Source organism: Zalophus californianus, chromosome 4, assembly GCF_009762305.2.
Source record: "Zalophus californianus isolate mZalCal1 chromosome 4, mZalCal1.pri.v2, whole genome shotgun sequence".
NCBI lineage: Eukaryota > Metazoa > Chordata > Mammalia > Carnivora > Otariidae > Zalophus > Zalophus californianus.
In genome coordinates, this window is record NC_045598.1 from 96,351,935 (window position 1) to 96,496,113 (window position 144,179).

At 38.6% G+C, this 144,179-nt stretch overlaps 1 protein-coding gene and 1 pseudogene across 2 annotated transcripts; both read right to left on the reverse strand.

Annotated features, from left to right (window-relative positions):
- Nucleotides 1-4,685: 4,685 nt before the first annotated feature.
- Nucleotides 4,686-120,451, reverse strand: TRIM33 (tripartite motif containing 33). Of its 2 annotated transcripts, XM_027603924.2 has the most exons (20): nt 119,847-120,451; nt 68,191-68,309; nt 67,652-67,796; nt 67,363-67,495; nt 41,869-41,985; nt 39,028-39,142; nt 36,799-36,945; nt 36,172-36,289; nt 34,514-34,788; nt 33,538-33,702; nt 28,990-29,190; nt 22,299-22,431; nt 20,483-20,546; nt 18,442-18,601; nt 16,908-17,257; nt 15,013-15,136; nt 13,060-13,134; nt 11,236-11,388; nt 9,763-9,813; nt 4,686-9,683 (listed from the first exon to the last, which is right to left on the reverse strand). In XM_027603924.2, exons 1-20 carry the CDS (start codon nt 120,370-120,372, stop codon nt 9,471-9,473), a joined length of 3,384 nt encoding a protein of 1,127 aa, XP_027459725.1. In that variant the 5' UTR covers nt 120,373-120,451; the 3' UTR covers nt 4,686-9,470. The 2 variants fall into 2 exon arrangements, with proteins under 2 accessions (XP_027459725.1, XP_027459732.1); XM_027603931.2 differs by lacking the exon at nt 9,763-9,813.
- LOC113917060 lies at nt 30,503-30,684 on the reverse strand (annotated as a pseudogene).
- Nucleotides 120,452-144,179: the final 23,728 nt, after the last annotated feature.

The window sequence follows — 144,179 nt, forward strand, 5'->3', positions numbered from 1 at the left end:
GGTCTTCTTTTTGTTCTCAAATCTGATCATTTTTCTTCCCATGCACCCATTATCCCCACCTCCACCATTTTTAATAGTCTCTCATTCTTGCTCAAATTTTGGACATTCTTCTATTCCTTATGCATTTTGTATTTCAATGAATCTAAGCCATCAAGTATTAAAGGATATACCACTTTTTATACCAGTAACATAGCCGATCTACTACAATGCCACCCCAATTTTAGAGACACTAAAATCTTTTCAATGAATACACTCATCCAATAATTCCAACGTCTGCAATCATTACAGGCCAGATTCTGCTGTCTCCTAATTTTTAATAATGACTTGTTTCTCATTTTTGTGACTTTGAATGAGTCCAAGATTATTATAACACTATCTGTGAAAATTCTTCAAGATTGGGTTTGAAGTGCTTTCCTTAATAGAGTTATAACACTTGTTTAAGTGCCTGGAAAACACTTCTAACCTGATACCACTTTAAGTCTTAGTTTTTCTCATGACATAAGTAAGTCCGATTCCAAAACCGTTTTAAGTGTCAGCTTGTAGACACCAATTCTAAGGGTAGGTTTTTGTTTTTTTTTTAAGATTTTATTTATTTGAGAGAGAGAGTGAGAGAGAGAGAGAGCACATGAGGTGGGGAGGGTCAGAGGGAGAAGCAGACTCCCTGCTGAGCAGGGAGCCCGATGCGGGACTCGATCCTGGGACTCCATCCTGGGACTCCAGGATCATGACCTAAGCCGAAGGCAGTCGCTTAACCAACTGAGCCACCCAGGCACCCTAAGGGTAGGTTTTTTTTCCCCCTTCCCCCCACCCAGTTTTCTTTCTCTCCTCTCCTCAGGTAGGCTATTCCAGCTCATTCTTTCACTGAGTGTATCATATTTTGAGGTACCAGCTTTTGGAAGACTGTCTCACTCTGACCCTACCCTTATGTTGGCCCTATGCTCTGTCTCCTTTTTAAAGTTTAGCCCATTCCAAAGTCTTTAGGACACAAGGACTGGCAGAGCCTTTGGAGCAACTTTTTCAATACTTCTTTGGATTCACGCTTTTTGTTGCACCCCGCTAAACCTTATTTTGAAAACTTTGTGAAGTCTTCAAAAACTTGAAATAACAATAAACACCACAATTACTTTTCACTAAGACTCACCAGTTGTTATTCTGCCACATTCACACGATCTCATATATCTATTTTATACACATACCCATTTAGCCTAACCATTTGAAAGTAGTATGACACTTCATTCCTAGATATTTCAGCATGCATTTCCTAAGAAAAACGACATTCTTCTGTATAAGGAAAAAAATGATTGTCACCTAAGATAATTAAACATTCCATATCATTAAGAATTCATATACAAATCTCCACAAAAGTCTCTAAAATGGCTTTGATTGCTAGGTTTACTTAATTCAAGATCAAATCTAAGTTAATGCATTACACCATTTTTTTTTTAAAGATTTATTTTAAAGAGAGAGCAAGCGAGCATGCGGGGCGGTAGAGACAGAAATGGATAAAGCCAAGCAGACTCCACACTGAGTGCAGAGCTGATGCAGGGCTTGATCTCACAACCCTGAGATCATGACCTGAGCCAAAACCAAGAGTCTGACGCTTAACTGACTGTGCCACCCAGGTGCTCCCATTACATGTTGTTTTTTGATCTATAAGTCTCCCCACCCGTTTCACACAACAGTTACTTTAAAAATTCACACCAGGCATGTTTGTAAATGTCCTACATTGCACTTTTGTCTAATTGTTTCATATGATTAGACTGTCAAATATTTTTGGTTAAAATGCTACAGGTGATAAAGTGGAGCTGTGTTTTGTACTGGTCTCAATCTACCAATAACTAATGCTGTGGCTGGATGGGCCTCTGTGGTTCTTATTATGATAGCAAGACACTTCAGCAACAACCATCAGGAAACTGAAGAAATAAAGTTTTATGACTTACAAAACCTGGAAATTACACAGTACACCTGGGCCCACATAGCAAGGTTACAGAGCGAGATGGGGGCGGGGTGTGGGGGTGTGGGGGGAGACACACACACAGGACCAGGGGTTCCATGTTTACTGAGGTTGGGGGTAGGTCTAGGGTTTCATGGGCTCACTCCTTATTGGTGAATTTAAAACAGCAAAATGGGAATTATTTAAAGTGTGGAGAAGACAAGTGGTTCAAATGGTCACTTACTGAAATCAACCAAGATTTGTAAATCAAAGGAGCCTCCTTGGGGAAAAGAGTCCTAGCTCTTTATCTAGTTGTGTGGCTGGCAATGTGTTTAGTCAGAAAGTTGTCTTCAAAGTGGATGCCTCTTTGAAACGGATGCCTTGGCAATCAAAGCTTAAGCCAGACACTCACGTACAAAAAAAAAAAAAGACCAAAAATCAAAGGAAAAAAACAAAACAAAACAAAACAAAACCAAACCCCAGGGCTTAAGCTACAGCTCTGAGTATTTTCCTTGCTAGCTCAGCAATAAATTTAAAGATTTTTTTAAAACCAATCTTATCCAGCATTTCAGATGTTTTATACCATTAGGAGGGTTCCTCAGTGCATGCAGTCTACCATATTGTCAGAACAGAGGTCACTATATATTGCCTTTCCAGATCAACAGTAACAACTTTATAAATGAAAGAATAGTGACATATTTACCACCACCTAAGGCCATGAAAAGGGGAAGCTTGAGACAAAACCTTGGATTAAGTGTTTTATCCTACCAATTCATTTTTGCAAGTATTATCTTAAAAATGTAGAGGCCAATTTGGGTGTTTGTTGGAGTTTAGAACTCAAGTCTCAAATAAGTGAAGGACAAGCTAAATATTTAAGAGTTGAGGACAGATTTTAAAGCCTTGGGGTCCTGCATCTACATTTTTTCTCATCTCATTAGTAAAAAGGGAGAAACTACATTTCTAACTTGCCCCTTTTCATGGCAATAACAGGAAGAGGAAATAGAGGAGGAAAAAAAGGAAACTATATGTTTCCTTATCACAACTTACCATTTGTCAACCTTGTGCTATAAATGACCTCTTGTCCATATTAATTCCAGGAGCTAGATATAACTATCCTAATTTGACAAATAAAGTGAAACTCAGAGTTCATACAGGTAACTGGTTAAACAAAGTTTACCAGTTCAAACCAAAGGGTTCATGTGGCCCAATGGCCAAAACTCGATTTTTCCACTACACAAAATGCATCCAGAAAGGTAACAATTTGGTACTTCCATTGTGATATTTCACTTGGTTATTCATGGCCATAGTTCTGCATAACCTAAAGAAAAACCAAAGTCAAATTTCTTGAAAAACAATCTATACTCAATCACTTATCTAACCCACTGTATTCTTACCGCTGCTTGAAATGGAATAGCTCTCCCAAGGTCATCTATGGCTTCTATATTGCTCAACTCAGTGGCCACTGTACCTTTACTTCATTCTTGTTCTAACACTTGATTTCAAGGATACTCCTTTTGAAACCCCTTATGAAACCTCTCTCATCTTCCATTATGGCTCCTCTGCCTTTCCCCCATAAATAATCCACAGTCTTCTTATAGAATCTTTTTTTTTAAATATACTTCTTAAATGTTTCCTCTGCTACCATAAGAATCCAACTCTTACCATTCTATAACTTTCCTAGGCAAGAACGTATCTTACATTGTTTTAGTTAACATTATGCTAAAGGTTCAACTTTTGACAGGTGTTTGCTGAATGCCTATCATGTGCTAGCCATTTTCAGTGACAAATAAGACAGACGGGATCCTGATGGATCTTAGAGGCTCTGTCTGCAGCTCAGTTACTTTTCATGAGCACCAGAACCATGGACACCCACACCTTCATTCTCCACGGGTACCTAAAACTCAACATGCCTCCCAAACTGAACTCATTTCTCTCCACTCATTATCTATTCCTTTTTCCCCACTCTTTAATAGGTGTCATATAAAATATGCCTAAGGTAAGGACCACCTGGCCTCAATTATTGGTCTGTTTTACTTTCTATCTCTCTCTAAAATTTGACTGCTAGTTTCCATCTCCACTACCAGATAGCTAGTTTAGGGCTCATCTGGATTACTCACAGCCTATAACTCTCTCCACTTCCAATATTCTCCATAATCCATTCTTCACAGTTTAAAACAAACTTTCAAAAAGGCAAATCTGATTATATCAGCTCTCCAAGCATTATTCTTGGATAATTCTTTAAGAAGAATTCTTAAAATTCTTCAAGGGCTCCCTGTTACCATCAGTGAAAGCCCCAAACCCTTTAACATGACTCTCAAGGCACTGCTTAAAAAGGACCCTGGCTCAGTTCTCCAGCTTAGGATTTTACTGCTTCAACTAATACTCTAATCCAAGCTGAACTTCTCAGGTCTTGGAATATATAAATACGTTCCCTTCCATTTTCAGACTTTTCTATATTTTATTCTCTCTTCACTCTTTGCCTGGTCCCCTGTCATCATATTTTTATGAGTGAAAGAGATCACTTCCCCGTTAGAGACTTTCCTATATGTTCCTACTATATTCTTTGTTGATGCCATCATAACATGCATGTTCTCATATAGAGTCTAAACACTTGTGGAAGGCAGGGACTGTAATTTATCTTGTTCACTTCTGTATCTCCAGTGCCTGGCACACAGTAAATATTTTTCAAGCAAACTAACAATTAAATCTCAACTCAAAGAGGAAGAAAAAAAGGAATTCATTTGCAAACTTTTTCAATTTTCTAATTTAATAGAAATAACCAAAACAATGTGGCTTTCAAACAAGGCTTTAAACTAATCTAATACAACTTCTACAACACATTCCAGAGCATTATAACAAGAAATATTTACAGGCAGCTAATGTATTAAATAACCATGAAAAAGAAAATCTTGCTTTTAATACACACCAGCAAAAAACACAGGAACGGAACAATTAGAAACTGCAACCTTGTTTTAAAAAATTAAATATGATTATTTAGAGAATACAATACCACAGAAACAGCACTTTTTCTTAAGAATCATATTGAAGGGTAGTTAATTATGTGCAAAAATAATAGTAGTTGTAGTAGTAGTAGTAATAATAATAATAATAATAATAATAATAATAATAATAATGAGGGGAGGAGACCAGTTGAAATACTGGAAGCAAGGAACTAGTAAGGCTGTGAATTTAACCCTTTCGTGTGTATGTCTACATAGAAAATTAACAGGCTTTCAGATTGCACATACCGTTTTTATAGGCTTATATACATGTTTCACTGTGATTTAAAACATAGTAAATGCCTACATTTTTCAGACCAGGAGCAGACAAGCACTTCCTTCTTAAGACTGAAATTTAGGCCACACCTGAAAGGGAATATTGCAGTGGCACCTACAAAATCATTTGAGTGCCTTCCCACATACAAATTCGGTGCATTTTTGACTTTAAAGATTACTTGCTAGAAAAGGGCTAAACTTAATTTTGTACATTTTGTAGTATGATTATGACAAATATATCCAAATTGAGTTATTTTTGAAGATAATTTTCTCAGATACAATAAAAAATATATAAAAGACCACGAAGGCAAACACAAGGAACTAAGATGGAAGATATGCTTTACATGCATTTTGGCCAAGTAAAAGAAACCATTATATCCAAGAGTACATGTTGAAATCTGAAATGTCTATGTAAACTGTGGCATATAAATTTTTTTCTTAAAAAAGTACCTTCAATTTTTTTTACTCAAATACCTACTTTTAAAAAAATATGCAACTTTCCCCAATTTTTAAAATAAAATGCCACAATATATTGTCATAAGCTCCAGCATACATTTAAATTTCTTATTTTTTAAAAGATAGACTGGGTGATATGCATACAAACTTTCCTATAAAATCATCCGGGAGAGGACTATGACATGCCTATTAGGCAACAGACCTAAAGCAGTGTTATTGCTTTATCAAGGAGGAGAGAACTATGAGAAAACTAAAAGAAAGCATCCAGGTTCAGTTCAAGATCAAACTGATACACCTTGAAAACCTTGGATCATCTTCAGCAGATTAATAATACAGATGGTATGAATTAAGCATCTGATTGTTTTAATTAGGGGAGTTGGGGTGGGTGGATTTTACAAAACTACTCACCGATCCAATGCTGAGTATGCAAATAAGCAGTGTTGACTTCAACAAGAAATGAGATCTTTATACTTCCTGTATTGTGAATGGGAATGGGTAAGGGACTTAAAAAGGCCAAGGGAGAGGGGGCCACAGCATCTACTCCCATTTTGGATACTAAGAGATTGCTGACTAACATATGGTAGGCCAAAATCCAACGGCACAGTCAGAAGACCTAAATCTACTGGCTTATTAACACTAATTACTAATAATTACATGGCAGGATACCTGCTGAGGTAATTGGTAAACCTACCATTTGCACACTATTAACCTTTTGCTTCTACTTAAAAGCATTATTTCTTTGGATTAACTAAAAATCTCAAAAACTGTTACAACAAAAAGTGAGAATTAACTGACTTTATATTATTTAAAATTCCTTTATATAAGACATAGAAGTCAGAAAGTACCTTGTTGATTCCAAAAAGAATAATTTCAACAGGGGATCCAATGCCTTATCATCTCTCTGTGGTAATGATTTGATGTTTCTATATAGAGCATGACCTACAATCTAACCATACTTTGGAACACTTACATGCTTCACCTTGCAAAACAGTTCCTTTACTCAATCAGCTGAGCCAAGTGCTAAAAAAAAAATACAAATTTAGGCCAGCAGAACAGACTGAGGAACACTTTGTTCTTAGTGTTCTGATGGGAGATGGGAACTGAAGTATTCCAAAACTTTGCACATTTTTAAGGAAATATTTAACACCTCCAAATCTAAAATACTGCCTTTTAACAAAGAAAGAGTAAATTGCCTTCAGGAATTGATATTCAATGTTTGCTTTTTTGAAACATAAATTAATAGAAAAACATGAAGACATCTGAATATCAATTTAAGCTTTTATACTTTCTAACGGTTATATTAGATAGTGGCTGAACTGATTATCAGCTTAGGAACACTGATCAGTGTACAAGAAAAAAGCTTCAATGAAATCTAAATCTTCATTTAAGGGTGGTTTGTTGATAGCTATTTACTTAAGAGTAAATCCTCAGTAATATGAATTGTCTTCTGTTAACAGAAATGGAGCCTATTAAATGTTGACAATAAAGTGGCTTTTCAAAAACCAATCTTAAAAGAAAAAAAATATTACACCTAACACATGGAAATATCTTTAAGGGAACACATTATCTTTTAAGGCCCCAAATATCAAGAAATATTTACTTAAAATTTAGTTTCTCCCCCATTGGTAGAACCTATATAAAAGATTTATCTAAGAATCATGAAAAGGATTCATCTGAAGAGCAAGTATAAAATATCAGAAATCAATGGCTTGACAAAAGAAGTTATACTGCGTGCTACTCATCGCTTTCCAAAAACGTGCCCTTAGATACAACTGATAAACTGAAATCATAAAAGTTGTGGGAAAGAGAGAAATGCACATAAATAAAGCATTTTAAAACGATTCTCTCCCTCTTATAAGAAAACTCTTCTTAGGTACCTGAAATTTGAGTAAAATGATAAAACAGTTTGGTGTAAATTTTAAAGCTGAACTTATAACAAAACTGAAAGAGAAGCTAGAAGGAAGCCACAGAATGAAGTCAGTCAACAGCAGTAATAAAATCAACACCACTTACATACACCATCAAAAAGCCTGAATAATATTCATGTTTACCCCCAACACTTGTTAAGAAAAGAAAAACAACCCAAAGGAATTTGTATAATAATTTCTTTAGAGCACTTTATTTGATTCAATATGCACTAAAAAATATTTACCTCTTAAGACAATTATGTCAAATAATTTTTACTTAGTCTATTGTCTGAACTGCAGAAGCTGAAGTTTTAAAAAGGCAAATGATTTGCCAACAAATCTGCTGACGTCTGAAAAATATCTAATGGCAAGTCTTCTATTTTGGTCACTTTATATTCTAAGGTGTCCATAAAAAAGTAGGACTAAATTTTTTAATCCAACAAAAGAGAAGCCTGTACACGGTCTAGAACACACATCTTGGATCTGAGCATCACAAATGAAGAGAAGAAAAATGAAACCAAGCCAAGGTGGTTTATCTGCCTCAGGGGCTGAACTCAGGGTAGTAAAGGTGGGTTTACTCCAGTAACCATTCAAGTGGGGATTGGCTCATTTTCAGGATTTACTTACAGGCCTCTTCTAAGTCCGTTAAGCCCCAGTCCATGCAAATGTCCCACTTGGTGGACAGATGAGTAATCTAACCCCACCGGGTTTATTTCAATAGTTTGATATTTAATAATAAGCTGCTTCTGAAGATTTTCTGAGAAGTCTGTTCTCTATTAAAATAAGATAGAACCTCAAAATATGAATGTGAACATTAGAAATAGACAGCATATATTACAAATCCATTCTTGATAGGAACATTAGTAAGAATACACATTAGCTTAAAAAACAGGCTCAGCAAATGTTGCTGATCTGCCAGAAGTTTTAGTTCACTATTTACAAATAAGACAAAGTGAAATACAGAAAATTTTACACATTTGGTAGTTGACAGATTACTGTTTGCCAATAGTGGTCTATCAGAAAACTGACATGAAGGAAGACTGGATAAGAGCCAGTTGTCACCTTCTCAATCAAATTTAAATGTACAGAAAACTATAGATTAATTTTGAAACGAACATTCTGCCTTTGATGGGAATAACTGTATGATCAGATGATCTGATTGGGAAGTGCAATTCTGTGGAAGTGTTTTTCTGGAAATGATTACTCTATGATCTGCCACTGAAAAGTTAATCATATTTATTTCAGCAGACCATTAAAATTGATTAAATGATGATCAATGATGTTTCCTAGACTAAATAGAAAATAAAACTACCTTTGAGTTCTTTAAGCCGTTATAAAAACTATAAGGCCCAACAGCATCAAAGTTAAGAAAAAATATAATGGCATGATTCAACACACATCTGCACTGACATCAAAGTGGAATCTGAGCAACTTTGATTTTACCTAGAAAACAAACCAGTATGTATGTGTGTGGAAGGGGAGGCATGAAAGTTGTTTTTAACAGCTGTGTACTCTTGTCCAAAGAGACAATTTATCAAGCGACATGACCCTCAAGTATTTACTTGTACACCCAGCATCCTGAACCAATCAATACTACATGATCACCAACATCTGCCATTCTAAAGAACCATCCTCTTTAGTAACAGAAATCTTCAAATCATTTCACTTTTGCTTTTTGTTTTCACTTTTAAAGTTGCAAATAGAGTTCTCTCCCCCCTTTCTTGACAAGAAGTGACTTCTGTCCATTACTTCAACCTAATACTGTGTAAAAGCTATCAGCTTCTTCAAGGAGGTGCCCACTGTAGGCAGGATATTCCAGCAACACTTAAATAAAAGGGTTTTTTTTTTCTCTCTTTCTTTTATTTATTTTTTTAAACAATTATTTAAGTTCATGTCATTTTACTTTATATGTACTGGTCTCTCATCTGACTTTAGGCGTTTCCTGCGGGGCTGTATAAAGTCTTCATCAGAGTCCTCAGTTACCTCACCATCATCCTCTTCCTGCTCAAACTCTGGCAAAGGTGCGAAGGTCCTGTCTGAGTAGATCTCTGTGAGTTTATCTTCAAAGTACAATGCAACTGCTTTCCCTGCCTGAGCTACTTCTGAATCAGCCTGCAAGCAAAAGATAGGAATATTCACCTATTGGTAATGCATATTCTTTCACCAAGTTTGCATGGTCTGAAAAGCTTACCTTCAAATTAATCTCTTGTGTTTCTGCATAAACTTGAACAACTTTCATCATCTAAAAAGGATACCAGAGTCAAAAAAAAAAAGGGAAATTATAATCCTTTCTAAAGTTATGAAACTGCATAGGATTGGCGACGAAAGTCAGCCATACTAGGGGGAACAAATTGCTATAACCAGATTAAGTGCTTTCTAAAATTCTACAGAACACATGGAACCACTTTCTTTACAAAGTTCTGTTACTACAGCTGATGTGAAACCTCAAGAATGCTCTCAAATTCTGAATTAGTAAAGTCAATCTGAAATGGAGGTCAACTGAATACATCAATCTAATTAAGACAAAAAAACTAATCATATAAGAAATGTTGCTTTTTAAAAACTGCCAAACCATCAACAAACCACTTAGAATTCTATCTGTACGGCAATCTGTTAACCATAAATTATTTAACTATTACTAAAGCAGATAAAATGTGTCTTCTTCCTCGCAAATGTTAGCTACAATTCACAAAAGCACATTTATTTGAAAATAATCTAACTAGATTATAAAGTAAGACAAAAAAATGGGACTATACCGATTTAACTTCAAGTGAGTAAGGTTTTACTATACTCTGTGGTATAGTGCTACACTGTACTTTTAACCTATAAGGATTTTTTTTTTCAAATTTTAAAAAGGTCAACTAGATGCTTCCAGAGGTAGCTATGAGTAAACTTTAAATGATTTGATGTCCTTTTAGTAACAGTCATATGGCACCAAATTTCAACCACAATAAAGAAGGTATTTTACTGTTAATCTTTCTAAAGATTTTATAGATTCTTATCCAATTCCATTTTCTTCTCCTAGAATAATGAAAATCTTCCCTAACAATAAGAGACTTGCCTTTTCTCAAAGAAAACAAAACAATTTCCTTGAAGGAGTGAGTCATGTATCATATTTTTCCTCAAGGATAGCCATCCTTATCCTCAAAAAGATACATAATCAAAGTTAATGAAAGTCATATCGCTGAGATCAAAAAATTCAACATTATATATTCTGGGCTACTATTCAAGATGAGTCACCAGAGATTAGTTTATGATATTATTATTTTAATATTATTAACCTACATTAATAATAAAATCAAAGTAACCAGTACAAATGCCTTTCCTAAATGTAATAAATGTAATAAATGTAATAAATATAAGCTATTTATAATCATATCCCATATACTTAACTACAGACTACTTTCTATACTTGTATATCTCAATCCTCAACTTGTTCAAAAAGGCATATCCAATATACTTCAAATTATACACAGTAAACTTTCTTCATTAGAGCTGTGGATGCAATCAAATTTTACTTTTGACAGAACTGCAGCAGAAAAAAATTTTTTAATCAAATTAGAAAAATCTCTTAGCAGGAAAAACAATTAAAAAATAAAACAAGCAAAAAAAAAAACCCAAAAAACTAATAATCCAAGACTTTATAGTTTGGAAGCTAACATACTTCATTAAACCTTTCACAGTTCTTGAAGATCAAACGGACATCAGCCACAAAGTCATCTGGGATTTGGTAGTGTTGGGAATGTTTTTTCTGAAGCTTCTTTTTCACCGTGGATAAATCCATTGGTTTCTTTATAATTTTATAGTAGTTTGGTATCTAAAGAAACAAATAAATAAGGATAGATAAGGATTCTCCAAAAATGCCAAACTGTTTTATTTGAAAATGCGTAGCACATTGATTGTAGAAAACAACATATGTTAATTATTGAGCCAGCTGCTTGCAAATTTTAGGTATAGTAAAGGTATTTTAAATCTTATGCCCCAATCATATATCATAAAAACCAAATCATATTCAGAATCTGTGGCAGTCTTAATGGTTAATAAAGACCCCAAAAGCTCTATCTGTGGTAAGGAGATATGGAAAGAACACAATCAGCAAGGGTAGCCAACCATTAGTGTTAAGGACACATCTGGCTCATCAGAATATTATGACTCCTGAAGAGTTTTGGTTTTTTTTTAGAAGGAAAGAAAAAATAAAAAGAACAAAAATTATTATTATTATTATTATCATTAGAATGTTATCTTTTAGAGGCTAACTATATCACAAAGAACTCTGGACATAAAACAACAGAGGGAGAAAGAGCATAAATAACAAGAAAAATTTTATTAACCCTTTAGTGATCATGCCAGGGAGAGTTCTGACCCCAACTTTGACCAAAAATTTGTACCCTTGAGAAACAATTGAACTTGGAGAAGCTATTTAGACAGTTGATGAAAAGAAATGTTTGAAAGTTATTTTCTACTGTAAAGTCCCTGAACTTGAAGACAAACTTCCTAGTATCAGATGATTACTACTTACACAAAACAGCTTCCTTGTGTCTAGGTCTTTTGTGCTTTAAAATTCATTTCTGAGCCTACCCAGTAAACAAGTCTACTATTTAATATTCTATTATAGGCCTGGTATTCAACAATATCTTAATTCAACAAATGATGGTGAGCAAATGTGTGTAGCATATTCTCATTCCATTTATGAAGCCTGAGGACCCCTGATATTCCTTTTCCTATGGGACTTTACAGCTTTTATTCCTTATTAGTCTCCTTTAAGATAAACAAAGAGCATTGACTTCCAAAACTTCCAGTCTTTTCTTAATCTTGACTATTCACAAAGAGGGCTTATCTTCATAACGTAAGAGCCAGTGTGAAAGATTCAATTTTACATTTTTATTCAAATTAATACTTACATATAGAGTGTTTTCTCCCAACGTACAGAGCCTAGAATCATAGAACTGGAATTTTAGAAATAATTCAGTCCAGTACTCCCACTGTATGTTTAAAAAAGTAGAGGCAGAAAATTAAATAGTTTCCCCAAAGTTTTAAGGCTGGTTAATGGAAGAACTGGGAGAAGTTAAGTCTTCTGACTCTTGGTCCAAGATTCTTTCCATTACACCCATATCCTTTATGTCCATTTTAAAAGTGAAAGAGGATATAGAAATTAAATTCATTAAGTTTTCATGACAACAACAAAACCTTTAAAAAACAAAATGCAATTTTTGAGAAGTGAATCCCACATCCATAAGAGCCCTAATAAAATTTTAGATTAATAAATACTTACATTATCAGGTACTGTGCTAAAACATTCTTTATCCTATGTGTTCTTGGAATATCCAAAATGGGGAAAGAAATAGTATTAGAAAAGAAAACTTGGAACCTTGGAGAGGTTGAGATTATTCAAGAAGCCTGACACAAGAAGTCTTAAGGGCATAGCCAACACTCTTAAGTCTTAATACTAAGTTTCTTCATCAGAGATGTCAAAAAGTAAACAACTCACCGAAGCAGGAACTGGCTCCTGGAATTCAATACTTAATTCATGGCAATAGAGGTAAAGCAGAAGACGTTCACATTTCTGGCCCAAAAAAAAGAAAGGAAAACTCATGAAATGTTTTTTCCCCTAATAAGATATTCTTTTTTTTTTCTTAAGAGAACTTTATCAGTACAAAGCATTATTACAACAAACTGAACATATGCTTCCTATATATTGACTTATCTAAGTAAATACACATACCCAAAGAAAACCGTCTTGTTTCCCATTTAGTTTTGAGACTATCTTCTGTTCTACTTTAAATGAATTTCTGTTCTACTTTAAATGAATTTATCGAAGATAGAGTGCTTTTGTTCTTAGACAATGACTAAGGTAATTTATCTACTACTATTTACAGAAATGAAAAGGAGTTGGTCATAAAAGCAACATACAGCATTTTGTGCAAAAATTTATAAATTACTAGGTAATCCTATAAATCTTAGTAATTAGGATTACCTAGTAATCTTTTTTTTTTTAAGATTTTATTTGGGGCGCCTGGGTGGCTCAGTTGGTTAAGCAACTGCCTTCGGCTCAGGTCACGATCCTGGGGTCCCAGGATTGAGTCCCGCATCGGGCTCCCTGCTCAGGAGAGAGTCTGCTTCTCCCTCTGACCCTACCCCCCCCTCATGTGCTCTCTCTCTCATTCTCTCTCTCAAATAAATAAATAAAATCTTTAAAAAATAAAAATAAAGATTTTATTTATTTGACAGAGAGACAGTTTAAGAGAGAAAACATGCAGGGGGAGTGGAAGAGGGGAGGGAGAGGGAGAAGCAGGCCTCCCACTGAGCAGGGAGCCCAATGTAGGGCTCGATCCCAGGACCCTGAGATCACAACCTGAGCCGAAGGGAAACGCTTAACGACTGAGCCACCCAGGTGCCCCAGGATTACCTAGTAATCTATAGCAATCCTAGTAATCTACAAATTACTGCTGTTGCTATTCACTGTAATTCTCTGATGCAAGCAAGACACGTATTATTCTTTCTTTTCCTGAAATGATTCCATGCAGGCCCAAAATTAAATACAAATTATGTCTTCTCAATATAATTCTAGAATTTTTTTATACAGTCAGAAAATGAAATGCATTTTACATTTAGTTTTCATTTGCTTAAACTTCTTTTAATAGAAGTTTACACACACTAAACAGATAGTAGAGGGGGATTTTGCAAGTATATACATCAGGATCAGAGCCAAACATAACTGTAATGACCATAGAGATTTTGATTTTGGAGATGAGACCAGATCAGCAGAAATCTGAGTGAAATGAGGACAGGATTCTGGATTTCATTTTTAATGACAGAAAGCTATTAGAGGATTTTAAGCAAGGAAGTGGCAGACTTATTTATATTTTTTAAAAAGAATACTATGTAGAGGCGCCTGGGTGGCTCAGTCAGTTGGGCGTCTGACTCTTGATTTTGGCACGGGTTGTGGTCTCAGGGTTGTGGCTCTGCGCAGAGCTGGCTTCAGATTCTCTCACTCCCTCTCCTTCTGCCCGTCTCCCCTCTTGTACTGTCCGAAATCTTTTTTAAAAAAGAACACTATGTACAGTACAGAAAACTATAGTAGGAAGACGCAAGAGTAAACTCAGGGAGTCTGAGTGAAGAGTTTATTATGATAGTGCAGATGAACAACCATGAGGGCTATCTCAGAAGGTGATGGTGAGGACAAGTAAGAAAATCATATTATGGTCATTTCTGATTCTTTTACTTCTAATAGATTTCTGGCTTGGTACCATTTAATGATGGGAAATACCAGAGGAAGAGTGCAGTTTTTTGTTGTTATTTGCTTATTATTTGTTTTTTTTTTAAATCAAGCTTTTGGTTGGGACATGTTAAATATGAGGAAGCTGGATGTAAAAGTCTAGAGGTGCAGAGCCAGACAACTACAGAATCCCTAATAATAAATCCAACTTTATCTGACACTTACCCTTTGGTCCACGGGGCTTAACCCTTGTGCAGTTTTCCCCTTCTTACTATGTTGCAAATTATCACAATCATATTCAACTTCTGGTTTCCCAATATCTCTGCAAAATGTGCATATCCAGTCCCCACTAAAGAGGGAAACAGGCAATTAGTCCTTGTAATTATTAAAAAATCCACTCTAGAGAAGCTAATTCTCTGGAGGTAAGTCTCCAGTTTGCTTTCTTTCCTTTCCAGTCTTTGAGGGGAAGAGAGGCTCTATTCTTGTCAGATCTCATAAAGTGAAGCTGTATGATAAAAGCTTCCCAAAACTTTTCCCAGTCATTCTTCAATTAATTACTTTCTAGAAAGCTTTATGAAACTGGTAGCCCTGCATTTCAAAAGGGATCTCTTCATAACACCAAGTAGATGATCAGTACTTACAGCATAAGACTGACTGTCAACCCCAGTTACTACCTCACAATGACCCCACACTCATGAATAAGGAAAGAGTATGGGATATGGAATTCCTCGGGTATCCCATACTGGTTTGGCATGTGTTAAATACGCCAAAAATAAAACAATTCTTCTTCATGCCAGTCAAAAGCCAAGAATACACACACACACCTCTATAAATACAAACACATGTACATATACCCCTTACCTTTTAAATTTTCTCAGTCTATAGTTTGTTTACATCAGGATTTCCATCAAACTGTAAATTCTAAAATGATTCATTCCCAGTAATTCTCCCTACTCTCCCCCGCCATAAAGAAATTCTAAATCTAGAGATTGTACTAGTCTTTGCCAACAGTTCCAATTCCTTCCGAAGTATCGGCCTTTGAGAGAAAGCATTCAGTGGCAAAATTCTAACATTCCAGCAGATGTTACAACCCAAAGGGAAGAAAAATATGAAAAGCCTTAATTACAACATCAAAATGTCAATACTTTTCTTCTATAAAGAGTAAAGTAAAAGAAGGTCCTTATTACATCTCTGGCAAATGACTGTTCCTCTCTTAAGACCTAGGTAAGAATTATGATTCTTCAGAAAAATATTCTGGCACTGTTTATATATTCACCATTTTTCTAATCCAAAAGGTTGAATTATTCAAAATGAGTAGCATTTACTCAACTAAAAGCACTGCTTCTTAGGACTGAGAGGAAATGTGAATGTTTTATTTAAAGGCAGAAAAAAAGCTGGGCTTTCCCAAGAACACTATTTACTGCCACTTAAAAGGGTAATTTGAGGGTAAGAGCTTGGGAAGGGGGAAGGTCTCTGAAATCAACTGCAGACAAGATGGCACGAACACAACTTGTTAAATGAGAAATGTGCACACAGTGCTACAGGCTGGCACTACAATTAACTGCTTCCACTGGTCAAGAGGAAGCGATAACTAAAAACTTCAAGATGTTGAAGGTGTTTTTACGAAGTACTTTTTCCTTTAAAATGCCTTTCAAGAGCTTTCAAACTTCAGAAAAGTAGGTTCTAGGTAAGACCCAACAGTTGCCTCCAACTGAATAGTATTCTTAAATGAAATTATTATACATCCTATTAAGATTGATGGCAATAGATAAAAAAGATTCAGCTTCAATAGGAAATCGACTAAATTCTCCAACACCCCAGGCCCCTGCCTCTCATAATTTAGAGTGTTATCTACTTTGTTTACACTAAGTATAAACTGAAGGCCAGGAAGTAGTCTACTTTTTATCATTCATACACTACTTAGATCTTGGACATTTCACCATTCAGCTGTTAGTTTCTCTAGAAGGTAGTAACAGAGGAATAATAGGCTCCCTGTTTTACAGAAACAGTATGCATTGGTTAGGAAGGCCATCTGCATGAACAATTTTGTTTGTTTTTGTTTTTGTTTTTAAGCTTATAAAAATAAATAAGAACAAAAAAATCAATTATCTCACTGGTACCTTGGAAAGCTAAGAAGTGTTGGAACATGACAAGTTAGATGAAAGACCTTTGGACATTTTTCACAGCATAACAGATCCCCTCCATTTTGGCAGACAGCACACCAGTCTTCATTTGGGTCATCATCTTTGCTATTGCCATCTCCTCCAATCCTTGATGACCTGTGTACGAGGCTTCGAATTGGGGACTTTCCATTAACAAGGCTGCTGAGCCCTGACTGTTTGCAGCTTTCATTTGTATCTGCAGGTTCAGTTTTCACATGGTTTTCCAGGCTTGCTAATGCATCCAATTCACTCTCTAGATGCAGGTTGGTTGAGAGAGGTGGTGTCAAGCTACTCTCAGGACTGCTCAACTAAAACAAAACAAGGACAAATTCTTAAAGAATCATTTAATCTAATCCTTAGTGTATGCAATGTGCATGTAACTTAAGAGTTATGTCAATACAAATACATATATGCTAACATAACTTAAAAAATAATTTGGAAATGACATTAGTGACATAAAGTAACGAAAAATTATTAGGCATGTTAATTTATGATTTTACAGAACACTCTAATATTGGTTCATTTGGATAATAAGAAAATTAAACTAACCTGTTAAGCACACTGATTGTAAAGTGAGCATAGGGTTATACTTTTCCTACAAAGAGCTGACTAAGATATCCTATTTTTCACACAAGAATCTGTTGCATAGCTTTTAAGAAATGTTACTCTGCCCACTTATCATTTTACTAAAGTAAGAAGATTGTGACAATGGTAAAAAAATATCTTTTACCACCCTTAAAAGCACCCAGTTTTCTGGGGGCACTTTCCAAACCGGATACTGGATGAAGATGTGACACCACAAATACAAGGCTAAATCCCTTTGCTCTTAAATGTACATATACTGTGTTAAATATGCTAATACTCCAAGTTGAAATGTCTATATGCCAACCATGTAGAAAATGACACCTAAGCCTGGGCAGGAAGAAAAAAACCAAGATCAAAATTTATTGCGTGGGGGGAGGGGGGTGGCGCAGGAGGAGGAAGAGAAGGTGGCTTTCCTTCATTCTATATTGTAAATTGTATAAAATGTTCTATCTGAAAAACTTCTAAATGGTTAATTATTCATAAGCCAAAAGCAATCTTCCCATCACACAACTCTTTGAGCATTAACTTCTTTCATGTCAGCAGTCCTAATCCTGAGCTCACAGGTCCAGGAAAATAGTCAAGGATCTTTGGTGTCCTGAGACTCAATATGACTGTTGAGATGATTAATAAAGTCAAAACAAAATAAAACCCAATTTAGAATCACGACAAAAATACTGACCAATAACAAACTAAAAGATATTTCAAATTTGTCAAATCTTTTGTGATAAACTGCAGCTGACACTTAGATGAAAAACTTGAATTACAGAGAGATATTTGAATTATACCAGGCATAAATATCCAAAAATAAATAAGTGTCCACAGAACCACTATTCAGTCTAGTAGGGAGAGCTGGAGATTCCATGAAGCGGCCTCCTTGAATCCCTGAAAGACCCCAGTGGGAGCTTACCATGCAGGCACTCCTCCTGCCATCCTCTGTCTTTTCTTGTTTAACAGCTCCTGAAAAGCTACATATTTCATCTTCAGTCCCAGGTTCTTGTTTGACCTTCACTTGATCAGACTTAAAACTAAGACTTGTCTTCTCAGCAGTTCTTCCTGATGACCCACAGCTAATAAAAAACAATAAAAAATGTCACATGTCTGTATAATATACATAAAACCAAATACACAAAAAGTAATATTCATTAAAGTAAAAACAGACAACGTATTAACTTTCTATAAGATAAAGATACCTCATAATGCCGGTAAGAGAAATATGATATAAGCTTAGCTTCAGATTCTTTAAAAACGTAGATCAAACTTTCAAAAGACCCTAAAAACATATTTTATGGTGTGAGGCACTTATACTAAGTCATTTAAACCATTTTCCCAGACTAGTTAATACAGAATGTTAGCGATTGCTTTTCTCTATAAAAGTAGTTCTGATTCTTCTCTGCCCCCAAACAAATGAAGAAGACCCTAATAATAGTTGTTCGTGAAACCTCCTCAAGGGAACCTCTATTTTAGCTTGTGAGGGCAGGACACTGGGGGATGAGGATACCAGGCAGTCACCAGCCCTGAATATCCTTATTTGAAGAAACAAAATGACAGGCTAAGAGGACAGAGTATACGACTAATCACTTCCATCTAGACCACAAAGTAAAACCACTGGCAAGAGAAGCGAATAACTAGTAAGAAGACTGTACTGCTACTGAGAATGAATACCTTTTTACTCAATTTGTACTTTTCTTTTAAAAGTAATGATTATTTATTTAAAGTATAATTAAAAAGTCAAGCAAGTATTTAATAGCACTAGTCTTCAGAATGCACACACACAGCCAAATAAAAAAAACATTCATGTAGCTTAAATCTTTCCTGCAGCATAAAAATCAGGCAACATTTATTCTACTTTAACATTTATTCCATTTTATGTTAACACACTCCACATACCACCCCATTTCTTAGCTTTGTCCACCAAAAAGGCATAACAAGCAATTCAGCAGCAACGAGTGCCCCTAGTACCCAGGAGACTGTCTCCAAGCACTATTTCCTCACTAACACAACCAGGACTTCTTAGAAAAATGGTGGGCTCTAGGCCTGAGGCAGGAAATATGTTAAGACAAACCTGGAACATCATTTCAGAACAGGAAATAAGGAAGCTTTCAAAGACTACTGGGGTTATACCAAAGGCCTAAGGAGCCAACATGAAAAAGCTCTGACAGGCCAAAGATGGAACAATATAACCCATTAATAAAAATAACATCTATAATAGTTTGCAATATATAAAATGTTTAAATATATGAGTTCATGAAGGTAACTAAAAAAACTCAAACAAAACAAAACAAACACTCACTGGTCACTATTCGAAGGTGCTGGGAACCAACTCACTATTATGAAAACAGAAATAAAAAAGAATCTCTTCTGCCTGTCCTATAACCAAACAGATGATGACAGAAAAGTTTCTCTATATAGAAATATTCTAAACTAGTAAATAAAAAGAAATAACACAATAATTAAAATATCCTTATTTTTCAACAAGTTAAAAAAAAAAAGAACTAGGCAATGATCAATTAATGGTTGCTGTCACAAACAAAAACCACCAAATGTTATGTGCCCCTTATGGAAGTACATGCCACCATCAGTGAAGAATTCTTCCCACCCCACCCTCCCCCTGATCAAAACTCCTGATCAAAATTATCAATACAGAGGAAAAAAACAGCACATACTGTATTTAAATGACAAGGTGGGGGAAAACTCTGTATGAGAAACAATGTATTTCTTCATCATATAAATCAATTTTGACCTCAATATATCTGTTGATGGCAATGTTTCAAAATAATCAAGACCAGGGACAAATACATGGGAGCAAAGAAGAGATAAGACTGGCTATAACTTGGTAATTGTTGAAGCCAGGTGATAAGTATAGGAGTTCAATGTAATTTTCTACTTTTTTAAATACATATTTAAATTTTTTCTTAAGGAAAAAAAAAACTAATAACATTAATACTCACCTGCCTCGACTGCCAGTACTAGAGGTACTAGGGGGTCTTACAGGTGTGTGAGAATTGGATAAACCTGGAAAATAATATGTCAAAATGAATTATCAATGCAGATAAAAATATTCAGAATTCTACCTAGTAGTTACAGAATTAAAGATTACTATAATGCAATTTAGCAATTCTTGGAAATCAGGCCTAGCCTTAATGTCAAAATCAGGGATGGCCATGTATAACCCTTGGCAGGAAGTCATCAACCAGTTTCTGTCAGCTGAGCCCAGATAGGATTCTCAGAATCCTCCTCAGAGCAACACTATCCAATCAATGAAAACTACCAGGTCAAGAGAAAGCTATTTGCCACCTTGCCCCAAGTCATCTGGTAAGTCTCCTACTTAGATTCCTAGTAATTGTTCTTTCTTTTAGAAGTCCTGGAATAACTATATTAAACCTTAAAAATTCTACAACTAAAAATCACATTAATGATGCATCTCATGAAAGACTCACATTTATTTGAACTATTTTTACTCTAGAAATAGTAAGGTGGTCTGTTTCAGTAAGAAATAAGTAATATTTAATTTAATCCAAAAAAAATACACTCCATAACCACTTGTGCACTGTCAATCTGTTTGGAGTTGCTTGAATCATTCATTTATGATAACAGGGTCAATAAAATAACCTGGATTTTCGAAGAGATGTGTATCTCATAGACTTGATTAGTCACAACTTTGTTTCCAGTAAATTTAAATTTTTGTTTTAAAATTGCAATTTGAAAATTTACTTGTCTTTCCTCAACTCTTGTTTTTTTTTTTTAAATTTTTCAATATCTTACAAGTTTTAAACTTGGGATGAAACCAAAGAACTCTTCAACTGACCATCTGTATCATAAAATATAAGCAAATGCATCTACAAATCTCGCCACGAATGTGAAAATAGCTAGGGGTTGAGGGAAGGGTAATTAACAGCTCTGAACAGTGTATACTACAGATATACTACTTCAGTTAGCTGAAAACTGCCAACAGTATTTGAAGAGATATAATTAGAAAAAGCAATCAGGAAAAAAAAATGATCTGATACTATGATGGTTAATTTTATGTATCAATTTGGCTAGAATATAGCTACTCAGTTGTTTGGCCAAACACCAGTCTAGATGTTGCTGTGAAGGTATCTTTAGATGTGATTAACATTTTAATCAGGAGATTCTGCCTAAGCAGATCAAGCTCCACAATGTGGGTGGGTGTCATCCAATCAGTTAAAGACCTTAAGAGAAAGGACTGAGGCCCCCAGAAGAAGGAATTTTGCCTCCAGACTCAAGCCTGTAACATCAACTTTCCCCTGGGTCTCCAGCCTGTTAACCTGCCCTATATGGCTTGCCAGTCCTAACAATCATATGAGCCAATTCTTTAAAATCTCTCTCTACACACACACACACCCCGCTCCTGTTCGTTCAGAACCCTAATATATACATATACAGTTGACCCTTAAACAATGTGAGAGTTAGGGACATTGACCTGACCCCCAATTGGGCAAAAATTGCATATAACTTTTGACTCCCTAAAAACTACTAATAGCCTACTGCTGACCAGAAGCCTTACCAATAATATAGTCAATTAACACGTATTTTGCATGGTACGTATATTATATACTGTATTCTTATAGTAAAGTCAGCCAAAGAAAATATTATTAAGAAAATCACAAGGAAAAGAAAATACACTTACAGCACTGCATTCTTTGAAAAGAATCCACATATATGTGGACCTGTACAGTTCAAACCCATGTTGTTCAAGGGTCAGCTGTAACAAAAGAAATGAGGCAGTACCTCTGATGGCTTTACCTGATGATCCTGGAGACAGGGCAGAGGGTCCTGGGGAGGGATTCATGGTGCTTGTAGGCTGTGGGGGTAGGTGACTGCCTGAGATGTATCTACTTAGTAGATTATCTAAACTACTTGAACCAGCATCTTCCAACTAAAGAGAAAGAATGAAATGATAAATTTGCTTTGATTAAAGCAGAGGAGAAGCTATTAATTTCATTAATATAATCGCTTATGTTCACAGTTTACTAAGAGATTATTTTATCAAACTTGGCTTAATTGTTGCTTCCTTAGCCTCTCCTGAGGATCCACACAGTTTAAAGTTTTTGTGAACAAAGCTATAATAAATACTATTCAGCAAATACCTGGGGCAGCTCATGACAAAACCCAACAAATCACTAAATCCCTCATGTTCTACCATGAAAATAAAATAGCTCTGACACACACTGACACTTTTGCCTTTTCTCAAAGTTGATGAAGACCCTATTTATCAGCATTCTTGTCCATCTAGTCTTCCTTTCTTTATTCCAACATTCACAGTCCTGCCAGAATCACTCACCTCAATAGAAATTTAATCATGTCAGTGCCTAACTTCAAAGCTTTAAAAGATTTCAAACTCAAAATAAAGCCCTTAGCCTGGGATATAAGGCCCCTTATTACACAGGGGCAGCCCACAGGAAAACTGAGCCATTTTCTCACTTATAGGCAAGGCAGTAGGTTAAAGCCAGAGGACCTGGCAACCTAAACATCCATTTCCTCTCTTTAAAACCTCCCAACTACATTGAAGAACTGTAATGATGGGGCGCCTGGGTGGCTCAGTTGGTTAAGCGACTGCCTTCGGCTCAGGTCATGATCCTGGAGTCCTGGGATCGAGTCCCGCATCGGGCTCCCCGCTCAGCGAGGAACCTGCTTCTCCCTCTGGCCCTCCCTCCTCTCATGTGCTCTCTCTCTCTCTCTCAAAATAAATAATAAATAAATCTTAAAAAAAAAAAAAAAAAGAACTGTAATGATGAAACAGAAAATATTTAGGTAAGAAACAGTAAATACTATTTAATTATGAAAATTACCTTAAGAAAAATTTTACACTATTCCATAAGAGGTGGTCAAACTATTCTTAAACAACTGCCAATCTTGCTTATTGGTCTAACTTGTGCCATACTTGCCCCCTTTTTTTTAAAAAAAGATTTTATTTATTTATTTGACAGAGAGAGAGAGACAGCCAAAGAGGGAACACAAGCAGGGGGAGAGCGAGAGGGAGAAGCAGGCTTCCCGCCGAGCAGGGAGCCCAATCCGGGGCTCGATCCCAGGACCCCGGGATCATGACCTGAGCCGAAGGCAAACGCTTAATGACTGAGCCACCCAGGCGCCCCTATACTTGCCCCTTTTAAGCTTCTCTCTCACTAGAGGCAAATTACCTTTTATGCATATTAGATAACTTATTCAAGACAGAAAACTGAACACATACATTTACTTCTTGTTCTCCTTTCCTCTCAAAATTGCACTGATTTTCATAGTCATAAAACAGAAAAGGATGTCATCAAAGTAGAAACTTTGAAGAAAATTATAGAAATTAAAGCAAGGTAGAATTGGATCAATAGAAAAATGATCAAAATAAAGCAGGTCACAATATATCACAGGCAAGGGAGGACTCTCCTAAAAAGTAAACAGGCCTTTCTCATTGAAGCCCTTAAAAAACTTCACATCAGAAACATAAAGGGCTGAAGGTGATAGCAGGCAGTGGGCTCATTGGGAGTTGTGCCTGCCCACTACAAGACTGGACAGATTAGGAAGAGGCAAACTGGAAGTACATAAAAGGGCCTCCATTACATCACTACGGTTGCCAACAAGGAAATGCTAGCTGAAGCATTCACCCCCAGGTTTCACTGGACACGGATGAAGAGCAAGCATTAATAAAGTTATAAGTCTAACTGGAAAAACATTAATTCAATTATTGATTAAATCAATGTTCTCTGAACATGTATAATTTCTATGAATTAAAAGGAAAAAGACAATCCAAAGAAAAAAATACAAATCATCAATTAACCTATGAAAAGGCAACCAAGCACACAAATAAAAGAAATGTAATCAAAAGAAATGAAATCAATTAATATCTTTTTAACTATCAGATTGGTAAAGATGGGGAGAAAAGACTGATTCATTTATTTTATTTTTTTTTAAAGATTTTATTTATTTATTTGACAGAGAGAGAGAACACAAGTAGGCAGAGTGGCAGGCAGAAACAGAGGGAGAAGCAGGCTCCCTGCTGAGCAGGGAGCCCAACAGAGGGCTCGATCCCAGGACCCTGGGATCATGACCTGAGCCAAAGGCAGACGCTTAACCGACTGAGCCACCCAGGCACCCCAAGACTGATTCATTTAGTTAGTACTAAGAGCACATACAGAAATGGGTATCCCATAACATTTAAGTTTACATACAAATATCAGAAATACATAGTTTTCCCAAAACTTCATAATATCCAATACAGTATCCAGATAAATGGTTACTAAGTATGCCAAATATGAAAAGTTCTTTATAAAGAATAGATCTTAGAATATACATCTATTGGGGTGCCTGGGTGGCTCAGTCGGTTAAGCTCTTGATTTCGGCTCGGGTCATGATCTTGGGGTCCTGGAATTGAGCCCTGCGTCAGGCTCTGTGCTTAGGAGTCTGCTTAAGATTCTCTCTCTCCCTCTGCTCCCCGCCCCCCACTCACGTACACTCTCTCTCAATAAAATCTTTAAAAAATATATATTACATCTATTAATTATAATCTAATCTGAATAGAATCTAATATTATGTATTCAAAAAGTATTCATGGGCGCCTGGGTGGCTCAGTTGGTTAAGCAACTGCCTTCGGCTCAGGTCATGATCCTGGAGTCCCGGGATCAAGTCCCGCGTCAGGCTCCCGGCTCAGTGGGGAGCCTGCTTCTTCCTCTGACCCTCTCCCCTCTCATGCTCTCTAATAAATAACTAAAATCTTAAAAAAAAACAAAAAAAAACAAAAGTATTCAGGTTCATCATGTATCACCTCAAAGTCGAAATTACAAACATGCATTATACCACTATGTTGGAGATGGACAGTAGAGCAAACACAATGAGAGAATTCTATTTAGATCTGTCACGACTACTATTAAGATATATCAACAAATATCAAGTATCAAAACTGCCTTTGAATTTACTTCTGATTTGCATTACATAGTTAATGCTACCTTGTCTACTTCCTGTGTAGCCTCCGCCAGGTTTCTTCTTACTATACCATGGAAACTACAGGATAGGAGAGAAAGTAAGTGATTCTTTAAGAGGGGATAGGTTTCCTTCCCTTTCTGTTCTTGGTTCATTTGGTTAACTATTTCTTACTATAGTTGTGCTTTCATGGTAACCACCTCCACTTTTAAAAGCAGATGACAGTAACAAGTGTTTGTAAGAATGTGTAGAAACTGAAACCCTCACACTGTTGGTGGGAATGTAAAATGGTGCATCCACTGTGGAAAACAGTTTGGGAGTTCCTCAAAAACTTATACAATATATGACACAGCAATTCCACTCCTAGAAATTTACCAAAGAGAACCAATAACCTGTGTTTATACAAAAACTTGTATAAATACGTTCATAGCATTATTCCTCACCAGCCAAAAAGTGGAAACCCAAATGTCCATCAACTGATGAGCCCATGAACAAACGTGGTATAACCATACAATGGAATACTAAGCCATAAAAAGGAATTAAGTACTAATGCAGGCTACAACACAGATGGACCTAGAAAACACTGCTAAGTGAAAGAAGCCAGGCACAGAAAGGCATAAATATTATGTAATTCTACTCATGCAAAATGTCTAGAAGAGGCAAAACCATAAAAACAGAAAGTAAATTAATGGTTTCCAGGGATTGGGAAAGAGGGAAATGTGACTGTTAGGTTCTTTTGGGATAATAAAAATGTTCTAGAAATAGTGGTAATGGTTCTTAATCTTGAGCATATATTAAAAACCACTGAATTGTACATTTTTTAAAAAATTGGGACTTCCTGGTATGTGAATTATATCTCAATTTTTAAGAGCAGGTGATAAAAACGGAAGTCTAATATGATGCCCAGCTTTTCAAAGATGCATAGCATCTATATTTCCTCCATTTGGTCTCTGTCAGAAAGCACCAAACCAAGATCAAAGTAGCCTAGCAAATTATGTTAAATAAGACATTAGCAAACTTCTTTTCCTTTTGAAAGTTTCTTAAGACCTGGAACCAAGTTTTATTTATCTTCTTATTCTCAATCCCCAAGGACTTTAGCATATACTAAGTGTTTAGCAAAACTTGAATGATTCTTCTAACACTACACATTCCTCTCTCTTCATTGCCCAAAACCTCTCAATACTATACCTTTCGAGGCCTACAATCCAGAACTATCTCCCTACTATCTCTATGGATAGTGGGGAGAAAACTAGACTTGTAATCAGGAATCTGAGCTTTGAGTTTTCCATGTACTGGGTTACTAGTCACTAACCTTTCTTACTCTCTCATCCATAAAATAGGGGTATCATATTATCACAAGATGGTTTTACATATTAAACTGATAAACTGCCTGTGGAAATGCTTTGTAAACTATAAGCTTATAACTTAGAAATTTTACTTTTTAGGGGCACCTGGGTGGCTCAGTCAGTTAAGCATCGGACTCTTGATTTCAGCTCAGGTCATGATCTCAGGGTTGTGGGATAGAGCCCTGCTTCAGGTTCCATTGCTCAGCAGGGAGTCTGCTTGAGATTCTTTCCCTCTGTCCCTCCCCCTGTTCATGCATGCACTCTCTCTAATAAATAAGTCTTAAAAAAAGAAATTTTATTTTTTATAGATATATTCCCAAATTTCCCATTCTGTATTGTCCAGTCCTCTCAGCACCAATACAACTACCATTCACTCAGCCAAAAAAGATCTCTCCTAATATTAGGGAAGCAATAAGATTAAGAGAATTCACAATGAGTTAAGTGATTTTGAAACAATTTTGAAGTTAAAGAAACATCCTTTAAAACTGATAAAATCCATTAAATACATAAAAATATTAAAATGCAATCAAGGGCCCCAGTGTCTTAGTAATTTCACTGCTCCTTGCTCCCATGGTGACCCTTGACTCTGAGTAACTCATACAATGCACGAGAGGACGACTCGGTATAACTTCGAAGGTTATATTTAAACTTATAAGTAAAATGTTTTTTGTCAAGTCATTGCCTTGACTTGATGCGGACAAGCAGTCTGCTGTGCCCACTCTTGGTGCCTCAGTGCTTCCACCCACCCTGCCCACAAGCAGATCTACCAACTTGAACAAGTATTTCAACGAGCAGAAGGAGTACTGGCATGTCATGTTACCCAGAGAACTTTCCAAACAAGTACCCAAAACCCATCTGATGTCTGAAGGGGAGTGGAGGAGATCTGGTGTCCCAAAGAGTCTAGGCCGGGTTCATTTCACAATTCATAAGCCAGAATCACAGACTGTTCTCTTAAATAAGCTCTTGCAAAATATCAACAAAAATGAAGTATACCCAGGGATCGTTAATTAAACCTTTTTCAATTTAATATATATGTGTATGTAAGGTAGTATTCAGTGAATACCTGAAAAATGTACAAATCATTCATAACTGTGCATGAGTTGTATTCTTCACAGCAACAGAGATCAGTTAAATTTAACTGTAATTAAGTTACAATAAGGTAGATTTTTAAAGATCTTTTTTTTTTAAGTAACCTCTATACTCAATGTGGGGCTTGAACTCACAACCCCAAGATCAAGAGTTGCAAGCTCCACTGATGGAGCCAGCCAGGTGTTTAAGATAAAATTTCTTCTAGTCAGTTTTTCTCTTAATAATAAGCATCTGTTTGACTTTGTCTATTATTTTTATATTAAGTAGTTTGTATGCTGCACCAAAAAAATATTTATTTGAGGGAGAGCGAGTGAGCATGCAGGGAGGAGGGGCAGAGGAAGAGGGAGAGAGAGAGTTCCAAGCAGGCTTCACGCTCAGTGCAGAGCCTGACGCAGGGCTCAATCTCAGGACCGTGAGTTCATGACCTGAGCCAAAATCAAGTCAGATGCTTAACAGACTGAACCACCCAGGCGCCCCCCCCAACCAAAAAATTTTTTTAATAAAATGCTTTTAATTCAAATGAATTCATGAAATTTCAGAAGGCACTGCAAGATCTTTTTCTTCAGGAAAATGCTACAGGTGAAAGGGACAGAAGTCTCAGAAGCTTCTACTCTTCACCATCACTTTCTCTCTCAGTATGCACTACCTCCACCAAGTGCCTGATATCTAGACTTTCCAACTTCTTCCTTTCTTAAACCAAGCTGTTTGCAGAAGGGGGTACACCATCCCTTTTAGACCTAACAGAAGACTGGCAAATATGTGACCACATTTTGGTCCTGGGTCTCCTCTTGGGATCCAAACTTATAGCACAAGTGCTTTATCTAACACAAGGTTTGTCTGTTGGCAAGTGGCAGAAAGATGAGCAAAGCTGCTATCTTACAGCTTTAAAATATGGAGGCGTGCTAGTTTTAGCACACATGACTTTGAAAAATCAAATATTATACTCTACTCTTTGGAAATTTCAAAACACGTTGCTCCTGAAAAAGGAAAAGAGAAAAGAACAGCAGAAGAGAAAAGAAAAAGAATAGGTATACCCTTAACTCCCTAATTAATAACATGAGGTTTTAAATCTCTCATTCAACTTAAATACAAACCTGTATGGGTGGAATATCTGGCAGTGATGGAAGGTTTTCAGGATTGGTGACTGAGGGGATTAGCTCTATTGCTGTAACAGATGGGCTCGTGGGACCTCGATTTGCATTTGCCATCGTAGCTGTAGTAGGGCTGGTTGGATTGATTGTGGTGTTGTGCACCGACACAACAGGGAAGGGTCCAGCATGCCCTGGGTTTGAGTGCTGTTAGGAAAAAAGATGTTATCATTACTTGATCTGCCAAGATATCCTAATATGAACTATACCTTCACAACAATTTTTAGTTCAGGAAAGATACGTAAGTGTTTGACATCGGTGACTGAGAAACAAAGAAGTAAGCACTATCTTAACAATAACCAAGACACAGAAGCAACCTGTGTCCGTGCACAGACGAATGGACAAAGAAGACATGATATGTATGTGGATGTCTGTCCATGTACAAAATGTGTATGTGTGTGTGTTTGTATACAGAACAGAGTATTATTCAGCCATAAAAAATGAGGCAATCATCTGCCACAGCATGGATGGACCTTGAAGGCATCATGCTAAGTGAAATAAGACAGAGGAAGACAAATACTGTATGATCTCATTCATATGTAGAATCTTAAAACAAAAACAAATGCATAGAAAAACAGTTCAGATCTGTGGTTTCCAGAGGCGGAGGATGGAAGAAGGGGGAACTGAAGGTGGTCAAAAGGGGAAAGGTACAAACTTCCAGTTGTAAGATAAAAAGTACTAGGGGTGTAACATATGTACAATATAACCATAGTTTTAACACCATTGTATGACATGTAGGAAAGCTGTTAAGAAAGTAAATTCTAAAGAAGATGTGGTGTACGTACTTGTGTACACACACACACACACACACACACACACACACGGAATATTACTCAGCCATCAAAAAGAATGAAATCTTGTCATCTGCAATGACATAGATGGAGCTAGAGTGTATTATCCTAAGCAAAATAAGTCAAAGAAAGATAAATACCATATGATTTCATTCATATGTGGAATTTAAGAAACTAAACGGATGGGGGTAAGAAAAGAAAAGAAAAGAGAGGGACACAAACCATAAGAGACTCTTAAAGACAGAGAACAAACTGAGGGTGGATGGGGGGCACTTGTGATGAGCACTGGGTGTTGTATGTAAGTGATGAATCACTGAATTCTACTCCTGAAACCAATACTGCACTGTATGTTAACTAACTAGAATTTAAATTAAAAATTTGAAAAGAAAAAACAGTAAATCCTAAGAGTTCTTATTACAAGGAGAAAAAAAATGTTTCTTTTCTTTTTATTGTTATCTATATAACATGAATGTTAGCAGAACCTACTGTAGCAATCATTTCACAGTATATCAAACCATTATGCTGTTAAGTCTTAAATTTATAAGGTGATGTACATCAATTATTAATCAACAAAACTGGGAAAAAAAGAGTAAGCCTTCTCCAACTTATACAAAAAAATAATCATAATTCAAACTTAGGCTTTTCATTTTCCTACTCATTTTTGTGTAGTATTAGGAAAAGGCAGACTTGCCAATAATTTTCAACCTGTCAACCTGGTGATACGTTATTTCAGAACAAAGATGTATATAAATAGATGATCTGGAAGCCCCCAAAGTTTTCAAACATCAATTAGCAATAATCGCGCCTCGGATAAACCTCATTGGCTACGATACTGCCACTACACAAAGCTAGTTTTCAAACATCAGACCAGGAAAGCCACTGCTCTATTTATAGTCCTCTTTAACTCTTTTGTCTTTTTAAAAATAATTGTGAAAAAAATTGTGTAGTTGTACATTGTGTAACTGATAAGGTAGGAAAAAAACAATGAATGTACAAATAGAAATATGACACCAATTCCTGATTGTAATACTCCGTGACTTCAGGCAAATCACGTCTCAGTAATTTAGAAATGTGGCTAATACCTCACTTGTCTCATTGTGAGGGACCATTAGGAGGATCATCTTTAAGGTAATATGGGAGGGGCGCCTGGGTGGCTCAGTTGGTTAAGCGACTGCCTTCGGCTCAGGTCATGATCCTGGAGTCCCGGGATGGAGTCCCACATCGGGCTTCCTGCTCAGCAGGGAGTCTGCTTCTCCCTCTGACCCTCTTCCCTCTCGTGCTTTCTATCTCTCATTCTCTCTCTCAAATAAATAAATAAAATCTTTAAAAAAAAAATAAGGTAATATGGGAAACAAATTATACATCTATCAATAAATTAGAAATTTAAACATTTAAAATTCTAACATCTAGTGATTTCTGTAGGAGCCCTGAAGCCTAATTCTGCAGCTTCTGTGCTCTTCCAAAGGGTGTGCCTGCCTCCTGGCAATACTTGAGGGCTTTCCACATTCTAACAGGCACATGGGTACATTAACAGCTGTAAAGAAATTAATGTCCATTTCTTCAACCTTTATATGTATCTTTTCTAAAGAAAACCCGATTTCCCTAGGAATGTGCCAGAGTCTACAGGCTCTCCTCTTCTTCCTTCACTACTGCGCTTCTCCCCCAGCCTCAGAACAGCACAGCTCTGACTGGATCCTCATCTTATCTAGCACACGGCCCCAGGGGCAGAAAATACTCTTGGAAAGACAAGCAAAGTATGAGTGGCAAGCTGGTGAAAAAGTGCCCAGCTCAAAAACCTGGTAACAGATCTCTAAGTGGGTTCTGATACCTGATGATCAACAAAAACGAAAAGACCTAGGGGCGCCAGGGTGGTTCAGTCGGTTAAGCGTCTGCCTTCGGCTCAGGTCATAATCTCAGGGTCCTGGGATCGAGCCCCGTGCATCAGGCTCCCTGCTCAGTGGGAAGCCTGCTTCTCCCGCTCCCACTCCCCCTGCTTGTGTTCCTTCTCTCATTCTGTCTCTTTATGTCAAAATAAATAAACTCTTTAAAAAAAAAAAAGACCTAAAGAAACTGTCAAATGATAAAAAGATTGATAGAACAGTACTAATAGCTCATTTTGAGTTTCAGTTTATAACCTACAAAAGTTCAAACAGCTGAGGAACATGAGAAATTTCTTTTAATTCCCAGATACATGATTCTGTGAACAAATTTCCTGAGGATCATGAGAAAAAAAGTAATAAAAATTAATGTTGAATTCTAACTTACTCTAATAAGTAACAGACATACAAATATACATAAATGAATAGGAAGGGGGAAAAGGCTTCTTCTATCTCATAAAGAAATGTATACCTAAAAGAATTTTATTTTATGTTTCCTAGTATTTTTAAATCATGTCAATATACTTATGTTGTTTAAACGATTGTATAGGAGTTATTGTAATGAAAATTTAGTCCAGGAAAAATCTTTTTAAGCTTAATAATAGTCTTATTGTTGCTGGAAATTTAAAAATTTTTAAATTGACATTTTTCCCACAGAAAACTACAACTAACTGATCTATAAGTCTATCAAACGTAAGTATATTAAGATAAAATTCTGTAGAAAGAGTAGAAGATTCAAGTCGAATTCAAGTCCAAGGAGAAAGACAGAATAAAATTTTAACTTTCAAAAAAGAGCTTGCTATGGTATTTGGGATTCTAATGGATTTGTCTACAAGAATGATACAAGGGTTTTACTTTATAATTTCAATATTTACAATATGCCAGAAAATGCATCCTCAGCAATCATTTAAATTTAAGTTTATGACAGAACTTTTAAATGTCAACCGTAAACGTGAGGGAGTGCATATTTTTCAAGTCTTTCCAGAGATACTTGGGCCTAAAAGTTGAAGGACCACTGCTCTGGGACTGTTGATCCAACTTTAGTATGCAGATTGATCTGAGAGTTAAGTAAAAATTCACATATTTCTGAGTATTCCACTCCTAGAAATTCTGATTCAGTAACTATGGCTCAGAATCTATTTCTGATAAGGACCCCCCCAAGTCATTCTGATGGTCATTAAAGCACGCTATGAGAAATATCACTGTAGCGGTTATAATATGAACTTCATTCTTTTATAACTAAAAATTACAGGTAAAAGTAGCCTGATTGTATAATCCTAACTCCTATTCAAATATAACCTGCTATTCAGGCAAAAGTTAGAAAACATGTTTCTAAATATTTATTTTTAAGAGTAGGCACATCTATATCCTTAAAAGAAAAGCAAAGAGAAGCAAAAAATAAATAAATAAATTACATATAGCGTAGCTCTATTGTTTTCAAAGTCCTTTTTATAGATTAGGTTCCAAACATCACATTAAAAGAGTAGAGGAACAATTTCAGGAAACTAAGGTTCTAATCTTGACTTTACCATTACCTCTTGTGACTGTGGATAAATAACTAGCTACTGTGTTTTTTACTTCTATAAAATGAATTGGTTGGACTAGGGTTCTTAACCTAGGATATAATGGGTTGAATGTCATTAAAGAAGCTCTTAAAATTGAATTCATATGTATGTATATTTTTCTGGGATAAGAAGATACACAGCATTAATCAAATTCTCAAAGGTATCAATGGCCACACAGCACGTCCCCCCAACTGCTTAAGAAGAATGATGTCTTTTAGTTTTAAAATTGTATGATTCTTACAAATGTAACTCTAGGCATACTTGTCTTTGGAGGTGTGGCTGCATCATGGAATACTGAGGGCCGCTGTGCCTGGGTATCCCTGGTATTCGGGCAGCGTTCTGAGCCAATCTCATCTGATGGGCTTGGAAAGCTCCACAGTTCATGTTGCCTCTTTGCATTGTTTGCACACTGATCAATCTTGGAGGCTACAAAAAGCAGAAATTGCATTTATGTAATAATATTTTTTATATATATACCTTTCAATTATAAAATGTTATGGGAAAAATCATTCTGTCAGGACAGAAGGGCATAAAGTAAAAAGTATAAGCCACAATTCTCCCCATCTCTAGCCCCAATTCCTTCCTCTCAATACACGTGTGTATTTAAGGCCTATCAACATTAACTTATCCAACCCTGGATTAATGGTTTTGATTTGGATGGGGGTGGGGAGATCAGGAGAGATACAGGGATGGAAATGATTTGAACAAATGCCTAAAGAACTTATCAGATTAGGGCGCCTAGGTGGCTCAGTCGGTTAAGTGTCCGACTCTTCATTTCGGTTCAGGTTGTGATCTCAGGGTCGTAGGATCAAGCCCTGTGTGGGGCTCTGCACTCAGTGTGGAGTCTGCTCCAGATTTCCTCTCCCCCACCCCCTTCTTAAATAAATAAATTAAATAAATAAATAAGAACTTATCAGATCCTAGACAAAAACTATCTGTCCCTCTGGCCCAAAACCACATGTGGAAAACAAAAAAATATCTGGTATGGAGGGATAAAATAATCCTGTGCTCCTCCATAGTACTAGTGAATTAATTTTGTTTCCCATGGTAAGTATTTAATACCCTTCCTCACATCTCCCCCAAATCCCTGCCAAACCCAGAGCAAATATTTAAATTCTAACTTTTGAGCTTTGTCCCTGCTAGTAACGTTGAAATGTATAATTCATCCATACAGGACAGAGTGTAATCCTGAGGCCTTCATAATTTGTCAATAATGTCATGACGTAGTAATACTCACCTGTTGCTGTAACATCTGTGGGGCTGCTTGCCTAGGGTGCTGCTGTGTTGTTGTTGTTGTTGTTGATACAGGTGCAGGTGGTTGCTGCATTCTCATCTGTTGCAACTGCTGATGTTTCTGTGCATACACTTGTTGTTGCATGTGCTGGAGTCGAAGCTGTGCTAAGTTAATCTGTCCAGGGGTTTTACTAATGTGGTTTGTCCCTGGAGGAACTTGCCCAACTACAACATTAGGAGTATAACCAGGAGCTGGTTTACTCTCTATTACTAGATTACCTGAAGGATTTAAAAAATGAGAATAATTTGCATATAAATGATTGTATCATCTACTTTGTGGATTAGTCACTATCTTTTCCTCTTTCTTTTGACAACTATCAGCACCAAAAGCTTCTGACAGTACAGCAGAGATGGGAGCTAGGTTTAAAGATAATGAAGATCAGAAACATAGTCCAAAGCCAAATAACTGACTTTTGAGGTGTCAGAATAATATATTACCTGCCCTTTTTCTTTATTTACACAAATGCACAGAAAATTAAAGATCTGAAAGAGATATTATCAGAGGCGGCCCACGTAGTCAAAATCAATTCTCCTGGACAGACTCAAGGATACCTAAGATTGCTAATGCTGATGTCATCTGCCTCTGAATTGCCAAAGTCTGCAGGGCAGAGTAGGACACTGCTCCAAAACTGTCTGTGGAAACATGGAACGTTTTAACCACTTATGTCGCTAAAAATGACAATTTTCCTTGCTTCTTACTGAGCCCAGTGTTTTCTAGGAATAGAAAGCAAATTTTAGGAAGGTTTGATATAAGGCAGAGTCGGCAAACCTTTCCTTTAATGGGTCAGATATTTTAGGCTTTGCAGGCCACATAAGATCTATCATAAATTCTTTTATTTTCATTTGTTTTTACAACCCTTTAAAATGTAAAAAAACTCAGCCACCATGCCACACACCGTTTGCCAATGCCTGATCTAAGGCTATAACCAAATTTTAATATACACAAAGATTATTTTTTTACAGAAAGCCATCCACCTCTGCTTTTACAACTTCCAATGGTGAGGATCTGACTATTTTGAAAGTGAGTTTACTCATCTGTAGATAGTTCTAACTGTCGGGAAGTTTTTGGCCTTTGTTGTGAATTGAGCTGTTTGTCTGTCTCCCTGTAACTTTCACCTGTGGTCCGCAGGTCCACACTGTGGAGTAACTAGAGTGAAGTCCATTTCTCCTCTGTGTGGAAAAGAGCTACTCTTATCTTTCAAACATTCCTCAGTACATGACTTTCAGACACATCAGCATCCTGGAGGTCCTCCTCTAGTGGACAATTTGGTACAATTTATATACAAACTACTAAGCATCTAATAAATTCTTCCAGAGAATGAAACTCCATTTGCTAATAAGTTTTTGACATGAAATAGTCATTATTAATTTTAAAAGATGGGGAAAAGTTAGCAATGACACACATTTTTAAAATCTACACATAGGAGATTCTCAACATTCTTAAAGATGTCATGAACATAGCTCAAGTTCCCAATGAGGAACATATTTTCCAAGAAGTTTACATGTTAGAGTGAAGTTTCAAGTCTCTAAAATTTGCTTTAGATGTTTTCTCCTCCTAATTCAGTGAACCCAGTTACATTCATAAAACTAATTATTTCTCACCTAAATTGACTACATTCTTTGCCCAGAAGGTGGGATCACAATGGAAACGAATTGCTCCATTAGCAGCAGGCACAGGATCACACCGTGCTTTCAAAATATGGCGCAATTGAAAAGTAATCTTAAAGGGAAAAAATTCACATTAGTCTTAAAAATTATAAGTATCACTTGAGAAAACATACATGATAAAGACATAAAAAGCTCATGTAGCCCCACAAATCAATCTCAGATGAGACAGTATGTGTTTAAAAGGCTATCTATATTAGCAATCAAACGCACATGCTTGAACTTCTGACATTTCTGGTGATAAAACTACATTATGATGGTGATAAACTACTAGGTACATTACGATACTAGGTATCTTCAGGACAGTAAATACTGTATGATTCCATTCGTATGCGATTCCAGAAAGTGAAAGAAATCAGACTATGGTTGCCTAGGGTCAGGAGCAGAGGGGAACAAGGACACTTTTGTGGGTGACAGAAATTTTCTGTATCTTAACATGGCGGTGGTTACACTTGCAAAAATACAAAATCTAATACTTTACCCAAGTGCAATTCACTGAATGTAAGTATCTCAATAAAGTCCACTTAGAGACCATAAATATACTATACTATGTATGTGTCTCACCAGTCGCTTGCTGTACAGTAGTGCTGTGCTGCTGCCACTTGCAATTGCCCAGTTTGTAAAGTTCATAACATGCTTCACCTGCCGGGAGAGGCCCGTGATGTCGTTCTGCTGCTGCAGTAACTTCATCTGTCTTTCTTTTGTAACATTCTGAAACAGAACAAGAATTCAATGACGAATTCTATATGAAAAATTCAACTCACAATTTTTATTGCAAATGAACACAATACCTACATTACTTTTTAAAATTAGGATAAGTTGGCAAGCACCTCATTATTTAATGAGTCTCTGATCAAAAGAAAAGTCACTAACAAAAGCGGAACTAAAACTTAAGTTCCCTAAGCTAACAAGGGACATTCCATATATAGAAATTAATGTTAGTTGATGTCTCTCTTTTCCTTCAGAAGATAAAAATATTTTTATTAAAAGCAGTATCTATTATTAGGCTGATCCAATACACAGAATCTACGGCATAATGAGCTGACCTTTAGAAATATGATATACTCAACTCTACTTTTCAGACCAAAGAAAATTTTGTGTTGCCAGTGCCACCTACTGGTGCAGCATGAGGCTAGAGTTAAAATCTCTTCCTTTAAATACTTTAGACAAAATGAGAAACGTAAATTCCAAAGTTCTAAGAGCAGAGTTAGGGAAACTTTTTTTAAAATGACAAAAGTTCATAAAAGAACAAGGAAGTCAGTAAGAGTTGAAGGACCAATTTTGGGGGAAATGTTGCAAAGGAAAATTAAACTATCTGGGAACTAAAACTCCTAGAAGCAATATAGGTGATGTCCTATACACTTTAACATTTGGCACGCCAAACAACCTATCTACTTGGTACTTAACCAGTTTTCTTAATGCCTCAACTTGATTTATTGGAACAGATTTTTTCCTAAGAAAACAAGTTGCTCATTTTGTAATGTAAAACAGGGGATAAAAGTATTCAACTGATAGAAGCTTGATTCACAACTTCCCTGGAAATCACCAAAGCTTAGGAAAACTTCTGTTTTACAAAGTTGAAGAACATTTTACACTAGAAAACATCTATCGTTTAAATTCAGCATATTAGGAATATGTGGCAGATTTATCATTTCGTATTTTTGTATATTTTAGTATTAAGATGCATCTTTTCACTCAAAAATTCTTGAAACTGTTTAACATTATTTTAGACTATAGTTAAAAATGTATTTGCAGTAACTTAAAAGGTTATCAAAAATAGTTGCTGCTCAGTGCTCTCCATTCACACAGTCCTTTTGAAAACAAAAATCTAGTAGAATTAAATGCATCAGCTGGATGTACAACAAGAAAGAGACCTCCAACTTTTAAAAGTATGTGCAAGAGTACTTTTAATCTCACAACTGTGTCTCAATAAAAAGATGTATTTCAAAAGACTAAATTCAGAAATAGCACTGCCAACATCATTTCTTTCATTTGTATGTAACTATGTCTCTAATATTTCTACAATGTTCTATGAAGGACTGGAACAGAAAAAAAACTGTGGAAAATGTGAGGTTAATAGTAATGGAAGTTAAAAAATCAAATACATAGTTTAAATTGCTACCATTTAATGGTGCAGAAAACGCAACCCCATATCATCTAAGCCTACTAAAGAGCACCAAATCTTGAAAACCAATGAACATAGCAGTGGTCAGTAGAGGCGACTCTTTGTTTAAAACTTAATTTGGATTTCACAAATTGACTGATTCTTATCTAGAAATTTATATCTACATATTAATCTCAAAATATGCAACAAAAAACAATACAACAAAATTATCAGTAAGTTTAAAGTTTATAAATTTCAAAATGAGCATTTTTAGCAAAACTATGGAATATTTTTAAAATAAAGTGAAACACACAAAGGACTCAAGCAGACTCCCAATATACATTCACATGTTAATAGTTAAATTGAGGGCCTATCTTGGGGGGTGGGGAGGATGTAGCAGGTTGGCTTTGTCTTAGTTTATATAACATTTTAGTAATAATTCTTTCATTCCTAAGAGGACAACACTATCTCCTAATTTATACAGCTAAAATCAGTATTATTAAATTGGGCTGCAAATTAACTAACTCAATAAAGCTCTATTTTCCAATAGAAAATGAAATAAAAAAATGTTTTTAACTTTCTTTACTTCCAGGCCCCCCCAACCAATCTAAAAGAGCTTTCAATAAACATTAAAAACAGCTAAAGAGCAATAGAAGCAGTTTTTGTTTTATTTTGGCTTTGAACCGTACCTCTAGCTGCTGTAAGAGAGATTTTCCTTTCTTATTAATTTCATTGATAAGGGTGAAAATGGCCACTTTAATTTCCTGTTCTACTCGTTTGTTAGTCTCATTTACTTCTTTTATCCTGAATAAGAGAAATGCATCATTAGGTTATCAACTTATCCTATGTCTCTGAATCATCAACTGTTACAGAAATTCATCCAACTGGGCACTTAAAGCGAGTAATTAAAATTAAACCTTTGTCAAAATGTACAATTTATGTTTCGGTAGACCTGAGCACTCAATTTGGTCCAAACAAGTTATTTATACAAAGAACGGAATATTTAGTAATTTTAAATTAAGTTCATAAAGGCCAGTTTATTAGTCTAGATGGAAATCTCCTTTAGTTCCTATGACCTGAATGTGATATATAAACATCTGACATCAACATTTGTTGGCTAGTGTCAAATCTGGCACCTTGGATCTACTTAACACTTATCAAGAACATGTGCAAAAGAACAATGAATGTTGCAAACAGTAATTATCTGTTGAAATAACAGGAATTAAGCTTAGAAGCATTTATTTTCTCTTACAACTTAACCACTTCAAATGTGGGTTCTGATACACGCCCCCCCCTTCCCTAGCTTCTTCTCAAAACAGTTTTCCTACTGTACAGAATTAAGGGTATAAAACAACTTCAATCCATTTTGTAAAAGAGTTGTCAGATGTTTTAGAATAGGTATAAGCTCCCACTTTGGCAATGAAAAGTTCTGGTTGCAGATATGAAATAGCTGATACCTATTTCAGAGGGGGGGGGTCCCACCAATATAAATATGTAAAATGTTCAACAATCAAAGAAAGCAGCCTTCAACTTTTACATTCTACTTCTTTAGAAATTATTATCCATATTTTCAACCTCTAAAATGTCTTTTATTTGCCCAATTCAAATTTGAGTAACTTTAATCTGAGTAATTATAATGTAATTTTCCCTCCTTTGTCTATACATCAGCACATGTTTGGGCACTTATTTGAAAATTTTATTCAATTCTGTTCTTATCTTATTAAAGTGAGTAGAAGATGTCTTTTTAAAAAATAAGAGTGCTAATTACTATTGATAATGTAAGGTTCCAACTTAAAATGATTCAGCCAAAGACTAAAATCATTAAGCATGCTAAAAGCAGAGAACAGTTAGCCATAGTCAGATTCTCATTAGATTTAAGCACGTCTACTATATGTTCAATTGTGAAGAAAGAAATCAATGTACATTCAAAAATGGAGATAGGTCATTAAAGAATGTGCCTAAAGGGAAGTATTATCAGAGATTTCAATACTTTAAAAAAAAAAATCTTTCTGGAGATGAAATCATTAGTCTCCCCAACCCTCTGCAATTTTATAACACATAAACTCCTTGTTCTCCTTCTCTACACAGATTCAGAAACACATATATAAAATATGTACAAAACATTTGTACAAAAATACGGGACACCATATGAATCAACTCACTATCCTTTTTCTGAAAAGGACATTCATCTGTTATTTATGAGATGGTAGCTACCACCCTCTCCAATATCACCCACAACAGAGCAGTATCACTAAAACATCCTGACATTTTCATAACAATTAACCATCCATGAATAGTTTATGTAATATATTAGTGTAGGTATATACAGTTGACCCTTGAGCAAAGTCGGGGTTAGGAGCACCTACCCCTATGCAGTAAAAAATCCATGTATACCTTTTGACTCCCCAAAAACTTAGCTAGTAGCCTACTGTTGACCAGAAGCCTTCCTGCTAACATAAACAGCCGATTAACACGTTTCATGTTATATGTATCACATACTATATTCTTAACAATCAAGTTAGCTAGAGAAAAGAAAATGTTGTATTTATTGAAAAAATATATAAGTGGCCCCACAGTTCAAATCCATGTTGTTCAAGGGTCAACTGCATTGTTACATCTACAACTTCAGAATAGCCTTTGTTTTCTTTTGGTATCACTTCAGAAGATGAAAGTTAAGATGAAAGTTCTACCACCTTATGGTCTAATATATAATGTACTATTCATTCATTCATCTATTTAATACTTTTGAGTATCTACTGTCATTTTTAATCATTTTAATCATCATAAATTAACTTCAACATTCTAGAAGTACCTAAAAGTCTCAATATTTGTGAAACTGAAAAATAAATACTTATTAACCCTAGTCACACCTTCAGGAATATACAGATTTTAATTATGCCAGCTCCAAGTGTTCATCTTTCTACACTGAGTCCCCACCTTGTTAATGTACTCTTTATGGAACCTATTCCAACTTGCCTTATCAATAAATTTAGTTCATTTAGAAATGAACCTGAATAAAATGTTTAAATACTGATGGTATTATTGATAAACAGCAACAGTTAAAATCTGAGGGTCTGCTATGTGCCACAAATTGTGCTATACACTCATCTTATAATAACACTATTAAGAGAAGTAGTATTTTTAATTCTTGTTTTACAGATGGGGAGGTAAATTTAACCACCATTCTTCATATCCTCTCCTCTATACTATGTCTTCCACATAGTTAAAATTTGTAATTCAACTCTACGTATTAATTGCTTTTTCCAGTTATTTAAGGCTTTACAGAGTCTAGAGTTTTGTTGATTATAAAATAGTCAAAGACATATCTTAAAAGTATTCAAAATTTTGGTGAATTAAATCTTACTTAACTAACAAATATTATTATCCAAATTCAAACTTATATGATTTACCCTTCCAAAAATGTTTTCTACATATGCTTAATATAATATAGAAGGAAAACATATGTAAACTGGACCTACTGTGCTATTAATTCTTAAAGTGAAATTATGGTTTTAAGGCAACACACTTACCTATTCTGCACCTGAGTAGCTGCAAAATGAACATAATTCTTCTTCTCAAGAAGCTTAGCCAGTAGATTCTCAATTGCACCTTTCTGGTTTTGAAAAGCTTCTTCCAAAAACTGGTATCTTAGAACAAAAACAAAAACTACACTTAGAATGGAAAATTTACCATTAAAATTATGAAAATGAATTGCTACATGACTCAAACGTAAGACCTTACTTAAATGATGGACATTCTATGCGTCCTCACATACCTTACCTCAACAGCAACTTTTAACTACCAATCCCTTTCCTTCTGAGCCAAGCCTGAGAAGCCATTTTATAAGACTAAAAAAAATTAAAAACTATTCAAGTGCTCTTACATCAGAATTTTGATTCAGAATTACATTTTTTTAAAAATCCAAATATTGGAATAAGTTGTATACGTTTTAAATCATAAAATATAACATTACAGAAAATACTTTCAAAAGTGGGGAACTACCCGTAGTTTTAACATCATAAAACCACTACTATCACTGTAATATATACTCCTTAGCCTTTTTATTCCGTATTCCAAAATACAAGTATATAGAATGTATGTGCAATTTTATATCTGACTTTTCTTTATCTTGTCTTTACAATCACCATCTGAAACAGTATTTCAGCGCTCCATACTAATCAAATTTTTCTAAGACTTGAACCAATTAAAAAATCACCAACACCAGTTTTAATTTAACTTTGTCAATGTGAGTGGTGTTTATTATTTCCTAATATTATTGTGTGAAAATTTACACTTGAGAGTAAAGACTACAGTTCTTTGGCTACTAGGAGGGTAGAATGGTTTTCTTTCCTAGTTTTAGTTCCTTTGTGTAAATTGTTCATTAAGTCAACAAATATTTTTGGGATTCTTCTGTATGTTAGAGATACATGCGTAAAAAAAAATCCATTATTGTTCATATTCTTGTAATAAATAGGCACACATATGAAATGATACCATACTGTGATAAAAACTATAATGGAGATACATATAGTCTGCAACAAGAACACAGCCTTAATACCAAGGAAAGCTTCACAGTGAAGTCAGAATAGTATTATCATATGCTACATACAGAGGCATATTTAGGGAACTACAAAGACTTCAATTTAGCCAAAGAAAGCCAGGCAAAGGTCAAAATATGAGATAATAATTAATAAAATCCAGAATCAGGCTGTGAAAGGCTGGGTATGCCATGCTAATGTTTGGATTTTACCTTCTTAGTAATGAGAAGCCCTTGAAAAATTCTAACCAAGATGTAATAATCAGATTTATGTTCCAGGAAAATCAACAGACAGAGATATAAAAGATAAATCCAAAGAAGAGAGAACAGGATGACCACCTAGAACTCTATGACAGTAGCTCAGATAAGGTATCAGAATATAACACTAGCTTACATAGCTGCACAAACAAGCCTGAACAATGGACTCTGTCAGAGAGATCAGCACCTTTGGTAATTTGGGAGTTTACACGCTCCAGTTAATGTAAGGTCTATGGTATGCCCTAAAAATTAAACGCCTAGCTAAGGCACAGTCAAGAGAAGGTCACTGGAAATGAGCTCAAGATACTGATAAAGTTACAACTGTCTATGTGGATACTGAAATCACTAAAGGCAGAAATTGAGATAAAGAGGAAGACTATGAGCATCTAGATGTCTGTGTCTTCAGTGAAAGTCTCGCTTAAGGTAAATTTAGAAGAAAAGGTTAAAAAGTTGTGAATGCTGAGGAAAGTTTGGTAAGATGAAGGAAAAGTTCACTTAGTGCTCAGGTTCAAGAGGTAAAGGAAAAATGGAGGGCAGTAGAAGGCAAAATGTATGGCAATATGAGGACTGGTATAACAGAACATTCAGCAACTGAGGTTTTTATTTTGTGCATTGCTTTTAAGAATTTTATTGTAGTAAACCATACTTAATAAAACTGGCCACTTTACGATTCTTAAGAATTCATTTTTAAAGCAAAACAAAACAAAAAAACAAAACCCAAACCCTGTATGTAAAGTCTAATAACACTTCATAGTTTAAGATATTGAACAGCAAAAAAAGATGTGGGTATTTTAATTTTAAATTAAAACTATCAAAATTAATTAAAACTATCTACTGTCAGATAGATAGGTAACCCAAAGATAGTTTCATTTCATTCTTTTATTGAAAAACATCTGATTTATTCCATATACCACAATTTCTCTATGTCAAAAATAAAATTTTACTTTGTTAAATCTGTACAAATGAAGTAGGAATATGAGATTACCATGCTAACGAGTTACCATTTGTGACTCAATGAGCTTTAAATTGAGATGAAGAAAGAACTTTTGACAGAGTTTGATTATGTCAGTAAATAGAAAAGCACTTGGTAGAAAGGTCAACTAGTATCATAATTCACAAAATTTTAATTCATAAAATTTAACCCTGTACAAATTTATTTCTCTTCTCACCTCAAAATAAAGGTTTCAGAATCCTGTTTCTAGAAATATCTTCTTGATTTATGTGAACAAGTACTAAGCAAACACACTATGATATACCTACATTTAAGTATGTGTTCTTTCCTCCCCTTATACAGGAGTTAACATTTGAGCTGGATGTTTAAGGATGAGTAAGAGTACTCGGAATAAACTTGGGAGGAAGGTAAGCCTTCCCACTGGGGGAAAAAAAAATCTGAATGTATATTAGTTCATAGTTCTGAAGCGATCTGTCCTTTTCAAGGCTAAGGAAAAGAGAGCAAAACCAGAAAAGTAGAAAAATATGAGATGCTAAAAAGACTTGCACATTTTGCTTAAGTTGCATTCAGATAACAAATAATAGTGAACCATTAAGGAACTGAATGAAAAGTGATGCTCAGATTTGTCTCTGTTCACTTGATTAATTTCAATTATATAATTAGAAGAAAAATACTAACTGGATCTTGAACAACAAAAAAGCAACATGGAAGTAGTTTTGGCTACAACTTCTGATTCTCCTAGCTAACAGAATAACTAACTCTGCATTTTCATTTTTAGCAAATCAAAATTATTGTTGAAATACTTCAGGGGCTCCTGGGTGGCTCAATCGTTAAGCATCTGCCTTCGGCTCAGGTCATGATCCCAGGGTCCTGGGATTGAGCCCCTCATGGGGCTCCCTGCTCAGAGGGAAGCCTGCTTCTCCCTCTCCCACTCCCTCTGCTTGTGTTCCTGCTCTCACTGTGTCTCTCTCTTGTCAAATAAACAAATAAAATCTTTAAAAAACAAAAGGAAAAAAAAGAAATACTTCAGAAATGGGGAGAAAAAAGAATAACCAATAAATGGATTAAGTATAATTTCCATTAGGGGCGCCTGAGTGTCTCAGTTGGTTAAGCATCCCAACTCTAGATTTTGGCCGAGGTCATGATCTCAGGTTCCTGGGTTGGAGCCCCAAGTCAGGCTCTGAACTCAGTGGGGAGTCTACTTAAGAATTTCTCTCTCCCTCTCCTTCAGCCCCTCCCCTCTACATGCTCTCTCTCTCTCTCTCTCTAGGTCTCTCCAAAATAAATAAATAAATCTTTTTTTAAAATATAATTTTGAGGGCGCCTGGGTGGCTCAGATGGTTAAGCGTCTGCCTTCGGCTCAGGTCATGATCCCGGGGTCCTGGGATCGAGTCCCGCATCGGGCTCCCCGCTCAGCGGGAAGCCTGCTTCTCCCTCTGCCTCTCTCTCTCTCTCTGTCTCTCATGAATAAATAAATAATCTTTAAAAAATAAATAAATAAAATAAAATAAAATAAAATAAAATAAAATAAAATAAAATATAATTTTGAGGGGCGCCTGGGTGGCTCAATCGTTAAGCGTATGCCTTCGGCTCAGGTCATGGTCCCATGCCAAATAAATAAAATCTTTTAAAAAAATAAAATAATAAAATATAATTTTGATTAATATGTAAACACACGAAAGCCTTCTCTTAGGTGTTAATCTTTTATATGAAGTAGAAGTGATTCTTAACCTGGGCTTCAACTCACAGTGAGTTATATTCAGTATTTCAAAATGTGTAGGTAAAAATTACAGATGCCCATGATTTAGTTAGAATAGGCAGGCTAGGTAAGACTTTCTGTGCTTTTTTTTTTTTTTTTTTTTTAAGATTTTACTTATTTATTTGAGAGAGAGAGACCACAAGGCAGGGGGGGCGGTTGAGAGGGAGAAGCAGACTCCCCACCGAGCAGGAAGCCCAATGCGGGACTGAATCCTGGGACTCCAGGTTCATGACCTGAGCCGAAAGCAGTCGCTTAACCAACTGAGCCACCCAGGTGCCCAGACTTTCTGTGCTTTTGATTAGAATCATAGAAACTCAGGATAACATATAAACCACTGGTTATGTAGTTTAGAACAGAAATTATCATCATGATTATATGTTTTTTATTATTGAGAAATTATTTAATGCAGTTTGCTAAGAAATTTTTGAAAACATGGTTGTCAGAAGACTGGGAAATGAATAAGGGCTTTTTTTTTTTTAAGATTTTATTTATTTATTTGACAGAGAGAGACACAGTGAGAGAAGGAACACAAGCAGGGGGAGTGGGAGAGGAAGAAGCAGGCTTCCAGCGGAGCAGGGAGCCCGATGCGGGGCTCGATCCCAGGACCCTGGGATCATGACCTGAGCCGAAGGCAGACCCTTAACGACTGAGCCACCCAGGCACCCCATCATCTTAGTTTATAACGAAACTGAATATGCACTTTTTAGCTAGTATATAAGAATTCTGACTCAGTATCTTTTTTAAGTATCAGTATTTTTTTAAGATCTTTAGAGAGAGAGAGAGCGCACATGTGTGAGTGGGGGGAGAGGAGGAGAATCTCAAGCAGACTCCCTGTTTAATCACTCCTTACACTGTACTTTTAGGTACTTCTCTGTATATATATGATACTGTCTTGTGATTTTAAAACTTTTAAAAGTATGCAGTCATTAGTGATATGCAATGAATTCTTCTATTTACCAGGAAGTATTCAAAGGGTAGGGATACTGGGTGCCTGAGTGGCTCAGTCGTTAAGCATCTGCCTTAGGTCATGATCCCAGGGCCTGGGACTGAGCCCCACATCGGGCTCCCTGCTTGGCGGGAGCCTGCTTCTCCCTCTCCCACTCCCCCTGCTTGTGTTCTCTCTCTCGCTGTATCTCTCTCTGTCAAATAAAGAAATAAAATCTTAAAAAAAAAAAAAAAGGTAGGGATACCACAGTAAACAAAACAAAATACGGTCATCGTCTTCTTCCTTTCCTTACATTCTGAGGAGAAAACAAAAATTTAACTAGAGTTATGTGACAGAGAAAACACAAGTAGAAAAAAAATCTAGATCAGAAACCCAGAAAAGGTTCTTGAAGAGTTTGTACTGAGATCTCAAAGATCAGAACCAGCCATGCAGAAATCATAGATGAATCATAAAATGATCAGAGGCATGTCTGCATTGCTGCAAAGGAAAATGACCAACCAATAGAGTTTTTACTTTTGTAAAATTTACCAATTAACATTTTTGCCAACACACATCTCAACCAACCTGTCCCTTTGCCAAATGGATAACTGATTACTCTGAATGTTTCTTTCTCAAATCTTCTCTCCTGATATTCCTGTCATTCAAGCTCTTAGCCAAGCCCAATTCTTTTCCTAGTCATAAGCATTCATTCTGCTGGGTAAGTGAACCTGAGACTTATGAGTTCCTCAGATAATCTGACAGGCACACAAACTATAGTACTAAAATTAACAACTTTTTTTTTTAAGCAAAACCAAAAGGAATTAACTCTATTTTGGAGTTAATCACTAAAGTGAACTACAACTGAACCATATATTCAATCTCAAGACTCATACAGACTCCAAGATAGCAAGGACAGTCTCAGTTGTTTTTATTATTGTATAGTCATCACCTAGCATGGTACCTGGTACATGGTGAGCCCTCAAATATCTAATGAACAAAAAGAGCTGAATGAATACAAATACTGAAACAAGCTGCTTTTTCTCACAATAAATGTACCACATGAAAACAATATGCTTGGGGGCACCTGGGTAGCTCAGTTGGTTAAGAGTCCAACTCTTGATCTCAGCTCAGGCCTTGATCTCAGGGTCATGAGTTCAAGCCCCTCACTGGGCTCCACACTGGGCGTGGAGCCTACTACAAAAGAAGGAAAGAAGGAAAGGAAGGCAGGCAGGCAGGCAGGCAGGCAAGCAAACAATATACTTGGACAGAAAATCTTGATTTGTCACCATAGCTCTGAATCTGAAATTTGCTCCCTGAGAAAACTGATGGTACATATGAATTTACATGTCATTTTTACCGGCAATTTGGATTTTATCTGAAAGTCTTCGGGAACTTTGCAAGAATTTACAGAAAAATAATGGGTTTGGCAAAGGTTCTTCCTAAGTAGAGGTTATCAAACTTCACTGAATAACAAAAACCACCTGGGGTGATTTACCAGTATTTGTAACATACATAAAAAATTTTGATACCCAGGATGTAATTTAAAATTCTTATTTAACCAGTCTGGAGTAGGACTAAGGCATCAGTATTTTTTTTTTTTAAAGATTTTTTATTTATTTATTTGACAGAGACAAGCGAGAGAGGGAACACAAGCAGGGAGAATGGGAGAGGAGAAGCAAGCTTCCTGTGGAGCAGGAGCCCGATGTGGGGCTCGATCCCAGGACCCTGGGATCATGACCTGAGCCGAAGGCAGATGCTTAACGACTGAGCCACCCAGGCACCCCAACATCAGTGTTTTTTTAGAGCTCTCTAGGTAGGTCTACATCTAGGATTGAAAAGAAAAATATCTGCTCTAAAGCTTATTTATCCATCTATCCACCCAACTATCCATTTTTCAATATAAAAGCCTAATACAAGAAAAGTTATTTCTCAGGAAAATATTTTAGAGAAATTTCACTTATACAGCTCCATTCAAGTGACTTCCATTATAAACTATCTTGCTCTTTAACAAAAATGTCTGGCATTATATTTTAAGTACACTCTTTTAAACCATAATGATCCTAAAAATCTACAAATGCCCCTATACACAAAACCTCAGACATAAAATCAATGAACTCCTCACAAGTCCTCAGCCAAAATCTGGGCTGTATATGTACAGCATGAGATTATGCAAGGCTTAACAGAGAGCAGTTGCTATGAAGTTGACGGTAGAACAGAGAAACTAGAGGTCAAGCAGTTCCAGGAAACAGAATTCCAACTGAGCTAGTGGGGGAAAAGACTTTGTCCATCTCCCCAGATATCTATTTGAGAAACCAGAAAGCCACACCTTAAAAGAAAAAACTATACTTGGAACAAATTTTATCCTAGGCCTATCCTGTCCTAAAAAAGCCTAAAACCAAGTCCTCTCAAGATCTTCCAGGAAACAGAATTCAGAAGTTGAGTCCAACCGAGTTAGAGAGGCTGGGGAAATACATTGGGCTTTCCATAGATCCTCCCTGAAAAAGCAGAAAACCAAGCTTACCCAAGATCAAGGTGATCAGCCAGTAATTTAACCCCCTGACAGAACAACAATCAACAGTCTACAAAGGAAAATAAAAGAATCTAGTTCCTATAATGTGACATCCACAACATCCAAACATCAATTCAAAAATCACTAGGTGTCGGGAGCACCTGGGTGGCTCAAATGGTTGAGCGTCTGCCTTCTGCTCAGGTCGTGGTCCCGGGGTGCTGGGATCAAGTCCCACATCAGGCTCCTGACTCAGCGGGGAGCCTGCTTCTCCCTCTCCCTCTGCCTCTCCCCCTGCTCATGTACTCTCTCTCTCTCTCTGTCTCAAATGAATAAATAAAATCTTTAAAAACAAAACAAAACAAAAATCACCAGGCATCAAAGAAACAGGAAAAAAATTTTTTTTAAGTAAAAAGTAAAAACAAAACAAAACAAAACCCAACAACAGTAGAATATAACTTCAAGAAAATAAAGAAAAACAGTTCAGTAGAAACTAACACCAAGATGGTTCAGATATTCTATTTAGCAAAGACTTTAAATAGGTTATTGTGTATTTGTTCAAAATTTACATGAAAACATCTTTTAGTGAGTGAACAGAAAATCTGAGCAGAGAAATTAAACTACAGAAAGAGAAATGGAAATTCTAGGAAAGTGCAATAATTGAAATAATTCACTACATGGGTTTGGCAGCAAATGGAAATGGCTGAAGCATTAGTGAAAATGAACACAAATGGAAAGTTATAAAGTCTGGAAAAGAGAGAATAGATTAAAGGAAAATGATCAAAGCCTCAGGGACCTGTGTGACAAAAACAACATATAATTGGGAGTTTCAGAAGACAGAAATAATGGGGGGAGTGTTTAAGGAAATAATGGCCACGTTCCCAAATTTGATGAAAACCATAAACTTATAAAGAACGTCCGTGAACCACACACAGGATAAACAGAATGAAATATACACCTTAAAACATAATAGTCAAATGGTGAAGACCACAGAAAAACACACTCTTGAAAGCAGCCTGAGAAGCACCAAACATTCGGGTAAGAACAATATGAATGATACCATTAAAAACAAAGGAGGCCAGAATACAAGGTAATACAACTAAAAATGTTGAAAGAAAACACTGTCAATCCAGAATTCTATAACTAGTGCAAACATCCTTCTAAACTGAGGATTTTCTGATGAACATAAGCTGAGAAGATTAACTACAGCAAACCTGCAAAACAAGAAATGCTGAAGGATATTCTTCAGGACAAGGGAAAATAATAAAATATGGTTAACTCATATAAACAGGAAGATATAAAGAGAAACAGAAATGGTAATAAATGGAAAAATATTTTTAAAAACTAGGATTTTGTTTTTCCTTCTCATAATTTCCTTAAAAGACAGCTTTTATTGGGGGGGAGGATAGTGTGTACACACGGCAGGGACCAGAAGGAGAGGGAAAGAGAGAATCCCAAGCAGGCTCCGTGCATAGCACAGAGCCCATTATGGGGCTGATCCCACAACCCGGAGATCATGACCTGAGCCAAGACACCCAGGTGCCCCAAAGACAGCTATTTTTTTAAAGAAGGCATTGTAATGTAAGATTTATAAGGTATGTATGAATAAATGATATGGCATTAGTATAAAGGAATGAGGGTTTGATAAACTGAATCATCCTTTTGTATTCATAAAGTAGGAAATACTACAATACTTTAAGAAGGCTTTAAGTTAAAACTGCATATCATTAGCCCTAGAGCAATCATTAAAAGTAATAGAATTAGAGGCGCCTGGGTGGCTCAGTTTGTTAAGCGACTGCCTTCGGCTTAGGTCATGATCCTGGAGCCCAGGGATTGAGTCCCGCACCGGGCTCCCTGCTCAGCAAGGAGTCTGCTTCTTCCTCTGACCCTCCCGCTTCTTATGTGCTTTTTCTCTCTCATTCTCACCCTCTCAAATAAATAAAATCTTTAAAAAAAAAAAAAGATAATAACAATAATAATGATAGAATACAGGGTGCCTGGGTGGCTCAAATGGTTGGCTGTCTGCCTTCAGCTCAGGTCATGACTCTGGGGTCCTGGGATTGAGCACCCTGTCAGGCTCCCTGTTCAGTGGGGTGTCTGCTTCTCCCTTTCTCCCTCACCCCCTTATACTCACTCGCTCTCTAATAAAATATTTTTTAAAAAATAATAGAATTAGAGCTTAAAAAAGCTAAAAGTGGATGTAAAATTAATCAAATACCAAAAACAGTTTTATTAACTTGAAACATGGCAGAGGAAAAAAAAAACAGAAAAATAAAACAAAACTAAATGGTAAACTTAAACTTAACCATATCAATAATTACATTAAGTGTAATGGGATTAGGGTGCCTGGGTGGCTCAGTCAGTTAAGCACCTGCCTTCCACTCAGGTCATGATCCCAGGGTCCAAGGATCGAGCACCACACTGGGCTCCCTGCTCAGTGGGGAATCTGCTTCTCCCTCCCCCTATGTCTCTCCCCCTGCTTATGTTCTCTCTGTGTGTCAAATAAATAAACTCTTTAGATAGATAGATAGATAGATAGATAGATAGACAGACAGACAGACAGACAGGATGGAATTAAACATTCCAATTAAAAAAGCTAGGACCTGGCTGGCTCAGTTGGAGGAGCATGCGACTCTTGATCTCGGGGTCTTGAGTTCAAACCCCACGTTGGGTGTAGAAATTACTTAAATATTAAAAAGAAAGAGCAAGGGCCTCCAATTAAGAAACAGAAGAAGCAGCCCTCAACTACTTATACAATTAAAAACTGATTTCTATGAAAATACACAGATATAACTGACAACTCCTATATTCAGGCAGGTCTACCACCTCTTTTTTTCCTATACCTAAATTAATAAGTATTTGCTGAATAGATGAAATGTCTAAATGTGTGTCAAATACCAGTCTAGGCTCTTCAGACACCATGAATAAAACAAATGCCTATCTTCATGAAGCTTATATTCTAATGAGAAGAACACAAAAAATAAGTTTATAAATTAAGAACATATTTAGAAAGGGATAAGTGCAATAAAAAAAAAAAAAAAAAAAAACCTGAAACAGAATAAGGAGAATTAGGGGTAAAGGGACAAATTGCAATTTTAAATACAGTGATCAGAGTAGATCTTGTTGACAGTTACATTTAAGCAGACTTGACGGATAAATGGAAGTTCGGTATGCAAATAAGTGGACCAACAGTGTCCCAGGTAGAGAAAACAGGGAGGCGGCAGCATCTCTGCCATGTTTTAGAAACAACAAAAGCCAGACTGAGGGGGGAAAGCAGTAGTAGATGAAATATGAGCATATAGGCCACTATAAGGAATCTGACTTTTACTCTGACAAAAGTGGAGAGCCACTGCAGGTTTTGAGCAAAGAGTGAGTCTGACATGAGACTGTTCTAGTAATTAAGAATAAACTGAAGGAGGGCAGTATTACAAGCACAGGGATGACTTTGGAGACGACTGCAGTCATCCAGGCCAGAAATGATGGTGTCTGAGACCAGCCTGGTAGCAATGGAGCTAATAGCAATGAGACAGTAAGAAATTTTGAGATTCAGGGATAGATTTTGAAAAGGGAACCAAAGAGATGGCTTTTTTTTTTTAAAAGATTTTATTTATTCATTTGACAGAGAGAGAGAGAGAGCGATCACAAGAAGGCAGACAGGCAGGCAGAGGGAGAGGGAGATGCAGGCTCGCCCCACTGAGCACAGAGCCTGATGCGGGGCTAGATCCCAGGACGCTGGGATCATGACCTGAGCCAAAGGCAGCTGCTTAACTGAGCCACCCAGGCACCCCCAAAAAGATGTTCTAATAATTTTGAGTTCGGATATGAGAAAACAGTGGAATCAATGATAGTGCCAAGATTTCTGGCTTATGCAGTGGCAAAAATGCAACTGCCACAAACTGAGATAGGGCAAGGCTGCCAGTGAAAAAGATTTGAAGTGATCAGTTCTATTTTGGATATATTATATTTGAGAAAGCAGACACTCAAGAAGAGATGTTACAGTTTATAGAATAGACAAATCTGAAAGTTCAGGAGAAGAGTACTGAGCTAGAAATAGAAATTTGGACATCATCAGCATATGGATGGTATTTAAAGCCATAAATCTGTAGCTGCAGATAATGAAGTAATGCCTGGCACATCCAACATTAAGAGATGGAGGAAAATGAGCAAATGAAACTGAGAAGTAATCAGTGTGGTAGGAGGAAAACTAAAAGAATGTGGTCTCTTGGTAGCCAAGTAAATAACATGTATTAAGGGGATGATCAACTATGTCAAATGTTGCTGATGTGTCAAGTATTAAGATGATGACCAAGTAATGACCTCTAGATTTAGTAATGCAATGGTTACTGGTGACCTTGAAAAGAACAATGTTGGTAAAATGTTGACAGAGAGCATGGGACAGGAGAAATTAGGAGATCATGATTATAAGTAATCCTTTCAAAATATTTTGCTGCAAAGAGGAACGGGGACAGCTGCCCGCTGGGAAAGTGGATTAAAGACAAGTTTTACATTTTCTTTCATTTTTTAAAGATGGAAGAAAAAATAGAATATTAAAATACTGGTGGGAATAAATGCTAGAGTGAAAAACTGACATCAGCAGAGAAAGCCAAACTGCTGAAGCAATTTCCCTGGCTGTATGAGATGAGATGGAATCTAAGTGTATAAGGAGAGAAACTGGCTTCATAGAGGAAGAGAATTCAACTAAGATAACAGAGAAATGAAAAATGTGGGTGCAACTGCTTGGTAGACAAGTAGATGTGGGAAAGGAAGTCTGCAGAAGTTCTCTTTGTATTACTTCAGTTTTCTCAATGAAGTAGGAAGCATTGCCAATATCTGGGAGTGAGGATGAACAATGAAATGTTGACAGGAAACAGCGTTAATGCACAGTATGACTGCCAGGTAACATTAAGAGTCTATTTGAGGTAAGTGGTCATGAACTGAGAATAAGACCAGTTGGTGTCATGATGTTCAGCTGCATAAGCAAAGCATGATGGAAGGAAAGCTGGGTTTAATCAAGACTGTGGTTTTACCTAGAGACCTCAACCAAATGGGATTCAGGAGTCAAAGCTAAATGTGAGGGAGTGAAAATGATTAGCCCGAAGTTAAACCGGAAAAGGGTTAAGTGAAAACATAAAGGACTGAGATAAAGTGAAAAAAAAAATAGTACTATCAATGGATTATAATAAAAGTCACTGAGTGGTGAAAAACGAAGTCTGACACTAAGCAGAATGAGCTAGAATGATGAGATGTGGTCACAGAGAGGAATGCGTGAAATTGAATATAATTATTAGAAATGCCAAGGTCTAGAATACAATTATGGATGTGACTGGCAAACTTTAGAAAGAAGTTCAAAGAACACAAAGACTAGAATGTCTGAAGGATCAAAACTGCCAGGAATTAAGACAACAGTAGTATCTACAGATGACCTCTGAGTTAGAAACTGTTTAAGGGATGAAGTTGAATGACCCATGGGTTTTTATATTATAGCACCAATGAGGAATAGGAATGATAACGTAAGATTAAAGTTTAGAGATTTTTAGGGAGGAAGGAGGAAGAATGGTCTAAAAATAACGAGAATAGCTATATATCTCCAGGTCCAGTGATACATGAAATATCAAAGAAAAAACAGCCACCAATTAAGAGGGCTGCAGGGGAAGCGGTGTCCTGGAGCTCTGTTTCCACTACAGCAGAGAAGCCACAGAAAAGGATTTAAAAAGAGACTGAAGATAAAGAGATCCTACTGATGACAAACCACGAATCCCAAAGAACAAAGTGGCAGAGAGACATAATTGTCATATGCAGAGCCTTACGGGAATTAAATTATGGCAGATGAGGGAAACCTAGGAATGTGGGACTTTTCTCAGGTGACAAACAGGGATAAAGAACACGGTAATGTTAGTCCTAGTAAATTTAAAGCAAATAACGATGGAGCCCCAGGCCCCACCCTTCTTTACCACCATTGGTAAAGAAGGGTGGGGCCTGGGGCTTCCTCTTATAATCTGTTAAAGGAGAAGAAATTCTATCAAGTCAACCACATCTTCACCCCACATAAAGGAAGAAGAGTCAGAATTGTGTGGTCTTAGAATCTGTGGGATCGCTCTCACTCTTAAGAGCTTTTTCTGTATCTTCACATAATAAACTTCTATCGCTTTACTCACACACACAAAAAAAAGGACCTGCAATTTTACTCATGACCCACATTTCAGGAGAAACAAACTCACTCCTCCAAATGTGTAAGTTCCATCTTGCCCCATCCTGAGAATTCACGGAACAGAGGAGATCTGAGAAGGCGCAGTAAATGTGAGGAAACTCTTCTCCTGTGAGGATGGGGACAGATCTATGGGATGTCTTCTAAAATGATAGGCCTAAATAGTTTTAATCAATTTTACTTTTTTTTTTACCTTTTATCATCTCAAATGATTTTTTCTTTTTTTCTTTTTATTATGCTATGTTAATCACCATACATTACATCATTAGTTTTTGATGTAATGTTCCATGATTGTTTGCGTGTAACACCCAGTGCTCCATGCAGAGCGTGCCCTCTTTAATACCCATCACCAGGCTAACCCATCCCCCCACCCCCCTTCCCTCTAGAACCCTCAGTTTGTTTCTCAGAGTCCACAGTCTCTCCTGGTTCGTCTCCCCCTCAGATTTCCCCCCTTCATTCTTCCCCTCCTGCTATCTTCTTTTTTTTTTTTAACATATAATGTATTATTTGTTTCAGAGGTACAGATCTGTGATTATTTTTTTTAAGATTTTATTTTTTAAGTAATCACTACACCCAATGTGGGACTCGAACTTATAACCTTGAGATCAAGAGTCACATACTCTACCAACTGAGCCAGTCAGGTGCCCCAGAGTTTTATCAATTTTAGATAGTGGAGAATTCAACATTTATAATACCATCTCCCTTACTTTTATCATGCCCAATCTAATTTTATCATTAAAGTAGTTGGTGTTTATATTATTTTAAGATCTCAAATTTAATATGGCCAAAACTTGACTACCAATTCCCTAGAAACACCTAACAAACCATGTCTTCCCATGGTCTTCTCCACATTAGTAAATTCAATCCTATCCTTTCACTTACTCTTAGTAAGCTGAAAGCCAAAAATCTTGGTGTTAGTGATACCCCTCTAACTCATACAACTCATACATCAGCAAATCCATACATCCCAGTTTCAGGCATCAAATCCAAATTCAAACTATGTGTAGAATTTGATCACATCTTACTATCTCCAATGTTAGCACTCAGTCTACACCACCACTATCTTGTGTAAATTACTGAAAACAGCCTCCTAACTAATCTCCTAATTCTTTGTGCCCCTTTAATGTCTCTTCACTACAGACAGCAATATCATTTTATTTTTTTTTTTTAAGATTTTATTTATTTGAAAGAGAGAGACACAGCGAGAGAGGGAACACAAGCAGGGGGAGTAGAAGAGGGAAAAGCAGGCTTCCCGCAGAGCAGGGAGCCCGATGCGGGACTTGATCCCAGGATCCTGGGATCATGACCTGAGCCGAAGGCAGACGCTTAACAACTGAGCCACCTAGGCGCCCCAGCAATATTATTTTAAAACAACACTCAAATCATTCCACTACTCAAAAGCTTTAGACTAAAACCCAGCATTCTTATAACGGCCTACAAAGCACTCAGTAAGTTGGCCCTTTCTGCCCCTCTGACCTCATCTGATACCAATCTTCCCCTTGTTCATTCCATTCAGACTATGTAGCTCCTCAATGAAGTCAAGTATGCTACTATCTCTGGCCCTTGCCAGTTGCTTTCTCTATCTGAAACATGCTCCCCTGGCTTGCCAAGTTTAAGCAGGGTTGCTCCCATCTTCCTTCAGTCTCTACTCAAAGTCTACCTCATCATGGAAACCTTGTGAAACTACCCTATTTAAAATAAAAACACACATCCACATACCCTGTCCCAACTTCCCAGCTTTATTTTTCTTTGTAACCATCAGCATCTGATATATTTACTGTTTGACTCTTCATAAAAATTAGGTCCTTGTGGACACTGAGTTTAATTTGTTCAATGAAATATACCATGCCTAGCACTCAGTAGGCATGCAATTATTTGTTGAATAAATGACTACGTAAATACTGTCCAATGATAAGCCAAGGAGTGTAATCAGAATAATTTTATTTTTTGTAGAACTTTTTCCTTTGGAATTAATGAATGCCCTCTGTTCTCCTTTGTTTAACTTTTAATTTACCAATCCCTAATGAATCTCATTTTCCACCAGATACATCAAAAATTTGTCAATATTATTTTTTAAATGACCTGTAACAATACCAAATATATTAGAAGTGGTTCCGTTTTTTCATTTTTTTTTTTCTCCTGGAGATATCCTCATTCTAATGCTTCAGTTAAACTACCTAGTGTATAGACGTCATTCTGGGCATTCCAGAATTCATTCACAATTCACCATTTCTTTTCTGGTTGACTAACATTTTTGTGGATCACATTCTTTAATAGCACTCCAGAAAGAGGTGCATGGGAGGCAGTTTCTGAGTCCTTGCATGCTGAAAAATGTCTACATCTCACTCTCACATTAATAATTTAGCTATAGAAGGGGCATCAGGCTGGCTGTCAGTGGAGTGATTCTTGATCTTGGGGTTGTGAATTTGAGCCCCCCTTTGGGGGTAGATTACTTAAAAATAAAAAAAAATCTTGAAAAAAATAATAATTTAGCTACTATTGAAAATCTTTCCCTCTCAGTTCCCAACTTTTGAAATCAAGACAGCATCTTCTGTCTCCTGATATTACTATTTTTAAAGATCCTATTTAGATTCCCATTTCATTACATGTTGCCTACTTTGGAAACTTTGCTGATCTTCATTTTAATCCATAGCATACTGTCATTTTATGGTGAGATATACTTTTTTGTGGGTCTTTTGTTTTTTTACAATCAATGTACTGGGCACTAAATAGGTCATTTCAGACTGGCAACTCTAGGTTCTTAGGAGAGTTTCTTGTATTACTTATCTGATCATTTCTTCTTCTATAATTCATATTGCTGGCTGTTGGTATCTTGTAATTTTCTTATCTGTCTTTTCTCTTTTTGCTCTATTTTCTAAGAGACTAACTAGAATTTATCTACAAAACCTATTTTTTATTTCAGCTATCACGCTTCTAACAGCTCTTTCTTCTTTTAATGATTTCTTTTTCAAAGACTCTATCCTTATTTTGTGACCAGTAACTTGTCATATCTTTAAGGATGTCATAATTTTGTTTGATTTTACATTTCCTTTTGTTCCTATATTATCTTATGCCCTTCATGGTCCTTTTATTCAGTGTCTTGGTCTTTTTCATGTGGGTGGCTATATCAATCAGAAATGTGTACAGCTGTAGTGACTAATAAAGACTCATATAACAAGACCAGATGTAGCTAATGGTGTTAGTTGATCAACATCAAAGCCACAATCTGAGATGATCTTGGCTTTACCTTCATGAGCATATAATGGTGTGACAGTACCAGGCATCACATCCTATTCAAGAAAGGAAAAAGCTGGGAAAAAGCTGACACCAGCAACATTTGTCCCTTTTAAAATCACAAACTAAGGGGTGCCTGGGTGGCTCAGTTGTTAGGCGTCTGCCTTCGGCTCAGGTCATGATCCCAGGGTCCTGGGATCGAGCCCCGCATCCAGCTCCCTGCTTAGCGGGAAGCCTGCTTCTTCCTCTCCCACTCCCCCTGCTTGTGTTCCCTCTCTCACTGTGTCCCTGTCAGATAAATAAATAAAAATCTTTAAAAAAAAAAAAAGTCACAAACTAAACAGAATTCCACTTATATTTTATGGGAATAAACTAGGGATCAGAGCTACCCAAATGCCAGGAATGCTGAGAAAGGAAATATTTAGCTTTTCCATTCTCTATATTTGAAGCAGACAAGAGAGGGAAGAGTTAAGAATTCTCAACATAGCCCACAATGTATGGGATATGGCACATGAGGGTGGCTCTATTCAAATGTCAGATGATCCTTTCATCCATTCACATTTAAATACACTTTAAAAAAAACCTGCTTAGAGTCATGTGTAAGAGCAGAACTTATGAATTGGTAGGCTTCACTTAAGGGAGTTTTCTTAATTAGAAATGAACCCTCAATGTCAACATTTAGAGGTCTTTTCTGATCACTTTCTCCAGAGAATGAAAAGGCCTCTGTAATTTCAGAGAGGAGGATAGCAAGGGATAATTTAAAAAAAAAAAAAGTCACTACTGGTACTCTGGAAGCAAGTCAGGGAAAGTGAAGGTCCCACAGTGTAATGCAGACTTACATATAACCTCCCTGATGTCAGCCATGTACCTCATCCCCACTCTCCATCTAGACCTAATATCGCCAAAGAGAGTAAGCCCAACTTCCATACCTATGAATTCTAAATCCTGATCCTAAATAGGTTTCTAGGAATTAAATCACATAGCTTCCTTTATATATCTCCTTTCTGCCTGCCCTTGGGTTGTAGTTCATTCAACTCTACTAGGTCAATTACCATCAGGACCCACCATATATTCAATTCATTTCCCAGCTTTTGAAAAATTCACTGAAATATCCATTGGTGTCTCTTTTCTCATTTTGATTTTAATTCTATACTTATTTTATTCATTTACTGTGAACAGAATTATAGAGGGAGGTGCAATAACCCCATGGTAGAGCTAGAAACCATGTAATGTTCAAAACTGTACAAAATTTCATAAAGTTCTATAGCTGTTTTCCTTTTTGAGAACAACCTCCAAGGCCATAAAGAATAAAGACATAAACACCAACAACTTCAATAAAATGTTTTTAAAAAAAGAAAAAAGAAAATGTATAGGTTACAATGTTAGTAATAACAGCTAATAATAGCTAAACTGATACTGGGTACTTATTGTGCTAAGCACTTTACAGGTAAAATTCTCATTCAATCCCTACAGCCAGCTTCTAAAGTTGGTACGACATTTTCTGCATTTAAAAGATGCAGAGAGGCACATGAGTGGCTCAGTAAGTTAAGCGTCCAACTCTTGATTTTGGCCCGGGTCATGATCTCAGGGTCATGAGATCAAGCTCCACATTGGGCTCCACGGGAGCCTGCTTAAGATTCTCCCTCTCTTCTGCTCCTCCCCTCTACCTACGTGCACGCTCTCCCCCCCCCCTCAAAAAAAAATGTGTGTGTGTGTGTGTGTGTGTGTGTGTGTGTGTGTGTGTGTATGGGGTGCCTGGATGGCTCATCGGTTAGGCGTCCCACTCGTTTCAGCTCAGGTCATGATCTCAGGGTTATGAGACTGAGCCCCACATGAAACTCCATGTTCAGTACGGAGTCTGCTTGGGATTCTCTCCCTCTGCCCATCCCCTCACTCACGTGCATGTTCTCGCTCTCTAAAACAAATAAATCTTTAAAAAAAAAAAAGGATACACAGGCACACGCACATCAGAGTTCATCATCTTTATCACTATAATATGAAGCAATTATCTTTAAAGATTTTTTTATAAATTTTATAAATTTACATCATAAATTTTATAATTTTTATAATTCTAGATACGCAGGGTCAGATGAGCCCCCTGGGCTGCAAATAGTCCATGCATACTGTCACACATCATTGCTGGGAGGAGTTAATTATGTCCAAGATTCCACTGAGAGAAGACAACTGGAACCTCCACATTTGGAACACTCCTAGACTTTGTACCATATTTGAATGATTTTAATCTGTATCCTTTCACTATCCTTTCAGTATAACAGCTTTCAGTGAGTTCTAGCAAATTACCTAACAATTTCAGCAAATTACTGAATCTGACAGTAGCCTCAGGAAATCCTCAACTTACAATGGGTATCAGAAGGGTGGTCTGGGGGGCACCTGGGTGGCTCAGCTGGTCAAATGTCCGACTCGATTTCAGCTAAGATCATGATCTCAGGGTTGTAAAACAGAGCCCTGCTGCGTTGGGATTGTCTCTCTCCCTCTCCTCTGTCCCTCCCTCTGTGCGTGTGCACTCACTCGCTCTCTCAAAAAAAAGGGTGGTTTGGGTGCTCCTAAAATTCTGCACTTGGTGTCAATGGTGAGGGGGCATTTGTGCATTGTTCTCTAAGTTCATAGTTGGTATCAGAAATGGGAGTCACTAGAATGACCCTGACTCACTGAAACATGTGGTTTGGGAAGAGGAAGGATGAGAAAACGGGTTTATGAACCTTTAATTCCTGGATGACTACCGAGTCACTCATGGTATGAAACTGCAGCTGAATTTACTAGAGGTAAGTTTTCAATGGAACTGAGTAAGGTAGACCCAACTTCCTAGAAGGTGACTCCCTGGATAAATAAGAAAATGCAAACCAGTAAGAAACAAGTTAATTACACAATCCTTTGGTTACTGATTCTGCAACAGCTAAAATGAACAGTGTGTTGGGACAGATACTGACACTGGGCAAAGCTTAGGTTTCAGCTAGTCTGAACTATGGCCACTGCTAGTCTCCAGGTCACTCCAAAAGGAAAAAGTACTCTGGGAAAACAGAGAGTACCTCAATGACCTCTGGTCACAGAATGTAGTCCAGGTTGAGGAAAAGAAACTAATGAAATCACAGAGTATAGTGAAAAGGAATGTCTCATTTTGTAGATCAATGCTTCTGGAAGAAAAACCTATACTAAAATATTGTTGAGAGTGATTATCTAGAAGCAGTATCACTGGTTCTGAATGGTGCAAAATAGAAGAGCAACGTCTGAGCTGACGCAGGACCCACAACTCACTAGTGAACAACCAAAGATGGCTATACCTAATTCAGACACACAGGAGGTCATTCCCAAGGGGACAGCTAACCCAGTAGACTAGATAAATGATCCCATAAAATTTGTTGACCCTGAAACAAAGGAAGAGGATTGTCCTCCTATAAATGTGGAGATTCCCCACACATTTCTTATGCAAGCCATGCTGGATTGGCACTATGAAAAGCAGGATATTCACCTACTGAGTAGGCCTCTTACTGAGGTTATAGTAAATACTGTGATTAAGGGGGACTCTTTTACATGGGCTCCCCATGTAACCTTACCACTGCAATATTTAGCAACAACCTGAAAAGCCTTATCAGATCTATTTTCTCAGGTTCCCAATATGCGCCTTACAGATGCTAAGAAAATTAGAGAGAGTCTTGAGAAAACAGGGAGAAACTAAGGGAAGAGTGAAGGGATTTAACACAGCAGGATGGAAATCTTCAGATGGCTACTAAAAAATGGGATGAGGGGCACCTGGGTGGCTCAGTCGTTAGGCATCTGCCTTCAGCTCAGGTCATGATCCCAGGGTCCTGGGATCAAGCACTGCATCGGGCTCCCTGCTCAGCAGAGAGCCTGCCTCTCCCTCTCCTACTCCCCCTGCTTGTGTTCCCTCTCTCGCTGTCTCTGTCAAATAAATAAAATCTTTAAAAGGGGGGGGGGGATGAATAAAAACAGATATTGATGGGGTTGAAACAAAAATCTTAATGTAGCATGACTAGAGGTTGGGTAGACATGAGAGTTACTGCTGCTTCCCAACATTAAAGGGCCCTGAACAACTCTGCTGTATTTACCCCAGTTTAGAGAAATTTTAAAAGCCAGAGGACAAAGACGACAGTCAAAAACCTTACCTGGAATTACCAGGGGTGACTGTCCTATAAATTAATCAAATTGAAGACTGAAGGAGAGGCAAGGGTCTCTGGCTCAACCCCCAACTGGAAAACCAAGGTAATATGCACTTGTGTGGGTAAAATAGCCAGGGAGTGGATAAGAGACATTTCTGGGACTCCTTAACATGACAGCCCAGTGCACTATAATTCTAAAATCTGTTGGAAGTCCTTTTTTTTTTTTTTTTAAAGATTTTATTTATTTATTTGAGAGAGAGAGAGAATGAGAGATAGAGAGCACGAGAGGGAAGAGGGTCAGAGGGAGAAGCAGACTCCCTGCCGAGCAGGGAGCCCGATGTGGGACTCGATCCCGGGACTCCAGGATCATGACCTGAGCCGAAAGCAGTCGCCCAACCAACTGAGCCACCCAGGCGCCCCTGTTGGAAGTCCTAATGGGGAGCTACAGTTAGACTGGGAGGAGAAGCAATAGTTAACAGGATTAAGGTAAAAATTTGGATTAAAGTTGGAATGTCAGAACAGGCTTTCTGTGAAGTGGTAACATCTCCTTTACGTGACTGTATTATTGGGATGGATATTATGTCTGACTGGTACTATAAAACAGAAGGCATATAAATAAATTCACCTTAAGGCCAGTCTTGATTAGACATGCTAAAATGACTGTCTGAGCCCATTAATTTGAGACAGAATTCTCTGAAGAATAATGTATATGCAGTCTGTGAAAAAATGTTTATTGTAGCCTGTGAAAAAAGTGGATGGCTCATCAAGCCCTAAAAGTAGACTACAAAGCTTGAATAAAGTAGTGCCCCCACATCAGCAGTCCCTGATATGATTTCAATAGTTGAAAAAAATACATAGCAGGCTAAAAGAATGATAGTACCTGACCCTGCAACTTTTATTTTTCTGCCTTGATCCCCCCAAAAAAGCCAACAATTTTCCTTCACATGGAAGGATCCCAATTTATATTTACTATATTGCCAAAGGATTACTTAAATTCACCAGCTTAGTGGTATAAGGCAGTTAGAAGGGACATACTATCTTGATGATACCATAAGATCACAAACTAAAGATAAAGGTACAACTGACTTAAATGCAAGAAGGACATATATGATCAAAAGAAGCTGTTAATAAATCCACCAGGTCCAAGGACCTGCCCAAACTGGTAAAATTCTTAGCAATAACCTAGTCAGGTACAAACCTTGACATTTCACAGGTAAAGAAAAATAAATTGTTTCTGCCACCTATCCCTAAAACTAAACAAGAAGCCCAACGTTTGGTGGTGTATTTGAATTCTGAAGGACACATGTTCCACATCTGGGAATATTAGTAGCACCAATCAATACAACTATCCAAAAGAAGGCTGTATTTGAATGGCATCCTGAACAAAGGTAGGCCATGTCTCAATTGCAAAAAGTAGCCTGTCTCCGGATGCTCTCGGGCCCCTATGATACACAGTTGGACATGATTTGGGGACTGTCAGCAACACATATTTATGTGGACTAGAGCTTATGGCAAAAGCCAATGAGTGCCACTAAGCAACAACCATTGGGATTTTGGACCAGAAAATTCTGGATACCATGCTAAAATATATGCCACTTGAGAGAAAATTACTAACTTGCTGTTGGGTATTAAGTGAGACTGACTCTATGACTGAAGGACATAATATAACTCTGCAACATGAAACACACACAATGTCTTGGGCAACAGAGAACGTTCTAGTAAGGAAGGCAGTGCCCATGGAGCCTGGACAGCTCAGTCGGCTAAGTGTCTGCCTTCAGCTCAGGTCATGATCCCAGGGTCCTGGGATCGAGCCTCACATCTGGCTCCCTGCTTGGTAGTGAGTCTGCTTCTCCCTCTCCCTCTGCCGCTTACCCTGCTTGTGGTCTCCCTTTCTCTCTCAAATAAATAAAAGGAAGGCAGTGCCTAGAAGAATTCTGTATAAAATAGAAATGGTTTGTTCAGGAACATATGACCAGCAGGATGCTAAGAGTTATTTATTGTATTTATGAGCAAATACCCCCTTTTTCCCCCTAATGATGACTTTAAAACCCCTCAAGGAGCTGCTGAATCCTAGAATCATATGGGCAGTGCCCTATGAACAGCTAGCTCTCTGAGAACCAAAAAACAACTGCTTGGTTGTCAACTACACTTCAAAACTGAATGAACTAATAAATTTAAATTTAAGAGAGAGAGAAGGGATGCAAACTATTTGGTTCATGGATAACAGTTCCAAGGTGAACAGACAGCATCCTGTTTAGAAGGCTCTAAATTGGAGATGGTAATAACAAATCATATCGATGAGCTGAACTGCACGCTATTTTCCCATCAGGGTTTTCACTGAACTCTCTGCAGTTCATGTCAGAAATGAAGGTAGTCTTGTGGGCTGTCTCCTAACTTTATACAGATGATGAAGAGAAAGACTAGTATGACTCAATAATGTATGCTATATTGAACACTTGAAACTTTAGCTATGGGGCAACCACTGAAAGGTGTTCTAAAAGGGGAGTGAGGGGTGAGGAGGGACTCTATTTTAGCAAAATAATCCTGGTAGCAATGTGGACAGAATGAATTTGACAAGGTAAAACTCAGAGCAGGGAGATCAACTCTAAGTGTGTTGTAGTAATAGGAACCAAGGGTTTTAAAGTGCAGTGACAGGGGCTCCTGCGTGGCTCAGTCAGTTAAGCGTCCAACTCTTGATTTCAGCTCAGGTCATGAGTTCAGGGTCATGAGATCAAGTCCCATGTCAGGCTCTGTACTGGCTGGGCATGGAGCCTGCTTGAGATTCTTTCTCCCCCTCTCCCTCCCATTCATTCATTCAGAAACAGATAGATGAAACAAACAAACAAACAGTGCAATGACATCAGTTCTGTAAGAGTCTATCCTGGAAAAAATACAGTGTGGGCTAAAGAAAAGACAGAAAACATTCAAGAGATGATTAGGACTTGAAACTAAGTGGCAAAGGAAAATGGTAAGGGAAAAAGAAGGATCAGGCAGGGTTAAGCTTTGAGGGAAGGACAGTTGAAGCTATTCTTTCATGGTAAAAAGGATGCCATCTTCCTTCTCTTTTTGCTCCTCACCAACAATTTAAAAAGCGTAAGTAACCCAAATGCTCAAAGATCTGACTGACTGCAGCTGTGAGAATGATGATCTAATGTCTTACTGAGATTATTACAAAATAATCAATGGTAAAATTTGGCCCTAAGGTAAAGGCATCTGCAAGATTAGTCACTTCAAGTGAAACATTAGCCAACTTTACAGGTAGGATGAAACATTTGGGAACAAATTAAGGTTACAAAAGTTTACAGTAGCAATTCTAAACAAATGTTCTATAGAACAGTAAAAAAGAACAAAGATCATTACTTTTATGTGGTCAAGTTTGAGAGGGTCCATATACTCTGTCTGTATCTATATACTATACGGAAGAAAATGAGCATACAGGCTTAAAATAGATCCAACTGCCTATATTCAAACCCAGGCTCTACTACTTATGGTGAGACCCTGTACAGATTACTATAGCTTTCTGTAAGTAGGCTCCCTCACCTTTAAAACAGTCATGATACCAGTACTAACACTTCATGGATAGCTGGTGTGAATTAAACAAACATGCTGCATTCAGAAAAGTGCCTCACACAAACTACGAATGCAGTAATTGTTAGCTATTAGGATTAATGTATTCCCTCTTTAAGAGGATTCTAACAAATTTCAATGAACTTAAGGAATTAAAAGCACTAAGACATCCTACTGTTAAGAAACACATTTAAATGTAGTTAATCCAACTTAACCTACTCTTCTTTGGCAGGAGATTCATAAAACCTATTTCCATCAAATCAGCAGAAGTATTTTAAGAACACTTTAGAAAAGGCTGGACTATGGGTAAGCAAGACCATCTTTTAAACTATAATACAATTTAATAGAAACTTGGAAATTTGCTGGAGGACTGTTATACTCCTGACTAGAAATTTTAGTACATTTCCAGAAGAGTTCAAATGTAATAGACTGGTTACAAGCAAATACTATTGAATTCTGAGGGTACAGTGGGGTTGAAATAGAAAGCTATGTATTAAAAAATTAGTAACTATGCTTGCTTAGGTAACTTACATAGTTTGTAGAAAATCAAGGGATTTATACTGAACATGAAATAAGTACAGTTATGCTTTGATGTTAAAATGTGTATCAGCCATGCCTGCAGGAATATTACTTTTTTAGATTACAGCTTAGAGCCTAAATAACCACAGTATACTTGAAAAAAGCTTATCTGAACCAGAAGCACAGCAAATAAATAATGTAACTCCTTTCTTGCAAACCCAAATGTAATGATACATTTTTAAAAAGTATTCATAAGATAATTAGATATGAATGTGGAAACCATTAAATAATTCATCAAAAACATATCTTGCTTTAAGAAATAAAATATATGAAACTGAGAAAATGCTAACAAAATTATGGATTAAATAAGAATAATTTTACAAAACATATTGAAGATTTCTTGTTATGCAATTATGACTTCTGTACCTATGTTCTTTGTGTTCCAATAGCTGACAGTCTCTACATGTCAATCTATCACATGTTTCACAGAAAAGCTTCAATTGTTCTTGTTTGTGTACAGGGCAGAAAACAGGGCGCTGACCAGATGCTCCAACAGATTCTGCAGTAAAATAAAACATTTTTTAAACTAAAAATTGTTATTTAACTTTCTAAATTCCCATTAATATTGATGTCCAAAACATATGAAGAATAAATAAAAATGTTATGAGGTAAAAGAGATTAATAGTATATTAATCATTAAAACCGTTTATCTTACCTGAGACATCTTCTTTCTTCCTGATCAAGTGATCTTTAGTGAATTTTACTCTTTGATGTGCTTCAATACATGTCTTACATAGCCACTCTCCACATTCTACACAAAAGCCAACTGCACTTGCATTGTCTTCACAACTAGTACATACCTAAAAGAGGAAATAAATAATCTACATCAAGTTTACAAAATATAAATCCACAAAATAAAAACTTTCTGACTTGCTCTCAAATATACTAAATGACTAGAATAAAATTATTTTGTAATCCATTTATCTTCAATAAAATCCTGTTCCTTCCAAATCAAACATTCAAGTGAGTAAAAATCTAAGTCTGAGAACACGAAAACTATATACAAGATTTGAATTTTTAAGAATGACTTTTCATCTCATTTAATTAGATATGAGGATATAGAATAAAGAGCCTTTATTTTCAATTGGAAAAATAGAACTATACCTGAACTACCCTAAATTATGTAACTATCCAAACATATTTTTCTTATTACTTACATTTCAATATCAAGATAAGAATATAAAGAAAGCATACCTGTTCTGATTTCTCATCAGAACTGCTAGGAGCTTCAGATGTATCTTTCACAAAATAATTATCCACAAGGTCTATCTGTCTGCATTCTTGGCGGCATACTGGGCACCGTATTACACCAACTACAACACAAAACAACAACATTAAAAATTATTCCTTGGGAAAAAAATAAGGAAATTGTGCATGATGCCCATATGGAAAGCATTCATTCATATGTCACAGACAAGATAAAAAAAAAATGAAGAACATTAAGAGCTCAGTAAAATAATCCACTGAGTTATTCCATTGGGGGAAAATGATACCCTATTTAGGAAGAGAAAACAAGCATTTATACAAAAAAAACCTCTAAAAGTGTTTATTACAACGTATTAGTCAAATAATGGCTCCCAAAGATATTCAGATCTTAATCCTTGGAACCTGTCAGTGTCACTTTATAGAGCGAAGGTGACTTTGCAGATATGATGAAATTAAGGCTCTTGAGATGCTGTCCTGGATTACTTGATGGGCCCTAAATGTCATCTTGTAAGAGGGAGACAGAGGAAGGTTAGGTTACAAAAAAGGAGAAGGTGGCGAACAATGGAAGCAGAGATGGGAGTCATGTACTTCGAGGATGAAGCAATAAACTAAGAAATACAAGTGGCCACTATAAGCTGAAAAAGACAAGGAAATGGATTTTCTCCTCAGAGCCTCTAGAAGGAACCAGACCTGACTACACTTTGACTCTAGCCGACATCCTGACTGTAGCGCAGTAAAACTGACAACAGTAAAAGATTAAAATGTGCGTTATTTTAAGCCACCAAATTAATGGCAATTTTGTTACAGCAGCAATGGAAATGCACAATCTATCATCTAATAAATTCTGATTTGGTTCAGAACTACGTGAATTCACTTTCATCTGGGAAGAAAGATCACATGTGCTTGAACCTCCTAGTGATCTAGCAGATGTCAGAAGAAATAAAGCTATGGAAGTTAAAAACTAAAAAAACAGCAACACAGTGAACACAGCAAACGAACTACTATGTGTCAGCCATAAAACTGAGAATATAGCATAAACGATACAATCCTTACTTTCAAGAAAGGGTTCAAGACTAGTATGTAATTTTTTAAAGTTTATACCATGTACAACTATAGGAAGCACCGTACATAGACTAGGATATAAACAGAATCCCCAAGAGTTTTAAGTATACAAATTATAGAACCTTATATAGTAGTTCCAATGGAAAATAGAAACTTAAATACAGTGTCATTCTAAAAGTAGGAATATCAGGGGGCATCTGGGTGGTTCAGTCCACTGGGCATTCCAACTCTTGATTTCCACTCAGGTCATGAGGTCAGACCTGCATTGGCTCCGTGCTGAGAACGGAGTCTGCTTGAGATTCTCTCCTCCTCTCCCTCTGCCCCACTCCCTTACCCCACCCCCACTCATGTGCACACACACTCTAAATAAGTTAATTAATTTAAGTAGGAATATCAGTCTCCCAGTAGACATATACACTGTTAAACTCAAAGTTGTATGTCTGAAAACAAAACATAGTTTTTATAATACAAAGTACAAAGATGCTGCTCAAAGGAAATACATAAAAATAATTTTTCAAATCAAAGGAAGAAACACTATGGGAAAGAGAAAAGAGGAAAAGGTATACAAATATTTCCATATTTGAGATGGCACTGAGTTACAAACCTTTCAAGAAACACAGAGTATAATAAAACTACAAAGGAGGTAAGTAATTGTAGGAGCAAAATTATGGGAGCAACTAACTTCTTACAATAAATTAAGCTTTCACTGAAGAGATCACACTTAAACATGGTCTTGAAAAATTAACATTCATCTACTAGTGTGCAGGAAAGTTTACTTTGCTGACTTGGTTCTTCAAATCCTGTACGTTCCTAAGGAAGGCCTATCTCCAGTACTAGTCCTCAAATGGCTCCCGTGACATGACCTCTAACTCTTGGAATATTCTACCTGATAAAACTGTTTTTGTATGCCTGAGGCCTTGGGCCATGCTGTATTCAGTCTGACCTCTGAGGGTGGCTGGAGTCTCAGTAGGTGGTGTGAGTTCTACGGAGAATGCACCCCTTTATGACCATTCCCCAATAAAAACCTAGACATGGAGGCTCAGGTAAGCTTTCCTGGTTGGCAATACTCCTGCATATTGTCAGACATAGTTACTCTAAAACTAAGCATTCCCCTGCGCAACTCCACTGAAAGGAGACATCTGGAAGCGTGTGCCTATTTTCTCCTGGACTTCACACCAAGCACCTTTGCTAATTTTAATCTATTTCTTCTCTCCCTCTAATAAAATGCAACCATGAGAGTAAACGTTTTTCTGTATCAATCCTAACAGTCAATCACTGAGCCTGAGGGTGACTCCAAACTCAACTAGGAAAGGAACAGTATACAAACCAAGAACAGCAAGTGCAAAGTTCACACATGAAAAAAAAAAAGGCTATAAAAAAATGGAAAAATGTCCACATATACATATGTAAAATACTGAGAAAGTTAAGAAATTTGCAGCATCTAAATGAAGGAATATTTTTGTTGAAGGATACGGAGAGATATTCTGTTCTGAGCAAGAAACATTATTATAAAAGTGTTCATTATATCTGTGTAAATGATAATTTGATGCAAGTCTTTGTTTTTTTTGAACCCAATAAACTGATTCTCAGATTCTTAAAATTACTTCAATCTGGCAAGCAGACATCCCAGTTATGACAACAAAAATTCACCTATTATCCCATTAAAATAATATTATCCCATTAAAATAATATTAAGGAATTTGGAAGATAAAAACAATATCCAAAAATCTTAAGGCAAAGGAAGGAGCAAAGCACACAAATCAGTATACATGCAATTTTAAGAAATGTAGAAGCAAAATAATACGAACAATGCAAAAGAAACCCAACCCAGAGTACACAAGGAATGGAAACATACACCTCAGAAAGACTCTTATTTTCCATAAATATTTTCCTGTGTCAATGGAGAGGCACTCTTGAAGCTTGGAATTCAGAAATTTAAGGCATGAAAGAAGTTCCAATGAGAGGGAATAAGTTCAGGTCTACAGATATCAGGAAACCCCATTCCTAAACTGACTACTTACACCTGACAGATTACCCAGCAGCCAAGGTATCTTACCACTAAAACAAAAAGAGTTGAAGCTTCTTCAGGGATCTTTTTGCTATCTGCTTCTGTATTTATTCAATAAATTTAAAAATTACTAAATGTTTACTTTGAAAATAAGAGCCATTTTCCATTTGAATTTATGAGTAAGTATACCCTTATAATTAGGGTATTAGATCAGGTGAGTGTGCTCCTGACTCAATCACTGAGTGCTGGTTGTCATGCTAAGTCTGGATCATTATTCAAAACTAAAACCCAAACTCCAAAGCCAAAACTGCTGACCAACTTCATGCATAATACCCTAGAAAAGATTTCATTACTTCAAAGTTCAAGTTCTGGGAGACCCTTCCAGGCCTATAAGATTATTTTTAAATGCCAATTTACTAAAATGTAAAATTATGCGGGACATAGGGGAGGACCCTTTTATAAAGCCAGAAGTCTATAAAAGTAGCTTATCTCCACAGTGTTAAGTGAAATTTAGTTTCAGTAAGTTGACTGGTGTGAACTTCCATTCATGATGACTAAGCAGATATGGAAAGACCACCTGAAATGACTAAACACAGAAATAACTAAAATATAAAAAATTAAAATGTACTTTGAAAAATATATAACTGAGTCCCCAACCTAAAGACAAAACCGAAGTAGCAGAAACAAAAGGGAACTCAAAGCTCAAGTTGCCTGGTATCAGCTGATGCAAATGGATCACAGGGGTTTTAAGTACCACTACCAGGAATAGGAAGTAAGACAAAGGTTAAAAGGTGAGCCTGAACTCCTTCAATAAAGCTATGGGGCAGGCTTTAAGTCCCCCACAATCTAAAATTTTTACCAACCCTAGAGTCACCCACAAGAAGTCAGAGCACCAAACAAGCTTTATGCATAGATATAAGCAAAGTTTGTGCTATCTGCATGGTACACAGAAAGGCCAAGCCGAGAAACTAGTAAGAAGCTTCCAGGTTGGTGAACTCATGGAGATTAAGGGAGAGGCACCCTTGAGAGCATGGAAGCTCTGCACTCCTTCCCACATACACTGCCCTATGCATCTCTTCCTTCTAGCTATTTCCATGTTATAACATTTTATAATAAACTGGAAATCTATCTAGTGCTGGATGACTATGGGGAAGTTCGTGATGCAACCTCCAGCCCTGCACCCTCATGCCCTGGGCCCCAGTTTTCCTGAGACTTCAGAAACTGAATGGAAAATTGGGAATAAATCTACCATGAATAAGAAGTAATCAAAGGAATCCAGTCCAACATACTCTGGTCATCCTCCTCAGGGCTAAAGTCAACATTTCTCTTCTGCTCTCTCTACCCTAAATTCTTTTTTTTTTTTTTAAGATTTATTATTTTAGAGCAAGAGAGAGCATGGGGGGAGGGGCAGATGAAGAGGGAAAGAACTCACACCACCTACTGAGACTCCAGCCACCCTCAGAGGTCTCCCCGCTGAGCATGGAGCCCAAAATGGGGTGATCTCACCACCCTGAAATCATGACCTGAGCCGAAGTCAAGAGTCAGATGCTTAACCAACTGAGCCACCCAGGTGTCCCCACAACTTAGTTCAAGTTCTTACTTAAAACCCCTTCTTTGGGACACCTGGGTGGCTCAGTTGGTTAAGTGCCTTCGGCTCAGGTCATGATCCTGGGGTCCTAGGATCAAGTCCCTGCTTCTCCCTCTACCTGCCACTCTCCCTGCTTGTGCATTCTCTCTCTGACAAATAAATAAAATCTTTTTTATATTAAAAAGTAAAACCATTTCTTTAATCAACCCAGAACTCCAAACAAAATGTCCATAAAACAAAAGTTATATCTTTGCCTCATCTCTACTTCTCTTCCTGGGATTCCTATTTATTTTTTTTAAGATTTTATTTATTTGACACAGAGAGACACAGCAAGAGCAGGAACACAAGGAGGGGGAGTGGGAGAGGGAGAAGCAGGCTTCCCGCGGAGCAGGGAGCCAGATGCGGGGCTCGATCCCAGGACGCTGGGATCATGACCTGAGCTGAAGGCAGATGCCTAACGACTGAGCCACCCAGGCGCCCCTGGGATTCCTATTTAGGTGAATTCACATATTCATTCAACAACAACAAAAAGAGAAGCTTCTCTGGAACGTTACCAACACAAAATTATCTCATTAGAACACCTCCCAACCCAGGGCACAAGTAGTACACCAACTTAAGATAGGCTCATAAAATAAACTTACAGTACCCAATACTATTAGAGTAAGTCAACAAACACAGTAAGGCAAGAAATAAAAACCTAACCCACAGAAAATAAAACAATCTGCTAAAAGACTTCAAAAATTTATGTGTAAAATGTTGAGGGGGTTAAAGGGACAAACAGAATCTATGAAAATAGCTAAAAAAGAATCAAAGAGAAATAAAATATAGTACTGAATAAATTCACAACACAAGTTAAACAGTAAGCAAGAGATAACTGAAAAGGAAATTAATGAAGTAGAAGAGAGATATTCATCACAGAGATAAAGAGAGAAGGAACTACAAAAGAAAAGAAAGCTAAAGAACTGAATGAGAAACTCTGGTATGCATCCAATAGAAGTTCTAGAAGTTCATGAAGGAAATGAGGTACAGATGCTATTTAAAGAAGATAATGGCTAAGAGTTTCAGAACTGAAGAAATGAGCTCTCAGACTGCAATTCAAATCCTGAGCAGGATAAATAAAAATAAACCCACAACTAAACATAGTAAAGATGGAGGAAAAACTCTTAATAACTGCTAGTTATTATAACACAATCAGACTGACAGCAGACCTCATTAGTAAAAAACAATGCAAAAAGATAATGGATAATATCTTAAAAGATTGGGGCACGTGGGTGGCTCAGTCCTTAAGCGTCTGCCTTTGGCTCGGGTCATGATCCCAGGGTCCTGGGATCAAGCCCCGCATCGGGCTCCCTGCTCAGTGGGAAGCCTGCTTCTCCCTCTCCCACTTCCCCTGCTTGTGTTCCTTCTCTAGCTTTGTCTCTGTCAAATAAATAAATAAAATCTTTTTAAAAAAAAATCTTAAAAGCTTTTGGAGAAAAAAAGTCCACTTAGCAATCTATATCCCGATAATACCACTATTCAAAAGCAAAAGCAAATTAAATTTTCAGACATAACAATACTGCTCATTACTACAAGAATAAAGCACTCAATTTAACCATATAAAACTGCCAGTTTTAGACTACTTATGACTTACAAATTGGTAATTTTATACAGGTTAACCTACTGCTGACTATAAGAAAATGGAAAAGGGATGCCTGGTGGCTCAGTCAGTTAAGCATCTGCCTTCAGCTCGGGTCGTGATCCCAGGGTCCTGAGATCTAGTTCCACATCAGGCTCCTTGCTCAGCAGGGAGCCTGCTTCTCCCTCTGCCGGCTGCTTCCCCTGCTTGTGCTCTCTCTCTCTCTGATAAATAAATAAAATCTTAAAAAAAATAAAATAGAAAAGAAAATGGAAAAATATTTAGGGGTCCCTATCTGGCTCAGTCAGTACAGCACGCAACTCCTGATCTTAGGGTTGTGAGTTCAAGCCCCATACTGGCCACAGAGCTTATTTGAAAAAAAAAAAGAAAAAAAAGAACATGGAAAATTGTTCTTGAGATGCAAAAAAATAATAAAATAATTAGCAAAGTCATTAATAGAACATGTTGATATCTAAATATGCATGTAAAAGTAAATATATAGAGATAAGTATTAATTTAGGAAGATAAACATGAAATTAAAATCTCAAAACTACAATAACATGTTCTCTTACAATTAAACTACAGCTTTAAAAAAAAATCATTCTAAATACAGTATGAAGGAAAAATCAAGAGATAAAATGTTAATTAAAAATAAGGTAAGCGGCGCCTGACTAGCTCAGTCAAACATCTGATTCCTGGGACGCCTGAGTGGCTCAGTCGGTTAAGCATCTGCCTTCAGCTCGGGTCATGATCCCAGGGTCCTGGGATCGGGCCCGGCATCAGGCTCCCTGCTCGGCAGGAAGCCTGCTTCTCCCTCTCCCGCTCCCGCTCCCCCTGCTTGTGTTCCTGCTCTCGCTATCTCTCTGTCAAATAAATAAATAAAATCTTAAAAAAAATAAAAATCTGATTCCTGATCTCCACCCAGTTTTTGATCTCAGGGTCCTGAGTTCAAGCCTCACACTGGGCTTTACGCTGGGTGTGGAGCCTACTTTAATAAAATGAATGAATGAATAAAAAAATAAAGTAAAATCTTGCCTTTACAAAAATAAGTGAGGGCACCAAAATTCAACTGCAAAAAATACAGTCAAGTTGTTGGAAAGAGAAATAACTATGCAAACTTTCTTAGCTAGCCAATAACAAGTGTCCAAAGACTGCAGTTTAGTACCATGCCTAAGTGTGTTCTAAAGACCAGTTTTGAAAACAACTGTTCTAAAATATCAGAAGGAATTCTAAGAATGTCTACTCTATTGACTGCCACCATTTTTTCAATTTGATTCACAATAACTGGTTGACAAGACTACTGGGGACACAGGGACTCTCTGCCACTACATATCCCTTGTCTTACTTCCCAGCCCAACCTTGCTCCACCATGTACTTCTGCCTTCATTCACCCCAGTAAGAATTTTAACCTGTTTGAGAATGAAGGTTTTGCTGAGGACAGGAGACAATCATGAACCAAATTTTATCTAAATTTGCACTAATACAAGGTTTTACTATAAGACCAGTTAGTATTTATTGTGAAATTTTTATGTATTAGCTCAGTTACTGATCATAACACCTCTGTAAAGTAGGTTCAATTACTATCCCCATTTGAAAGGTGAGGAAATTGAGCTTCAGAGAAATCAGGTAATGTTCTCAAGGTCTTAGGACAATGTAAATGCGTGAGGGGGGTAAGATCTGAAAGCACAATGTCTGAACTGACAGCCCATGCCCTTAAAACCTATGCTGAAGAGGTTCTCTAATTAAAAGGCTGATCCATTAGTAACAAAATGAGAGACTAAACTAAGGCAATCATAAAAGAAATACAGAGGATAAATTAGAGGCAGAATCAATTGCTTAATGAATAACTGCATGATGATGGAGAGGTAGCAGTTACAGCAAAGGAAAAAATTAGAAATTCTACATTATTTGCAAGTTTCTGACATGGATAATTACACAATAACTCAAAATGAGGAAAAAGTAATATTAGCCAGAATGTAATGAGTAAGTTTTGGACAGACTGTGTTTAACTAGCATAGTTCTGCAGCTGAGTGTGTAGAAAGAACCATCAGCATATAACTAGTTAAAATCTGAAGCTCAGTAAGGATTAGCAAGGGAGAACAGGATCAAAGACACTATGTACCCTTCGATATACCAATATTTATGGTAAAGCAGAAAAGGAGTTCACAGATTCAGGACACAGATTACAACATTTACAAATGCAAATCCCAGGAAGTGAAATTTACATGAAAAGCCAGTATGGGGCACCTGGCTAGCAAAGCATGCAACACTTGATCTCAGGGTTATGAGCTGAAGCCCCATGATGCACATAGAGATTACTTAAACATAAAATCCTTTCTTTCTTAACTAGGCTCCATGCCCAACATGGGCCTTGAACTCACAACCCTGAGATGAAGCGTCGCATGCTCTTCTGACTGAACCACCCAAGCACCCAAAAATAAAATCTTAAAAAAAAAAAAAAAGCCCGGGGCGCCTGGGTGGCTCAGTCAGTTAAGCGTCTGCCTTCAGCTCAGGTCATGATCCCAGGGTTCTAGGGTCAAGCCCCACATCCGACTCCTGCTCGGAAGGTAGCCTCCTTCTCCCTCTCCTCCCTGCTTGTGCTCTCTCTCGCTATGTCTGTCGCTATCACTGTCTCTCTCAAATAATTTTTTTTAAAAAGCCAGTAAAATATACACAAGTATAACTGAAATAAATGAGAATCAAACAAAAGTCAATTACTTTTTCTTTTTTTTCCTTTGGGGGGTGCGGTCAACTATTTTTTCTATTAACTACTCATGATTAACTTGTCATCACTGTACCAATTTACTTTTAAAATTATATTCTATCCTTAGGGGCGCCTGGGTGTCTCAGTCGGTTGAGCATCTGACTGTTGGTTTCGGCTCAGATCATGATCTCATGGCTCATGGGATCAAGCCTGGTGTCAGGCTTCTCACTCAGCGGGGAGTCTGCTTGAGATTCTCTCCCTCTGCCCCACCCCCCACTTATGCGCCCATGTGCTCTCTCTAAAAATAAATAAATCTTTAAAAAAATAAAATTGTATTCTATCCCTGAATCTCAGTTAACTACTAACATGCACACTTTTTTTAACGTAAGCTCTAAACCCAACATGGGGCTTGAACTCACAACCCCAAAATCAAGAGTCCCATGCTCTACCAACTGAGCCAGCCAGGCACCCCAACCTAACACTCTTTTTATTCAACCCTAGCTTCTCTTTCCCATATCCTGGAATGGTTGGTCCAAACCTTTAATCATCAACTCCCCTCTCCTTTCCCTTAGAAAATAATTATGAATAAGAAATACAGATACATTTTCAGATGAAGAAGGGAGTATAAGAGAATTTGCACCCATGCCTCTAATAACCTAAGTGGGAGGCCAGATCAAGTGATGAGAGTCAGAGTCTTGTGAGCTAAATGCCAAAAGACTGAATAATCCAGGCAACAGGAAAAACAGGCTAGAAAGTATATTAAGATTATCAGGTAGCATCAAGAGTCCCAAGTTTGAAAGGTATAACCATTCCTAAGGCTAATTCCTCCATCTTTTTTTTTTAAGATTTTATTTATTTGAGAGAGAGAGAAAGAGAGACAGCGAGTGCACAAGCAGGGGGGAGGGGCGGAGGTAGTGGGAGAAGCAGACTCCTCGCTGAACTGGGAGCCTGATGTGGCCTGGGATCATGATCGAGCTGAAGGCAAATGCTTAACCGACTGATCCACCCAAGCGCCCCTCCTCCTTCCATCTTGAACCTATCTCCTGTTCAGCCTTGTGTACCCTCAATAATATGAACTTAGGAAGTATTACATTTGCTGAAAGGAAGGCAAAAAATAGTAACTAGAGGGGCACCTGGGTGGCTCGGTCAGTTAAGCATCTGACTCTTGATCTCAGCTTAGGTCTTGATCTCAGGGTCGGGAGTTCAAGCCCCGCCTTGGGCTCCATGCTGGGCATGGAGCCTACTTAAAATCATAAGGATAATAATAATAATAATAATAACAACAACAACAACAACAGGATTCTGAAGCAAGAGATCACTGATCTTTTCTACAAAATTGCAGACCAAAAGAGGTTAACAGCAGAAAGATTTTATTATATGTATGGGGGAGTTGAAGATGTAGACTGCTGAATTTCTTGCCCATTCTTACAAAAAATTGGCAATGAAGAAAAGGAAAGAGAATGATTTGTTGCTAAGAGAGGCAAAATAAAGAATACTGCTTTAGGGGTGTCTGGCTGGCTCAGCTGGAAGAGAGTGTGACTCTTGATCTTGGGGTCACAAGTTTAAACCCCAAGGTGGGTGTAGAAATTACTTAATAAAAAACTTTACATAGTTTTTAAAGATTTTATTTATTTGTTATATGACAGAGAGAGCGAGAGAGAGCAAGCAGCGGGAGAAGCAGGCAAAAGGAGACAGAGAAGCAGACTCCCCGCTGAGCAGGGAGCCTAATATAGGGCTCAATCCCAGGATTCCGGGATCATGACCTGAGCTGAAGGCAGACGCTTAAACGACTGAACCACCCAGGAGACCCAATAAAAAACTTTAAAAAAAAAAGAAAAGTGCTTTACATTGGGAGAAATTGGGGATATTATATAAAAAGTAACTGAAATAATTCATTTATAAACAAACTGGCTTAATATTTACAAAACAATACCATAGAGCAACATGTATTTAAATTATGCTGATACATATCCAGCCAATTTCCACAAGTCAGTTTTACAATTAAATGTACAACTGGCTTAAGCTGAAAACATGGCCACCATGTGCACATGTGATCATTCATATAAGACCCAATGCTGATAATCAAACATCATTAAATATATTTAGGAAATGCATTAAGCACATCTATTATAAAGTTTCTTGGTGTTCTTTCTTAATTCTTCAGTATATACTCTTTAAAATTAAAAAACCTCGGGCGCCTGGGTGGCTCAGTTGGTTAAGCCACTGCCTTCGGCTCAGGTCATGATCCTGGAGTCCTGGGATCGAGTCCCGCATCGGGCTCCCCCTTCTCTGTGGGGAGCCTGCTTCTCCCTCTGCCTCTGCCTGCCACTCCCCCTGCTTGTGCTCACTCTGTCTCTCTCTCTCTCTATGTCAAATAAATAATAAAATATTTTTTAAAAAAATTAAATTAAATTAAATTAAATTAAATTAAAAAACCTCGTAGGGGGCACCTGGCTGGCTCACTCCATACGTAGAGCCTGCAATTCTTGATTTTGGAGTAGTAAGTTTGAGCCCCAGGATGGGTGTGGAGCCTACTTTAAAAAATAAATAAATAAAAAGTAAAATAGGGGCACACAGGTGGCTCAGTCAATCTGACTCTTGATTTTGGCCCAGGTCATGATCCCAAGGTTATAAGACAGAGCCCTGCGTAGGGCTCCATGCTGGGCATGGAGCCTGCTTAACATTCTTTCTCTCCCTCTCCCTTTGCCCCTCCCCACACACATGCTCTTTAAAAAAAAAGGTAAGGCCGTCAGGGAAATTCAAATCAAAACCACATTGAGATGGCAAAAATTGACAAGGCCAGAAACAACAAATGTTGGAGAGGTTATGGAGAAAGGGGAACCCTCTTACACTGTTGGTGGGAATGCAAGTTGGTACAGCCACTTTGGAAAAGTGTGGAGGTGCCTCAGAAAATTAAAAATAGAGCTACCCTATGACCCAGCAATTGCACTCCTGGGTATTTACCCCAAAGACACAGATGTAATGAAAAGAAGGGCCATATGCACCCCAATGTTCATAGCAGCAATGTCCACAATAGCCAAACTGTGGAAAGAGCCGAGATGCCCTTCAACAGATGAATGGATAAAGAAGATGTGGTCCATATATACAATGGAATATTACTCAGCCATCAGAAAGGATGAATACCCAATTTTTACATCAACATGGATGGGACTGGAGGAGATTATGGTAAGTGAAATAAGTCAAGCAGAGAAAGTCACTTATCATATGGTTTCACTTATTTGTGGAACATAAGGAATAACATGGAGGACACTAGGAGAAGGAAGGGAAAAATGAAGGGGGGGAATCAGAGGGAGAGATGAACCATGAGAGACTATGGACTCTGAGAAACAAACAGGGTTTTGGGGGGGGCGGGATGGGTTAGCCCACCAATGGGTATTAAGGAGGGCACGTACTGCATGGAGCACTGGGTGTTATACGAAAACAATGAATCGTGGATCACTACATCAAAAACTAATGATGTATGGTGACTAACATAATAAAATAAGATTAAATTTTTAAAAAAATTCAAAAACTGGGCACCCAGGTGGCTCAGTTGGTTAAACGTCTGCCTTCAGCTCAGGTCAGGATCCCACGGTCCTGGGATCGAGTGCCGCACTGTTCTCCTTGCTCAGCGGGGAGCTTGCTTCTCCCTCTCCTGCTCCCCCTGCTTGTGCTTTGTCAAATAAAATCTTTAAAAATATATATAAATAAAAAAATAAATAAAAATTCAAAAACCTTATATAATCAGAAAATTGTAAGTTCATTAACAATTAAATCAATCTAGGGCGCCTGGGTGGCTCAGTTGATTAAGCGACTGCCTTTGGCTCAGGTCATGATCCTGGAGTCCCGGGATCGGGTTCCGCATCGGGCTCCCTGCTCGGCGGGGAGTCTGCTTCTCCCTCTGACCCTCTCCCCTCTCATGCTCTCTCTCTATCTCATTCTCTCTCTCAAATAAATAAAATCTTAAAAAAAAAAAAAAACAATTAAATCAATCTAATTATAATACTCAGCATTATCTGAAATAAAATACCAAAGTTTTTTCTTTTTTTCAAAGTTTTTTCAATATTAACAGAAACTTGTGTAAAAATAACTTTTTTTTTTTAAGTAGGCATAATTATAGCCTGGAGCTTTAACATTTATCATGGAGCCCAACACAGGGCTTGAACTCACAACCCTGAGATCAAGATCTGGGCTGAGATCAAGAATCAGACGCTTAACCAACTGAGCCATCCAGGAGCCCCAAAATAACATATCTTTAAATTGGTGATATGGGCCAGTTATAGCCTGCTATTAAAAAAAAGTCAGTATCAAACAACAAGACAGTTCAGCCAACAATTTGTTAAGACTGATTTTTCTACTTTTAAACAAGAAGAATGGAGGAAGGTAAAAGCTATAGAGATAGTATTTGGACACAAAGTCTAAAGTGTTTACTATCTGGTTCATTAAAGAGAAAGTACAGAACATCCAGCTTAAATGACTGAATATTCACTAACTCAGGTGGAAACAATGTCATATTACAGAAAATTCAACACAGTTCCTGAATTCAAGTACTCAAATCCAAATCTACAGAAATTCTGAGTCTTCTCTGCAGGTATACATCACAGGAGAGAGGGCTTCAGTTTGTGTATGCATACATATGCTTGTGTGAGTAAACTTGCATGCAACTCTGTTTTCCTTTCTCTCTTTTTATGGGGGAAGGAGGTAGGAAACCAAAAAGATCCTGAAGTGAGGCCTGAAGACATGACCATGAAGACCCAAATTGGATGGGCTACCTAGGTCCACTGTATCTGTTTATTCACTACCTCCTTTAGGAGGCCATGTGAATTCTGCAAAGAGAGGCTCCAACAGTCCCTGGATCATGATACAGCAGCTCCTACACTAGCTGTACAAGCTGAGTAGGGAAAGAGTAAGGATCTGATACTCTCAGGATAAGGTATTTAATTTGAAAATGCATTCAGTACAGGGCAACTGAAACAAAGTTTATCATGTATTCCATGGTCTACTGGTTCACCACTGACCAATACCACACCACTACCCCAAGCTTGACCCTGTAAATGAAGCCATACTCATGAATATGCAAAGAACAAGTATATCCCATTCGAGGAGGTTCAGTAACTTGAGAGAGACTGAAGTGAACAATCAGAACCAGCTGGCTGGCTCCTACTGAGGCAGAACTAATACAAGAAACAAAAGAGAACTTGAGTTCAAAAAAAAGTACTGAGAACTTCCACAGAAATGCAATTAGAATACACGTAACAAAAGGAAAAGGGCTCCACTAAAATTAAGTAAGTATGATTTCAAAATTTAAATAAACAGAAGACCCGAAAAAAAGAATGGAAACTCCTAAGAAGCAAACTAATAGTTTGGAAGATCAAATTAAGAAACATACCTGAAACAAAAGAAGCCTGAAGGAGAAAAGGATAAACAAATATATACCAGCAAATGGGTAACCATTACAGTTAAACTACTGAAAATCAAAGACAAAAAAAGTGACCCATGATGTACAAGGAAACAATGAGAACAGTAGACTTGGCAGAAACAGTGGAGGCCAGGAAGCAGTGGGATGACATAATTCAAAGGGGTGAAAGAAAAAACTACCAACCAAGAATTCCACATTCATTAAAATTAACCTGTAAAAGTGGAAATGAAATAAGAACACCACATACAAATATGGATTGAGGAAATTCATTGCAAGTCCACCTGCCTTACAAGAAATACTAAAAGAAAGTTCCTCAGTCTGATAGGAACGGACATCAGACAGTAACTCAAATGTATATAAAGAAATAAAGACCACAGGTAAGGCTAATTACATAAGCAAATGTATAACACAGTATAAAACTACTTTTTCTCTTTAACTGATTTAAAAGAAAACTGCAGGGGCGCCTGGGTGGCTCAGTCGTTAAGCATCTGCCTTCGGCTCAGGTCATGATCCCAGAGTCCTGGGATGGAGCCCTACATTGGGCTCCCTGCTCCGCTGAGAGCTGGCTTCTCCTTCTCCCACTCCCCCTGCTGTGTTTCCCTCTCTCACTGTGTCTCTCTCTGTCAAATAAATAAATAAAACCTAAAAAAAAGAAAAGAAAACTGCATGGGGTGCCTGGGTGGCTCAGTTGGTTAAGCGTCTGCCTTCAGTTCAGGTAATGATGCCAGAGTCCTAGATAAAGCCCCACAACGTTGGGCTCTCTTCTCAGTGGGGAGCCTGCTTCTTCCTCTCCCTCTGCCTGCCGCTCCCCCTGCTTGTGCTCTCTCCCTCCCCGCTCTCTGTCAAATAAAATACATACAATTTTTAAAAATAAATAAATAAAAGAAAACTGCATGAAACACCACCACAAAGGTAGAGAGAGGAAATGGAAGTCATCCTGAAGCAAGACATGACACCAAACCATAATGAAAAGTCACAGAAATTAATGTGTACCAGAAATAAATATATGCAAATTGATATAAAACACTGTAAATTTTTTTCCTTTATTCTCTTAACTTCTTTGAAACTGTAAAAAACCAACAATAACAAACATATTGCTGGGTTTGTAACACACAGATGTAACATAAACAACAATAACACAAAGGATGGAGAAAGTAAAGGAACCATATTGGAGACTCCATATTTTACTGAAATCAAGTTAGTAGTAATCTCAGGTCTTGATCTCAGGGTTGTGAGTTCAAGCCCCGCAGTGGGCTCCACACTAGGCATAGAGCCTACTTTAAAAAAGAAGCCTGAACAAAACTGACAGACTCATACACAAAAACCCACCTATTTCAGAGCACTGAGAACCATTAAAAGACAAAACAAGAAGGGCTTATTCTACAAAAACTGCTAAAATTTCAGGTGAAACAGTGGGAAATGCTGCCCTTCTTGCATGAGAATGATCCTATGATCCTCACTACCACCCCAACAGTCTGGTCCCCAAGATTCAGCAGATTTACTTGAGTGGAACTGACCACAAAAACAGCAGCTTTGGTGCAATATGAGGCATAATCAATTAGGGGAGGAGGGCAAATGTGAAAACAGAAGCTCTGCCCACTAAAAATACGAATCTCAGGAAATAACAGCTTGCTATATATACCAAGATTAGGGTCAAGAGCAAGCCCCACCCCAAACATAAAATCAACACAGCTGACCCCTGAACAACACAGGTTTGAACAGTGAAGGTCCACTTATAGGTGGGTTTTTTACAGTAATATAAATGTATTTTCCCTTCCTTAGGATTTTCTTAACATTTTCTTGTGGTGCCTGGGTGGCTTAATCAGTTAAGCAGCTGACTTCTGCTCAAGTCATGACCTCAGGGTCCCAGGATCAAATCCCGAGTTGGGCTCCATCCTCAGCAGGGAGGTCTGCTTCTACCTCTCTCTCTGCCTCTGTCCCTGCCCATGTGCATGTGCACGCCCACATGCTCTCTCCCTAATAAATAAAATCTTTAAAAAAAAAATTTAAAAATAATTTTTTTTTTACTAGCTTACTTTATTGTGAGAATACAGTATATGACACATACAATGTATAGCACATGTGCTAATTGAATATTTATGTTATCAGTAAGGTTTCCTGTCATCATCAGGCTATTAGTAGTGAAGTTTTGGGAGAGTCAAAAGTTATATGAGGATTGACAAGTGCGTCAGAGTTGGTGCCCCATCCCCCACCAATGTTCTAGGGTCAACTCTATACTTAAAATGAGAAAGTCACAGAAGGACTAAAACTCTCCACACATAACTGGCTAACCAAAAGGGAGACCCAAGAAATCCCAGTCTTGTGAGACTAAAAATTGGCCACCAATTTGAAGATGTTTCCCAAACCACAGAGATCAATCATTAGTGGGCATACACCTCATAGGCCCAAGGTATTCCATCACAACTAATGCCCAAAGCACAGACTGACCACCAAGCTATTCAAATACAGGAGCAAGCCCTACAAAGCCAGACGAAACAAAGAAACAAAAATACTTAAGAGACATCAGAGGCTGTACAATATACAAAAGATCGATTCCGCATTTTAAGTCTAGGCAAATTACTAAAAAATACCAACAAATCACAGAAAGATAAAGCATAGTCTAGAGTGGCTACAATATAGATATACAGATATATATTATCTAAGATATCAAACTGAGAAAACATTCAAAGAAATAGCAAAGTGTGACCTGTGACCTGACTTCAGGGAAGAAGAAAAAATCAGTCAACTGATAACTGAGCCCAGACACTGGGAGTTAGTAGACAAAGATTTTGAAGCAGCTACTATAAATATTCCCAAGAATAAAAGGAATCTTTCAAAGAATAAAGTAAAATAGGAGGACAGTGCCTCAACATGCAGGAAGTCTCAAGAGAGTACTAGAAATTATAGTAACAACCCACAAAGATGAAAAGTCCAAAATCCAAAATAAAAATTTCATTACATAGGGGTGCCTGGGTGGCTCAGTCGTTAAGCGTCTGCCTTCAGCTCAGGTCATGGTCCCAGGGTCCTGGAATTGAGCTCCGCAGGGAGCCTGCTTCTCCCTCTCCTACTCCTCCTGTTTGTGTTCCCTCTCTCACTGTGTCTCTGTCAAATAAATAAATAAAATCTTAAAAAAAAAAATTTCATTACATATCTGGGCTCAATAGCAGACCTGAGTGAACCTGTAGATAAACGTATTCAATCCAAAAAAGGAAAAAAGACCAAAGAAAATGGAACAGATCCTCAGAAACCAGCTAGACAATGCCAAGAATCCCAACATAAATGTAATGGGAATCCACAAATAAAAAGTAGGAAAAACATTTGTAGAAATAATAGCTGAAAATGTTCCAAACCTGATGAAATAACATTAACCTGCAGATTTAAAAAACTAGAAGAACTCCAATTATGATCAAAAGAAAGTGAATCAAACCTAGATTATCTCAAACTCAAACTGCTGGCAGACAAAGATTTTCAAACAAAATCTTTAAAGTAGCAAGAGAAAAACAATTCATCACACATAAGGGAACAATACCATTAACATCTGACTTTTCACCAGAAACAATGGTAGGCCAAAAAGCAGTGAAATGACATACAGAAAGTACTAAAAGACTGTAAACCAAGAATTTGATAGCAAGGAAAAATATTCTTCAAAATGAAAGCAAAATAAAAACATCCTCAGATAAATAAAATTTAAGAGAATGTCATTTGCATAGTTGTACCACAAAAAATAATAAAGGAAGTACATCAGGCTGAAAAGAACTGAAATGAGACTGTAACTCAGATCCACAGGAAAGAAATAAAAAGCACTAGAAAGAGTAAACATGGAAGAAGACACAAAATATTGGTTTTTCCCACTTAATTTCTTTAATAGAAACAAGATTGTTTAAAACAATAATCATAACAATGCACTGATGGTTTTTTAAACATTTACATGGAATAGTACACAGTAACAGTACAAAGGAGAGGAATGGATCTATAGTGAAGCAAAGTTTCCATATTTTAACAAAATTAATACAGTAGTATTCTGAAGAGGTTAATAATAAAGACATATAATTGCTAGAGCAACAACTAAAACAAAAACAAAGTGAAAACAAAACCAGAGAAAATTTTAAAGTGCATTAAAAATACCAAGACAAAATGTATAATAAAGTAACAAAAAATTATGATGATACAGATAGAAAACAAACAGCAAAATGGCCAAATTAAATCCAAATGCATCATTACTTACATTAAATATGAGCGGACTAAGCACTCCAAGCAGAGATTGTCAGACTGAATAAAATACAAAATCCAGCTATATGCTATCTAAACCAAACATTTTTAGATTCAAACACATAACAGATTTAAAGTAAAAGGAGGGGCTTGGGCAGCTGGGTGGCTCAGTCAGTTAAGCAGCTGACTCTTGATTTCAGCTCAGGTCATGATCTCAGCCTCCTGAGACCTAGCCCTGCAATGGGCTCGTGCTGAGCATGGAGCCTGCTTGGGACTCTTTCCCTCTTCCTCTGCACCCCTACCCCCACTCATGCCCATGCACATGCTCTATCCCTCTCTCAAATAAATAAATAAAATCTTTTATAAATAAATAAAGTAAAAGGAGGGGAAAAGACCAGGAAAATAGTAACCATGAGAGGTAGAATGGCTAAGTTAAGGGGCGCCTGGGTGGCTCAGTCGGTTAAGCGTCTGCCTTCAGCTCAGGTCATGATCCCAGGGTCCTGGGATCAAGTCCCACATCAGGCTCCCTACTCCTCAGCAGGAACCCTGCTTCTCCCTCTCCTACTCCCCCTGCTTGTGTTCCCTCTCTCACTGTCTCTCTCTGTCAAATACATAAATAAAATCTTAAAAAAAAAAAAAGAATGGCTAAGTTAACATCAGGAAAAAAAAAACTCAGATGAGTAAAATTACTAGACACAGATAAAATTTTTATATGCTAAGTATCAATACATAAGGAATATGTAACATTTATGAATGCTTACACACCTAACAAATACACAAAACAATATGTAATAGAATAAATGGAGAACAGACAATTCAACAATTTCAGTGGCAGATTTCAATACTCATCTCTCAGAAACTGGTAAAACCGTATTAGCAACAATACAGACCCTTGAACATACTAACCAACTAACTGACCTATACAGAGCATGCCATAACAGACAGTACAATACACATTCTATTCAACCACAAACAGGACATTCTCAAGGACATACCATTTATTAGTCCAGAGATGGGCATACTAAGACCTACGGGATAGATCAAGCCCAGTCTATTTCTATATGGCCCTCAAGTTAAGAACTGGTTTGCATTTTTATAAAGTTGTGAGAGGTTTTTTCCTCCTGACACCAAATACCTGGTATCATTTCCAATACTAATTCTCCAACTCTGACACCAACTGGATGTCCTACAATTCAATTCTGACACTAACTACCCAGAGTTAGCATTAGATTCCAAAAGTTAAAGGCTCAGTGTCACAAGAATGCCCCCAGATGCCAATCACAAGTCCTAGGTTATCACTGGTACTTATGACCAACTGGAAATAAATTTAGGTTTCCACAAGCCCCTGTTTCAGGTTCAATTATTCATGAGAACGACTCCCAGAACTCAGGAAAGTTCTTTACTTACTATTACCAATTTATTATAAAGGATAGAACTCGGGGGGCACCTGGGTGGCTCAGTCGGTTAAGCATCTGCCTTTGGCTTGAGTCATGATTCCAGAGTCCTGAGATCCAGCCCCACGTCGGGCTCCCTACTCAGCAGGAAAGCTTCTCCCTCTCCCTCCGACCCCTGCTCATGCTCTCTCTCTCTCAAACAAATATTAAAAAAAAAAAGGAAGGCTAGAACTCAGGAACACTCAAATGGTAGAGATGCAGAGAGCAAAGTATGGAGAAGCATAGAGCTTCCTTATCTTTTCCAGGAACCCCACTTTTTCAAGACCTGCATGCCTTCACCAACCCAAAGCACTCCAAAATCAGTTTAGTTTTTTTTAAGATTTTATTTATTTGAGAAAGAAAGAACACGCCCACACAAAAGGGGGGAGTGGCAGAGGGGTAGGAGAAACAGACTCTCCGCTTAACAGGGAGCCCGACATGGGGCTTGATTCCAGAACCCTGGGATCATACCCTGAGCTGAAGGCAGACACTTAACCGACTGAACCACCCAGGCACCCCTATTTAGGGTTTACAGAGATTCCATTGCATTTAGGCACACATTGGCCATTAGTGATTTAATTCAATCTCCAGCCCTTCTCCACTCCTCAGAGGTCCAGGAACATTCAGCCCATCCTCTAATCACGTGGCTGGCTTCTCTTACCAGCCTCCACCCTGAAGCCATCTAGAGGCCTACTAAGAGTCATCCTCTTAGAGATTCCTGGGTGGCTCAGTCGGTTAGGTGTCTGCCTTTGGCTCAGGTCATGATCCCAGGGTCCTGGGATCGAGCCCCATGTTGGGCTCCCTGCTCAGCGGGGAGCCTGCTCCTCCATCTCCCCCTTCCCCTGCTTGTGTTCCCTCTCTCGTTGTCTCTCTGTCAAGTAAATAAATCTTCACACACACACACAAAGAATGAAATCTTGCTATGTGCAACGTCATGGATGGAACTAGAGGGTATTCGGCTAAGTGAAATAAGCCACTCAGAGAAAGACAAATACCGAATGATTTCACTCATAGGTGGAATCTGAGAAACAAAACACATGAACATAGGGGAAGGGAAGGAAAAATAAAATAACATAAAAACAGAGAGGGAGGAAAGCCATAAGAAACTCTTAACTAGGGGCGCCTGGGTGGCTCAGCCTTAAGCATGGGCCTTCAGCTCAGCTCATGATCCCAGAGTCCTGGGATGGAGCCCCACCATCAGGCTCCCTGCTTAGCGGGAAGCCTGCTTCTCCCTCTCCCACTCCCCCTGCTTGTGTTCCCTCTTTCGCTGTGTCTCTCTGTGTCAAATAAATAAATAAAATCTCAAAAAAAAAAAAAAAAACAACTCAACTATAGGAAACTGAGCATTGCTGGAGGGGAGGTGGGGGGGATGGGGTAATTAGGTGATGGCATTAAGGAGAGCACTTGATGTAATGGGCACTGCGTGTTACATACAACGGATGAATCAATCACTAAATTCTACCTCTGAAACTAGTAATACATTATATGCTAACTACACTGAATTTAAATAAAAAATTTTTAAAAACTAATTTCAACAAATGGCTCAAAATGTCCCAAATTTTCCAAAAGACATAAACAAACCTACAGATTCAAAAACCTTAAAAATCCCAAACAAGTTAAACCCAAAGAAATCCACACTAGGACATGTGGTTAAGTTCTAAAAACAAAGAAAAAAATCTTGAAAGCAGCTAATGACTACATGACAGAGGAACATCCATTCAAATAACAGAGGATATCCCAAGAAAACCATGTAGGCCAGAAGGAAGTGGCACAATATTTTTCAAAAGTTGGAAGAAAAGAACTCTTAACCACAAACTCTATATGCATCAAAAAATATCCTTCAGGAATAAAGGAGAACTAAAAACATTCTCAATGGAGGAAAACTACAAACATTTGTCACTAGCAAACCCCTTACAGCTAAAGGAAATTTGCTAAACAGAAAAAGAAATGTTAACGGACAAAACTTTGATCTTCAGAAAAGAAAGAACATTATAAAGGTTAAGAATGACGGTAAACATAATACTTTTCATGGGACTGTCTTAAATCGTATGTAATGGCTGATGTAAAAAGTATAACACTGCCTGATATAGTGCTATGCAGAGGATATATTTAAAGACAACTACAGGGTGCCTGGGTGGCTCAGTTGGTTGAGCGACTGCCTTCGGCTCAGGTCATGATCCAGGAGTCCCTGGATCGAGTCCCGCATCGGGCTCCCTGCTCGGCAGAGAGTTTGCTTCTCCCTCTGACCCTCCCCCCTCTCATGTGCGCTCTCTCTCTCTCTCTCATTCTCTCTGTCTCAAATAAATAAATAAATAAAAATCTTTAAAAAAATAAATAAATAAATAAATAAAGACAACTACACTGGGGTGCCTGGGTGGCTCAGTCAGCTAAGCATCTGCCTTCAGCTCAGATCATGATCCCAGGGTCCTGGGATGGAAGCGCCGCATCCAGCTCCCTGCTCAGTGGGGAACCTGCTTGTCCCTCTCCTTCTACCTGCTGCTCCCCCTGCTTGTACACACTCTCTCTGCCAAATAAATAAAACCTAAAAAAAAAAAAAAATGACAACCACATTATAAAACTAAAAAGGGTGGGGGTGCCCGGGTGGCTCAGTCAGTTGAGCATCCAACTCTTGATTTTAGCTCAGGTCTTGATCTCAGGGTCATGAATTCAAGTCCCCAGTGGGCTCCACGCTAGGCGTGAAGCCTACTTAGAAATAAAACAAAACAAAACAAAAAAAAACACTAAAATAAAAAGGGTAAAAGGATCTAAACAGAAGATCCTATATTTTAGAAGATCCTATATTCTACTCTAAATGGTAAATTGTCAATATAAATAGCATGTAAATTACAAATGGGTATACTATCCAAAACAACCACTAAGAAACTATTCAAGCACTACACAGAACTATAAAAAACTATACTAAAAGCATCATAATTAAATAAAGATGAAATCTTTTTTTTTAAGATTTTATTTCTTTATATGAGAGAGAGAATGAGAGAGAGAGAGCACGCACATGAGAAGGGGGAGGGGCAGAAGGAGAAGCAGACTCCCTGCCGAGCAGGGAGCCCGATGGGGGACTCGATCCTGGGACTCCAGGATCATGACCTGAGCCGAAGGCAGTCACTTAACCAACTGAGCCACCCAGGCGCCCTAAATAAAGATGAAATCTTAAAAAAAATTTAGGTAATCCCATGAAGGGAACATCCATTCAAAGAAAAGAAAAACAGAAGACTCAAACCAAAAAATAATAATAATAATAATAATAAGAGCAGATTTAGGCCCTAATGTATCCGTAACTACCTTAAATGTGAACAGTCTACTACATGAATTAAAGACAAAGACTGGCAGAATGGATAAAATAAAAACATGGCCCAACAATACACTGTCTAAAAGAAATGCACTTCAAACAAAAACAAATGTGTATGTTGAAAGCAAAAGGATGGAAACAGACACACCAAGAAAATAATTATTTAAAAAGTAGGACAGGGAAAACTTTTGAAAAAATAGTGAGAGAAATTCTGCAGATCCCTCCCCAGAGAAGCAACCATAACTGGTTAAAAAAAAAAAAAAAAATTAAGTAAGCTCCACACCCAACATGGGGCTTGAATGCACACCCGAGATCAAGAGTTGCATGCTCTACCAACTGAGTCAGCTAGGCACCCCACTGAAAAGTATTTTTTTTAAAAAAACCATTATTTAAGGATCTGGAAATTGTCCTAAGAGCATACAGTAAAAATGATTTAAAAGTTAAAAATCCAAGAAAATTGACTTAGTCAATTTTAGTCTGTGGCACTTAAGTCCCAGCCCCCTCCCTCCCTCCACTACAAACTCATCGTGATGGAAGCAACACTCCAGGGAGGTATAGCCAAAAAAGCCTCTCCCAGCAGCTCCAAGTCAAGGGCTACAATACCTTCCCCCAAGAGAGGCAGGCCACCAACATTTCTCTCCCCACAGAGCTCTGGATTGCAAATGCTGAATTCAAGGCAGTGTGGCCAGGAGGTCAGAAGCTTCCTTCCTCCATACTAACTCAATTCATCGGACAGAGTTCTATTCCAGTCGCAACTGGACAAAAATAGTGGGGCAACTGGATCACTTGGTAGAAGAGAGGTCCCATGCCTAAAAGGCAAGCCAATAAGACCAGAGGCTACTGTACCCCACCCAGCACCCTCTTCATACAGCAGGGATTTCATCCCCAGAAGTGAGCCACTGGCCCCACCTACAGTTCAGAGCAGTGGGCCCAAGAGAATTTGCCCAGGAGAGGCAGGCTATAACAAAAGACCCTCAAGCTCTTCCCAACAGGAATGACTTTATTTGGAGTGTACAAAAGTTCAAACCTAAGGACATTCTTAAAAACAGAGGAAATTTTGATGGCAATTAAGAGGAAGGTGGTGGCTCCATGAGAACAACAAGCTAAACCACAGAACAGCTAGTTTATGAGAGACCCAAGGAACCTAAAAAAGAGTGCTCCTGGGGTCAAAATAAAATCTCAAAGAGCAACCTCAAAAACTACCTCAGAAAGGAGTCCGAACTTAATTACAATGAACTGTGAAAAAAGCTATGTCCCAGGCCACTGTCAAAAACAATAGATAACCAGACCCCAATTAGTGAAGCCTAACAGCTTTGTGTGATACTAACAGTTTAACAGAGATCAAGGAAATCGTTTAAAAAGCGCCCTCCTAAAACCATGATATCCCAGGGTGACTATATATGCCCAAGGTTATGCCCTCTGACAAGAAACATCAGAGGCTTCACACTGCAGTGGAAAATAGACTTCATTTCACAAATGATCTAGTCAAGTCACTAAAGAGACAATAACACAACTGTCACCCTTGGGAGTGGGGAAGATCAGTTTCACAAAAAAACACAGAAATGGAAAAATGGAAAAACAGGATATGAGACATAGAGAAAAGAAAAGGCGGGGCGCCTGGGTGGCTCGGTCGGTTAAGCGTCTGCCTTCAGCTCAGGTCATGAGCCTGGGGTCCTGGGATTGAGCCCCACATCGGGCTCCCTGCTCAGTGGGGAGCCTGCTTCTCCCTCTCCCTCTGCACCTTTGCTCCTGGCTCTCTCTCTAATAAATCTTTTTAAAAAAAAGAAAAGCCAAATGGCAGGCATAAATCCAACTATATCAACAGTAACATTAAATGTAAATGGTTTAAACAATCCAACTAAGGGACAAAGATTGCCAGGCTCTATTTAAAAAGAAAAAACAAAAACAAAAGGATAACAAAGACAATCCAACAGTGCACATTTACAAAAGAGGCAATTTAAATTTAAATATATAGCAGTGCCTCAGAAGAGCATGTGACTCAATCTCCTGGTTGTGAGTTTGACCCCCACGTTGGGTGTAGAGATTACTATTTAAAAGAAAATCAAATATATAAGTTCAAAGTAAAAAGGTAGGAAAAGATATTATGCAAACAGCAACCGTAAGAAAGCTAGAGTGTCTATACTAATTATACCTGGCAGAATAATTGCCCTCCAGGGCGCCTGGGTGTCTCAGTCAGTTAAGTGTCTGCCTTCTGTTCAGGTTATGATCTCAGGGTCCTGGAATCAATCCCCACATCGGCCTTCCTACTCAGTGGGGAGTCTGCTTCTCCTCCTCCTTCTCCCCCTCTGTCTCTCCCCCTGCTCGTTCTCTCACTCTCAAATAATTTTTTTTTTAAGATTTTATTTGTCAGAGAGAGAGAGAGAGAGAGAGAGATCACAAGCAGGGGGGAGTGGCAGGTAGAGGGAGAAGCAGGTTCCCCGCCGAGCAAGGAGCCTGATGTGGGACTCGATCCGAGGACCCTGGGATCATGACCTGAGCCAAAGGCAGACACTTAACGACTTAGCCACCCAGGTGTCCCATCAAATAAATTTTTTTTAAAGGTAAAAAAAATTAAAAAAAGAATGACCCTCCAAAGATATCTCCTAATCCCCAGAATCTGTTGAAGAATGAAAGATCAGTGTACAAAATTCAATTGTATTTTTATGCAATGAATAATGAATATGAAATAATAGATAATCCCAAAAAGTGAAGAAAACAATTTCACTGACAATAGCATTAGAAAAAAACAAAATAAAAACACTTAGAAATAAATTTTTTAAGTATCAAAATCTATATTCTAGAAACAGACTTAAGTTTTTATTTAAAGTAGGCTCCACACCCAACATGGCGCTCAAACTCACAACCCTGAGAGATCAAGAGTCTCAAGAGTGCTCTACTGACTGAGCCAGCAGGGCGCCGCAACAGACTCATAATTATAGAGAACAAACTGATGGTTACCAGAGAAGAGGGGGGGATGGGGGAATGGGTTAAATGGGTGAGAGGGATTAAGAATGCACTTGTCATGATGAGCACCAGGTGATGTGTGAAACTGCTGAATCACTACAATGTAACACTTATTAACTAAGTGAAATTAAAAACTTTTAAAAATAATTAAAAATAAGTAGAAGGAAAAAAACCCACAAAACATTTTTATTTAACCACAAAACATTTTGAAAGAAAGTAAAGATGACCTAAGTAAATGTAAAGACATCCTATCTTCATGGATTGGAAAACTTTAATATTGTTAAGATAGTTTTACTCCCCAAAACTGACCTACAAATTCAACACACCATCAAAATCCTGGCTGGCTTTTTTATAGAGATTGTCAAACTGATGTTAAAATTTATATGAAAACTCAAGGGACCTAAAATAGCTAAAACAATCTTTAAAAAGAACAAAGATGGGGAACTTATTACCAATTTCAAAACTTACTACAAAAAAAAAAAAAAACCTTGGGAGACTGGGTGGCTCAGTCACTTAAGCATCTGCCTTCAGCTCAGGTGGTGGTCCCAGGGTCCTAGGACTGGCCCTACATCAGGCTCCCTGCTCAGTGGGGAGCCTGCTTCTCCCTCTCCCCAATCCCCACTCATGCTCTCTCTTGCTGTCTCTCTCAAATAAATAAATAAAACCTTAAAAAAAAACTTTACTACAGAACTACAATAAACAATGCTATAAGCATAAGGATATATATATATATATATATATACGCAGAAATCAATGGAATGGTTGAGAGTCCAGAAATAAAAACTCATTTTTATGGTCAACTCATTTTAGCACTTAGGATGCTAAGACAATTGAATGGGTAAGAAATAATCTTCAATAAATGGGACAATGGATAGCTATGCGCAAAAAAAAAAAACCCTGGATCCTTACTTCACACAAAAATTTTACATGCACAAATTAACTGCATCATGGCTCCAGACCTAAAAGCTCAAACTGTAAAGCTCTTAAAAGAAAACAAAAGAGTACATCTTCAAGACCCTGGGTTAGGCAATGGGTTTTTTTTAGATATAGCATCAAACACAAGAGCACTAAAGAAAAAGTATATTAGACTTCATCAAAATTTGGCTTCAACACAAAACCTTTGTGCTGCCAATACTATGAATGTAATTAATGCCAATGAGTTGTACACTTAATAATGTGTGAAACAGCAAAATATGTTAAATATTTTTTCAACAAAAGTTTAAAAAAACAGCAACATCCAATAGATAAATAAAATCTTTAAAATTAAAAAATAGCAACATATTCAAAAAGTTTGTGTGGCAAACAATACCACCTAAAAACTGAAAGACAGGGCGCCTGTGTGGCTCAGATAGTTAAGCGTCTGCCTTCGGCTCAGGTCATGCATGATCCCAGGGTCCTGGGATCAAGTCCCGCATCGGGCTCCCTGCTCCTTGGGAGCCTGCTTCTCCCTCTGCTTCTCTCTCTCTCTCCCTCTCTCTCCCCTTCTGTCTCTCATGAATAAATAAATAAAATCTTAAAAAAAAAAAAAAAAACTGAGAGACAACCTACAAATAGAAGATAAATGCAGGGGCGCCTGGGTGGCTCAGTCATTAAGCGTCTACCTTCGGCTCAGGTCATGATCCCAGGGCCCTGGGATCAAGCCCTGCATCGGGCTCCATCCCAGGGTCCTGGGATCGAGCCCTACATTGGGCTCCCTGCTCCGCGGGAAGCCTGCTTCTCCCTTTCCCACTCCCCCTGCTTGTGTTCCCTCTCTCGCTGTGTCTGTCTCTGTCAAATAAATAAATAAAATCTTAAGAAAATAATAAAAATAAAAAAATAAAATCCTGTTAAAAAAAGATAAATGCAAATCAGAAATAAAGGTCTACTATCCAGAACATACAAAAACTTTTAATAATTTCAAATAATCCAAGTAAATAATAAGCAAAAGTCATTTCTTCAAACATTTCTTCAAAGATGGCATACAAATACAGAAGCGCGAGAAGATGTTCAACATCATCAGCCATCAGGAAAACGCGAGTCAAAACCACAATGAATATGACCTTCAACCCACCAGAATGGCTCTAATTTAAAAAGATGTAATAATGGTACAGCCATAGACCCCTGGGTGGCTCAGTCCAGTTAAGCATCTGCCTTCGGCTGAGGTCATGATCTCAAGGTCCTGGGATCCAGTCCCTCATTGGACTCCCAGCTTTCCCTCTCCTTCTGCCCCTCCCCCTGCTCATGCTCTCTCTCTCTCAAATAAATAAAATCTTTAAAAAATAATATATACCACATGATCCAATAACTCCACCACTAGGTATTTACTCAAAGAAAACAAAAACACTAATCTGGAAACGATATATATGGACCTCTACGTTTATTGCAGTATTTATAATAACTAAAACATAAAAGCAACCCAAATGTCCGCTGATAGACAAATGATAGATGCACACACACACACACACACACACACACACACACACACACAGGAATATTACCCATAAAAAAGGATAAGATCTTGCCATTTACGACAACATGAAAAGACCTAGAGGGCATTATGCTAAGTGAAATAAGTCAGAGAAAGACCAATACCATATGATTACACTTACTGTATAATCTAAAAAACAAACAGAAAAGCAGAACCAAACCTATAAATACAGAGAACAAAGTGATGGTTGCCAGAGGGGAGGAGGATGAGGGGGGTGGGCAAGATGGGTGAAGGGAAGCAAAAAATACAGGCCTCCCCGTTATGGAATGAGTAAGTCACAGGAATAAGTGATGTTATGGAATTAATAAATCATGGGACTAAAAGATACAACACAGGCAACAGTCGAAGAGTATTGTAATAGCACTGTATGGTGACAAATGATAGGTAGCTACACTTGCGAGCACAACATAACCTATCAACTTGTTGAATCACTAGGTTATACAACTGCAAACTAATGTAACATTGTACGTCAACTATACTCAAATTAAAAAATAAGTCACAATAACTGTTGGCAAGATTATGGAAAAATTGAAACCCTCATACACATTGCTGATGGGAATGTAAAATAGTACAGCCATGTTGGAAAGTTTGGCAGTTCCTCAAAAAATGAAATGTAGTTACTATATAACCCAGAAATTCCACTCCTAGAGATATATATATATATATATATATATATATATATACACACACACAAATATATATATAAAAAGATAAAAACATATGTTCATGCAAAAACTTGTATAAAAAATGTTCATAGCAGCATTATTCATAAGAGTCAAAAAAGAGAAACAATTCAAACATCCATCAACTGAAGAATAGGTAAATAAAATGTGGTACAGACATAAAATGGAATATTATTCAAGCCTAAAAAGAATGGACTGACACACTACAGCCATGTATGAACTTTGAAAACTTTGTCTAAATGAAAGAAGCCAGCCACAAAAGACCACATATTCATTCTATGATCCCATTTATATAAAATGTCCAGAATAGGCAAATCTGTAGCGACAGAAAGTAGATCAGTGGTTGTCTGGGGGATGGTACTGAGGGTAAATAGGGAATGACTACTAATGGGTACAGGGTTTCATAAGACCGTAATAAAAATGCTCTAAAATTAACTGTGGTTGTACAGCTCTGTGCATATACTAAAACAGCCGAACTGTATACTTCCAATGTGTGAATGATATGCTTTGTGAATTATATCTCAATAAAGCCCTTATATATTTTTCAAGAGTGGCTATATTAGTATCAGATCAAATCGATTTCAGAACAAAAAAACATAAAAAGAGAACAAAAAAACAAAATATCTCCGATACATTTTTAAATGAAAAAATTAAATGTTGCCATTTACACAAAATAATTATTTTTATTCATACATAGGATCAGGTCTCATTATTCACAGTAGTTATGTTCTATGAAGTTGCTACAAAAAAATGAATTACTGATTACTGAATCATCACTAGGGGACATACAGGGTTAGAGTCCTGCAAGCCTCTGATCACAAGATTTTTATCAAACCAATTAATATATAAGCTTGTTTTACATGTATTTCTGTTTAAACACACTTTATATATTCTTGGTTCATTAACACTGAATTCAGTTAACAGCAGTATTACTCCAACCACAATATATAAAGCTTATATCTAAGACATATTTTCTCAATAAAGCACACATAGACTTCCTGAACTTAGGAATACTAAAGCATGTCAGTTTTATGCTTGGGAGTCATTTTAAACAGTGAAATCACCAACAAAAAGCACTAAGATCAGAAAAACAGCACAAAATAGACCACAAGAAGAATATTAGTTTCCAATATGAGAGCTGAAAGGCCAGATCATCACCTTATTTTACCTCAGCTGTGGTAAAATATATAATTTGCCATTTTAACCATTTTCATTTATCCAGTTCGGTAGCATTAATTACATTCACAATGTTGTGCAACCATCCCCACCAAAATGTTTTCCAAAGTGGCAGCACCATTTTACATTCACACCAGCAACGTACAAGGGTTCAAATTTCTCCAAATCCTTGCCAACACTTTCTGATTTATTACAGTCATTGTTGTAGATGTAAAGTGGTCATTTTGTGGTTTTGATTTACATCTCTAATGACTAATGATATTGAGCATCTTTTTATCTGCTTATTGGCCATGTGTATAGCTTCTCTGGAGAACTGTCTATTCGGATCTTTGGGTCACTACTGGAGTCTTTGTCTTTATTGTTAGGTTGTAAGCATTCTTTATACATTCTAGGTACTAGACTCTTTTCTGATATATAACCAACAAATACTTTCTCCTATTTATAGGTTGTTTCTTCACCTCTTGAAAATGTCCTCTGATGTACAAAAAAAAATTTTTTTTAAGACTGTATTTATTTGAGAGAGAGAGAGAGAGAGCACAAGCAGGGGAAGCATCAGAGGGAAAGGGAGAAGCAGGCTCTCTGCTGAGCAGGGAGCCCGATGCGGTGGTCAAACCCAGAACCTTGGGATCATGACCTGAGCTGAAGGCCGCTTAACAACTGAGCCACCCAGGCACCCCTGATGTACAAAATTTTAATTCTGATGCAGTACAATTTCTCAATTATTTTTTTGTTGCTCATGCTTTTAGTAGCATATCTAAAAATCTGCCAAATCCAAAGTCATGAAGATTTACTCCTATGTTTTAAGAGTTTTATGGGTTGGGGCGCCTAGGTGGCTCAGTCGTTAGGCGTCTGCCTTCGGCTCAGGTCATGATCCCAGGGTCCTGGGATCAAGCCCCGCATCCGGCTTCCCTGCTCCTCAGATGGCCTGCTTCCCCCTCTCCCACTCCCCCTGCTTGTGTTCCCTCTCTCGCTGTGTCTGTCAATTAAATAAATAAAATCTTTTAAAAAAAAGTTTCATGGGTTTAACGTTTATATTTAGGTTTTTGATCCATTTGGAGTTAATTTTTTCTCTATAGTGTGAGGGAGGGGTTGAACTTCATTCTTTTGCACGTGGAAAACCCAGCGTCCCAACATCATTTGTTGAAAAAATTCCTTTCCTCCACTGAATGGATTCGGCAACCTTGTCAAAACTCATTTGGATGGGGCGCCTGGGTGGCTCAGTCGGTTAAGCATCTGCCTTCTGCTCAGGTCATGATCCCAGGGTCTTGGGATAGAGCCCTGTGTCAGGTTCCTTGTTCAGTGGGGAGCCTGCTTCTCCTCGCCCCTGCTTGTGCTCTCCCTCTCTCTCTCTCTGAAATAAATAAAATCTTTAAAAAAAAATCATTTGGATAGGGGTGCCTCAGTGGCTCAGTCAGTTAAGCATCTGCCTTCGGCTCAGGTCATGATCCCAGGGTCCAGGTATCGAGCCCCACATTGGGCTCGTCACTCTGCGGGGAGCCTGCTTCTCCCTCTCCCTCTGCCTCTGCCTGCAGATCCCCCTACTTGTGTGCTTGTTTGCTCACTCACTCACTGTCAAATAAATAAAAATCTTTAAGAAAAAAAAATCATTTGGATAGGGGCACCTGGGTGGCTCAGTCAGTTAAGCACCTACCTTAGGCTCAGATCATGATCCCAGGGTCCTGGGATAGAGCCCCGCATCAGGCTCCCTGCTCAGCGGGGAACCTACTTCTCCCTCTCTGCTGCTCCCCTCTGCTTGTACTCTCTTGCTTTCTCTCTCTGTCAAAAAACTACATAAAATCTTTTTTAAAAAATCATTTGGATATACTGGAAGAAAAAATGAACTATTAACACATGTTATATGTTGGAGGAGATAGGAACTGAATGAGGACAAAGAGTGGGAGGGAGACCTTTCCTTAGTTTAATTTTGTATACTTTAACTTGTGAGCCATGTGAAAGAACTACTTATTCAAAAACCAAATTAAATTCCGGTTTTAAAAATACAATTATTTGAAAAAAAAAATTACTTGGCAAGCCACAGAACAGGATGTATATCTGACAAAGGACTCATGCTTAGAATATATAAAGAATTCTACAAAAGCACTGGGGAAAACGTAGATAACCCACAGGACAAAAACACAGGTACAATTTGAACAGGCACATCATCATAAAAGATATCCAAAAGCCAATAAACATACAAAAATATGTTCAATTTTACTGATCATCAGGGAAATGCAAATTAAACTACAATGTTACACCACTACACACCCATAAGAATGGCTGAAAGGTCAAAGACAGATAATACCAGGTATTATTAGTAAGGGTATATAGCAACAAAAATCTCAAACACTGCTGGAAGAAGTGTAAATTGATACAATCACTTCAGAAAACTGTTTGGCAGTATCTAGTAATATCTAGTAACGCTGAACTTATGTGCAACCTATGACTCAGCATGTCCACTCTAATATACATAACCAAGAGAAAAGTGTCCATATATTCAAGAGATATGTTAAAGGGGTCCCTGGGTGACTCAGTCGGTTAAGTGTCAGACTCTTGGTTTCGGCTCAGGTCATGATCTCAGAGTTGTGGGATTGAGCACCGCCCCGGGCTCAGCAGAGTCAGCTAAGATTCTTTCCCTCACCCTCTCCCTCAGCTCCTCCCCACCCTTGTGCACACACACTCTCTCTCAAATAAATAAAATCTTTAAAAAAAATTTTTTTAAAGAGAGATATTAAAGGAGAGCTTCATGAACACATTCCTAATAGTTAAAAACTAGGGGCGCCTGGGTGGCTCAGTCAGTTAAGCGTCTGCTCAGGTCATGATCCCGAGGTCCTGGGATAGAACTCCACATCAGGCTCCCTGCTCAGCAGGGAGTCTGGTTCTCCCTCTGCCCCCACCCTCACTGTTCATGCTCTCTCTCTCAAATAATTAAAATCTTTAAAAAATAGTAAAAAACTAAAAAAAAGTTAAAAAAATAGTAAAAGACTGTAACATATTGTATCAACTATACTTCAATTTAAAAGAAACTAAACAACTCAAATGTCCATCAACATTTGAATAGGCAAGTAAATTTTAGTATATTCATACAACCAATGCTGTGAATTTTTAATACCTGCCACAAGCAACACAATCTCATAATGTTGAGAAAGCACATTCAGTCACAAACTGGTACATACTGCTTAGTTCCACTTAAAGTTTATAAATAGGCAAAATTAATCTGGGGTTATAAGGTAGGATCAGGGGCATTCAGCTGGCTCAGTCAGTAGAGCATGTGACTCTTGATCTCAGTGTTGTGAGTTCAAGCCCCACGGTGGATGTGGTGATTACCAAAATCTTAAAAAAAAAAAAAAAATAGGAATGCAAGATCATTAAGTAGTGACTGGAAGGGGACAGAGGGTTTATAAAGTGCTACCAATGTACTGTTTCTCATTCTGGCTGCTGGATTTATACAAGTGTGCTTACTCTATGTGCATTCATTCACTGAACTATATCCTTCAGAGTTTTATACTTTATGTGTATTTCTTTTTTTTCAATAGAATATTTACTTTAAAAATTACATATACTGTTAAAAATTATATAAGCCTCCCATCACAGAACTACTCTGCATAAGTAAATCTGTTTACTATCTTGACTATGCTCTGTACTAAAAACACAAAATCTTCATTTTCTTTGACATCAAACTGACTTTATCCCAAGCTCCTACAAGGATAAGCAATCTAAGCATATTGCACCAAGTTTCACACCACATTAAATGACCCACTGGAATCAACAGTACATCTAACCTGCATCAATTGTGCAAATGTAACAAAAATAAACATCACACACTGTTCAAAATCTGGCAATAGGCCGGTGAAGAGCTCATATGTAACATGCTACTATGACACATCAGTTGAGATCCAGTCACCGAACTCCATCTTGAACATGTAAAACCTTGAGTGTTTTGGGAGGTGGGAAAAATAGGTAGGTAAATTTCGTAAGTATATTATAATCTAGTTTGGTACAGAATTAGTAAAATTCTGAAGGTACCTATGTCATAGCTTTGGTGAACTTGCTAATCACCATTTATCCAGCACTTCAATCAACTTACCAAATCTGACTACACAATTCAGAATTTGAAAATTCTCTTGCATTTGTCTCTTGTCTAACTAGATAGTAAAAACAATGCTGATCATTCTAATGATGTTTAATTCATATTAAAATATTACAATATAGCTTACTGATAATACTCTAAAGGCAAACTTTATGTAAGTACTTAAACTTAAGCTTTCAAAATTATGAAGTCAAACTAATTATAAATTAATTATATCCAACTCAAAAGTGACTAATCAAATTCTAAGTTAGGACAAAAGTAGAAGACTGACAGCCTATCTGGTATTATTTGGCCAGGATAAATTTGTTTTAAATTCAAATTTTACTGTTTATAGGCTGGCATGCTTTGGTACTCCATGTCTTACACTAGTTATCTGCCTGGCCCCCAAAGTCATCTATCTGAGGCTGTGCTATTATCTACATATGGGAGAGCCACATTTATGTATGATCTTACATCTCTGCCTCAGTAGCCTCATTTGTTTAAAACAAAAAAATTGAGAATATTACCTGAAGATTTTTATAAGCAAATAAGGTAACATGAAGAAGTTTGTTTTTTTTTTAAGATTTTATTTATTTGAGAGAGGGGGAGAGCGCGCGCACACAAGCAAGGGGAGGAGCAGAGGGAGAGGGACAAGCAGACTCCACACAGACCTGGAAGCCCAATGTGGGGCTCGATCTCACAACCCTGAGATCATGACCTGAGCGGAGATCATGACCTGAGACAAAATCAAGAGTCAGACGCTCAACCAACTGAGCCACCGAAGCACCCTAACAAAAAGTTTTAACTTGAAGATGACATTATTTTATAGATAAGGCACATGAAGTCTGGTCAGGTTCAAATAAACTTATTCACATGTAATTCTCTCCTGCCATCAAGGTTCATTTCATATATCTGTTTTATATACCTCACAATACAAAGTGATGCTTAACCAAAAATAGAATTTCATATTTGAAGAGGACAGCTAAAATGCTCTCTCCTAATCATTATAGTCAACTCTTCAGACTTACTTCAGGCTCATAAGCATACTAATACAGTGAAATGACTCTAAATTCCCTACCCTCATGTCTGCTCTATTCCCGGTGGAAACCTGGTGGAGATCCTCTGAGTGACATTAGTTTTTTGCGTAAGTATTTATGTGAAGATTAGTTTTTAAGTCATTCCTCCATGACTAGAAAAATAATCTGCATATATTTGGATATTAGCATTCTATCAATAAACTCAAATGGGATAAAGGTCAGACTGGTCTAAAATTCTTAATTCTAGCAGTTATTTGTGATGTTAGAAGAAGAAACCTGGAAATTCTCATTCTTCCAAATCTACTGTGGACAACAGGTCAAGCTGTACATACCACACTCCTTCAAACCCAACCCATAACTAACGACTAATACATCCCAAATTCAAATGTGGGACGTGAAATCAAAAGGCATAGTAAATATGTTCCGTTTTGCAGGCAAAGAGACAATATCAGGGATACTATGTAGATACTTATGTAGCAAAAGAAAATAAATTTCCACAATTTTTATTCACAAAATTCAAAATATAATAAAAATAAGGGGATTTAATAAACTTAGCACTATTTAGTAAACAGTAAAGAAATCTGAGTAAAGTTTTTTGTAATACAGGTCTAAAGAATAAACAAAATTCTTTTTGGAAGTTAGCATTTTACTTAACTGGGAGGATTTAATTAACCTGCTGTAAGTAAAGGGATTTCCTTGCCTGGCTAACCAATAAACACTCACAAACCTACCTTGGTTTCATTGTTTTATTTTTTTTTTTAAGATTTTATTTATTTGTCAGAGAGAGAGAGCACGTGCGCGAGCACAAGGAGGGGGAGCGGCAGAGGGAGAAAGAGAAGCAGGCTCCCCGCCAAGCAAGGAGCCCGACATGGGGCTCGATCCCAGAACCCTGAGATTATGACCTGAGCAGAAGGCAGATGCTTAACTGACTGAGCCACCCAGGTGCCCCTCATTTTTTTTTTATTTTTAAGAAATTCTGCCATGATAAGATATTCCATTTTAAATTTTCTGATTTCCCCATCCATTGCTTTCCTGTGAGTTGGGAAAATGTCATGACAAGTACTTAGTCTGCTTCTGTCCACATACGTACTCTTTTAGTTGAGCTACGGTAGAAATGTATAATAAACACTTTGCCATCTAATTGGAAACGAAATAACCAACACTCTACTGTCTCTTCAAAGTATGACATTTGAAATCCTCTTTTCTCGTTTGAAAAGATAGGTAAGCACTAGTAATTAAAATGGGGTTTTTTTGGAAATGCCGTGCAAGAGCCACACATATGCCTAACAAGTTGTAACTGCATCACTGCAATTTGTAGTGCACCACACAGAAGCACAAAGCAATGAGTCCACATAGTCTTTGTCATTTCCCACTGTAGCATGAAAGCAGTCAGAAAATACATGAACAGACATAGCTGTGTTCCAAATATTTCATTTATAAACACAAACTCGAACTTCATATACCTTTCACATGTCACAAAATATTCTTCTGATTTTTTGTAACCATTTAAAAATATAAAAATCATTCTTAGTTCATCAGTCATATAAAAACAGGCAGCAGGCTAGATTTGGCCCATTGGCCATAGTTTGCCAACCCTTGGTCTAAAGTGCCCTTGGTCAAGTCCAACAATTAACAAGCACAAAACCCTCAATCAGAATTATAGTGCCTCACTCAAGCAGAAAGAGAACCAAGGATCATCCACTGTGTGAAGAAGCCTCCAAGACGAAACATGAGAGACTATGGACTCTGAAAAACAAACTGAGGGTTCTAGAGGGGAGGGGGGGTGAGGGGATGGGTTAACCTGGTGATGGGTATTAAAGAGGGCACGTTCTGCATGGAGCACTGGGTGTTATATGCAAACAATGAATCATGGAACACTACATCAAAAACTAATGATGTGTTGTATGGTGATTAACAATAATAAAAAAACAGATCTGAAGAAGCCTCCAAGACAAAAAGATCAAGATATCAAGGAACACTTAGAAAATCAAGTCAAGGAGGTCTTTCAGAACATCAGTTGAAGGAAACAAAGAGAAGGAAAACCTAAGAAAAAAGACATGAGAGAATGTGACTCCTCAAAGGCTAACACCCAAAGAGTAACAGTTCCAGAAAGAGTAGAGGGAGAGGAAAAGGAGGGAATCTTATAAAAAAAACATTTAAAGTTTAAAATTTTGTTACTATAAATAAAGATTACAAGACTAATAGAAAAAGCACAGTAAATTTTTAAAAAAGAATGAAAGGGGGGGAAAAATCAACAGAGGCACAATACTATATTTAAGAACAAGGAGAGGGGCGCCTGGGTGGCTCAGTCAGTTAAGTGTCTGCCTTCGGCTCAAGTCATCATCCCAGGATCCTGGGATCGAGCCCTGCATTGGGCTCCCTGCTCTACAGAGAGTCTACTTCTCCCTCTGCCTTCGCCCCCAGCTTGTGCTCTCTCTCTCTCAAATGATTAAAATCTTAAAAAAAATAAAAATTTTTTTAAAAGAACAAGGATAAAGATATTAAAAGGTTCCAGAAGGGTACCATTGGTGGAGCATGTAACTCTTGATCTAGGGGTCATGAGTTCAAGCCCCATATTGGGTATAGAGATTACTCAAAAATTTAAAAAAAAATTTTTTTTTTGGGGGGTTTATATCTTAAGAAGTTCCAGGAAGAGGTAAATAAAACAAACAAAACCCAACTGGGGTCATACAAAGAAGCAAAATCAGACCAGTATCAGCAACACTGATTTCGTTAAGACGCTGGAAAAGAGGTATCTTCAAAGTTCTGCGCAAAAAACATGCTTTAACCTAAAATTCCATATCTAGTCAAGCTACCATTTAAGTAGAATAAAATAAAAAGAACATTGGGGCGCCTGGGTGGCTCAGTTGGTTAAGCATCTGCCTTCAGCTCAGGTCTCGATCCCAGAGTCCTGGGACTGAGTCCTGCATCAGGCTCCCTGCTCAGCGGAAGTCTGCTTCTCCCTCTCCCTCTGCCTGCTGCTCCCCCTGCTTGTGCCCGCCCTTTCTCCCTGTCAAATAAATATATAAAATCCTTAAAAAAAAGAGAGAGAACATCAAAAATGCAAAGGTCACGGGGGCACGTGGGTGGCTCAGTCAGTTGGGCGTCCAACTCTTGGTTTTGACCATGATCTCAGGGTCTTGAGATCCAGCCCTGCATTGGGCTACATGCTCAGCAGGGAGTCTATTTGAGATTCTTTCTCCCTCTCCTTCTGCCCCTCCCCTTACTCTCTCTCTCTCTGTCTCAAACAGATAATTCTTAAAAAAAAAAAAAAAAATGCAAAGGCTCAGAGCACCTGGATGGCTCAGCTGGTGGAGGGTGCAACTCTTGATCTTGGGGTTGTGGGTTCAAGACTTACGTTGGGTGTAGAGATTACTTAAAAATAAAATCTCTTAAAAAAAAAAGCAAAGGCTCAAAAATTTTATTCTCAACTACTCTTTAGGATGAAAAAAATGGAATAAACGAAGAATGGGGAAAACATGAGAGCCTAGGGCATGCGTAAAGTAATTAGAACCAAGACACATCTTCATAAAGTAGGCTTGAGGATTATACCCTTAGTTGGAAAGGTGCATAAGCAAATAATAGTAAAATATTTTAAAAAATAAATCTTGGAGCGCCTTGGTGGCTCAGTTGGTTGGGCATCTGCCTTCAGCTCACATCATGATCCCAGGGTCCTGGGATCGAGCCCCGTGTCGGGCCCCCTGCTCAGCGAGGAGTCTGCTTCTCCCTCTGCCCCTGCTCATGTGTGCTCCCCTTCTCAATCACTCTCACTCAAATAAATAAAATCTTTAAAAAATAAAATAAATCTGACCAATAACCTAGGAAAAAAACTGTCACTGCCTGGGTTCAAAGGAAGGAAAATTTTCTCCTGAAAATTTCCAAATACAGGTAAGCCTATAAAGTAAAGTACACTCTAAATCAACATCTGGCAGTTCTAAGAAATGCCAAACTAAAAATTAACTTGTGATTTTTGCACTGGTGGCACCTCACAGAAGCAAAGGCAAAATACTCTTTGGAGGCTGGTTCCCACAAACCAGGTCTGGCAAGTTTCATAAATAAAGGCCTGGTAAACGTGCTCACGATCCCAAACTATAAAACACCGGTAGACACCACCTACTATAATCAAGAGTAGGAAGAAGCAAGTAGTAGTAAAATAAGACCTCAAGAACTTCACATAATGGAATTATCAAATATAAATATGAAATCAGAATACTTTTGGTATTCTAAAATAAAAAGTAAAATGAAAAAACTACAAAGCAAACACAGTTAAATGTATTTTAAGGGAAACTATTTACAGTAAAAGATAAAGTATACAGGAATAACTCAGAGAAGATGTGAAAAATCTCTCCAGGAAAAAAAAAAAAACCTATATAATATTCAAAAACACAGAAGATTACAGCCAGTGGAAAGGCATTCAATGTTTATGAATAGACAGACACCATATTATAAAGATAGCATTTTCTCCCTAATTAACCTATACAGATGATCCCTGACTTACAATGGTTCGACTTACTATTTTCCAACTTTCCAGCGGTGTGAAAGTGATGTATTCAGGAAAAACCATACTTTGAATTTGGGAATTTTGATCTTTTCCCAGGCAGATGATATGCAGTACCTATTCTCACGATGCTGGGAGCAGCAGCGAGCCAGAGCTCCCCATTAGCCACATGATTATGAGGGTAAACAACCAATACATTTAAAATCATTGTATATCCGGGGCATCTGGGTGGTTTATTTGGTTAAGCGTCTGCCTTTGGCTCAGGTCATGATCCCAGGGTCCTGGGATTGAGCCCCGCGTCAGGCTCCCTACTCCGCGGGGAACCTGCTTTATCCTCTCCCTCTGCCTGCCGCTCTCCCTGCTTGTGCTAATAAATAAATAAAATCTTTAAAAAAATATCATTCTAGGGGTGCCTGGGTGGCTCAGTCGTTAAGCATCTGCCTTCAGTTCAGGTCATGATCCCAGAGTCCTGGGATTGAGCTCCGCATCGGGCTGCCAGGTCGGCGGGAAAGCCTGCTTCTCCCTCTCTACTCCCCCTACTGTGTTTCCTCTCTCACTGTGTCTGTCAAATTAATAAATAAAATCTTAAAAAAAAAATCATTCTATATCCATATAACCATTCTGATTTTTCATTTTCAGCACAGCATTCAATAAATTACATGATCTATTCAACACTGTATTATAAATTAGGTTTTGTGTTAGATGATTTTGCCCACCTAAAGACTAACGTAAGTGTTCTGAGCACATTTAAGGTAGGCTAGGCTAAGCTGTAATATACAGTAAGTTAGGTGTATTAATGTATTTTCAACTTAGGATGTTTTCAACTTACAATGGGTTTATCAGGATGTAATCCCATCACAGATCAAGAAAGATATGTATATTCAAAGGAATTCCAACCAAAATGTTGACAAATTTTTTAAAAAGATTTTATTTATTTATTTGTCAGAGAGAGAGAGAGCGAGCGAGCACAAGCAGGGGGAAGGGCAGGCAGAGGGAAGAGCAGGCTCCCCACTGAGCAAGGAGCCTGACGCAGGGCTCTATCCCAGAACCCAGATCACGACCTGGGCCGAAATCAGATGCTTAACCAACTGAGCCACCCAGGTGTCCCAAAAATGCTAACAAATTTTTTAAATGAACTTTTACATGATTCTAAATGTGCAGGGCACGCCTGGGTGGCTCAGTCAGTTAAGCATCCCGCTCTTGGATTCGGTTCAGGTCATGATCTTGGGGTCACTACATCCAGCCCTATGTCAGGCTCTCCGCTCAGCAGTCTGCTTCAGATTCTTACTCCCTCTCCCTCCTCCTCTACCCCTCCCTGCTTGCTCTGTGTGTCTCTCTCTCTAAAACTAAGTAATTTTTTAAAAATGTGTAAGAGCAAAAAGTCAACATGAGTGAAGATCATCTTGAAGATGAACAAGGTGTATGTGGAAGAGAATGAAATTACCTAAATGAATAACAAAGTTTATTGCTTATTATAAAGCTATATATAGTAAAAGGGAAAAAATAGAGGGGAAAAAAGTCAAGTGTGTTAGTTATCTATTGCTGCATAACAAATTACCCTCAAACTTAGTGGCTTAAAACAATACATTATCTCAAGTTTTCTTTGAGTCAGGAATTTGGGAGTGACTTGGCAAATAGTTCTGGCTCAGTGCCTCTAAAAAGGCTGCAGTAATATGTGAGCCAAAACTGCAGTCATCTGAAAACCTGACCATGCTAGAGAATCCACCTCCAAAGTGGCTCATTTACATGACTAGCAAGTCGGTGCTGGATGTTGGCAGAAGGCCCCAGTTCCTCTCTACTTGGGCCTCTTTACAGGATTACTACAGTGGCAATTGTTTTCATCTAGAAGGAAAAAGTTGTGCACCTTTAATAACCTAGCTTCAGAAGTCACTATTTAATTCTCCTATATTCTCTTGGTTACCCAGACCAGTTCCAAGTCACTGTAGTGGAGACTCTAGAAGAGTGGGAATACCAGGAGAAAGGAACACTGGGGCCCTCTTGGAGGCTGGCTACCACACCAAGCCATAGTAGGCTTAGAATAAATCTTCAACTTACATAACCAACAAAGGATCAGTATGCAGAACTTATCAAAATCCTTGTAAATCAAAAATTTTTTAAAATGTGAGCAAGTTAAAGAACACCAAAATAGAAGGCATACAAATAATTCACAAAAGCAGCAACATAAATTGCATATAAGCAGCACTCAAAAAGTATTATTTATTAGCACCACATAATTCCTGCTATTTACCTATCACTAAGGCACAGGCTTTAAATATTTTTCTAAAAATGATACATTTAATGTTCATTCAATCCATGGGTTTTTTTTTCCCTCACTTCCCTTTGGGACCAATATCCATTCTAGAAGCTGGCTAGGGACAGAGTTTCAGTTTGTGGCCACAAAAGAGACATAGGTTAATGTATTGAACACTATGAGCCCAAACTCTGAACCTGGCCTCGGGAAAGTAAAGCAATAGATCTCAGTCAACCAGTCATAAATATGAAAAAATAAAATAAAATCAGCAGACTTACAGTGAGCTATTTAAAAAACGTCAACTCCAGTTACTCAGTATAAACATATGAATTTGCCACCTTCCACTATTCTATGATCTGACATTCTTCCCAGCAACTACATTATCATTTTCTTATTGTCTTTTTTTGGTCTCAGGATCCGTCTTACACTATTAAATTACTGAGGACCTCATCGAGCTTTTGTTTAGATGGGTTTCATCCATCAAGATGTACAATATTAGAAATAAAAATTCGTAATTTTAAAATGTTAATATTGTAACAGTTGATAATAATTCACTTTCTTTTATTAAAAATAAATGGTCTAGGGGCGCCTGGGTGGCTCAGTCAGTTAAGCGACTGACTCTTGATTTCAGTTCAGGTCATGATCTCAGGGTCATGGGATCGAGCCCCAAGCTGGGCTCCACTCTCACCAAGGATACTCTCCCTCAGCCCCTCCCCCTGCTCACGTGCTTTCTCTCTCCCTCTTTCAAAAATAAAAATCTTAAAAAAAAGAAATGGTCTATTAGTTCATTTAAAAATAAAACCACAGCATGTTTAAACATTTTTATGAGAAATAACTATATTTTCCAAAACAAAAAGGTTTTAAGGGTGGCACTGCTTTTACATTTTTAAATCTCTTTAATGTCCAGTTTAATTAATATATTCAGATCCCTGAATGTATGCTTTTGCATTTAATCTGTTGTGACAGACTGTTTTGTTGAAGAATACAAAGAGAACAGCTATGTATTTTAAAAAAGGGAAGACTATTGGGCGCCTGGGTGGCTCAGATGGTCTGAGCCTTCGGCTCGGGTCATGATCCCGGGGTCCTGGGATCGAGTCCCGCATCGGGCTCCCCGCTCAGCGGGAAGCCTGCTTCTCCCTCTGCCTCTCTCTCTCTCTCTGTCTCTCATGAATAAAAAAATAATCTAAAAAAAAAAAAAAAAGGGAAGACTATTTTAATGGTCCTTCAAACAACAGTGTGGATATTCTTTTTTTTTTTTTTAAGATTTTATTTATTTATTTGACAGAGAGAGATAGAACAGGAACACAAGCAGGGGGAGAGCGAGAGGGAGAAGCAGGCTTCCCGCGGAGCAGGGAGCCCAACACAGGGCTCAATCCCAGGACCCTGGGATCATGACCTGAGCCGAAGGCAGACGCTTAACAACTGAGCCACCCAGGGGCCCCAACAGTGTGGATATTCTTTGATTATAATACAAAAATATAAAGAGTTGGGGCCCCTGGCTGGCTCAGTTGGCAAAGCATGTGATTCTTTTTTTTCAATTTTATTTATTTGACAGAGAGAGCACATGCAGGGGGAGCAGCAGGCAGAAGGACAGGGAGCAGCAGGCCCCCCACGGAGCAGGGAGCCCAATATGGGGCTTGATCCCAGGACCCTGAGATCATGACCTGAGCCGAAGATAGACGCTTAACCAACTGAGCCACCAAGGCACCGAGAGCATGCGATTCTTAATCTGTGTCATGAGTGTGAGCTCATGCTGGGCATGTAGACTTAAAATTTTAAAAATGTGTGTATATATATATGTACGTATATAAATATATGTATATATGTGTATGTAAAATATCTATACGTATATACAAAGTGGAAAGAGATATGTATATATATAACTTATTTCTTTTCTTTTTTGAGAGAGAGAGTGTGCATGCACGAGCAGAAAGGTGGGGAAGGGCAGAGGGAAAGAGAGAATCTTAAGCAGGCTCCACACACAGCTTGGAGCCAGACATGGGGCTCAATCTCACAACTCTGAGATAATGACCTGAACCAAAATCAAGAGCTGGAAGCTTAAGATGCTTAACTGACTGAGCCACCCAGGCACCCGTGAAGTGTATTTATTTCTTAAATGTCAGCAGAAATGTGGAATTTCAAACCATATTAACTTTACTCCCTTACATTAAAATCTACTGGTCTGTTTTACATTTTGAATCCCTTTGTTATGCATGATTTTGTAACATAATGCATTGCATTGGTCAACTGGTCATTTGGAAAATATTGGTTCACTGTGTTGACATTTCATTGCACACTATCAAAAAAAATTTGATGGTGCCTGGGTGGCTCAGTCGGTTAAGCATCTGCCTTCAGCTCAGGTCATGATCCCAGGGTCCGATCCCAGGTGCTCAGCAGGGAGCCTGCTTCTTCCTCTCCCTCTGCCTGCTGCTCCCCCTGCTTGTGCTCTCTTCCTCTCTCTCTGTGTCAAATAAATAAAATCTTTAAAAAATTGTTTCTGATACTTTGATACACCTACCAATCTCATCAGAAAAGCCTTTAAATACTGAAAAGCTGGGGCACCTGGGTGGCTCAGTCGTTAAGCGTCTGCCTTCGGCCCAGGTCATGATCCCAGTGTCCTGGGATCAAGCCCCGCATCGGGCTCCCTGCTCCGTGGGAAGCCTGCTTCTCCCTCTCCCACTCCCCCTGCTTGTGTTCCCTCTCTCGCTGTATCTCTTTCTGTGAAATAAAATCTTTAAAAAAAAAAATACTGAGAAGCTATCAAACTCAGGGTTGCACATACAAGCTTTTTCCAAAATTCTAATTTTCATTTAAAAGCTCAATTTTTATCATTGGCAACATATGTCAGTTGTTTTCCTTGAATTGACAGGCTCAATTCATTCATTTTTGAGAAAATGGCTACCAAACACACATGTCTGAAAATCATAGTTTGTCAATCACTGTTTCAAGTAAAAGTTATTTTCTACGAAAATAAAGAAGCTAATTCAGCTTGGAATTCAAACAACTGCACAAGGACTTTCCTTCTTATACTTCAGTCTGCAGCAGAAGCATTTTATGCACATTTCCCATTTCATCACACAGAATTATTAAAAATCAAGCTTTAATAAAATAATGTCCTAATGCTTCATCAAAGACAAAATGAAACTAGCATGTTTTTCGTTGTTGTGTCTGTTTTTACTCTAAGTGTATGGAGGTAAAGATACAATGATGATTACTATGGTTTGGAGGCACTATCTTAATCCCTGCTAGGGTGCCAGCAGTTTTACACATCACTGCTTTTGCATCACTAATACAGACATCAAAACAGTGAATACGGCAAATAATGAATAAGTATTATTGTGAAAACAGTTTTGGGGCACCCGGGTGGCTCAGTGTTGTTGGGTGTCATGATCCCAGGGTTCTGGGATCGAGCCCCGCACTGGGCTCCCTGCTCAGCAGGAAGCCTGCTTCTCCCTCTCCCACTCCCCCTGCTTGTGTTCCCTCTCTCACTGTGTCTCTGTCAAAATAAAATCTTTAAAAAAAAAAGAAATAAAAACCAGTTAGATTCTTCTAAAATTTTTGATGTACAGATAGCAGACCTCGTAAAGAGGTCTTACAACATTAGTTTACAAGTTTTCACGCTATAAATTTTTAAGTAGCTGGAGAGACTGGAATGCAAATGACTTTGTCAGGTGTGCTATACAACACTAGATGTCAGAAAAGCCTAGAAAAACACCAACAATTTATCTTACTTCCTCTTCTTTCTGCTTACTGAATAGAGGCAGTCATAAAGACAATGGGGGACAACTGGAAGACAACAGAAATAATAGTTTTGGGGGTCTTATCACGTGTTAGGCACTCTATGAAGCACTTTACCATGTATTTACTCATTGAATCCCCACAAGAACATTATGAAGTAGGTGTCATTATTATTCTCAATTTACAGATGTTAAGTAACTTATTCAGAGACATTCAAGTGGTTAAATGGTGGAGCTCAAAAATGAATTCAGGTACTCTGAGTCTTGAATTGTGTGCACTTAACCAACCACAGAGCACTTAACCAACCACAAAAGTATTTCAGTTTTCTTTGACACATCTTTAAGGACTGCTTGCTGATGACTACATTATCATTCAAAAACTCAAGCTTGTTTATGTAAATAGGTCATTAGAGAAAGTAGGGCCTAAAAAATCCCAAATAGATAAGCCAAAGAACTAGCAAACTGCCGTATAGTATATATATATACTCTTGGGGCAAGAATTTCTGACTTGGGGCGCCTGGGTGGCTCAGATGGTTAAGCGTCTGCCTTCGGCTCAGGTCATGATCCCAGGGTCCTGGGATCGAGCCCCGCATCGGGCTCCCTGCTTGGTGGGGAGTGTGCTTCTCCCTCTCCCTCTACTGTTCCCCCTGCTTGTGCTCACGCTGTCAAATAAATAAATAAAATCTTAAAAAAAAAAAAAAGAATTTCTGAGGGCTTAAACAGAAGGCTCCCCAGAGTGGCTCACCATGCTCAGTGATAAAACACAGAACTACCGTGAGAAGGTGCTCTTCACACTACACACAGAGGTATCCCCTCCCACTTACCCCATTTAAGGTTGCCATTCAGGCTCTTCACAATAAGCTGAAGATTCAGAAATAGAATAAGTTTTCCATGTTGATTCTTCCATCATTTCCCACAAATAATAATATTAAAATTATATAGATATAAAAAGTTGGCATAAAAAACAATACAATCATAGAATTTAATAGGATAGGAACTCAAATTGTTCATACTGCAGAAGACCTGAAAAGGCTGCTGAGTGCTTTACCCAAGGTTACACAATTAAGAGCAGAACACAATCCAAGTTACTCTCAATCCAGTTCATGCATATCACCATGCTGTCTTGATGTGCCCTACTATACAGAAGTCTCATCCCCTTCAAGAGTCATTTGAGAATTTGTTCAGAAGCATCAACACAAATCTGTTTATTGATACATTACAGATCTATACACACCCTCTACTGACAGCTATTTGAACTCAACCTGAAATAGAATTTTTTTAAAAATCACAAAGCATTAAAAGCTTACTGTTGAGATTCAACAAATAGTAACTAATTTATCTATTTTGATTTTCCAAATACTTCAACAGTAAATAGATCAGCCTTTCTTGTCCAAATATCTAAATCCGTGTTTCTCAAAGTATAGTAGGTACCAGAATTAGAGTCACATGAGGTACTTGTTAAAAATGAGATTCCTAGGGGTGCCTGGGTGGCTCAGTCTGTTAAGCATCTGACTCTAAGCATCAGCTCAGGTCATGATCTCAGGGTCATGAGATGGAGCCCTGCACTGGGCATCCAACTCCGCATGGAGTCTACTTGAGGTTCTCTCTCCCTCTGCCCCTCCCCCTGCTCTCATGGGCACGCTCTAAAATAAATGAATAAATTTTTTTTTAAAGATTTTATTTATTTATTCATGAGAGACGGGGGGGGGGAGAGAGAGAGAAGCAGAGGGAGAAGCAGGCTCCCAAGGAGCAGGGAGCCCGATGCGGGACTCGATCCCAGGACCTCGGGATCATGACCTGAGCCGAAGGCTGATGCTTAACCATCTGAGCCACCCAGGCGCCCAAATGAATAAATTTTTTTAAAAATGAGATTCCTAGTATCATCCCCAAATCAACTGAGGTTCTGAAACTCCCAAAATGGCATTTTAAAAAGTTCTTCAGGTGATTCTTATTCATTCAAAAGATATTTATTGAACATTCACTCTACAATATTCTAGTAGGAAACAAATAAACGAGTAAACAAAAAAAATTTTAGATTTTAGCTATGTCGTGAAGAAAAAAGGTAGTAAGAGAGTGACCTCGAGGACTACTTTAAAAAGAACAGTGAGGCACGGGGTTTTTTAGGGTGATGAAAATACTCTGTATGGTATTATAATGATGGATACATGTCATTATACATTTGTCCAAACCCATAGAATGTACAAACACTAAGAGTGAGCACTAATGTCAACTATGGACTTTGGCTGATTATGATAGGTCAATGTAGGTCCTACAACTGTGACAAATGGACTACTCTGGTGGGAGATATTCATAATGTGGGAGGCTAGACATGTGTGGGGGCTGGGGATAAATGGGAAATCCCTATTTCTTCCTCTTAATTTTGCTGTAAGCCTAAAACTACTCTAAAAATAAAGCCTGAATTTTTTTTTTTTAAAGGGGAGACAGAGAATGCCTTTCTGAGGAGGCAACATCTGAAATGAGGAATCCTTCACTAAAGAAAAGTGGTACTTAAACTTAGTGTGCATCAAAATCACCTGGATGACTTGTTAAAACAGATGGCTGGTCAGAAGGTCTGGAGTGGGGCCCAAGAATTTGCATTCCTAACAAGATCACAGATGATGCTGGTGCTGCTGGTCCAGAAACTACACTTGGAGAACCACTGATCTAGAAGGAACAGCTAAAAAGTGTGAATAACTTTGGTGTGTTAGAGGAACAGAAAAAAGGCCAGTTAGAAGGAAGGGTAATGCATCTGTCATTGTTTCAAAACCACTTAAACATGTTGACTTAAGTTACCAGTTATGGCTCCCAAGACCAGAGAAGGAACCAGTGTTCCATAATACTTATATTTGCAAAGCATTTCAGTTTATAAAAGTATTTTCATTTGACTTAGTGAGATGTAAATAAAGGACTATTAGGTACATTTTATTTTTTTATATTATTAGCTACATTTTAGAGATAAACTGAGGCGCAGAAACATTATAAACCTCCTTTAGAGAAAACAGTTAAGTGGCAGAACTGTCCCTTGACCCCAAACCCAGTGTTCCTCTAGAATAGCATGCTTGCTTTCTTAAAGAGCAAAGCAAAGGACACATACAGGAGCTAATACTAACAAATTATTTTCTAGACTCCCTGTCTAAAAATATGGTGACTTCCAGACTTAATTTGTTTTAGTGACTGCCTGGAAAGCAACATTACCTTAAAATGACAATATTTAGTCCAATCTACTTACTGCTCCTAGTGCAAAAACAAAGGATGGAAAATGAAGAGGGAATTCACAGACTATTACTCTCTCTCTCCTGCATAAATATCAGAGAGCCAATTTCATAACCTCAAGTCCCTCAGCCACATCAGTCAAACACAATTTTCATGTCGTGTTCTCTCTAAATCTTTCACCTAATCCAGGTTCCCACAAGAACACTGAATCCCACACATCTTGCCATACTCATGAGGCCATGAGCAGTTAGTTATACACCCATTTTCCACCCTCTATACACCCATTATCACTTCGTATCTTCAACATCAATCAAATCCTTATTCTTAACATAACACTCTTACCTGTATGTCTCAATAATACTTCAAACCCAAAACATCCATAACTGAAATTATATCCTCCTTCCACCACACACACACACACACACACACACACACCTGCTTCTGTTCCTGAATTATTTTATTTGCATTAATAGCACTGCCACCCACCAAACAAGAAACCTGGAACTCAGCCTAGACACATCTGTCTCCCCAACACCAATCTTGACACCCCCCATCCACACTCCCATGGCTACTTAGAATTAGTTACTACTACGAATTAAGTAGCTGCCATTTCATTAATAATTACCATGTACTAGTCACTTTACACACTTCATTCTATCAATAACCCCATGAGGTAGCTAATTCTCATTTCACAATTGAAAAAAACTACGGCTAAGAAAAATTAACCTGTCCAAATCACAAGTGGGACATGACAAAGTAGACATCCAAACTCAAATGTGTCTCACAAAGTCCATAACCTTCCCCAATGCCAAAATGCTTCCTTCTTTAATACCTCTTATCATTTATTAATTCCAAATGCTCATTTCTCTATATTACTGTCAAGATTCCCTGCCTCCCCTTACCCTTCAATATGCCCCCAAGTGATCTTTTTGGATCACAAATGTGATCCTTTTATCCTCTTGATAAAAAAGCCCTTCAGGGACTCCTTTTAGTCTACCCTGTACAAGATATACTTTACAGGCTTAATCCCAAACCCTTTAGTACAGATCAGTCATCCCTTACCCGCAGTTCCAATTTCAAGAGCTTTGAAATTTTAAAGTTTTTCACAAATTTACAACAAAACCCACCCTGAAGTGTGATAAGTTATTTATGTCTAGCCCATTAGTGGGATATTTGTACGTTCCATGGCAGAAACATTAATGTATTTTATAATGACTAGTAAACCTTTAGATCCAGGGATGTGTAAAGTACCCTGTGCCCTGAAAACTCCCCAATCCAGTGAGCAACTCACCCTTCAAGAAACCTTCTCAAGGGTTTCCTTTTCAGTGAAGTTCCCCTGACCTTCTCTTGATTTGTCACAACCACTGTACCAAGTACCCACCGCCACTGCCGCACGTTGGATATGTTTCACCTATATGACTATGAATGAGCTCTTCACTCAGTGTTTTATTCAATCCTAGCACACTGTCTGGAACACTAGGGGCTCGTTAATGTGCAATGAAACCCAGCTGTCTCTGAATCCCAATTCCCTTCGAAGTTCATTTCTCCTTCACCCCTGAACCTTAGAATATTTCCCTAAACATGCAGGCCCTTCAAAGCTATTTTCGCGTCCAGTTCCTCCTTCCCAATCTCATCCTAAAATTACTTTCCACCAGACAGCTTCTCTCAGCCCCAAACGCTCCAATACCCTTTATCTTCCTCTTTTTAGTCCCTAGTCCTTCTTTCCCCTAGCCTCGAACAGGTCAAGTCCTTCCCTCCAAAGCAATTCGTCCTCACAGCCCTTACCGCTTACCTACTCCCTCCTCAACACCTCTCCCGCTTACAGGCCTTTTTCCCCCACAACACTCCTCCAAAGCGGTTTCCCAGACCCTCTCTCCTCTCTCTGTCCGAGTCCACCAGCTCCTGAACCTGCGCTCGGCCGGAGTCCACGCCTTCCCGGCCCGTATCCGCACACCCTAAACCTCCCTTGCAGCCGGTGTCCCCTCCCCCAGCCTCTCGCCGCCGGCACCCTTCCCTTCACCCTCCCCTATCTCCGGCGGTCCACCTTCTCTGGAAACTGTCCCGAGGCCGTGTCTTTCACCTCTCAGACCCCTCAGAATCGCGCCGGTCCGAGCAGCCCTGGGCCCGAGCACCTCCATCCTCAGATCCTCCTCGGCCCCGCAAATCTCCTTCAGCCCAGACCTCGGGCAGGGCCTCCCGCTCACCTTGCTGGATGTCGCCGTTGCTGCCCCCCGGGATGGGCACGCTGAGCTGGCGCTCCGGTTCGGGCAGGCAGCGCAGGCAGAAGGAGTGAAGGCAGGGCAGCAGCTTGGGCTCCGCCTCACGCCGGCTCTGCAAGCTCTGCTGACACACGGCGCAGGTGTCCAGGAGCGAGGCTGGCGGTCCAGGAGGCGGCCCCGCCGACGGACCCGGAGCGGGAGCCGAGGCTGGAGCTGGGGCCGGAGTCGATACCGCCCCCCCGGGAACTCCGGGGCCCACTGAGGCCGCAGGGGCTGAAGCAGCCGGGGCCGAGCCGGAGGAGGCCGCGGACACCCCCCCGTCGTCGGGCCCGGCCGCGCCGCTCTCCGCGCCCGCCCTGCCGCCTTCCTCCTCCTCCTCCTCTACCAGCACCGCGGCGAGAGGCGGCTCCGCCTCCTGCGCCGCGGGCCCGGCGGCCCCGGCAGTTACCGGCGCGCTACCGCTGCCCCCGCCGCCGCTCTCAGCCTCGCCGCCGCCTTTGTTTTCCGCCATGTTTTCCTCTTTGAACCCGCCGGACCGCCCCGCGCCGCCCGCCGCCCGCGCCGCCGCCGCCGCCGCCGCCGCCCCCAGCCCCAGCCGCAGCCGCAGCGAGAGCGGCAGCCGAGAGCGAGCAGGCAAGCGAACGAACGAGAGCGCGCGCGCACGCGGCGCCCCCGCCCTCGCGTCGCGCGGCTGAAGGGGGGCGGGCGCGGGGCGCGCACGTACGCACGGACGTCCCCCGGAGGGAGGCGGGAACTTGGGGCGCGGGCGGGGACTCGTTCTCGCCCCCCCACCCCCGCGCCCCGAACTTCGGCACAGCAGCGCTGCGTCCACGCCGCAGCCGCTCGGCTCGCTGGGAGCGTTTGAAGCCAGTGGCCGTTGACGCCGAGCCGCCTTTGGCCGGCAGTGGTTATGAGCTCCGACACGGCGGTGGTGCGGGAAGAAAAGCGGGAAAGCATAGAAGGCCGGGACCGGTCCCTTCCGAGCCAGCGTCTCCCGGGCGGCGCCGTCCCCAGAGGCTGGCGCGTCTCGGCGCGAACCTCACTTGCCGCAGGGTCGGACGCCGTAGCCTGCTGGCTCCGAGGTGCGGACCTCCTGGGGCTCGGTGCCTTAACCGGCTGCATTCCTTTGGGTGGTTGTGCCTCCGGGGAGCCATGAAACGGGGCCTTTTTTTTTTTCCTCTCTTTTATTGGAGGCCTGCCAGAAATAGGCTGAAAAGATCCCGTGAGGAAGAAACTCTTTAACAGCTATTTTTAGCTTCTTAGGGTGATTGATTCTCAGACGTTTGCTACGTCTCAGAAGACCAGCTGAGGAGCTTTTTCAAAGCAGAGATGTCAGAGCCACACCCCAGACCTGCATCAGGAACTGGGGCGGGGGAGGGGGGCGGAGAGGGCAGATGGATGTTGAAAAGTCGCTTCAGCGGATTTCGATGTGCGTCAGTTTGAGGAGCCACGGATCTACCCAATATTATGTCCTGAGAGTCCCACTTAGTGTTCTGGCGTGAGTTGGGTTCCAAATGCCCTAATAATATCGGTAATAGAAGCTTTCAGGAAGGTTTGTCTGTATTTGAAAACAAGTACTCGGGATGTTTATGTAGTGCAGCGGCTGTTTTAATATTAGGGTCAGGAAGTGCTTTCGTCTTCTGACAGTGTTCCCAAGGAACTGTTATTCTTTGAGCTTGTACCAGTCCTTAAAATAAGCCACCTCGAAACATTTTTCATTTATTCGCTCAAAAATACCGACCTCTTACTATAATTAGGGAGCGTTTTAGAAATTACAGCAGAAAGGAAAGGAGATCTGTGCTTCCAAGGAGTTTGCAATCTAACGGAGATTGACAATAAATTGACGATAAATGTATGCCAGGGAGTGATAAATACTATGAAGACAAAATAAGAGTAAAAGAGATCAAGAGATGACTGAGGAAGGCCTCTGTTGATAGATGAACAATAATTGTGGTTCTTGCAGAAGAGTGTTCCAGGCAGAGGAACAAACAGTAAGTACAAATGATCTGAGGCAGACAGGGATTGCTAGAGGAACAGCAAGGAGTCAGTTTGAACATGGGAGAGAGTAGTAGAACATGAGGATAAGAAAATTAAGGGGGCCAGGTCATATACAGAAGTAGTCCTCAATTTTTTAAACTTCTGTGACCTTGGAAAGAACTTTGAAAAACTATTTTTTCAAACATTGTAAGTAGTTGACTCTAAAAGTTTTCATCATGCCTGTATGTAGTTGCAAAGAGTGCAGTAACTGACATTTTGCAATACTGAAGTTTTAAAATTGTTAAATTACTTTAAATCTATCCAATGGAAGAGTAAACAAAGTGGTTTAACAAACACCACCATGCAGTTTAAACACCAACATCCATCAAAAAATGTTATATTTCGGGGGTACCTGTGTGGCTCAGTTGGTTAAGCCTCCCAACACTTGATTTCAGCTCAGGTCATGATCTCCTCAGGGTTGTGAAGTCGAGCCCTGGGTTGGGCTCCGCGCTCAGCGGGGAGTCTGCTTGGGATTCTCTCTCTCCCTAGCCCTCTGTCCCCCTACCGCCCCCTTGTGCTCTCTCTCTAAAATAAATCTTTTTTTTAAATGTTGTATTTTGTTAAATAAATACTAAACATGGAAAATAAGTTATTGGGATTGTCATAATGAGATAGCTGGTAGTTTTTGTTTTTTGTTTTTCAATTAGTTCATGTAGACCTGGATGTGTATAACGTTACTAGGAGGAGACAGGGTCCGGTATCAATTCCATTTTTCATTTTTATAGGTGTAATAAGCACTGTATTTAAAAAAAACTATACAGATGTGTGTACATATGATTTATTTTTATATATGTGACTAATTCCCTTAAAACTATCCTTAACTTGTACCCCTTGGAAAAATTTCCTCTGCTGGAACATCCAAGGAATACTCCTAACCTAGTTTTAAGATGCTGAGATGGGAAGGCTTGGATGAGTTTTGTGAGCAAAGACTCAAAGTAGTGAAGAGTCACTGTAGCTGCTTCATAGAGAAATCACATGTAGGGGTTCACAGTTAGGCTGCTAATAGAACAGTCAAGGAATACTGGTTTGGACCTGCATGGTATCTGTGCAGATGGTGAGAAATATGGAGTATATATAATAAAGAGCAAATAGACTTTTCTCCAAATTCGCGTCAAAAAATAAGTTATTGGGGCTGAATCTCTCAACCGAGTTTTCCTTCCTTGAATTTTTCTTAACCTTTTGATGCCTGCTACCACTTGCCTTTATTAAAATCTAGTATAAAAGTGTTTTTGAAAACTATAATTTTATAGAGAGGAAATTGCCCTTCATGAAATTTACAGTGTGCCCTGAAAAGGCAGTACGTGGAATTAAGTTGTCATGGAATATTTGGGGACATTCAAACACATACCCAGGTACATCTTGGGACGCCTGGCTGGCTCAGTCAGTAGAGCATGTGACTCTTGATCTTGGGGTTGTGAGTTCAAGCCACACATTGGATGTAGAATTTACTTTATAAATAAATAATAAATAAATAAATTGTTAGTTCAAGCCACACATTGGATGTAGAATTTACTTTATAAATAAATAGATAATAAATTAATTAATTAAATAAAAATAAAAACCGACCAACCAGCAGACAGACACCCAGCTATGTCCTTGATTTGCAATGGTAGCTCAGAAATCTTAGGGGAGAAACAAACCATTCATGAGGCTGAGACCCCATATGCACAAACCCATCTGATGGAGAATGCATAGCATAGAACTGAACGTATGCCCTGGAGGCGAAATGCCTGATTCGAAGCCTGATTCCACCACCTACTAGCTATGTGATTTGGGGTAGCTTACTTTACTTGCTTCAGTTTCCTCATTTGTAAAAAGGTGTTTGATCCTAGTAGGACTTACCTTAAGGTTGTTTGACAAATAGATATTTGGTTTTTTTTTTTTTTAAGATTTTATTTATTTATTTGAGAGAGAGAGCACGAGAGAGAGCATGAGAGGGAAGAGGGTCAGGGGGAGAAGCAGACTCCCTGCTGAGCAGGGAGCCCGATGCGGGACTCGATCCCGGGACTCCAGGATCATAACCTGAGCCGAAGGCAGTTGCTTAACCAACTGAGCCACCCAGGCACCCGACAAATAGATATTTGTAAAGTGCTTACAGTACCTGGCACATGATAAACTTGAAAGGAATATAAAACAGACCCAAAGGTCCTGAAGGGGACTGAACTGGAGGGAGAAACAAAGATACCTCAGAAAAATCTCAAAAAGAGAAATTATGCTATGGGCTAAAATGAGCAGTGGGTATAAATAGAGGCTGTGCCCAGCCATTCCCCTGGGTAAGGCTGCCTTTTACCTCTGATCCTCTTGCACGATCATTAGGAGAAAAATAGTTTTGAAATAAAGGAGAGCTATCTGTAGGTGCCTAGCAGCTCTGCTATGGAGAAAAATACCCTGAAATTGTTGGTAACTGGAAGTGGAAGAAACTTTCCAGTTGTCCAGAAAAGAGAACGAGCACTAGAAGTGAATGACATTAAGTGAATTAGCGATGGTGAGAGCATAATCCATTGGCTGGGCACAGGAGGTTTGCCACAATAAGGCAGCAGCCCAAGAGTAGCATGGAGACTTACTTGTAAGGACCGGTTCTGCAGCTCTTGGGCCCAGCAAGTGTGGTCAATAGCAGGAGCAGAAGAGTGCCTGAGGGCCAGGAGAGGAATGCTGAACTGCCGTTGAGATTTGGGGCATTTCTTGAATGTCATAAAATTACCCTCATGAGTGGGTGAGGCCATCAGGTCTTAAAGGTGAAATTTTGTGATTTAAGGTTCACTTCTCAACTTCATAGGCACATGCACCTTGGACTTAGCTCGTCCTTGGACTTAGTGGGATGTCCAGCTTCAGAGCAGGAACCTTCCTAACACAATTGTTGAAAGGAAATAAAAAGGGGTGATGTTGAGAAGAGCAAATTTTTGTCCAGAAGTGAGTCCAGCACCACACTGAGGAAAAGGAAGATAAGCACAAGAAATCTCCATGGTTTATTTGGGTAGAAGACCTGTCAGGCCCCTGGATTCCCAGACACCAACAAGAACAAAGGCATCACCTGGGGAGAGGTGTATTTAGAGTATCCCGAAAAGTACCTCCCTGGAACAAAATTGATCTGCTAGCATTAAGAAGTCAAAAAGGCAGACTTGACAGCTTATCTCAAAAAAGCTATTGAGTAATAGTTGGCCACTGCCTTATTTCTTACAAAACAGAAATTGTCTCGACTTCTTTTAAGTGTAACTTACTTTAAGTGATCTCATGCAGGGACACCTGACTGGCTCAGTCAAGAGAGCATGCAACTTTTGATTTGGGGGTCCTGAGTTCAAGTCCCATGTTGGAAGTAGACCTTACTTTAAAAAAAAAAATTGAGGGGCACCTGGGTGGCTCAGTTAGTTAAGCAACTGCCTTCGGCTCAGGTCATAATCCTGGAGTCCAGGGATCGAGTCCCGCATCGGGCTCCCTGCTCAGCAAGGAGCCTGCTTCTCCCTCTGACCCTCCCCCCTCTCATGTACTCTCTCTCTCTCATTCTCACTCTCTCAAATAAATAAATAAATCTTTAAAAAATAAAAAATTTAAAAATTTAAAAAATTGATCTCATACACTAGAATTCTGATCTTGAATAGCTAACAATTTTTTTGTTGGAAAGTTCTGACTTATATTTTATTTTTATGTTAAAGATTTTATTTATTTATTTGACAGAGAGAGACACAGTGAGAGAGGGAACACAAGCAGGGGGAGTGGGGGGGGGGAGAAGCAGGCTTCCCAGTGAATGCCATCTCAAAACTTATAGGAGATTTCTTTTTATATTTAGGTTTATATAATTGGCCATATTAATATATTTAAATACTGAGGAAATGCCTTCACTGTCTCATAGAACTGAGCAAGACTCACCTGTTTTTCAATGTGTGTTCATTAGGCTGTTAAAGAGCTAAAGATAAGGTAGCAATGTCCAATTTATCTTTTGGTCTTAATTATGCCAATTAAAATTCCCTGTATCTAAAATGTTGCCTTTTACTGGAAAGACATTTTAGTGTGGTTTATGTATAATGTCAAAGAATATTTAACACTTCTCACATTTTATAAATGATCTATAAGATCAGATGCTTTTAAAAATCGGCATGACATATAACAGTAAGTTAAACTTTGCTTTTGAATCCTTTACTACCTAAGTAAAACTAAGTTATAATTCACGATTGTTTTGGGGCACCTGGCTGGCTCAGTCGGTAAACCATGTGACTTGATCTTAGGGTTGTTTGAGCGCCACATTGGATGTAGAGATTACTTAAAAATTAAAAGAAAAAATTGTTTAAAAAGGATTGTCTTTAAACAACTATAACAGCTATTCACAAACACATAAAACTGTAGAACTCATATATATATTATTGGTAATGGTGTTTTTGTCAACTCACTAGAAGGATTAAAATAGAGGATATATACCATCAGCACAGATTTGTAAACTATGTACTCATAAGGCTTAAGATGATGAAAATCAAAGAGGGGCGCCTGGGTGGCTCAGTTGTTAAGCATCTGCCTTCGGCTCAAGTCATGATCTCAGGGTCCTGGGATCGAGCCCTGCATCGGGCTCCATGCTTGGCAGGAAGCCTGCTTCTCCCTCTCCCACTCCGCCTGCTTGTGTTCCCTCTCTCGCCGTGTCTCTCTCCGTCAAATAAATAAATAAAATCTTAAAAAAAAAAAATTCACAGGACTCAGAAAAGCTATTGTACTCATGGTTATGGTTTATTACAGTGAAACGATACAAATTAAAATCACCAGAGGGAAAAGGTACATGGAGTAAAATCCAGGAGAAAAGAGGCATAAGGTCCCAGGTGTTCCCTCCCTGTGGAATTGCACAGGTATTAATTCTCCCGGCAGTGCTGTGTGACAACATGCAGGTTGCCAAACAGGGAAACTCACCCAAGCCTTGGTGGACAGGGTTTTTATTGGGGATCTGTCATGTAAGCATAGAGCACCTACCTAACTGACCCCAGCTACTTGGTCTCCAGCCTACAGAGGTGAAACTGATACAACATGGCCCAGGCCTCAGGCATACAAAACACTCTCATTAGACAGAGTATTTCAGGGGCTCAGATACTATCTCCTAGGAGTCAGTCAAGCACCAGTTTGACTAAAGACAGGCCTTTCTTTGGAATGTGAGGGGTTTAAGCCATCCAGGCCTGAGTTAGCCCTTTCCTGCACTCTTCACTCTTACTTAATGTTAGACTTTCTCAAATACTTATCTTCTCAATCCATTTTCTTTGCCCCTAGGCAAACTGATCCATGCTGCAGTTTTATTTGCTCTGCATGCAATGATAGTTCGTTCGTAAATGTATAATTTCAGCCCAGGTCTAACCTTTGAAGTCTAGATCCATCTTGAAAACTGCCTATTTAATATCTCCACATGAATGTCTCAAAGGAACCTCAAATTCTGCATGTCAAAGACTCAATAATCTTCTCCCTAAACCTCTTCATCTTCTTCCACAGTCCCTACCTCAATGAATGCTGTTACTGGGGTCCCTGGGTGGTTCAGTCAGTTGAGTGTCTACCTCTTGGTTTCAGCTCAGGTCATGATCTCAGCTCAGGTCATGATCTCATGGTGGTGAGATCAAACCCCGCATCAGGCTCCGTGCTCAGCCCAGAGTCTGCTTCAGATTCTCTCTCCCTCTCCCTCCTGCTCACACTCGCTCTCAAATAAATAAATCTTTTTTTTTAAAAAATGCTGTTACCATTCGCTTAGTTGCACTGGAAAGAAAGACATTTAGAAGATAAATTAACTGATTTTACTAACAGATTGGATATAGGAGGGGGTCATCCTTGAAACCCACAACTTCTTTTTTTTTTAAGATTTTATTTATTTATTTGACAGAAAGATACAGAGCAAAAGGGGGAACCCAAGCGGGGGGGGGGAGTGGGAGAGGGAGAAGCAGGCCTCCCGCAGAGCAGGGAGCCCGATGCGGGGCTCGATCCCAGGACCCTGGGATCATGACCTGAGCCGAAGACAGACGCTTAATGACTGAGCCACCCAGGCGCCCCAAAACCTACAACTTCTTGCCCCTCATCTCCAACCTATTACCCCGTCCTGTCAATTTGACTTTCTAAATATTTCTCCAAATCCCACCATTTGTCTCTATTTCCATTGCCACCACCCTAAATCAACTTACCACCCTCGAAATACCACCACCCTCACCTGCACTGTGACTCCTTTGCAACATATTGTCTAAACTGCAGTAAGACTAATCTTTTCAAAGGGAAACTAATCCCTACTTTCTGAACCCTCATCTCCATGACTTCCCCTTGCTTTAAGGTTGAAAAACAAAACCCTTAAGGGCCTATAAAACCCTGTTTCATTTGGCCTGACTACATCTTTAGCCACATAATATCCCACTTTCCCCCTTGCTTTTTACAATCTAGCTACACTGGCCTTTCAGTTTCTTCACTGTGCCACGCTCCATCTTGCTTCAGGGACTTTACACATTATGTCGTCAAGCTTGAATGATCATTTCTCCTACCACCACCATCCAATTTGCAGATTTAATTCCTACTCAAACTTGGGGTCTCCGTCCAAGTAGTACTCACTCAGAAAGCTTCTGTCTAAATCAGTTTTCTTTCTGGGATGCCTGGCTGGCTCAGCTGGAAGAGTGTGCAACTCTTGATCTTGGGTCGTGGGTTCGAGCCCCATGTTGGGTGTAGAAATTACTTAAAAGTAAATAAGTAAATAAACTTTAAATCATTTTTTCTTCTTAGATGTTCTCACAGATGACTGTTTCTTTCCTTCAGAAGTACTGTGAGAATCAGCGTAGTTAGAAGCAGGGACCAGACTATCGGGATTTGAATTCCCGCTATACCACTTATTAGCTGTGTGACCTTGGACAAGTTACTTCACCTCTCTCTGCCTAAGTTTCATTATCTGCAAATGGGTAAAATAGTGATGGGCATAATAAAACTATATACATACAATATTGCATATAATAAGTAATTTTATGTGATTAAATTAATACATGGAAAGAGTTTGGAATACAGCAAATATAAAGTACATATTTCCTTTTATCATTAAGTTCTCAATTTGCAATAATGCATTCATTAGCATGATTACCTGATTGATGTGTCCTCTCTCTTTTTTAATTTGTCTCTTTTTTTAAAGATCCTTTTTTTTTTTAAAGATTTTATTTATTTATTTGACATAGCGAGAGAGAGCACAAGCAGGAAGAGCAGCAGAGGGTGAAGCAGGCTCCCTGCTGAGCAAGGAGCCCAATGCGGGACTCGATCCCAAGACTCTGGGATCATGACCTGAGCTGAAGGCAGATGCTTAACCGACTGAGCCACCCAGGCATCCCAAAGATCTTTTTTTTTTTAACTAGGCTCCATGCCCAACATGGGGCTTGAACTCACAACCCTGAGATCAAGAGTTGTTGCGTGCTCTAGTGACTGAGCCCAAGTAACCTGATATTTGTCTCTCTGAACGAGCTCCATGAAAACAGGGATTATATTTGTTTCTGCTTACCATTTTATTAACATTGCCTGGCACATAGGTGCTCATAAACATTTGATAAATTAAAAAGTGATTCTTAGAATTACTGGATCAAAAATTTGCATGTGTTAAATATTTTCTGATACCCATGATCCAAATGCTCAGAGGAGGGTTTATTTTGTTTATAAGAAGGAAGAGACTTGGGGTGCCTAGGTGACTCAGTCGGTTAAGTGTCTGCCTTCAGCTCAGGTCATGATCCCAGGGTCCTGGGATCAAGTCCCACCTGGGGTTTCTTGCTCAGCAGGGAGCCTGCTTCTCCCTCTCCTGCTCCCCCTGTTTGTGCGTTCTCTCTCTCTGTCAAATAAATAAATAAAATCTTTTTTAAAAAAAGGGAGAGACTTGACCATGTTTCTGCTTAAAGGAAAGAACTAATGATAATCCAGAGTTTGAAAATAAAGGAAAGACAGGAAACTTCTTAGCAGACTCCCTAAGAATCTGGGAGAAAATAGGATGTAGAACATAGATGCGTAGATCAGCCTAGGATAAGAGAAAGGACATCACCACCTCAAAATTATGGAAAAGGAAATTGAGTACTGTGAAGATATAGATAATTTTTTTGCTTTGGGGATGGGGAAAAAAGAGTAGGAAAAGCCTGCAGAGCCTCTGAAAAGAAGCAAGACCTTACGCTATAAGAAGGGGCATCAGTAAAGGTAGTTGGTCAGTTAGAATTCTTTTGGCTGCAAGGAACACAAGATGAGGGAAGAATGGGTGCTGAGAAAGCAATCAACATGGTCTGTCACAAACAATAAATATTAAAAATAGCCATTCAGCTCCTCTTCTTTCCCTTTCCTTTTTCTTTCCCCAACAATTCAGCCCAGAAGCCATTAAGTGGGATCAACAATAAGTATCCATACCTGAGCAGCTGTGGTCCCGAGCAGAAGGTTGAACACTGAGCACGGGGGTCCCAGGGGGTGAGGGATCAGCCTTGTGCAGGGTGCCGAAGTCTGTTCAGGGTGAGGAGAAAGGCTTCTGCCCAGGAGAGTGGGCCATCAAGACGTTTGAAGAAAGGAGAGCAAGAGGGTGTCCGCACAGGGATTGTCACCCAGCACAGCCGGTAAAAGCCAGAGCAGGGTCAGGAGGGCATCAGAAAGGCGTCCACATGGGGGGGGAGGGGGCACCCAGCATGGGACATCAGAGCCCGTACAGGGTGAGAAGGGCGGCCAGGCACAAAGGGATGGCCCGGCCATGGTATAAGACCCCAAGAGGGATAAAGGCATCTGTGTAGGAGGAAGGCCCAGTGTTGGATCCTGAGCAGGTTAAGGAAGACATCCAATGGGAGGACAGCCTTGCGTGTACAGGGGTTAGTCCAGCACAGCACAGCCCAAGAGGGTGAAGGAGGGCATCAGTACAGGAATGGGACTGTCATGAAATATCAGAGCCCCAGTGGGGTGAGGACAGCCTCTTCAGTTACTAATATGGAAGGAAAAAATGAAAACTCTGCAGTCCTGGGGTGGAATTGAGATATCCATTGGTCCTTGTGGGTGTCAATATACAGAGATAGTACAGGGGCGCCTGGGTGGCTCAGTCGTTAAGCGTCTGCCTTCGGCTCAGGTCATGGTCCCAGGGTCCTGGGATCAAGCCCCACATCGGGCTCCCTGCTCCACGGGAAGCCTGCTTCTCCCTCTCCCACTCCCCCTGCTTGTGTTCCCTCTCTCGCTGTGTCTCTCTGTCAAATAAAGAAATAAAATCTTAAAAAAAAATAGAGATAGTATAGAAATAAATATAGACAGGAGCACCTGGCTAGCTCAGTTGGTAGAGCATATGACTCTTGATCTCAGGGTCGTGAGTTCCAGCCCCATGTTGGGTATAGTGATTACTAAAAAAAAGAAAGATAGAAAGAAAGAAGGAAAGAAAGAAAGAAAGAAAGAAAAAGAAAGAAGGAAAGAAAGAAAGAAAGAAAGAAAGAAGAAAGGAAGAAAGAAAGAAAAGATGTAGACATACATGTATGTTTACTTGCACATGTATATGAAAGGAAGGCAAAAATTTTACTATCTTCACATCTCTGGCTGTGCCTGAGAATTAAATGGATTTAAGACAGATTAACAGGAGAAAAGCATAAAGATCTATTTGATATAAAGTTTACATAACATGGGAGCCTTCATCAGGAAATGAAGACCCAAAGAAGTGACAAAAATGTAAGGGCTTATGTATGAAGTTGAACAAAGAGAGGAAATTGTGGGAAAGTAACTAAAATATATGGGGAAACTAATGGAAGATAAGAGTTTGTTTATTTATTTATTTATAAAACTTATTTATTTATTTATTTAGGTTTTGGAATCTCTGCATCCCAGGTGGGGCTCAAATTCACCACCCTGAAATCAAGAGTCACTCACTCCTCCCGTTGAGCCAGTCAGGTGCCCTGATAAGAGTTATTTTGTTTTAGCAAGGTCTGTTTTTTGTTTTTGGTTTTTTACAATGAACTATGGCAACTTCTATTAATGGTAAATTACTACATATGCCCTTTCCCGCCTCCCACCTTCCCTCTGCCCAGCCCTCCAAAATTAACAAGAAAAAGAGCAAATATTTGTCAATATACCAACAGCAGTATCACTCGCTTCAGAGATCTCATGTGCCAATAATTTTAAGGAGCCACAATAAACTCCAGATTTTGCTGACAAGTATTTTGGGATTGCATGATAAGTCTTTCCACTGTTCGTGGGGCCTGAATGGAATACTACCCTCCACTGTGCGGCTCTGGCTTCTGGGTCCCGGTTAGGTGGTATTCTTAAGTCACGGATTTTATGTAGACCATCCTTACATTCCAACAGAAATATCTGTTTTGCATGTCTCAAGAGAAATGGAAATAAACTATCCACATGAGCTGCACTGAAGCAAATATCATTCAAAATAATGTGAAAGTCCACATCCAGGGGATGAGACTGAATGATATAATTTCCAAAGCATATGAAATCTTAGTGGAAGAGAGGAGCATCAAGTCTATAATCAGGACCCAGTTTCTTAATTTCTTTCCTCTTGAAAAACTTGTCTAAGATCTTTTTTTTTTTTAAGATTTTATTTATTTGAGGGGCACCTGGGTGGTTCAGTTGTTAAGCATCTGCCTTCTGCTCAGGTCATGATCCCGGGGTCCTGGGATCAAGCCCCACATCAGGCTCCCTGCTCAGTGGGGAGCCTGCTTCTCCTTCTCCACTCCCCCTGCTGTGTTTCCTCTCTCGCTGTATCTCTCTCTGTCAAATAAGTAAATAAAATCTTTAAAAAAGTAAAATAAAATAAAAATAAAAAGATTTTATTTACCTATTTGAGAGAGGGGGAGAGAGAGAAAGAGAGAGATAGAGCACAAGCAAGGGGAAGGGCAGAGAGACAAGGAGACTCCCTGCTGAGTGGGGAGCCCAATACAGGGCTCTGGGGCCGATCCCAGGACCCCAAGATCATGACCTGAGCTGGAGTCAAACACTTAACCAACTGAGCCACCCAGGTGCCCCTAAATGCTCTTCTCTTTTAAAAAGAACTAGTGCCCCTTGGTGAAATGGCTGATTCTAAGGCTCAGGCAGGGAAAATACAAGATAAGCCTGAAATATCTTGTTGGTGTAGGAAGTAAGGAAGTCCTCACAGAATGATGGCAATAATTAAAAGATCAAAGAAGCCAGCTTAAATGAGCTCCCAATAGCCAAATCTGCAACAATCTATCAAAATAAATAATGACTGTAATAGATTATAACTTATAACTCACTGAATAAAAGAGAAAACCATGAATCCAAACTAATGAAAATAAGTAAATAAATTGAAAGTTTGTTGAGGAAATTTTATTAACATAGCCTCATAGTTTACTATTTGCATAATTTCACATCACGTTTATATACTTACATAGTGTCAACATATTACTAACAAAATATTTATTAATATTTATTAATAAATACACCTGAAACTAATATAACAGTGTATGGTTTTTTTGTAAAACTCTATGTTAAATATATTAGAATTAAAATAAAAATTATAAAGGGAAAAAGAGTAACTTTATAATGGAGAAGCCTGGCAGACACTGCCTTAATCAAGGAATTGAATTTAAGTTAACCGGTAATGAAACAAATGAAAATCATGTTAGGAAGCCATGAGAATACAGAATCATTTCTTTTACACTCCTGCTAAAATCCTATAATCTGCAAGTAATCATGAGGAAACATCACACAAACCCAAACTGAGTGATATTCTATAAAATAGCATATCTCTAATCTTCAAAAGTTTTAAGGTCATTTGGAAACCACGTAAGGGGGCACCTGAGTGGCTCAGTTGCTTAAGTGTCTGCCTTCGGCTCAGGTAATGATCCCAGGGTCCTAGGATCCAGTCCCCAATTGGGCTCCGGTGCAGGGAGTCTGCTTCTCCTTCTGCCTGCCACTCCCCTTGCTTGTTCTGTCTCTCTGTGTGTGTCATATAAATAAATAAAATCTTCAAAAATAAGTTAATTTTTTTTAAAAAAGGAAACCACGTAAGAAGATGACAAGGACACAAGATGGAAGAAGCCTCAGCTCTTGAATCACTACCTAGTGCGAACATTGGTTTTGGAATTTATGGGAGTGGTAATTAAACTTCTGTCTGAGCCACTGGTCATTTGGGAAAACAACAACAACAACAAAAACCATCAAGGTCATGAATATCAAGGAGAGACTGAGGATTTATTCCAGATTGAAAGAGTTTAAAAAGACATGACAAAATGCAAATCAAAACCACAATGAAAAAAACGAAACAAAAAACCACAGTGAGATACCACTTCATACCTATTAGGATGGCTATTATTAAAAAACTAAACACAACAAGGGCGCCTGGATGACTGAGTCAATGAAGCCTCCGACTCTTGATTTCAGTTCAGGTCATGATCTCAGGGTCATGAGATTGAGACACGTGCAGGGCTCAGAGTAAAGGGCTCCATGCTCAGTGCGAAGTCCGTTTGGGATTCTCTCTCTCCCTCTCCCTCTGCTCGTGCACTCGCACTCTCTCATCTCAAATAAATAAATAAAATCTTTTTTTAAAGTACTAAACAAGGGGTGCCTGGGTGGCTCAGTCGTTAAGCATCTGCCTTTGGCTCAGGGCCTGATCCCAGGGTCCTGGGATCGAGCCCCACCTCAGGCTGTCTCTCTCTCTCTCTCTGTCAAATAAATAAATAAAATCTTTCAAAAAATAAAAATACTAACCAAAACAAAAAATAACAAGTGGTGGTTATGATATACAGAAATTGGAACCTTTGTGTTTTGCTGGCAGGAATGTAAAATGGTATAGGCACTCTTAAAAACATTCTGGCAGTTCCTCAAAAAAATTCAGCAGAATTATAATGTGATCCAGCAATACTACTTCTGACTATGCACCCAGAAGAATTGAAAGCAAGAGCTTGAAGGAGAGATATTTCTGTTCATAGCAGCATTATTAACAATATGGAAAAGGTGGAAAGTACTCAAGTGTCCATTAATGGATGAATGGATAAACAAAATGTAGTATATACACACAATAGAATAGTATTGAGCTGGGCGCCTGGGTGGCTCAGTTGGTTAAGCGACTGCCTTCAGGCTCAGGTTATGATCCTGGAGTCCCGGGATCGAGTCCCGTATCGGGCTCCCTGCTCAGCAGGGATCCTTCTTCTCCCTCTGACCCTCTTCCCTCTCGTGCTCTCTATCTCTCATTCTCTCTCTCTCTCTCAAATAAATAAATAAGAAATCTTAAAAAAAAAAAGAATAGTATTGAGTTTTAAGAAGAAAGGAAATTCTGACACAAGCCACAAATGAACGAACCTTGAAAACATTATGCCAAGTGAAATAAGCCAGACACAAAAGGACAAATATTGTATGCTTCTACCTATATGAGGTACCTAGTGTGGTCAGATTCCTGGAGACAAAAAGTAGAATGGGGCTTGCCAGGGGCCAAGGGAAGGAAAACCTGGAGAGCTATTGTTTAATGGGTATCAAGTTTCATTTTGGAAAGATGAAAAAGTCAAGATGGTTGATGGTGATGGTTGCACAACAATGTGAATGTGTTAACGCCATTGAACTGTACATTTAAAAATGGTTAAAATGGTAAATTTGACACAAAGGACATTTCTGGAACAATTGGTAAAACCTGAGTTTTAAATTTTTTTAAAGGTAAAATAAAGAATGGAAATTAGCCGTCATCAAACACTCGAGAGAAAAGAGTCCTGGGTCAATGTTAGCATCGGAATCGGAGCGCAGGTCTCCTGGAGCACTTTCCCATATAGTCAATGCGATGTTATTATAATAAACACTCCATTGGTAGTATGTATTTTGGATACATTAAGTTTTCTTTGTGAAAGGTTGGCTTTTTCTAACTACCAAGCACATTATTGTGTTATGAGTCACCATCCTCATGAGATACCAAAAATTAATAATAAGGAAAAGAGAATGGAAATAGAAAAGCAAGTCTGACGAATAAAAAATTATGTCTGTATTCTGAAACTAAGTATAAATGATTTTTAAATTTTAAAAGTACTTCGTATCGGATTGTCACAGAACTTTACTAGAGGATGTGCTTTATTACTTCCTTTAGTTGTAAATATACTGTGGTCAAACAGGATTTGCAGCCTACCTATTTAAATTACCTTTATATTTTCTTTGGCCTTATAAAGGCTGCTTTTATTATGTAAATATACAAATTGATGACTAAAAGGAGGAGTTTAAAAAGCTTTTGGGATCGGAATAGAATTGCTAATTAGATTTCTGGCTACTGTCACTGAAGAGCCCAGAAGAATCGAGATCCGGAATTGACCTTGGGTGGGGAAGGGCTCTCAGGAGCAGTTCTCCATTTAAGGATAGAGAGATGTCAAAAGGCAGGAACAAATCCATTTTTGCATGACCCCAGGAGGGAAAAATGGTTTTAATGGATGAATATTTGTAAATATTTGCCAATTAAGTAAAATGTTCTTACTAAAAAAAAATTTTTTTAATTAAAAAAAATTTCCTTCTTCTCATGGGCAGAAATACATATATACCTACATAATACAGGTAGGTATTTTTAAGTGTATAAATACCTACATAATATCCTTGATTTCACCTCTTGGCCTTCAAAAATTTAAAATTTTTACCATCTGATAAACTTAAAAATTTTTTTTAAAAACTGGGCGCCTGGCTGGCTCAGTTGGAGGAGTGTGTGACTCTCGATCTTGGGGTTGTGAGTTTGAGCCCCACATTGGGCATAGAGATTTCTTAAATCAATGAATAAACTTAAAAAAAAAAACAAAAAAATAAAATATTTACTATCTGTCCCTTTACAGAAAATATTTGCTGAGCCTTGCTCAGAAATAAGCAATGATCTATGTTCACATGAAGAGTGGAGTTGTGGTAAAGTTGAAGGAGTTTTTGACAAACTTTGCAAAGAGGTGTCCGCTGAGAGTGAGAGAAAAGTGGCTGACTGGGGCTAAAACAGTCATAAAGTTTTGAAATAATTGCTGTGGGAACTTCCTGTACATGGTAAAAGGACAATTCAAATCATGAGGAAGTATTAGATTCTTCCGAAGTGATGTCTGTGCAACTGGCTAGTCAGACACAGCAAAAGATCATTACCTCACTCCTTCCCCAAATAAACTTTGGATAAGATGCAAATATTATTTTATTTATTTATTTATTAAGGAGGCTCCACACCCGCCACGGGGTTTGAACTCATGCCCCTGAGATCAAGAGCTGAGCTAAGATCAAGAGTTGGACACTTAATGGACTGAGCCACCCAGGCTTTTATGTTTGACTACATAAAAAATTTAAAACAGACATTACCCTCCTCCCTTAAAAACAAAAACAAACAAGGCTAAAAAAGCAGTCCACAAATGGAAATACACACACACACACACACACACACACAACACACACACACCACACATACCAAAGGTTAGGTTTGAATCTCTTAACAGCATTTTTTGTTGTTGTTTATTTTTAAAATTTTTATCAGATGAAGTTGATATTCTTTGTTCTGTGAAGAGTCAATTGAATGGCTGTCTCAGTTTTGCAAATATAATTGATTAAAGGCACCCAGTGCCCTGCAAGAAATTTCTAACACAACATTTTGGTGTCTGTGTCTGTGTCTGTGTCTGTGTCTGTGTCTGTGTGTGTGTGTTTGTGTGCACACGCACACACGCTCTTCTCTCCCAATTGGCAAAAACTGCCTCACCCTTTGTTTGCCTAGTCATTGGAAAAAGTAGATCAGTTTGTCTTAGGAGCCTAGTCCTTTTTGGAAAGAGGGGACCAAGACCCCAGTTTCTGCTCACCAAGATCTGAATTTAAGGAGCCGTATGTACATGTGCAAAGGCCCAGTGAGTGGCCAGGAAGACTGAGTAGACACCACTTTTAGTTCTCTTTGTATTTGGCATTTAGAAGAAAATTCTTTTGGGGAGCCTAGGTGGCTCAGTCGGTTAAGTGTCTGCCTTTGGCTCAGGTCATGATCTCCGGGTCCTGGGATTGAGCCCCGTGTCAGGCTCCCAGCTCAGCGGGGAGCTTGCTTCTCCCTCTCCCTCTGCCCTACCCCTGCTCATGCGCTCTCTCTCTCTCTCTCAAATAAATAAAATCTAAGTATAGATAGATATATATATATATAGATGAGAATTCTTTCACTCTTTGGGCTAAGTAAAGCCCCTCCTCAAAATTCTTAGACAGTCAGTGGAGAGCAAGGGAAACCATAATGGGAAAAATTGGACTTTCTTCTAATAGGGCATGGGGAAGGTCTCAACTATGATAGAGAAATTTAACGTATTTAACAGACCGCATTTTTACCTTGAGTTTGTGGAACAGATCATTAGTTACACTAGTATAGAAATAACTCTTTTATAAATCAAGAAGAAAAAGGCATTCGATATAAAATAGCCAAAAGGCATGACTAACCAATTATAGAAGAATAAAAATAACAACTGTCCATTAAATGTATGAAAAATGTTTAAAGTATACTGGTAATCAAAAAACTATAGAAAAATGTGATATTTTTCACAGATCAGGTGGTCAAAGAAAATATTATTCAGCGTTGGAGAAGATGTGAGAAAAAAATGTACTTCCACATAAGAAGTACAGCAAGTTGTCATCGTGTACGAAAACATTTAATATGTATATTTGTTTAATGCTTAACGATAAATAGAAGTAGGATTTCTAAGGAAATAATCAGCCACGTGCCCAAAGATGTAAAAACATTTGTTGTAGAATTGTTTTGTTTTGTTTTTTAAGATTGATTAATTGATTGATTGATTGATTGATTGATTTGAGGGAGAGAGAGAGAGCGTGTGTGTGTGTGCAGTCCTGGGAAGAGAGGCAAAGGGAGAGGGAGAGAAGCAGACTCCCCACTGAGCACAGAGCATGACTCTGGGGCTCAAGTCCAGGACCCTGAGATCATGACCTGAGCTGGACACTCAACCGACTGAGCCACCCAGTTACAGCACTGTTAAATAATATATATGATTCGTGAGTACAGGGGATTAATCCTGCTTTGGAATGAATCCAATAAAAAGAGATTGGTGCAATGCCTTCCAAATTTATGAGTGTCCTAAGATTTCCCTTCTGTTTTAATGTCTATGTTATTGGAAGCTCATTCACTGCCCTCCACCACCAACTCCCATCCCCAACTATGCCTAAATTGCTGTAGATTCTCTCACCCATTTTTTTTTTTTTTAGGTAAGCTCTAGGCCCAATGTGGGGCTCGAACTCAAGACCCTGACATCGAGAGTGGCATGCTCCACCGACTGAGCCAGCCAGGTGCCCATGTCAGCCATTCTTATTAAGAACAAAGGAAACCATTGTATCAGAAGTTGATGAGAAGAAGGAAAAAAAAGGGAGGAATTGGTATTTCCAAGTCAACAGAAATTCTGGCCTCTGGGACTTCTCCTATTAACACAAGGGAAATCCTAGTGGGATTCAAATGAAATGTAAATGTAATTTACTCATTTCCAGAAAGTAAACCCTTTACTGACCCCTTCTAGGTCATTGCTAACAGTTCATTTGCAGTTGTCCTTTTTTTTTTTAATTGTTTATTTATTTATTTGATAGAGAGAGAGAGAGAGCACGCACAAGCTGGGGGGCAACAGGCAGAGGGAGAGGAAGAAGCAGGCTCTCCGCTGAGCAGGGAGCCTGGACGCGGGGCTCAATCCCAGAACCCTGGAATCACGACCTGAGCTGAAGGCAGACGCTTAACCAGCTGAGCCACCCAGGCGTCCCTTCATTTGTTCTTTTTTTTTTTTTAAGATTTTATTTATTTATTTGACAGAGAGAGACACAGCGAGAGAGGGAACACAAGCAGGGGGAGTGGGAGAGGGAGAAGCAGGCTTCCCGCAGAGCAGGGAGCCCGATGTGGTCTTTAGATATAAGGGAAACCATATAATTTATCATCTCAACCCAAACACCTGAGAATGAAAAAGGATGCTATTAATAATTACTCTGTGATTGTCCTGGGAAAACCAGGGCATACAGTCACTCCATATACCATGTGATTTGTCATGCTTGAGAGGAATAGGTTTAATTGACTTCAGGTATTAGTCGTATATAACTTCCAGTTATAAAATAAATAAGGCATGGGGATATAATTTAGAGCATAGCAACTCGTGTTTTTAAGTTTATTTCTTTTTTTAGTAATCTCTATACCCAATTATTAGTAGCTACAAATTGAAGCACAAATCAGATAGTGACCTACCTAGAGATATAGATATTGATTGATTTGTGTAAGATGTAGACACACATGGCACAATAATTTCTTAGATTTTTATTGTATTTTATTTTATTTTTTAAAAAGATTTTATTTGGGACACCTGAGTGGCTCAGTCAGTTAAGCGTCTGCCTTCAACTCAGGTCATGATCCCAGGGTCCTGGGATCAAGTTCCACATCAGGCTCCTTGTTCTGCGGGGAGTCTGCTTCTCCCTCTGCCCCTCCCCCTGGCTTGTTCTCTCTCTCTCTCTGATAAATAAATAAATAAAATCTTTAAAAAATAATAAAATAAAAGATTTGATTTATTCATTTGACAGAGAAAGAGCACAAGCACAGGGAGCGGGAGAAGCAGGCTCCCTACTGAGCAAGGAGCCCGATGAGGGACTTGATCCCAGGACTCTTAGATCATGACCTGAGCTAAAGGTAGATACTTAACCAACTGACCCACCCAGGTGCCCTATTTATTTTATTTTATTTTTAAAGTAATCTCCACACCCAATGTGGAGCTCAAACTTACAACCCCTGAGATTAAGAGCTGCACACTCTACCCACTGAGCCAGCCAGGAGCCCCAATAGATATCCATTTTACAGTATAATAGAATCCACTAAATTTTCTTCTTACCTGGCTTCTGCCTCATAGATTTTATTATAGCTATTTTAACAACTTTGAAAAGTTCTGTTGTTAGCTCTTTGGATGCTTGTTCATTTACATATTTTAAAATCTAAAAGGAAGTAATAGCGGATACAGTAGGTTGGCTCACTCAGCCTTCATTCCAACATTTTTTTACTTGCTTATTCTAACATAAAAGCTTGTGCTTCCAGGCCACCTAGTTGCTAACTGTGACCATGTGACTCAATTCTGGCTAATGAGATTTAAGTGGAAGTCTGCTGCTGCTTCTTCCTTTTCCTCCTTCCTGCTTAGAATGTATAAAATATTTGTTGCACAGCATCCATTAGCAAGAAAGTAGAATAGAAAGACAGAAGAAGATTAGTTCTTTGATGACATCTTTAAATTCCAGTACCAGCCCTGGTACTACCTACCAATAGACAGGTAAAGCAAACAAACCTTTTTCTTGTTTAAGAAAGCTTTCTGGTAAGGGGGTTTGGTGGCCCAGTGCTTGAGTGTCTAACTTGATTCTGGCTCAGGTGGTGATCTCATGGGTCGTGGGATTGAGCCCCACATGGGATTCCACGCTCAGCAGGGAGTCTGCTTGAAGATTATCTTCTTCTGCCCCTACCCCCAACATGCACGTGCTTGCTCTCTCTCTCAAATAAATTAATAAATCTTAAAAAAAATGAAAGTTTTCTGGTAACACTCAGCTAACTGTAGTTTCTTTTTTCTTTCAAGTTTTTATTTAAATATCGGTTAGTTAACATACAGTGTGATATTAGTTTGAGGTGTAGAATTTAGTGATTCAACACATACATAGAATATCTGGTGCTCATCACAACAAGTACCCTCCTTAATCCACAGAGCTAACTGTAGTTTTAACTAATATAGAAGTCATATGTCAAAATTACATACACATATAAGTACATATATGTATATACATATAGTATACTTTTTAAAAATGATTTTATTTATTTATTTTGACAGAGACAGACACAGCGAGAGAGGGAACACAAGCACGGAGAGTGGGAGAGGGAGAAGCAGGCCTCCTGCTGAGCAGGGAGCCCGATGCGGGGCTCGATCCCAGGACCCTGGGATCATGACCTGAGCCGAAGACAGACACTTAACAACTGAGCCACCCAGCTCCCCCATATAGTATCTTTAAAACAATTTAACAAAATATTGGAATATACACTAGAGCAGGCTAACTGCTGTAATAATCCCCAAAATTCCAATAGCTCAACTCAATAAAAATGTTTTCTCCTCAGGGTGCCTGGGTGGCTCAGTTGATTAAGCATCTGCCTTCAGCTCAGGTCACGATCCCAGAGTCCTGGGATCAAGCCCTGCATCTGGTTCCCTGCTCAGCAGGGAAGGAGACTGCTTCTTCCTCTCCCTCTGTCCCTCCCCTCCACTTGTTCTTGCTTTCTCTCTCAAATAAATAAATAAAATCTTTATTTTTTTGAATGTTTTAATCTTTTTAAAAATTTTTTATTGTTATGTTAATCACCATACATTACATCATTAGTTTTTGATGTAGTGTTCCATGATTCATTGTTTGTGCATAAGACCCAGTGCTCCACGCAGAATGTGCCCTCATTAATACCCATCACCAGGCTAACCCATCCTCCCATCCCCCTCCCCTCTAGAACCCTCAGTTTGTTTTTCAGAGTCCAACATCTCTCATGGTTCGTCTCAATAAATAAAATCTTTAAAAAAATGTTTTCTTCTCTTTCATATCTCAGTACAATGCAGGGGTAGGCAAATAGGAGGTGGGGGTTGGGGTACATTCAGGCTGATTTCATACTGGAGCAATCAACAGATGGCCTTTAAGAGGCACCTGGGTGGCTCAGTTGGTTAAACATCTGCCTTTGGCTCAGGTCGTGATCCCAGGGTCCTGGGATCAAGCCCCGCATCAGGCTCCCTACTCAGTGGGGAGCCTGCTTCTCCCTCTCCTGCTCCCCCTGCTTGTGCTCTCTATCACTGTCAAATAAATAAATAAAAATCTTAAAAAAAACAGGTGGCCTTTAAGACCACTGACAGATGACAGATGAGTGGGCTTGTGCATGGAGGATCATATATCACCCCTGCCTCATTTTCATGGTGCAGAACAGGTTCACATGGCCCTACTTACCTGAAAGATCAACTGGGACAGGTAGTCTTTCTGTGTTCTCAAGAGGAAAATGAACTGGTTTAGTAAATACAGTGAATTGTCTTTGCCATGGGAAATTCTGGGGAGAAGAATAGAGAAGTAAGAACATCAAAACCTAGGACCCCCAAATCCAAACATAATGAAATAAAAATTAAGGAAGTGATTTTTTAACATACAGCTACACTTGCATTCTTAAATAGAATACATGTTGTGATGAGCACTGGGTGTTATACACAACTAATGAATCGTTGAACACTACATCAAAAACTAATGATGTACTATATGTTGGCTAATTGAACATAATAATAAAAAATAATTCAGCAGAAATTTAATTTATTAGAGCGCTTGGGAAGAATGGTATTTTGGTAACTGAGTTTTCTTTATTTTTTAAAGATATTTATTCATTTATTTATTTGAGAGAGAGTACAAGAGAGAACACAAGCAGGGGGAGCGGCAGGCAGAGGGAGAGGGAGAAGCAGACTCCCCGCTGAGCAGGAAGCCCGATGTGGAGCTCAGTACCAGGACCCCAATATCATGACCTGTGTCAAAATCAAGAGTCAGATGCTTAACTGACTGAGCCTCCCAAGTGCCCCTGATTTTTGTGTATTGATCTTGTATCTTGCAAATTTACGAATTTGTTTATTAGCTCTGGTAGGTTTTTTTGTAGATACTTTAGGATTTTCCATACATAAGACCATGTCATCTGCAAGTAGGGATAGTTTTACCTCTTCCTTTCAAATTTAGATGCTTTTTATTTCTTTGTTTCTTACCTAATTTCTCTAGCTAGAACTTCCAGTACAAGGTTGAATAGAATTGACCAAAAAAAGGGGCGCTTGGGTGTCTCAGTCGTTAAGCATCTGCCTTCGGCTCAGGTCATGACCCCAGGGTCCTGGGACCGAGCCCCGCATTGGGTTCCCTGCTCGGCGGGAAGCCTGCTTCTCTCTCTCCCTCTCCCCCTGCTTGTGTTCCCTCTCTCGCTGTGTCTTTCTCTGTCAAATAAATAAATAAAATCTTAAAAAAAAGAAAAAAGAAAAAAGAAAAAAAAGAATGGACAAAAATAAGCATCCTTATCTTGTCCCTGATTTTAGGGGATCTAAGCTGATAGGGAAGTCCCAAGGGGGTAGTTTTCTAGATGGTGGGTGTGGCAGGCAGGCAGCCATCCTCACCTCCTTTTAGTCATGCCTATGCAGCGAAGAATTAACCCTTCCCAAAGAGAGGTCTGGCCTTTGCCCTCAGCTCCTGGGAGGTCATCCCTAAACCTTTGGAATGTTCTGCAAGATAAGAGTCTCCTGTTAACCTGGGGGCCTTGGGCCATGCCAGATAGTCCATGCGAACAGTGTGGTTTATGGTGGGAGTTTGGGACCATGCAGTATCAGCTAACCCTCCAGAGGGGCTGGAGAC

Excerpts from the sequence above, each read along its gene's own strand:
- TRIM33 (XM_027603924.2), bottom strand. The coding sequence starts at position 120,372 with ATGGCGGAAAACAAAGGCGGCGGCGAGGCTGAGAGCGGCGGCGGGGGC. Across the intron at positions 34,789-36,171 it reads AAAGAATGTAGTCAATTTAG|GTAATCTAGTAATAGAGAGT; the intron begins GTGAGAAATAAT and ends TAAATCCTTCAG. Across the intron at positions 9,814-11,235 it reads ACTGTGAAAGGTTTAATGAA|ATGATGAAAGTTGTTCAAGT; the intron begins GTATGTTAGCTT and ends TATCCTTTTTAG.